General features: G+C 38.1%; 6 protein-coding genes across 14 annotated transcripts; 4 read left to right on the top strand and 2 right to left on the bottom strand.

Moving 5' to 3' along the window:
• Positions 1-7447: 7447 nt before the first annotated feature.
• LOC113729229 (uncharacterized) lies at positions 7448-9153 on the bottom strand. Its single transcript, XM_027253553.1, has 3 exons — positions 8671-9153; positions 8446-8535; positions 7448-8065 (listed from the first exon to the last, which is right to left on the bottom strand). The coding sequence occupies exons 1-3, from the start codon at positions 9151-9153 to the stop codon at positions 7448-7450; spliced, it is 1191 nt and encodes a 396-aa protein (XP_027109354.1).
• A 22558-nt stretch (positions 9154-31711) lies between these two features.
• LOC113729228 (uncharacterized) lies at positions 31712-32980 on the top strand. The gene is made up of 4 exons (XM_027253552.1): positions 31712-31805; positions 31912-32002; positions 32090-32491; positions 32602-32980. Exons 1-4 carry the CDS (start codon positions 31712-31714, stop codon positions 32978-32980), a joined length of 966 nt encoding a protein of 321 aa, XP_027109353.1.
• Positions 32981-33194: 214 nt separating this feature from the next.
• Positions 33195-66567, top strand: LOC113729227 (uncharacterized). Its single transcript, XM_027253551.1, has 9 exons — positions 33195-33620; positions 33830-33994; positions 34803-35064; positions 38244-38344; positions 38401-39251; positions 39340-39400; positions 39584-39837; positions 39880-39996; positions 66396-66567. The coding sequence occupies exons 1-9, from the start codon at positions 33195-33197 to the stop codon at positions 66565-66567; spliced, it is 2409 nt and encodes an 802-aa protein (XP_027109352.1).
• A 36-nt stretch (positions 66568-66603) lies between these two features.
• On the top strand, positions 66604-68043 carry LOC140036367 (uncharacterized). The gene has a single exon (XM_072077748.1). It carries the CDS (start codon positions 66604-66606, stop codon positions 68041-68043), a length of 1440 nt encoding a protein of 479 aa, XP_071933849.1.
• A 16165-nt stretch (positions 68044-84208) lies between these two features.
• LOC140036366 (uncharacterized) lies at positions 84209-87248 on the bottom strand. The gene is made up of 6 exons (XM_072077747.1): positions 86644-87248; positions 86464-86503; positions 85661-86397; positions 85125-85243; positions 84485-84876; positions 84209-84340 (listed from the first exon to the last, which is right to left on the bottom strand). Exons 1-6 carry the CDS (start codon positions 87246-87248, stop codon positions 84209-84211), a joined length of 2025 nt encoding a protein of 674 aa, XP_071933848.1.
• Positions 87249-118353: 31105 nt separating this feature from the next.
• LOC113732597 (uncharacterized) lies at positions 118354-126835 on the top strand. 9 transcript variants are annotated; one of them, XM_072080636.1, is made up of 8 exons: positions 118354-118736; positions 118888-119508; positions 119794-119912; positions 120009-120085; positions 121382-121454; positions 123298-123388; positions 123474-123533; positions 125973-126835. In XM_072080636.1, exons 1-8 carry the CDS (start codon positions 118665-118667, stop codon positions 126663-126665), a joined length of 1806 nt encoding a protein of 601 aa, XP_071936737.1. In that variant the 5' UTR covers positions 118354-118664; the 3' UTR covers positions 126666-126835. The 9 variants fall into 9 exon arrangements, with proteins under 9 accessions (XP_071936737.1, XP_027114293.1, XP_027114289.1 ...); XM_027258488.2 differs by lacking the exon at positions 121382-121454 and adding an exon at positions 120876-120948 and having other exon boundaries at positions 118355-118736; positions 123471-123533; XM_072080635.1 differs by having other exon boundaries at positions 118356-118736; positions 118891-119508; positions 123471-123533.
• The last annotated feature ends 17344 nt before the right edge of the window (positions 126836-144179 follow it).

Below are 144179 nucleotides of genomic sequence, written 5' to 3'. Positions count from 1 at the left end.
CCAATCAAAAATTAAATTAAAATTCACTTTTTTAAACCATTTATTTTTATTTTTATTTTTATTTTTTAAAAAATGTGGCGCGACACACTGTTTCATAACCAGCAGCTGATTTATCAATGACCCATGGCCTTTCATTTAAAGCTCTTTTCTTGTCTTTTTCCTCTTCAAAATTAAACTGGAAGACATTTAGGCCCAGTTCGATGATTTGCAAGTTCCTGGGGTATCCCCACACATGTTGAGTATAGTTTTTGACTCCTGTGGAATTTGCCATCTTCTCTCCCATAATTCTTCCCACTAAGCTTAGTTTGCATTCTTCCATTCCTACTTGAACATCATCATCATCCTGATCTATTCCTCCTATTTCTTTGTTGCTTAGGTCAAACCTTTGGAACGCTTTTGTGAGGGTCTCAACCATTCTTTAATGCTGATAGTAGGTATCTTGTATCAATTGAAGCTTTCAGAACTAGATCTTTCTATTCCCTGGGAAGATTAGACACAGAGCAGTTGGAGTTTGTCACTGGAAAACTACAGTTGAAATAGAAATCAACAGTATGTAAAAGCAAACTAAAATGAACAGATACGGTGAAAAAAACTATATAAAAAGAAATTTGGGTTGCATGGCTTCTAAGACCCCACTACCAAAAAATTCAAGGCTTAACTATGCTCTTTAATGGGGGACAGAGTTAATCCTTGCAACCTATCCTATAGTACTAAAATCCTTCCACTACTAAACTACATTGGATCCAAAAGAAATAAGAGCTTGTTGTATGGTCTTGGATGTTGTGTGCTTTGGATCATTCAGACGTTATTGGGTTGAGGACTTTCAAAAGGTTATGAAACTTTGTTTTGAATTTTGAACGTTTGATATTTTTGGAACTTCCAGAAAGAGGAGGGAAAAGCTATACTAGAGAGAGAAAGCTCTCATTTGAAGAGATGTGTTTTAGTATCTTTGTTGTTTCTTGACTAGAAGGAGAGAACTAGTTGCTCCTCATGGTGAAAGTGCAGCCAAGAAGAGAAAAACATCGATGTTTATTTTCTAGGAAAAGAGAAGAGAAAAACCAAACTGCTATCTATGATGTCTCTACCTAGAGAATGAGTTGGGAATATATCGATATTCCCACTCAAAAAGATATTCCCTAATAACCTAGAAATTATTCAGATAAAAATAAATTCCTCTTTTGATAAAGCTAAAGTTAGAATAATAATCCTAACTAATTATCTTAAATAAAAATAGAGCTTTCCAAAGATAAATAGGACTCTTGGTGCCTTCCCAAAGTTGAGAAAATAATCGATCTTCTGATATTAAAGATCGATTATTTTCTCAACTTTGGGAAGGCACCAAGAGTCCTATTTATCTTTGGAAAGCTCTATTTTTATTTAAGATAATTAGTTAGGATTATTATTCTAACTTTAGCTTTATCAAAAGAGGAATTTATTTTTATCTGAATAATTTCTAGGTTATTAGGGAATATCTTTTTGAGTGGGAATATCGATATATTCCCAACTCATTCTCTAGGTAGAGACATCATAGATAGTAGTTTGGTTTTTCTCTTCTCTTTTCCTAGAAAATAAACATCGACATTTTTCTCTTCTTGGTTGCAAGAATAATAATCCTAACTAATTATCTTAAATAAAAATAGAGCTTTCCAAAAATAAATAGGACTCTTGGTGTCTTCCCAAAGTTGAGAAAAAAATCGATCTACTGATATTAATCTTGGGTCCCATACTTTTGAATTTTGGAACCTTCTTTAAAACGCGCCTGTGCTTAACATCAAATAATCTTCTCAATAACTCCTTTAAGCTCTTTAACTCAAAACTCCTAAAATAATCTACTAAAATGAAAGAAGAATTGATATAAATCATATAACAATTTAGCGCACTATCACAAATGATACCATGTCACATGTTTCTATGACTTGGCAAATTACAAATATATAAATAAATATTGTTTTATTATTGAAGAGATAACATTTAGAGTTATTTAATCTGTATATATGTCTTCTATACAGCAACGGTTTGTCCAATTAAATTGTGTCATGTCAAATGTCCCTATGAGCCTGGCCAATCAAGAAAATATTTATTAATGATATCTCTTTATTAATAAGTATAAGGTGATGCAATCCTTATACGATTGCATGTCTTACAAGACCAATAGGGTGGCATACATGTTTTCAACCTTTACCCCATTCTATAGCTATAATAGAGGTCTTTCCACCAAAATTCAAACACGCATTACATATCTCATATTCTCATATTTTTATGAAGCTTCAGGGTAGTGAAGGCTCTGCATCTTCAAGTTCTCCTAGTCTTCCTCATATCAAAGCTTGAATCTTCAAGTGCTTGAATTCTTCAAGTTCTTCAACTTTTCTATTTCAAGATTTGAAGAAGTCAAACAGTTAATTTAAGAACAAGTTGCAAAACGCTTGGATTAAAGTTTGAAGAGAAGAATCGAAGGAAGCTTTCTCTACAATATTGATAAAATTTCGGAGATTGTAGCTCGTTTATTCACATAATTCATATTTATCATATTTTTCTTGTCTTGTAATTTTTTTACAGACTTGAATTTTATCGCGTACAGTATCAATAACTTTTAACGAGTTAGTAACTAATTAATCATGTCAATCTACATGTCGACTCATTACGACCAATTTCATTTGTGTGTGGCGATTTAATTAGGTGTTTTTCAGATCATGTTCATTCCCTGTTTATATTTCTAGTTAGAAATTGTGATTCCTACATGTATCAACTTTGCTAATTAAGTCACGTTTGTTTATATGAATATGGAAATTTTCCTTTTTCCAACTATGTAAGATTAATTAGTTGAAACTATATTAGTGAAAATCTGTATAAAAGAGAGGATACATGGCATTTGAAGTAAAATTTAAACCATAGCAAAATAAACAAGAATACTTAGTCTCAAAATTAAAAAGTAAACAAATAAAAAAACCCGTTTCTACATTTTTTCTACTTTATTTTTTTGACCTTTCAACAGTGGATGTTCTTTTTCTAGTGATTAAGAATTTCTCTGAAACCAGTGATCACTTTGATATTTCATCCCTAAACTATCGAATGCCTTTCTTAAAGATTAAACTTGGTTCACAGAATGGTAGCAGAACAACAAATTGCATATTTTATCCCTAAACTAATTTTGAAATATCACAGAAATCCCTCAGCTTGTTTTGATAGCAGTGGTCTCTAAAATCCAAACTATTGCTAAAGTCTCATGCAAGTTCCCTTAGGATTTATTTAGACTTTTCGGTTTTAAAATTATTCGTTTGCAAATTTCTCCTCCAGCCAAGTAGTTATGCTTTATCAGAAGAAAAAACACACACACACACACACATAAATCTAAAAATGAAGTAATTTTTCTATGCATTAGTACAATGCAATCAAATTACATTCACAAAGCGACAATATTTTAAAAAATTTTATCCTTAATCTCAAGGTCAAATTTTGACTAAATATGAAGATTCTGCAGCAAAGAAAATCCAACATGAATAAGTCAGTCACTCTATAGGGGATTGAAATTCATAGAGATCGCAATATTTATATGTACCTCATAAATAAACCTTTTCTCAAATATTTTGCTCTTTGAAGTCAAAGGAATCTAGAAAATCTTAAGAGTTTTTTTTCATAAAAGCATTTCATCCCACAATTATCTTATTTCTATTAAGTTGATCAAGTGCTTCTCTTTATTTTTTAATTCTTCTTGTTTTTGTATATCAAATTGATTTATCATTTAGGCAAATTGGTAAATTTATACTTGAGGAAAATTTTCCATGAATTTGATTAGGATCATAATCAACCTAGTTCACCCCCGTCTTAGATTGCTCTTGGGTCTTACAATTAGTGTCAAAGTTTGGTTTCCTAGAAATTAAACTCAATTGATTTGGAGTAGATCATGGCAACCAGCAATGCATTGTTTCTAGAAGGTCAATCCATCACTAGACCACCTTTGTTCAATGGGGACAATTATATTAATTGGAAGAAAATAATGGTAATATTTTTGTAATCTATTGATATAGAATTGTGGTATATAGTAAATGAATGTCCTTATGAAACCACTATAGAAGATAGAGAAATCGGTAGGATTAGATCTAAAAGTATAAGTGAATTGAGTGTTCAAAACAAAGCAAATCTTACCTTGAATGTAAAAGTTATGAATGTTTTGGATGCAAATAAATCTAATAGAATAAAAGGGTGTAAAATAGTTAAAGAAATATAGAATAAGTTAAAGGAAATTCATGAAGGTAGTGATGATGTTAGAAAACAAAAGAAATCCTTATTTATTACTAACTATGAGCCGTTTAATATGGAGGCACATGAGAATATAGATAACATGTATTGTAGATTTAATGATATTATTAAAGATCTTGAAGCACTTAACAAAGAATATACATTGGATGAGAAAAATAGAAAAATTTTGAATGCATTATCTAAAGATTGGGATAGTAAGGTTACCGCCATTGAAAACACTAGATATTGAAATACTATGTCTATTGAATCTCTTATTAATCTACTAATCTCCTATGAGTTGAAACTCCAATCTAAAGTGTAAAAGGAGGAAGATGTAAAGATGAAGAGGAACATTGCCCTCAAGGCCTCCCAAGAAGATGCATTTTTAATTGATGGTGAAGATATAGAAATTGAAGATAATAGCCTAGCACTTCTCACCAAAAGTTTCAAGAAATTCCACTCCATAAAAGAAGATTTAGCAGCAGTGGACCAAGCAACAATTCGAATCAACTCAATGTTTCAAGAGGAAAGGCCAAGCAAGAAATGAGTAAGAAACAAAATGAAAAGTTTATGAATGTGGTCCAATGGGACATTACATGAATGAGTGCCCTATGAAGAATCAGAAGGAAGGCAAAGCAAAAAGAAAACAAAGATTCAATACTTTTCAAATCATTTTGCAATGAGTGCAACTTCGATAGTAATATAAAAGAAGAGAAAGAAATGGGTTAAATGGCATTTATGGCTGGTGGTAATGATGAGGTATCAACAAGTCTCTTTTCTCTTGAAAATAATGATATTGATTATGATGATGACCTTGAATTTTTTAGGCTAAATTGCAGATAGTTTGAAAGATTTCTATGCTAAAAGCAAAGAGTTGAAAGTTAAAATTAATGCTTTGTTGAATGAGAACTCAAAACTCTTTCAAGAAAACAAAAAGTTGAAAAGGAAAATGTGATTCGAAGAAACTTAAACTTGATATTGTTTGTAATCAAAGTGATTTGAAAAAAGAAACTAGGTGAAAGAATAAAGTTCTATGAGAAGATTATAGAAGAGTGATGTTTGTCAAAAAAGAGATTGAATGATTTCCTTCAAAAGGAGAAACTAGGAGTTCTATAAAAGGAAGTTGATGAAACCAACTTTGGTGCAAATAAATTTACTATTCATAGAAAAAGAGGAATAAGGTTTTTAAAACCTATTTGTGTGAAAGATTCAAGTATTATGTGTAACTTTTGTTGCCAAATTGGTCATATGAACAACAATTATTATGTGGAAAAGAATATGAGAAAAGGAATGAGATCTATGTGGATTGTTAAAACATGTACTAACTCTTGTGAACCCAAGAATCAGATGGTACCAAATATTATTTCCTGCTCTCTTGTGTAGGTTTATTTAAAAAACACCATGTGTAGGTTTATTTAAAAAACACCACCAAACAATCAAAGTAGTATATAAACAGTGGGTGATCAAAATATTTGATAGAAGATACGTCACAATTCATCAAGTTAAAGTCAAAAGATAGTGGAAAAGCCACCTTTGGAGATGATAAGAATGCCACAACTTTTGGTATAGGTGATATTGGTAAAAATGGTGAAACTTTCATTCAAAATATGCTTCCAGTCGATAATTTGGGTTACAATTTGTTAAGTGTTAGTCAATTACGTGATAGAGATCTTTATGTACTATTCAAAAAGAATGAATGTTTGATTTTTGATACTAGTTTCAATATTGTTTTCAAAGGAATACAATGATATCTATATAATTTATCTTTAAAAGATTGAACATTTCAAAATCAAGTGTTTCAAAGTGTCTAATGATGATCCTTAGTTGTGGCATAGGAGATTTTGTCAATTTAACATGGATTTTCTAAATGAAATTTCTAGAAAGGAACTTGTAAGAGATTTGTCAAAAATCAACATTTGAAAAGGATAAAATTTGTGATACTTATCAATTTGAAAAATAAACAAAGGTCTCTTTTGAACCAAAAAATTTGTGTTTCTACTTCTAAACCTTTAGAACTTCTATATTTAGATTTGTGTGGACCAACTCAAGTTACAAGTTTTGATGACAAAAAAGATTTGCTTTTGCAATTGTTGATGATTACTCTAGATACACTTGAGTGCTATTTCTTGCTCATACAGATGAAACCTTCAAAAGCTTTGTTTCTTTATTTTTTTATTTTTATTTTTTGGCTAACCCCGTACACGGGGGTGGGCGCCACTCCAATTTTTATTCAAAAAACCATCAGTGTACATCGGAGGAGACTGACATTCATCCGACAAACCCTAAGCCAAGCGTACATAGGGTGTCTGTATCTTATCTAGGTGAGCTAATCCCTTTATATGCGCTGGAAATGAAGAAGGAGGAAACCTTTGACAAACATGCATGGAGCTTGCTAGTTGTGCCAGGGCATCTGCAACTGCATTCGCTTCTTTATAGGTATGAGCAAATGTAACCTGGCGACCCATCGCTAAAGTCTTGATGAGTGAGATAGTCTTCCATAGCTTCCAAGGCACTCTGCCGTTGCCAATCACCATATTCAGCAAAACCTGAGAGTCCATTTCAACGTGAAAAAAGTGGAAATCCGCTGAGATTTGTTTGCCCTCTAGCAATGCCAGGGCTTCCGCTTCCATATTTGTCATGGACCCTAAATACGACGAGAAGCTACTCAGGATATTACCATCAGAGTCGCGAAGTACCCCTCCAACTCTTGAGTGTCCGGGATTTTCTATGGATGAGCTATCAATATTTAACTTGACATACCCAAATGGTGCCAGTGTCCATATGACCCAGCATGAGGGGGCCGCTCTCTCCGTGTCATGGTAATTAATAAGCCTGAGTGTACCAACTCCCCGTCGTCTTGCGTCACTTGGACGAAGGGATGAACCTGAGACATGTTGAGCAGCAAAGCCTTTATGTTCCAACAGACCCGGGACGGTGTTGCAACAATACCCTCGTACATTGCCATGTTTCTGGCTTTCCACAGTTCCCAACATATAAGCGACGGCAACACTCTACACAACTCTTCTCGCACAGTACTTGGAGACTTATAGAGCCACCACTACTGTAAGCGACAGATGATGCCATTGGGAAGCCTAATAGGCAACAAAAGGGCCCTAAAGAAGAAATTCCATAACTCTGTAGCAAGAAAATAGTCGGATAAGATGTGATCCTGAGACTCCCCATCAATACAGAATTGGCACTTAGAGGGGAGCTAGAAACCGAACCTGTGTAAAGCCTTAGGAAAAGGCAGGTAGTGTTTAAGCAGCTTCCACATAAAAATGGCTATTTTGCATGGGATTCGACAGCTCCAGACACACTTCCTTGACCCTAGGCATGCACGTTTAGGCCGCAGTGCATCCCATGCGGAGGAGATGGTAAAATCTCCGGAGGGTGTAAGGATCCAGGCCCGCTGAATCCGGTCGTCTAAATCTATAACCTGCATGAAGTGGTCCACTGTGTCACGAACAACCAGCATTCGTCTCCAAACTCTGGAAGCCGTAGGTAGGGCACCATTGTTTACACTATATCTAGACCTCATATAATTGGCCCACAAGGAAGTTGAATTGCAAAATCGCCACCACAATTTACAGCTGAACGCCCCCTGTATGTCCTCAAAAGATTGCACCCCAAGGCCGTCCTCGTTCACTGGATAACATAAATTCTTCCAAGAGCACCAATGATGCTTAGGACCTAGCTCCGATTGTCCCCAAAAGAAATTTACCATGAGTCGTTCGAGGCATTTGATCACCCTCTTGGGGGGATCCATGACCGCCAACACGTGCAAAGGTATGGCTGAGATGACAGGCTTAATTAGGATCAAGTGACCACCCTGCAAGAGAAGCTTTTTTTGCCAACCCATTAGTTTAGCAACGAATTTTTCAATTAGGAACTAGAAAAACTCTTTTTCTGATGGCCAACATATAAGTTGCATCCCAAATAAGAGAAAGGAAAAGAATCCTGTCTGAAGCCAGTCAAGTGTCGGATACGACGTATTTGGCCAGCGCCGCACCATCTTGACACTATAAAGAAGCTCTTTTGTTTGTTAATCCTTTGCCCCGCTCCCTCTTGATAGAGTGTTAAAAACCGGACCAGGTTCGCCACAGATCGCCTATCCCCACGAGTAAAGATCACAATGTCATCCGCGAAGGATAAGTGTGTGATACGAATGCATTCTCTCTGCAGTGCATGGCTGATACTGCCGTCCACTACCTGCGCACTTAAACCCCTACTAAGGGCCTCAGATGGAAGGATGAATAGAATAGGGGACAGGGGATTGCCTTGCTTAATCCCGTGTGATGCCTGAAAGAAGCCCCTAGATCTACCATTCACCAACACAGAAAACTAGCTCTGAGAGAGGTTATTTAAAACAAGCAAAATAAATCTATAATCGAAACCAAACTTTTGGAGCAGCCGTCTTAGGAACCACCATAATACTCTGTCAAAGACCTTCATCATGTCCAATTTGAAAATGCAATTGAATGTCATTTCCTGGGTCAGGAGGACATTTTCGGCTATATCGCAGTCTGGACAAAATGCAGATTGCTCCGAAAATATAATGCTCGGGAGGACAGCGTGCAATCTATTAGCTAACACTTTCGTAAAAATTTTGTTAACAAAAGTGTACAGGCTAATGGGTCGAAAATCCACAAATGTAGCTGGATTTGGCTTCTTTGGAATCAAAACAATCAGCGTACTAGCAATGTCCTTCGGGATCGAGGTTCTAGCCAAAAAGTCTTTAACTGCTGCCAAGACATCAGGGGCCACAGTATCCCAGCAATGTTGGAAGAAAATGCCAGTGTAACCATCCGCACCCGGGGCACTGTCCTTACTAAGGCAGAAAACAACCCCTTTTATCTCTTCCATTGTTACCTCTCTTAGCAAATCTGCATTCTGGTCCACTGATACAAGCTCCGGCATGTGGATTAGTAATTCATCTACATCCCTGACCTCCTCCGCAGTCAAGAGTCGCTAAAAAAAAGTTAACTGCTTCTTGCACAATTTGTTCCTCATCTTCAGCCCATGCCCCCCTCATCTTTAATGCGGTGCATGACAAGTTTCGATCATTTCTCCCGAACTAAAGCATGGAAAAAGTGTGTATTGCTGTCACCATCCCTCAAGCATCTTAATCGCGCCTTTTGACGCTAGTAGTCCTCTTGAATGTGGAGGCTTTGCAACTGGCGGGCTTGCTCTCGGTGGAGGTCAGTCCTCATCTCATCCGTTGGGTTTGCTTCATACAGGACTTCCTTTTGCTGAACCTCTATCTCGTGTTGCCGAGCAATTTGAAATATATCTCCAAATTGTTGTTTGCTCCATTGTCTTAAACACGCCTTTAGGCGCTTAAGCTTGAAGGCCAAACGGTACATGCCATACCCTTGTGCCGGCAATTCCCAAGTATTCTACACCATCGATAGGAAACCAGGGTTCGAAATCCAAAAAGTTTGAAACTTAAAGGACTTTGGAACACTTGCACTAGTGGACCACGGGCTAACTAGGAGTGGTGAATGGTCAGAAGTGGCGCGATTGAGATACTGGACAGAAGTGTTTGGCAAGAAACTGAGCCATTAGTGATTGGCTAACACCCTATCCAGTCACTTCCAGATTCTAGCACCTGCTCTAATACCTGACCATGTATAAGAACTGCCGGAGTAAGGAAGCTCCTGGAGGCTGCAATCAGAAATCGCCGTATTAAATCAGAGATTGCCCCAAGATCTTGGGCTGCCCTCCCCGTATATTCCGCCAGTGTACTGATAACATTGAAGTCCCTACCCACTAACCATGGCCTTGTGATCAATCCAGTGATAGAGCTCAGTTCAGACCATAGGGTTCGCCTGTCGGCCCTGGTACACTTGGCATATATAAATGATGCATTAACAGTCTCCGTCCGAGAATCATGTCCCGCCAAAATGTGAAGGATTTGCTCCGAATTATATAATACATTAAAATGAAAACCAGAATGCCAAAGCACCCAGATCTTATTTGATGAGTTAAGCAAGCAAAACTCAAAGAGAACTAAGATTGCAATATTATGGAAAACTCAAAGCAAAACTCTTATTTGATGACTTCGCACGCTAGACCTCTATATTATACGCCTCTACCATAGGTTCCAAGAGAACTAAGATTGCAATATTATGGAGTCAAAGTAAGCCTCACAAGCGACGTATAGAAGATTTGTTCATCGCTCCCCTAATGTTCCAAAGTAGAAAATTATGCATTGAGAGAGGGTGGTGAGGTACCTCAATCGCTTTAGAAGCTTGCCGTGTCAGAATCTGCTAGGGTAGCGGGACATGAACCCTCCGCTTCCTCATTTTCCATGAAAGAACCATGGTGAAACCGTCCTCATTACGTTCAACCATTGGCTGGGGCAATCGCGGCCCCAAGGCCTTGTTAAACTATTGAAAGGAGCTGACCAGCGCCGCTCTACCAGGCACAGGTCCTTCTGGCAGTTCCTCTCTATCCGAGAGAGATCCATGGGGGCGCCTTCTCTTGCTCATTCAACCGGAGTTGAGTATCATCATAGATGCTTCCCAAAGCAGGCGGGATCTCAGTAACCTCCAGAAGTTCACTCCCAGCAACTTGCTGCGACGAACCAGCCCTCTCGCGAGGGACAGCAGCCTCCCTCTTCTGCTGCGACGGACCAGCGCTCTCGCACAGGATTGCAGCCTCCCTCTTCTCCTCCTGGAGCTGGACAGCAAGTGGTTCCCTACCATACATCCCTTGTTCATGCTACTCAGCCATGACAGCCTCCTTTCGCTTTGGAACAGAGGCAACACGTAGTGCGCCACCATGCTCACACTTGTCACGCCAACAGGTTGCGCTGGAGTGCCCCTATCTATTGCAAACTGAGCAATACATTGGCAGGTTTTCGTAAGACACCTTCTTCCAGAAACCCTCCCTACCTGCTCCAATCCAAACGCGACTAGGCAGCTCCTGTGAGACATCAATATCAACAAATCCGGGCTACAGTGGGGCGGGCTAGAGTTGTCGTTGCTATGTCAGCCTTTAGGGGGCTGCCAATTGCGGCAACAATGGAGAACAACAAAAACTTGTCAAAAAAGCGAATGGGCAACTTCTCTAAGGCGACCTAGACAGGAGCGCGAGAGGAGTCGCTGGTAAGTTGAAACTCAGAGGACCACTTGAAGACACGTATGGGGAAATCAGCAATGCTCCATAGCCCTTTCATCCAACACCGTAGAAAATCTTCCTCCAAATAGAACCGTATCAGGATATGCCGCTGGTCTAGAATGCCAATGGTGAAGCTTGACTGAAACCTAATTGCGAAGAACGATTTCTGTATAGTGTCAAGGTTTGGCCTCCCATGGGAGAACATCCCAATGACAGCAAACTGGAACGGCATAGCCAACTTGGCAATATCATCCTCCGAGAACAAGACTGCTGGCTCCCCTTTGAACTGAGAGAGTGGCTTTACCTTGCATGGAGACAGCGACGGCTAGTTCTGGAGAACTTCAGCAAACGAACGACTAGCACCTCCTTCTGGCGGCTGGAGGCCAGCCATTGGTGAAACCCTAACTTGCCCAATTTAGAAACTGAAGAAATCGAAGCCGAGAGAAAAATCACAAAACTTAGGAGAGATATCCTTTCGTGTTATGCCTCTACTTTATTCAAGATCTCTTTTTTTTTTATTTATCGAAGTTCAAAATTTATTGAATTTGACTATTGTGAAAATTAAAAGTGATAATGGTATCGAATTTAAACACTGCGATTTTTTGAAATTTTATGATCACAATGGTATTTTACATGAGTTTTTAACTATTAATGTCTCTGAAAAAATGGTATTGTTAAAATAAATAATAAAACTTTTCAAGAAACGCAACAATAATGATAAATGAATGTGATTTGTCAAAACATTTTTGAGTCGAGATGGTGAATACGGCTTATTATGTTTTGAATAGAATACTTTTGAAACTAATTTTAAACAAACTTATGAACTTTTATATGGCAAAAATTCTATTGTTGGTTATTTCAAAATCTTTGATTGCAAGTGTTTAACTTGAATATAAAAGAACATCTTGAAAATTTTGATAAGAAAATGGATGAATGTATTTTCTTAGATTATTCTAGTGATAAAAGGGCTTATAGAGTATATAATAGAAGAACTCTTGTTATTGAAAAAGTCATTCTTGTAACTTTTGATGAACTTAATGATGTTGCCATGGACAGTGCTTTTGAAGATGATGATGTAGGTTTGAAAGAAAAGTATGAAAAATTGACCATCCAAGATGAGGGAAATACTTCAAAGGAAAGCAATCCTCAAGGTGTGGAAGAAGAAGAAGAAGGCAATAAGGATGATAAACCCCCAAAGAATCTTCCTAAGGTTTGGAAGTTTGACAACATCATCCAGACGAGTTAATCATTGGTGATTTATCTGAGAGGGTAAAAGTCCACTCTTCTATTAAATCTCTTGTAGATAATCTTGCTTTACTTTCACAATTTGAAACTAAGAATATGAATAAGGTTTTAAAAGATGATAGTTGGATCATAACTATATAAGAAGAAATGAACTAATTTGAAAGGAACAATGTTTGGACTTTAGTTGATAGACCTTTAAATCATCTGGTAATTGAAACTAAACGGGTATTTAGGAAAAGTTGAATGTTAAAGGCAAAATTGTTAGGAATAAAACTAGATTGCTAGGTAAATAATATGCACAGGAAGAGGGAATTGATTTTGATAACACATTTGCTCCCATAGCTTGATTCAAATCCATTAGAATGTTTCTTACCTATGCTTGTTATATAGGTTTCAAATTATTTCAAATGGATGTTAAAAGTGCCTTTTGAATGATTTTATTGATGAAGAGGTGTATGCTAAATAACCTCCCAATTTTGCAATTAAAAATTTTTAAATTATGTTTTCAAACTTACAAAGGCATTGTATGGTTTGAAACAAGTCCCAAGGGCTTGGTATTAAAGATTAAGTGAATTTTTGATTGAAAATGATTTTAAAAGCGGAGTTGTAATACCACTTTTTTTTAACAAAATTTTATATAAATGATCTTTTAATTGTTCAAATTTATATGGATGATATTATATTTAGTGCCACTAATGAATATTTGTGCAAAGAGTTTTCAAATTTAATGCAAAGGGAGTTTGAGATGAGCAATGATGGAAAAATGAATTTCTTCTTTGGACTACAAATTCAACAAATTCAAGAAAGAGTTTTCATCAACCGAACCAAGTACACAAAAAAAACTACTCAAAAGGTTTGGAATGGAAATTCAAGGGAAGTTGGAACTCCTATGTGTACATCCACCCAACTTAATAAGGATAAAAATGTACCAATGTAAATGAAAAATCTTATAGAAATATAATTGGTAGTTTACTTTATTTAACCACAAGTCGGTTGGATATTATGTTTGTCGTATGCTTGTGTGCTACATTTCAATCATGCCCTAGAGAATCTCATTTAATTGTCGTTAAGCATATCTTTAGATATTTGAAAGGTACAATGATCTATGATTTATGGCATCCTAAATCTAAGAGTTTTGTTTTAATTGGTTTTTTGGATGCCGATTTTGCTAGATATAGAGTAGATAGAAAAAACACCAGTGGTACTTGCCATTTTCTTAGTGATTGTTGTAAGGCCCAAAGATAACCTAAGAGGGGGGGTGAATTAGGTTGATTAAAATCTTAATCAAATTTATACAATTTTTGCTTAATAAAAATTTACCTTCTTTTGTAGTAATAATCAATCAAGTAGATTAGAAGAAGAGAGCAATATTGATTCGAAAAACAAGTATAGATAAGCAATGAGAATTTTATTAAACAAAAAGAATAAGATAGAATATCAAACCGATTGTCTACCAAGCTTTCCTCCAACTTGAAGACCAATCACTAGGTTGAGCAACTTCTCTTTGATGAAAGATGATCAACTAGATGTACAATGGAGGGAGCACTTCCTCCTTGCCCTAAGCCTCACTTAGTCAAGCTAAGAAGTTTTACAATCACTCAGATAACCCTCAACAAAGCTACACTAATGAAACTTTCAACCACAAGAGAAAAGCTCACAAGAAATTCACACCACTTGGAGAACAAATCTAGCTTAGGAGACTATTTTCTTGCTAAAATAACTCTTGAGATCTTGTAAACAAAGTGTGCAAAAGTCCTCTTCTGAATCAGAATCGTTTGTATTTAAAGGGAGCCAACAATGAGCTTCATTAATACTTCCAACGGATAGAAGGCAGATGAAGAGTCAGCTAGCCGTTGGAGCTGTCGGACGTCCGACGTCTTAGTCATCGTCCGATCCCATCGTCCGAAACTCAGTCAAGTTGTTGTTCGGACGTCCGATGGTATTTTATCGTCCGAGCTTCTGTGTCCGAACGTCGTCCAGAGAGTTAACAAATCTTCGTGGAATTTTTAGGACGTCCGATGAGATTGATGTGCGTCCGAAGCATGCGTCCGATCCTTCAGGACGTCCGATGCTTCCTTACGAGCGTCCGACAGAGTCTTGGTAGAGAGTCATCAACATTTTGTGGAATTTTTAGGACGTCCGACACGTTCGATGTGCGTCCGAGGAGTACGTCCGATCCATCCGGACGTCCGATACTTCCTCACGAGCGTCCGACAGAATCTTCTTCTTAATGATCTTCATCCTTTCGGACGTCCGACCAATTCCTTAGGACGTCCGACATGAGTGTCCTGTTTTTGCTTCTTCTTTTGGTTGATTTTCAATTCTTGACATATTCGTACCTGATTCTTTGATAGGCAGAAAACACTTATATTTGAAGAGAGTTAAACAAACATTTCAAAGACCTTTGTGATCATCAAAACCAAGAATAACATTCTCCCCCTTTTTGATGATGACAAAACAAAGGTTTGAAATGAGATTTGATGATTGCAATAAAAAACTCCCCCTTTCTCAATAGACAAGAACTCCCCCTTACTTAGTGAATCATAAAAAATTTGAAAAACTCCCCCTCACTTGGCTGCCCAACCGAATTAAACAATTATCCAAAATATGACAATTAAGCAGCCAACATCCAGCATTTTACCAATTCAATCCATCAGCCAATCCAAATTTGATTAAATCATCAATCATCAATCAATCCAGTCCTCTCCCCCTTTTTGTCATCACAAAAGGGCAATCAATCACATCCATCTCATCCACAAACATCATTCAAAAATACTTAAACATTCACACAATCATCCACAAAATTCATTACATCCACACAATCATCATTCAAAATACTTAAACATCTATCAAACAGTACCAAAAGAAACATAAACATAATCATAACCAAATGTTGAATTCATCTACATATCCATTGTTGAACACCACAAACATATGAAATAAACAAAATGCAAATGTCCTAAATGGTGAACTATGTGGATCCAGATGTTCTTCGCGAGAGCTGATATTGGGAGAGGTCCTCCTCTTCAGTTTCTTCATCATCTGCAGCAGCCTCTTCAACTGGTGCCTTGCCTTTATTTGTTGTGGAAGGGCCATGAGGAGTCACAGGAGTTGATGAACCAGGGTCTGGAATTGATGAGCTTGGATCAGTGGGGTGTGGTTCTTTATCATGGGAAACTTCCTCAACCACAGGTGGGGGAAAAAGAAGGTTCTTTTTGTCTAGGAAGGCTGTTTGTTGCTCAGAGGACATGGTGAGCATTAGACCATGTTCTAGAAGAAGAACATGCTGTTTGAGTTCACGAAGGAACTCAATCACTTCATCATTGGAGGAGGAAGCTGCTTTAGTGGCAGACTTCCTGGGATGAATGGGAGTGAGTGAAACAGATGAAGGATCATGTGCAGTCTTAGACCTCTGTTCACTAGATGATGCCCCCTTATAAGCCCACAGATTATCTTTAAAAACAAGATTTTTCCTTTCAAAATATCCTTTGGTAAAGGCATAAGAAGATGCTTCTTTGGGACAAACACCTAGAATTGGAACTTTGTAAAACTCAAAAATCTTTTGAAGAAACTTTCCATAAGATAATTTTCTGCGAGAATCAGTGGCATAGCGAAGTAAAAACTTGCACATGACAAAACCGAAATCAATACGAATTTTTTCTCGAAAACAGTAAAAGAGATACAACTCCATTTTGTTTGCATCAGTTCTATGACCATCAGTGGGTACAAGCAGGTTTGAAATGATTGAAAAGGCAATTAGATTCACAGGAGCAAGATCATTCAGTTTAGCATCAGCAGGGGAGGAAAAACTTCTTTTAAAATAAGTTAACATTTTAGCCCCATCAAAATGATTATCAGCAGTAGGGTGCTCTTCATAGGAAAAGAAATTTGCAATTTTATCCTTGCATCCAGGTTCAATAGTAGTTTTTAAAATATCATTCACAATTTCAGAATCAAAGACTAAGTCTACCCCATTAACCCTGGACATAATCTCAGTCTGATCAGTGCCTTTCCTAAGATTAGCAAAGAATTGATGCAGCATTTCAGGGTAATAAACATTGGGCATAGAAACGAGATGTGACCATTTCTGGAAAGCAAATAGACTCAGAATGGATTCTAAACCTATGTGGCGAAATTCAGAGGAGTTTACAATTCGTTGAGGGATGACACCTTTCTGGGATATCCAGGAGTGTTTGTCTTTTGCAGCATCATCAAAGAATGTAGGGAGTGTGGCTGATTTTGGAGGCGGTTGAGAAGAGGTTCCCTGTCCAGATTCAGGCTGAGAGGTGGGTTGTGGAGTAGGCCGTGACATTTGACCTTTTACTGCTCCTCTCTTGAAGCGTTTGGAAGAACGTTTGACCGTAGGAAGATCCTCCTCCTCATCCCTGAGTGGATGCTTGCGTCCGGCAGTAACCTTTCCTCCTCTTAGATTCACCATTGTGCGAAATGTGTGGAATGAAGGATGCAAATGATGCACACAGTAGTAGGGAAGTGAATCGCACAGAAATTTTGGGACAAAAAGGCCTTGAACAAGATTTGACAGAGCGGTTATGAGAAAGTAGGGTTTTGAGGGAAATTTGGGAATTTACGAATTGTTAAGCGATTCGGTGAAATGATCAGGAGAAATGAATCGCAATCAACCAGGAAAAGTTTTGTTTGAGTCAATTTGGGAATGAGAGCTTCAGAATGGTATGAATTTGAGAGTGAGAAATGAGAGAGTTGTCGTCCGAGAGGAAATAGAAGAAAAAGAGTTTGAAGCAAATGAGGGAGAAAGTTATTTTAAAAAGTGAGCCGTTGCACTGTCGGACGGCCGAACGAAGTCGTGTGTCCGACAGCTTCGTCCGAACAGGTGTTTTCTGGAAAAAAATAGCTGAAGAACATTATCGGACGTCCGTTCATCTTCTTTCGGACGTCCGAAGACTTTGAGAAATTTTAAGATGATTTTTCGATTATTCCCAATTTTGATCTTAGATGAGTGAACTGATCTAATGGCAAAGCTTTGGTAAAAATATCAGCAAATTGATCTTTAGAACAAACATAATTTACACAAATTTCACCTTTTTGAACAAGATCTCGAATAAAGTGGTGCTTTATATCTATATGCTTTGTCCTAGAATGTTGAATTGGATTTTTGGTCAAATTAATAGCACTAGTATTATCACAGAATATAGGCATGCAGTCATATAACAATCCAAAATCATTCAAGGTATGCTTCATCCATAAAAGTTGAGCACAACATGCACTAGCGGCAATATATTCCGCTTCGGTTGTAGACAAAGATATTGCATTTTGCTTTTTGCTAAACCAAGAAACTAAGCAATTACCAAGAAAGTGACAAGTTCCACTAGTACTTTTTCTGTCCACACGACAACCACCAAAATCCGCATCCGAATATCCATATAAAGCAAATTCACAAGATCTAGCATACCAAAGACCATAGTCTAATGTACCTTTCAAATACCTAAAAATTCTTTTAACAGCATTTAAATGTGATTCTTTTGGACAAGATTGAAATCTAGCACACAAGCAAACAGCAAACATAATATCAGGTCTACTTGCGGTTAAATAGAGTAAGCTTCCGATCATACCTCTATAGTGCTTTTCATCCACATGATTACCTTCTTCATCTTTGTCAAGTTTTGTAGAAGTGCACATTGGAGTTCCAACTTGCTTTGAGTCTTCCATGCCAAACTTTTTCAGCAATTCCTTGGTATATTTTGCTTGATTTATAAAAATTCCCTCAAGGGCTTGATGTATTTGAAGTCCAAGGAAGAAATTTAATTCTCCCATCATACTCATTTCAAATTCACTTTGCATAGTGGTGGAAAAATCCTTGCATAGATACTCATTAGTAGCACCAAAAATAATATCATCAACATATATTTGCACAATAAGAAGGTCATTTAACACTTGCTTAGTAAACAGTGTGGTGTCCACAAAACCTCTTTTGAAACCATTTTCAATCAAGAAACCACTTAATCTTTCATACCAAGCTCTTGGAGCCTGTTTTAAACCATATAATGCTTTAGATAGTTTAAACACATGACTTGGAAATTTTGTATTTTCAAAACCGGGAGGTTGATCCACATATACTTCTTGATCAATAAAACCATTTAAAAAGGCACTTTTAACATCCATTTGAAACAATTTGAAACCTTTGAAACAAGCAAAAGCAAGAAGCATTCTAATAGATTCTAATCTTGCTACGGGAGCAAATGTTTCATCAAAATCAATTCCTTCTTCTTGTGCATATCCTTTAGCAACTAATCTGGCTTTATTCCTTATAACAACACCTTTATCATCCAATTTATTTCTAAATATCCACTTTGTGCCAATGATAGGTTGATTTTGAGGTCTATCAACAAGTGTCCAAACCTTATTTCTCTCAAATTGGTTAAGTTCCTCTTGCATAGCCAAAATCCAGTTATCATCCTTTAAAGCATCATTGATGTTTTTGGGTTCAAAAAGAGAAACTAAAGCAAAATTGTCTATCAATATTCTAGATGAAGAACGAGTCTTTACCTTTTCGGATGGATCACCAATTATAAGCTCTCTTGGATGATTTTGGCTGAATTTCCAAGCATTGGGAAGGTCTTTGACTGAATCATCATTCTCATCTTCATCACCCTTTTCTTGATCATTATGAGCTTCATCCATCATTTCCATTGCTGCTGGTTTAGATATTCCTTCATTACCAATTTTCAGCTTTTCCATTCCTTCACGAACACCTACATCATCATCCTCACACGAACTTTTGGAATTATCATCATTAGTTTCATCAAATGTTATGTGAATGGCTTCTTCAATCACAAGAGTCCTTCTATTAAAGACTCTATATCCTCTTTTGTTCTCACAATAACCCAAAAATATTCCTTCATCAGATTTTTTCTCAAACTTACCAAGATGTTCCTTTAAATTTAAAATAAAACATTTACAACCAAAGACTTTGAAATATCCAACCGTAGGTTTTTTATCAAAAATCAGTTCATAAGATGTCTTATTCAAAATGGGTCTCAAAAGGATTCTGTTCATCACATAACATGCAGTGTTTACCGCTTCAGCCCAAAGGTATTTTGGCAAGCTACATTCACTTAACATAGTTCTAGCAGCCTCTTGTAGTGTCCTATTTTTCCTTTCTACAACACCATTTTGTTGTGGAGTTCTTGCAATTGAAAACTCATGTGTTATGCCATTATGATCACAGAAATCTGGAAAACCACAATACTTGAATTCCGTTCCATTATCACTTCTAATCCTAACAATTTTTAAGCCAAGCAGATTTTGCACTTTAGCAAACAATGAAGTGAAATTCTTGAAGGCATCATCCTTATGAGCAAGAAATATCACCCAAGTATATCTAGAATAATCATCCACAATCACAAAGCAGTATTTCTTACCTCCCAAGCTAGTGATTTGAGTAGGACCAAATAAGTCAAGATGCAAGAGTTCTAAAGGTTTAGAAGTTGAAACACACTTCTTTGGTTTAAAAGAAACTTTTGTTTGCTTTCCAAATTGACATGCATCACAAATTTTATCCTTTTCAAAACAGATTTTTGGCAAGCCTCTAACCAGCTCCTTTTTCGAAATTTCCTTTAGTAAATCCATGTTAAAATGACAAAGTCTCCTATGCCACAACCAAGGATCTTCATTTGAAGCTTTAAGACATTTGAAGCTAGAAGAATCAATTTTATCAAGAACCACAATATATATGTCGTTAAACCTCTTACCTTTGAACACAACATTATATTTGGAATCAAGCACAATGCATTCATGCTTTTTAAACAACACATTCAAGTCTTTATCACACAATTGACTAACACTAAGCAAGTTATAACCTAAATTATCAACTAAGAGCACATTATGAACAAAAGTTTCACCATCCTTACCAACATCACCTATTCCAATTGTCTTAGCTTTCACATCATCACCGAATGTCACCTTTCCACTTGATTTTGATTTTAGCTTTATGAACAAAGAGGGATCACCGGTCATATGCCTTGAGCAGCCACTATCAATAAACCATTTGGACTTGTTTGAGCCTTTTTCCTGAAAAGAGAAAATGTTTGGTACCCTTTTTAATTTTTAGGTCCACAATAGTTAGCATTGTATCTCACTAACCATATGCATTTCATCCCTTTGTTCAGATTTCTTTTCACATAGCAATCACCTTTCAAATGCCCTTTTTGACAACAAAAATCACACATAATGGAAGAGTCCTTAACATGTACTGGTTTGACATATCTCAATCCATTTTTTCTATATGTTGTGAAACCATGTGCATTTTTGTTGCGTGCTAATGTTCTTTGATGAGCAGTAAGAAAGGTAGATGACATGTTCTTTTTGAGAAAATCTTGTTTTCTTGCTTTCAAAGTCTCATCCAAGTTGTCCATTCTTTTCTTCAAATCACCATGTCTTTCCTTCAGCATTTTACAAATATTTGTCTTTCTATCAAGCTCATTTTGAACATTAAATCCGGCTCTTACAAGACAATCATTGTCAGTCTTTAGTTGTTTATTTTGTTGAAGAAGACTTGTATTTTCATGAATGAGAAAAGTAATTTTCTGTTTTAGCTGCTTGTTTTTATCATAAGATTCCTTCAAGGCATTATGCAGTTTTTCAACAAAGGATTCAAGATCATCATCTTCTTCATCATCACTTTCAGATTGAGAGTGTATGGAAGTTACCTCATTATCTCCAATAGCCATGAAGGCCATTTGAGCTGATTCTTCCTCTTCTTCAACTTCCCCTTCAGAGTTGCATTCATTCCAAGTAATCTGGAAGTTGTTGAATCTTGGCTTTCGATCAGCTTTCCCATCTTTCATTTTCTTCATGGGGCATTCGTTTGCATAGTGTCCAGGCTGTCCACATTCATAGCATTTATCCACTAGCTTCTTGTTGAATTCTTGTTTTCCTTTGTTCCTTGCATTTGATGAATAATTTTGAAATTGATTGCTAGGTCCTCCCTTTCTAAACTTCCTTTTATTCAAGATTCTCTTGAAGCCTCTTGTGATGAGAGCAAGATCATTATCATCACCATCCGAGTCTTCATCATCCAAGTGAGCTGGATCATCTTCACTTTGAGTAGTCTTCAGAGCAATATTTCTCTTTGCTCTAGCATCCTCTTCCTCTTGCACTTTAGATTTCAGTTTCAACTCATAAGAAGTTAGTGAGTTAATGAGAGATTCAATAGGCACAGAATTTAAATCCTTAGCCTCCTCTATTGCAGTCACTTTATTTTCCCATTCTTTGCCCAATGCATTGAGAATTTTCCTGTTCTTCTCTCCCAAGGTGTACTCTTTGCCCAACACCTCGAGATCTTTGATCAAGTCATTGAACCTGCAATACATTTTGTCAATATCCTCAAGAGGTTCAATTTTAAATGATTCATACTTTGTGACCAAGATAGCCTTTTTCTGTTCTCTCACGTTGTCACCACCCTCATGGATTTCTCTTAGCTTATCCCACATTTCTTTGGCCGATTTACAGCCTTTTACTCTAATTGATTCATTTGAATCTAAGGCACTATAAAGAACATTCATGGCTTTGGCATTCAATGTGAGATTAGTCCTATCTTGAGCATTCATTTCAGCTCTTCTTTTTGGCCGAAACAACCCTGTATCTGCATCAAGAAAGTTAGCTTCATGCGGTCCTTCACTCACAATAAACCATAGCTCAATATCAATAGATTGCAAAAAGATAATCATCCTTTCTTTCCAGCTAACATAATTGGAGCCACTGAACATGGGAGGCCTAGTAACAGATTGCCCCTCAACAAACATAGCATGACTGGTTGTCATCTTTACTCCAAGCCGTTAGAGCTTAATCTCTAGGAGACCAAGCTCTGATACCAATTGTAAGGCCCAAAGACAACCTAAGAGGAGGGGTGAATTAGGTTGATTAAAATCTTAATCAAATTTATGCAATTTTTGCTTAATAAAAATTTACCTTCTTTTCTAGTAATAATCAATCAAGTAGATTAGAAGAAGAGAGCAATATTGATTCGAAAAACAAGTATAGATAAGCAATGAGAATTTTATTAAACAAAAAGAATAAGATAGAATATCAAACCGATTGTCTACCAAGCTTTCTTCAAACTTGAAGACCAATCACTAGGTTGAGCAACTTCTCTTTGATGAAAGATGATCAACTAGATGTACAATGGAGGGAGCACTTCCTCCTTGCCCTAAGCCTCACTTAGTCAAGCTAAGAAGTTTTACAATCACTCAGATAACCCTCAACAAAGCTACACTAATGAAACTTTCAACCACAAGAGAAAAGCTCACAAGAAATTCACACCACTTGGAGAACAAATCTAGCTTAGGAGACTATTTTCTTGCTAAAATAACTCTTGAGATCTTGTAAACAAAGTGTGCAAAAGTCCTCTTCTGAATCAGAATCGTTTGTATTTAAAGGGAGCCAACAATGAGCTTCATTAATACTTCCAACGGATAGAAGGCAGATGAAGAGTCAGCTAGCCGTTGGAGCTGTCGGACGTCCGACGTCTTAGTCATCGTCCGATCCCATCGTCCGAAACTCAGTCAGGTTGTTGTTCGGACGTCCGATGGTATTTTATCGTCCGAGCTTCTGTGTCCGAACGTCGTCCAGAGAGTTAACAAATCTTCGTGGAATTTTTAGGACATCCGATGAGATTGATGTGCGTCCGAAGCATGCGTCCGATCCTTCAGGACGTCCGATGCTTCCTTACGAGCGTCCGACAGAGTCTTGACAGAGAGTCATCAACATTTTGTGGAATTTTTAGGACGTCCGACACGTTCGATGTGCGTCCGAGGAGTACGTCCGATCCATCCGGACGTCCGATGCTTCCTCACGAGCGTCCGACAGAATCTTCTTCTTAATGATCTTCATCCTTTCGGACGTCCGACCAATTCCTTAGGACGTCCGACATGAGTGTCCTGTTTTTGCTTCTTCTTTTGGTTGATTTTCAATTCTTGACATATTCGTACCTGATTCTTTGATAGGCAGAAAACACTTATATTTGAAGAGAGTTAAACAAACATTTCAAAGACCTTTGTGATCATCAAAACCAAGAATAACAATTGTTTAGTGGCGTGGTATAGTAAGAAACAAGGTGTTGTTTCATTGTCTACAACGGAAGCGAAATATATGGGCACCGGTGCATGTTCTGCTCAACGTTTGTGGATGAAACACGCCTGATGAGGAGGTTGAGGGAGCTATCCAAGTGGAACAAGTGAAGGTTCCATTGGGGCCTATAACACGAGCTCGCGCGAAGAGGTTAGATGCCGCACTATAAACATTGGTTCATGCGGCCCGAGAGTCCAGTGGAGAGTCAAAGGCCATTGAGGGCCTCAACGAAGCAAGAGATGTTATTCTACTTTCGTCCATCTATGAGGATTAGCTGACCATGACTTGGCTAAGGGCCCATGGCCCATTATCAGTGTAGTAGAGTGTAATAAGGAGGTCCAACCAGCTTGTGGTCTGAACCTTCGTCGTTGTTAGTCCTTGAGTCAATGGGCTAGGTCATGTGGGCCACGTAGTTAGTTGGGCTAGTTTCGGCCAAGTGAAGGCCCAAGAGGCTGGTCGAACCTTCCTCGTTATTTTTCCAGTTTTATTAGGTCTTAGTCATGGCTATAAAAAGCCTCAAAATCGGATGTTACATTCACTTTTTGATGATTAATAAAATTACATTGAGAGTTCTCTCAAAGCTTCTTTGAAGCATCCATTGAATATCTTAGATTCATTCTTAGGTATTCAATCGACTTATCAGTCTAGGACTGCGCTAGATTGTGGCGTCCTCTACCAAATACCGAGGTTCGCTGACCACGTGATCAACGGGTTTAGGTTATCCGCTGCATTCGTCGTATACAACGTGAATCCTACCTTCTAGATCCTTCCTGTCTGTACGGGTTGCATCATACGGTTGGTGCATTCGTATCAACACCTTACTTGATTTTTGTTTGAAATTTGATTGTATGCCTATGTTTTGTGTAATACTAGTGTTATCAATTTGATTAAAACTTCCATTCAACATTCTAGAATCAAACATATAGATGTTAAGTATCATTTCATTCATGATTTGATTTAAAGAGGTGAAATTTGTATAAATTTTGTTTGCTCAAAAGATCAAATAACTGATATTTTTACAAAACCTTTGCCTTTGGATCAATTTTTATACTTAAGAAACTATTACTGGACATCCGATACTAAAGAATAAGCGTTGGACAAAGTTCTCAAGCATTTTTTCAGATTTTGATGTTTGGACGGATGCTTCGGATGCTGCAATGTCATTCAAATGTCAGATATGTAAAAATTTAAGGGTTTCAGACATTCATTTCTTACATTGTCTTCTCAAAACAATCAGACAAAAGAATGCAAACCCTAACTTCTCACACCTCAAATTCGTCCTAATCAACTGATTTTCACTCAAAAATGATCCAGTAAAAGGATTCTTTGCTTCCTAAAGCAACCATTGTCATCCAAATCTTTTCAAAACCATTCCATTTTGGTAAAATCTGTATGCAACCCAAAATTCTCAAATCTTCAAAATTGCCTCTGCAACCAAATTCGCGCTTATTTCTTCACTTGGGAGTATTAGTCATTACTGTTAGACTCTGTATTCACTATGTCCATTGTATATTCATCATGGTTCGCATGCCAGGAGGATCTTCTTCTACCGAACAATCGACTATTAGGCAAACTGCCTCTACCGAGACTCTAACTCCGCATAGATCAATTCAAAATCAGTAGAAGTCCAAGGTGTCAGAAATGTGCAAGAGACATAGCAAGTGAAGCAACAATAACAACCCCAGCAACTTTCTAGGTTCATTATTGCTGATGCTAAGAAAAAGTATGCTTTGGTATCCCAAAAAGGTTTCATCACTCAAAGATCCATCAACTCTTCTGACTTGCACAAATTCAATTTTAATCGGTTCTTGAATACTTTAAGTTTCAAAAATGGTTACACTTGCTTACCTTTTCTAACACTTGTTACCTAGAAATGGTACACCAATTCTTTACTAATCTTACAAAGGGTAGCTCTCACATTGAGGTTGTTTCTCGTGTGAATGGTGTTGACATTTGCTTTGATCTTGAAATAGTCAATTTGGTTTGAACACAAAAATAGAATAAGGGTATCGGAGTAGAATTTGCCAATTTTTCTCCTGTAAAGAATTTTCCATTGCTATGTTGCTAAATTAATGACATACTTCAAAACTCATTTTAACACATCTGTTGAGGCTAAATTGGATGACATTGATTCCATTCATCTCATTATAGTCATTATGGTCTCTAATCTTTTGGTTTCTACTGATGGTCATAAAACCGATGACAATAAAACGGAACTCTACCTATTTATTTTGTCATGGAGAAAATTCGCATTGATTTTGGCTTTGTCATGTGTCGTTTCCTAACTTAATACCAACATGAGTAGGAAACCATCCTATGCTTTCAAGCATTTTAACGTTCCTTTCACTGGCTCTTCTCCAAATGAAAACTCTACTTGCTTCTTCACCAAAAACTACTTTGAAAGGAAAAACATCATATTTGTTTATGACTCTTGGGTTTATAAAGAGGTTGGTTAGGTATCATGAAGATGTAGTGATGAATCTCACTATTCACCCTCGTACTCCTTTCACTCATCCTTCTACGTCCTTTTCAGATCTAGTGATGAATCTCCACTTGGAACTAAAGCAACACATTCTTCTCCTTGAACATGGAATCAACATGGTTATGACTTAGGAGTAGCAAAGCAGCTTTATAGCTATGAAGAATCTGCTCTTCCCACCTCCACCTCAAGAAGAAACTCCTGTTCAAGAGAAGCAACTAAGAAAGGAGCCTTTGGACACTCAAACTAATCCTGAAACCACTCCTCAAGATGCACAAGGCATGTCACAAAGTGCACAAGATGCACAAGATTCAACAAAAGCTACAGTAGTTGAATCTGAGGTTATTCGGGAGGAGGATGGTAAAGCTATTGAGGAAGTGTTTGATGCATCCGTATTTCGCTTTGCACGAAGAAGGTCCGGATCATCACGCATGCAATTTTAGATCCCTTAGTTACTAGTTGCCATCTTCATGTAGTTTAGGTATTCTAGAATTAATAGTCCCATGCATTTCATATACGGTGCATAGTCCTTCTTTTTAATTGGACAACATATGTATGCTATTTTTGAATGCTTTAATATTTTGGTTATGTTTTTGGCACCATGATGTATCTTGATATTTTGGCTATGTTAATGTACCATTGATTATATTTTGGTTGATTTATTATCTTTCCAGTCTTTGGACTTTACTTAGCAAATCTATTTGTCTTGTTGACTGGGAGCTTATACTCATTTTTAGGGAATACTCTACCCAAATTTTTTTAATCCATATATTTTTTGATTGATGAAAAAAATGGGGAGAATAATAAATGATTGAATAATAAAGGATTATTAACATAAGTTAATTTTTAAGATTTGGTTGAGAGGGAGTAATTTTTTTTGTATTCAAGGTTTATTTTATACATATAATGATGGGAAGCATATCTACTTATAAGTAATTTCAAATGTTTTGAAAATCATCCTTTATTTTGTTATCATGAAAAAGGGAGAGAATGTTAAAATTGATTCTTAATTTTGATGATAATTAAAACAAATTGATGATTTAGACTAATGATTTCTTGTAAGAAAGCATCCAAAACAGGTATCACAGAACATAAGGGTTCAGACATTTGCACCAAAGTATCAAACGTCCAATAGTCAATGAGAAAGTTTTGGACAAACACTATCGAACACTTCACAAGAATATAGGACGTCCAATAGTCAAAAAGATCTATCAGATAGTCATACTAGATGCAAACTTCGTGGATCGATCGTCTGATAAATTTCAAATGAACAACTTAATATTCTGATCTCTATCGGATGCAAGACTTGTCGGATGCAAAAATTCTATTGGCCATCTGATAAGAATTTAGAGCATACTACCGGATGCAAAACAGATGATTGGACATTTGATACTCCTAACAGCTAGTTTCTCTTACATTTAATACATGACCATTGGCAAAGAAAATGGACTTTTTGGACAACTATACATATCATTAAGCATGGGGTAGTTGCTAACTTGATTATACATTAAATACGACCTTCCAAGAGTGATTTTAATAAGAAATACACTGGGCTTATTTGACAAACAAGTTTTTTGCCAGATTTGTCTTGTGTAAGTTTTTTAACAACTTTATCTATAATAATCTAAAAAATCTGCTCAAAATTTTTAAATTATAATCTTCAAAATATCAAAAAATTTACACACTTCAAAAATTTTTCTTACAACTTCTACAATAAGGTACAATAAAATTTTAGATAAACATCCAAAAACTCATTTGCCAAACAAGGCCACTTTTATTATACTCCTTATTTAGTGAATATTGTGTATAGTTTTTCAATGGTGAGTGAACAAAACAAAGTGTAGATTTGTGAGAGTTAACTAAATTAGTTGTAAAACCTTTTGACTTGACCAAGGAGAGTGTGAGGTGAGTAAAAGGTGCACCTTCCGTTATACAATTTTGATTTTATTTCACCAAATTGAAGAAGGTTGCTACTGGAATTGGACTTCAAGTTGAGAGAAACTTGGAAGTCCTGTTGGTTTGCAATTTGCTTTCCCTCTCTTATCTTATTTCTATTAAGTTTGATTAAGTGCTTCTCTTTCTTTATTTTTTTTATTCTACTTGTTTTTGTACTCATCAAATTGATTGATCATCCAGATAATTTGGTAAATTTAAATTTGAAAATTTTTTTATAAACATGATTAGGATCATAATCAACTTAATTCACCTCCCTTTTAGGTTGCACTTGGGTTTTACTTACAGTAATTGGAAAAATTTATCAATTATTCTTAATTTGCTTCAAACTGGAAATATTGTATTTATCCCAAAATATTTACCCGAAACTCATCGAGCAAAGTCCCCACTAAGGGTGTAACGACCCCACCTTCCCCTAAGGCATATCCAAGGGTTTGGCGAGCTATCTGCTCAACTCTCGCCAAAACTCACTCACGCTATCACGAAATTTACAAAGTAACAATCTCAACAATATGGGCAATATCAATTACAACCCTAGATATATACAATCGTGGACATCAAATGTCCATACAATCTCTAAATACAGCCGAGGAATTAAACTTATAAAATAAAACCAAACAAACCCACTAGAGAGTTAAGGAGTGCCTATGCGAGCAACTAACAAAATTTAGACAAAGTCTATGTTTTCTCCAATTCTCACTCACGTTCTTACCCCTGTAAGGAAAACAAACTTATGGAATGAGTTAGAAGCATAGTGAAATTCCAAGAAAACATGCAAGTAAACTAACAGGCATGATATAATGTATAGCAAAGCAGGTAACCAGATAGATCATGCAATAATGTACAGTAAAGATCACATTCCTATCAAGGATATAGTCTGTTCTCAAAAACAGGTGCCACGGCAGCTTGTTCAGGGTCCATTGGCATTCCATCAACTATGAAATTATAATATCCATAGATCACTACTAAGCATTCATCTCCGCCCACCCCTACCGGGCTCGAACGCCAATCAATTACCCATGATTCGTCAATCTCCTCAATCATATCCTTTGCTAGCTCAATTCGACCGACTAACCATGGGATGGCCTTACAGCATCAAGTATTCAAGTATTCATGATCTGGACCCCAAGTATTCATTTGGGCCCCAAGTATTCAAGTATTCACGAGAGGAATCGTTGGTTGTGACCCAACGCTCACACCAGTAAAGATTGGAGACGTTAGCTGTCACCTAGCACTCCGTATTCAAGCATGTCATGAGTTCAAGTCATGAATTCAAGTCACGAGTAAACGGGTTAGGAATTTCATCATTTACCCAAGGTTGCCCAACTTACCCGGCCACTCTAAGGCTGGTCTCAAGCAAGAGGTCTAACGAGGGTTCAGTTCAGCCATTACCGACTTATATTTATGCTTACGCATGAGTAACCCAAGTTCTCACTTACCCGACGTCTCGGATAAGGGTCCAAGGGCTCAGTTCAATCGTTGCAAGAAAATATACAACCGGTCTACAATCATGCACAGGTACATGCAAGTTCGCATGCAAGATCAAGTATTTTAAGTCAAAATACAAGTTACTTGCAAATCAAATTTCTTGTACATGCATGAACAAGATATCAAAAGCTTAGTTGAATTAGGTCAAGTGTGATAAAGTACACACTCACCTAAGAAATGACAAATCAAGTGTCTAGCAATTTTAGCAACAAGTAGCAGAGAACATGCAGTTGCAACATTCATCGGATCAAAGCAGAGCAACGTTAAACATTCGTCTCCGAGTTATGCTCTTGTTCACCACCAAACCTTAAGAGCAACTAGGCCAAAAATATTATTGTCCAACTATCCAAAGCTTAGGTGGACCAGGTTCACATTTTAGACTCAACTACGAGTCATACACCTATCCAAGTTGGCCTTCTAAATTCACAAGGGTTCAAAGACAAATTTGAATGTGCAAATCAAGAAAAAATTCAAGTACATACTAGGGCAATGATTCAACTATGGTTTTGGAGTAAAAGGAAAGCATTTGGACCCAAGAAATATGAGCAATCAAAGAGTTCCACATTTCATTTCATTTTATTGCTAGAAATTTCCAACAACCACAAGATCCTCAAAACAAGAAGTCCAACCACAAAAGTCAAGATTTTCACGTTAAAAACTCACATGCTTACTAAAATTGAACTATTTTAAGAAATATGGAATCAAGATATGTCAATTTGCAGCCAAAGTTTTAGATGTAAAGTTGGAAATATCTCGCTTCTCTCCTACGAATTCCAACAAAAAAAAATTCCAACAAGCATCATTCTTTTGAAAAATCATAACTTGAGTTATAAATGTCAAAAAATCATACATCTTGCCCCATTAAAAACTAAACTCAAAGCACTAACAAACTTTAGAAGACACCTTAAAGAGATTCAATTCATAAATTGGTCCAAATTGAGACACAAGCAATTGCAACATTCCAGTTTTTCACTTGTGCAGGGCAGAATTTTCAGTCATATTAGTTTATTTTTTGGTGTGTATATAAAATGAATTGCAGCTCAAATTTTATACCATTAGAAAGCTTTCTTAGTCTAGTTTTAAATGCAACAAATGGAACTCAATTCCAACTTTTCTATACGAAGTTATAGTAAATTTTCCAAAACTGCACAGAGCTTCCTGCGAAATATCCAGATTGCTAATAATGGTGAGAAAATGCTACTTTCACTAACAAAACCTCACTCCCTTGACTCAAGTTCAGCACACACTTGTAGTATAAAAGTCTCATAGGGTGTTTTGAGTAAAATTGAACTTAAAATCATCATAAAAATTTGGAAGTCAAGGCTAAAAATCCAACCCCTGTTTTCGGCCAGCAGGCACATGGTTCCTCAATTGTTTTTCCAATCATTCCTTCAATCAATTTTCCAAGTTTAATCAAACCCACCAAGCAAATCCATAAGGTGTTATCACCTACATAACAAGAGACATCTATAGCTAAAATCTCAACAAGAAAACCACCATACTTGCATATAATATCCAAACGCTAAGAACTCAAACATTAAGTTCATGAATCATGACACTGACAGGCGCGTTATTCTGGAGCGTGCGCCTGCTGCTGATGCTCACCCCAACGGAGGCCTCTCAGAGGATGTAGGGCACCAGATCCCGTTCACTGATCGTGAACTCATGGCACGCAAAACGGTGCCTTTGGAACCTCCGCCTGTTGTGGAGGTAGGCGGGTTGGCGGACCCGTCGATTGCAGTGGGAAGCGGCAGCGAGGGTGGGGGAGAGGAACGCCTGCCAATCATAGGTGTTTCTGGTACGGAGGTGTTGCAGCCGGCGACTGGTTCACGGCCAACACCATTGGAGTTGGATGAATCGGATTCGGAGAGTGCAGAGAGGGTCCCGCTGACCAATTCTTTTGCTGCTCTCTCTGCCTTTTCTGATGACGGGATGGTGGAAGAGTCGCTGGCGTTGAGGAGCTGTCTGTCCTTGCCCCGTCGCAAGCAACAGCGCCAACAGTTGCACCGGAGCAAATCGTTAGAACGGGTGGGTTCCGTGGAGATGTCTTAGCAACAGCTGAAGGAGTTCCAGCACGAGCTCCACATGAAGCTCGGCACCCTGACTGCCTCGGATAGAGATGGCTCGGTTGCGGCCAAGGACGTGCACGGCAGTGTGGTGGTGGCCGCAATGGGGGAAGGTGAACGACGGCAACGAAAAAGAGGCAGGCCTCCGAAATCCTTGATGCCACGACCTAGCACTTCATCTCCAGCTAAGTATTTGTTACGTTCCTATGTTAAATTCAGTTAATATTGTTGTGTGGAATATTAGAGGGGCTTCCCGGCCCGATTCATTGCGTTATCTGCAGAGGTTGGGTCGTGAGAATGCTGTTCGTTTGTTAGTTTTGTTGGAGCCTATGTCAGATCCTGCCTAGTTAGATGTTGTTCGGCGGGCTTTTGATAATTCGTCTTCTTTCTTGAACAGGAAGATTTGGTTTTTTTGCTTCAATGAGATGCGCTTAAGTTTTACTGAATATGCTGAGCAGATGGTACATGCAACCATTGCCTTTTCCTCTGGCATGTCAGTGTCGTTCTCGGGGATCTATGCCAAGTGCACGAGAGTGGGGAGGCGGCCTTTATGGCAGAGCATGGAGAATGTTGGTATGGGTATGGATACCCCACGGTTGGTGGCAGGTGATTTTAATGTGGTGTCTTCTGCAGATGAGCGGGTAGGAGGATCTCCAGCCAATGTCACCAACATGGAAGAGTTTAATTCCTCCATGTTCAGTTGTGGCCTGTCCACAGTAGACTTTGATAGATCTCTGTTCACGTGGACGAATGGAACGGTTTGGCAAAGGCTGGATCATGTCATGGTTAATTCTCAGTGGTTAGATATATACCCAATTACTCGAGTATCCCATTTGGCACGGGGACGTTCGGATCATGCACCTTTGTTGATAAAATGTGGCCGGGGGTTGCTCGGACAGGTGGCTTTAGGTTCTTAAATGCTTGGAGAACTCACCCTCAATTTTTAGAGGTGATTAGAGAGGAATGGTTGTCGTCGGCGCCTGGGGTGGGTATGGCTACATTCCACCAGAAACTCATGTGGGTGCGTCGCCGGCTGAAGCTTTGGAGTAGGGAAACCTTTGGGAACATCTTTTCGAGAGTAAAGACTGCAGAGGGGGAGTATCACCTCCGTGAAGCGGAATTTGATTCTAGACGAGACACTGAGGCGAGGGCTCGATTGCATGAGGCTCGAGCTAGGTATTTGAGGGAGCTCTCCATCGAAGGTGCTTTTTGGAAGCAGAAGGCCGGGATCAAGTGGCTGGAAGAGGGCGATGCAAATACGAGATTCTTCCATGCGGTTGTCAAGTAGCGATGGAATCGGAATTTTATTGGCCGAGTCAAGGGGGAAGCTGGGGTGTGGGTGCAAAGCGTCTGCAGTTGAATTTTTTTCGAACCTCTTCTCTTCGGAAGGTCATCAGTGCCCTTTTGATTTGCCGTTTGCGCTCCCCTAGGCGGATGACTCGAACAACGCAATGCTGCGAGAGTTGCCCACTCTGGAGGAGGTTCGATGAGCGATTTTCGAGATGAGCGTGGATAGTGCCCCGGGTCCGGATGGGTTTGGCATGGGATTCTACCAATCATGCTGGGACATCATTAAAGTTGATTTGTTGGCTAGTATTCATGATTACTTCAAGGGAGTGGCGCAGCCCAGGGGCTGGTCTAGTTCTCTACTAGTGTTGTTACCAAAGGTGGATGGTGCATCTCAGTGGCAGCATTTCAGGCCAATTAGTCTATGCAATGTCTCGCCCAAGACCATTTCCAAGATCCTGACCAAGAGGTTGAATACGTTGTTGCCAGCATTGATTTCTCCTTGGCAGACGGGGTTTGTCCCTGGTAGAGAGATTTGCGATAACATTCTGCTTGCCCAAGAACTGGTTTTTGACCTAGACCGCCGACTCACTTGCCCCAATCTGATTCTTAAATTGGATATGGAGAAGGCATACGATCGGGTAGAATGGCCTTTTCTTCTTTTTATGCTCTGACGATTTGGCTTCAGCGAAGAAGTTGTTGATATGCTGTTTCGGACTTTTTCCAATTCCTGGTTCTCCATTTTAATCAATGGTGAGTCAGCGGGATATTTCAAGTCCTCCCGGGGGGTGCGCCAAGAGGACCCCTTGTCCCCGACCCTATTTCTTTTTGTGGCTGAGTTTCTGGGTAGGGGCCTCCATCACCCAGGTGCTTCTATATGTCGGCAGGATCCCGGGTCCCATATTTGTCATTTGCCGACGACATGATTATTTTCATGAGGAGCTCGGCTGAGCCATTATCTGCCATCCGTCATTTCTTGACCTCCTACCAAGCTATGTCAAGGCAGAAAGTGAATGTGAGCAAGAGCTCGTATATTTGCTCTTCTAGGGCGACGACGGATCAAGTCTCTATGAAGGGGCGTTGCCGCTCACTTACCTGGGTGCTCCATTAGTTCGGGTAGACACCAAAATTTTAGCTTTTATTTATTTAGGTGATTTTTGTTTTTTTTTGTTTATTTATTTTTTGTTTTTTTGTTTATTTTATCTTATTTTTATTGTTTGTTAAGAGAATTGCTTTATTATTATTTAATTCATTGAAAAAATAAAAAAAAATCAAAATCAAAGGGACAAGAACAAGACACATAAGCCTATTTTGGGGTTTGAAATCTTAGCCTTTCATCTTAGGTTTAGTTTTTTGGGGGGCCTTTAAAAGGCAAACAGCCGCAAGCCCAAGGGGCGGTGGTCGAAAAAGAAGGAAGAGCCAAGGCAAGAGGGGAGCTTAGAATAGAAGGCGGGCAATAGAAAAAGAAAATAGCAGCGGAGGGAAAAACAGAGGAACCAGGCGACGGGCTGAGCAGATGGAGGAGACAAGCAACGGGAAAAGAAAACCAGCACAAGGGGGAAAATTGAGGGGGACTTCGTGAGGATTCCTAAAGTTCTTTCGAAAAGAAAGAGCAAGAAGCTCTTCTTCTTCGCTCGTCAGTTTTTCTATTTAGATTTTTTTGATTTCCTGCTGAAATCAACCAGCTTTTGCGTTTGATCATCAGTACTTTCTACGGCAACAAGGAGATTTTCCTTCGATAGTTGATCAGCAATGCCTCCGATGCCTTGGACAAGATCCGCTTCGAGAGCTTGACTGACAAGAGCAAGCTTGATGCCTAACAGGAGCTCTTCATCCGGCTGGTGCCCGATAAGGTCAACAAAACTCTCTCCCTCATCGACAGCGGCGTTGGCATGACCAAAGCAGATTTGGTGAACAATTTGGGGACAATTGCAAGGTCTGGTACAAAGGAGTTTATGGAGGCGTCGCAGGCAGGGGCTGATGTGAGCATGATTGGACAATTTGGTGTTGGATTCTGTTCTGCGTACACCACACTTCACCAGAATTCACCGTCCCGCCTGCAGATTTTCACCGAGCAAAATCACGGTAAGCCATCTCTTTCCCTTTGAATATCAGTTTTTCTTTCTTTGTCGAATGTAAACGCTGGAATCCCGAAACATGTCTCTTGTGAATTTGAAATTGCAATTTTCCTGTTGATTCTCTGTAAAATTTTGATCGCACATGTTTTCTGTGTTTGTTTGGGCTGATGTTTCTTTGGATTTCTGAATAATTTTGGGCCAATTATAGCTGCATTTGAGTAAGGAATTAGTGAAATTTTTAATGTCCCCAACCTGTTCGATGAAATGCCCAACTGTGAGTTCGGCTTGAAGAACGAATGGATTTCTGTTTTTGTATAACATTCGGTCGGTCCAATGTTTGTCCGCACAAAAAAATGAGAATTTTGAGAGATTTCGATATGCTGGTTTTTGCACCTTTTCTGTTTCTTATCCTTGCCCTTGTATGAATTCGAGTTTTTTCTGGAATTGGTGTGCAAGAAAGCATATGCAAGTTGTATTTGTTCTTTGGGGAATGGTCAGAGTTGAATTGTTGTGATGTTGTTTTTGTCCGCAAAGAAAGCTGAAATGGCAGCTGATGTGTTTTGATCCTCAATGGTTTAATGTTCTTGATTTGGTTATGTTAATAAAAAAAAAGGGGGTTGTGATAATCAAAGGGGATTATGTTAATCCGAAACTCAGGCTTTAATTTGGGTTTGTGCATGATGTATACACTGAATAGGCTTTCGATTGCAGAACCCAGAAATTAGCGTCGAAGAAGAGAGCTTCTGCGGAGCCTGAAGCATAAATTTCTGAAAATTGCAATTGAACCATTCATTTTCTGCCCAATTTCATTGTGACCCAAAATCTGGAAAAATTGAACTAATTTTGTCCTTTTAAGTTTAATCCTCTGTTTGCATATTTTATGTGACTTTGTGGATAGATTAATTCTTGATTTTGGGTCATGATTGTGGTTTAATAATTTTATTTGATTTTATCATGTTGGGTTTTAGTGAAATGTGTGATTTGGGTTGAGAGGTTATTTTTTTTACTTGGGTTTAAGGGAGTTGGTTTAGCTTATTTATTTGGGTTTCTGACTTGGGCTTAGGAGGATAAAGTCCAACACTTTTGGTTAGGCTTTAGGGTTGGACTTTGACTAATTTGGTTTTAATTGGTAAAGAGTGGGTTGACCCACTTCATTCCCTTGGACTTCCTATCGGGCCAAGTGGTTTTGGCCCAAAGGAGAGGTCAGAAAATGGCCCAGTGGCCTGATCCATTAAGAAACCAGAAAATGAATTTACAGATCAGTCCTTATACTTTTCATTAATTATACTATGGCCCTAACAACTTCTAACTTCCTTCAATTGAGTCCCTAATTAATTGCAAATAGGTCCCTAAACTTTATTTTTTTAATTTTTGACCTCAAAACTTTGTTAATTTTTGCAATCAAGTCCTTTCTTCATTTGACTTCTTAAATGTGGGTTGTTTATATGATTTAATTGATTCAATTTCACAACTCATTTTTATCTTTTATGATTATTTGTTAATTAAAGTGATGTCTTGACCTTTTCTTTGTATTTTAGAGGGTAAATAAGTGACTTCACTTCATTAGAGCCCCAACTCAAGGGAGGTACACCCTATCCCTTATTTTGACTTATTTGATCCTATGTGCACTTATGTGAAATTATGTGTGAAATTGCATGCTTCTTTTTCTTTTTGAATATTCTCATTATATTTGTTCATTTAGTTACTTTATTTGTTTTAATTTTGTATATTTATTTTAATTTAATTTGTAATTATTTGGGAGGGCAATTAAATGCCACAATTGTAATAGTTAGGTTATTATATCATTTTATTCCTTCCCCCCTCTTTTAGATTGTAGTAGGGTTCCCCGAATGTAATAGTTAGGGCTTTATTTGCTTTATTTGCCTTGTGTGTTTTTACATACCTATGTGTTATGTGTTACTCGCTTTCTTAGGGTCTTGCATCTAGACATCATGCTTATGTGTTATGTGCTATATGTGATTTATGTGTTTATTTGCGTTATTATGCTTTATCTGATTTCTTAGACTGTAATAAATGCATGTTATCACACTAGTCCAATGCTAGCTGTGATTCCTTTCCCGTCACCACACTAGTCCAACGCTAGTTGTGTTTCCCTTGTCCAATTTCTCATTAGTCCAATGCTAGTGAGAAAGTAGAAATAAGGGTTAGTCCAATGCTAGACCCTTAAGAGCCCTTCGAGCGTTAGATCATGATTGTTTGATAAACTCACTTCATCTCATGCATATTTTACTTTCTTGGGTCTTTTATCACTTTTGCATGACATCTCTCCTTATACGTACATCCCATTTCCCATATTTTCCCTTATATGTGTATTACTTACCCCTTTGTATGAAACATGACATTAGACTTGCATTTCATCTAAGCATTAGAATTAGATTAGATCATTTGCTTGATTAGATAGGAAAAATCCCTTTGATATGGGATATGGACGAGTTTGGCTTCTCTAACCTTAGCACGCTTGTATTCCCTCTATTAAAGGGAACATTGAGTCACGAACATTAGTTCCCCGTACCCGATATGATGTATTCCTTTAGGTCACGTATATTTATGCAATTATTTTTATTTTCCTTTTCTTTTCTTAGAGTCTCATATTGTCGCATTATTCGTGACTTCTCCGAAGAGTCTTTATTGGGCGTCACAATTAATGTGATTGGTACCAAAGAAGCTTTGAAGATACATTTCGACCCTCCGACACCCTCCTAGGTCTAGGGTATGCATTCATATAGTACATCCAAATGTGATCAATCTTAAGGGTAAAATAAGAAAATCTTTGACTAAATCGCGCAACTAGCCTTGGTTAGGTTGAAAGGGTGCCTTGGATTCTTATCCTTGCATTCCCTTTCTTCAAATGTGACTCCCGAATCTTTTTCTCTGATTTTCGTAAACTTGGAGTCGTTTAAAAAGCGTTTTCTACTTTTTTCTTTAAAAATTCATTTTTAGGTGACTTCGTACACCTTAACTCTATACCAAGTGGCGACTTCGATTTTTCATTCAAAAAACCCTTTTTAAACTATATTTTGGGTCAAATCATCGCATTTTCAAGTCCCATTTTGACCCACGTTTTTCATTTTCTTTTTAAATAAAAAAATTCATTTTTTCAATCAAAAATTAAATCAAAAGCCATTTTTCCTAAACTCGTCTTTTATTTTTCTTATTAAAAAAAAGGGGTGCAACAGGCAGGTTGGTGTGTATCATTTTCGATAGACTTCTGGCAAAAGTTCGAGCTCATCTGTTCCACTGGAGCTCTAAACTGCTCAGCGCAAGGGGTAAGTTAATTCTTGTTCGTCATGTTCTCAGTTCAGTCCCTTTGTATTTGTTACAGGTTCGCTCCCCACCAAAGGGGGTGCTGGTGGCTTTAGGTAGAATATGCAATTCCTTTTTATGGGATCAAAATGCTAATGCACGGCGGCTTCACTGGTGTGCTTGGGAGAAGCTATGCTTTCCTCTACAGGAAGGGGGCTTAAGGGTCAGGTCGTTTGCTGAGATGTCGCGAGCCTTTTCATGTAAGCTCTGGTGGAGGCTGTGGGGGCATAACTCCAGTTCGGATGAATTTATGCACACAAAGTACATTCGGAGGGCTCATCCCGCGAGCGTGGTTGTGGAGCGAGCTCCCTTTCCTTGGCGGCGCTTGAACGAGGTCAGGGGTTTTGTTGAGGGTAACACTAGGTGGTGTTTAGGGGAGGGCATGCTAGACTTTTGGCTTGATATTTGGTGTGGCGACCAACCGCTGGCGTCCCGCTTGGGCTTTCTGGATCCACCCTATCTATTAGTTGGTGAGTTTTATTCCCTGGATGGATGGAATGTTCCTCGTTTACGGGAATGGGTACCACAGTCTCTACTTACAGAAATATTGGAAATCCCTTTTGACCCATCCCAGAAAGATAGGAGGGTATGGGGGCTAAGTTCATCAAGTGAATTCTCGGTGTCCTCGGCATGGGAGGCTCTGCGCCAAAAACGGAATATCTCCTTAGTGGATAAATTTATTTGGGACCCAGTCATTCCGGGGAAAATTTCATTCTTTTCATGGCGGCTAGTGTGCAAGTGGGTTCCGATTGACTGTGTTGTACAGCAAAAAGGGGTTGCTCTGGCGTCCTGTTGTGGTTACTGCCTGCAGGCGTCTGAGTCCTTTAATCATGTGTTTCTTACTGGACCAGTTGCGGCAGCTGTCTGGAGGTTTTTTGCCAGGAAATTTGGAATTGCAGGTATTCACTTTCTTAGCATCTCGTCAGTGCTTCTTAGATGGTTTGGTTCTCATTTGCAGGTTGGTCCAGGCCATATTCGAGTTATTCTACCGCTACTTGTCCTCTGGTTCCTCTGGAAGGGTAGGAATGATGCTCGTTTCAATAGGGGCTCGTTTTCAGCCTCCCGAGTCATATTCCAAGTGGAGTAATTTGTTCGCCAGATAGGTATGGTGCAGGTGCTTGATTTTCGTCAATTCGCGCGGGGACCGGGATTGTGGTTGGGCCAGGCTGGCCCAATGTCAACGTCTCTCGGTTCGCTTTCAGGTGGTTCGCTGGCTCAAATCAACGCCGCCTTGTGTGAAGCTCAACACGGATGATTGCGTCGCTGTGGGTGGGGCTGCTAGTGGGGGCTTGGTTCGTGATTCGGAAGGTGATTTAGTCTTCGCATTCTACAAGGAGTTTGGAGAGGTGGATATGTTGACCGCGGAAGCACTTTCTCTGCAGGTTGGGTTAACACATTGCCAAGCGCGTGGCGTGCAACAGTTGACGGTCGAGGTGGATAATAGGAGCTTGGTCCGGTTGGTGTCTTCCGATGTTTTGGCTAAGTGACCTTTAAGCAGGGTAATTCAGAGATATCGTCTTCTGCTTAGGGAAGTGCGGGCAACCGTCCAGTTCATCTATAGGGAGGGCAATTTGCCCGCGGATGCCCTTGTTGCAGCCCGGTTGGGCTGTGACGGGTTGTTCACTAGTTTGGCCAACTTCTCGCCTCAGTTAGAGCTTGTTGTCTTTTGGATAAGTCCTCGCTTCCCCACTTTCATCATAGCTTTGTTCGGGTGTAGTGTGTTTTGTATGCAGACTCGAAAAATTGTACTAAAGTAAATTTAAAAAAAAACAAAGAAAAAAAGTTCATGAATCATCAACTTGGAAAACTATGAGAACCCGGAAAATTATATTGTATTTATTTATTTCTTTGAATGCCTTTTTCTTTACTTTAAATTATTGCTTTAATTTCCTAGATATTTTTATAAGGGAATCAAGTTTTTAAATCATATTTCTAATATAAGTTAGTTCATGTGTTGTTCGTAGCACATTATAGACGTGGGACCCGCTAGTGCGGTAAGTGCGATAACTTTTGACGATTAGATGGAGTTTTGCATAAAGGGATATTATTTTACAAGGTACTAGAGATAATTAGAGATTAGCTAGATAGATTAACCTGTGGAAGACAAAGAAGATGAGATCAAACCCTAAAAGAGCCAAGTGTCATGAAACTATTAGGGGTTGGACTTTGACCAAGGTTTCTTAATTTTCCTAAAGACCAATTTTGACCAAAATTTCATTCTTTCCCTGCTTGGCCAAAAATATTGAAAGGAAAAACAAGACAGCAAAGTTCATCTTCAATTCCAACTTCAAGCTTGATTCTCAAGTTTCAACCTTTAGTTTTGCAAACTAGTCCATAAAAGTGGATCTCTAAGGAAGTTTAAGGGTTTTTGTGGAGTGATTTGGGAAGATAAAGGTGTTGGTAGCCTCTTTGCATAAGGTTTAAGGTATTTATGGTAAGAAACTCTCTCTACTTCAAATAATTGTAAATTAGTGGTTTATGGTTGCAATTTTGGTAGTTTTATGCAATATTTCATGGTTGGAAGTGGTGATATGGAAATTTTCAGTTTTATGGTGAATTTTCTGACCATATATGATGCTTAAGTGTTGGCCATGGTTTGGTAGCTTTTCTATGTGAAATATCTAGCTTTTACATGCTAGTTTAACTTGCCTAAAGAAAATTTCAGCTTCTGAGTAGGAATTTCAGCTTAAGGTTTCATTTGTTAGCTTAAGTAGGTGATGGTTATATGTTTGCTTTGGTGCGTTGTTGGCTTGATATGTATATGCTTGAGTTGAGGCTGTTTTGTGGTAAGAATGAAGCCTTGAATTGGCTGGAAAAACTTAGTAAAAACAAAGGAGGTGTTGCGGAAAATTTGTCCGCAGGAACCCTTGGACAGCCTTAGGAAATCTGCTATATCTTGTTGTAGGAAATCTGCTTAAGTGTTGACCATATATGTAATGCGTTTGAAACTAGAGTCAGAGTACTATCAACTGTAAAAATTTTAGCCTTTTTCTCAATTCCCATGAATATCTGTGATTTTTCAAATTGACTGAAATTGCATACCTGTTCTGTCTTTTACTGGATGAAGCAGCAACTTGAGGCTTGAATTTGACTAACTTATGAACTGAATCTTATAAATATGTCTTCTAAGAACTTGTAGCCCTTTGAATCTATTTTCCGACAATATAAAGTTTATCAATTTTGAACTTAACAATCTTGAGATATGATTTTCCAAATAGTGTTGCGCAAAACTGAAAAATTTTGTTTTCATAGAATCGTTCTTACTTTCATTTCCCACTTTAAGTTTGGAGTTGGTAAATCATTTTGAGTATGGTTTATGAGTGGAATGGAGATTTAAGTAAAAGGAAATGAAGTCTTAGAAATCTGAATTTCTTTATGTATTTTGATTTTGTGTTGCTAGCCTTTTATATACTATATGGCCACAGAACTCGAGTGAGTTCAAGAGGACGAATCAAGGATAAAGTGAAGTGTTGCCATTGATTGGTGAGTATGCCACTTGCATGACTTGTTGCTTAATTAGTTTACTTGTACCTGCAATCTGTGACTTGAATGACTGTGACCTCTGTTTATTCTGGATGAGATGAGGGTGTACTTTATTACACTCACTCTCTCACTTGTTTGACTGGTTCCTGTATACATCTGAATCTATAACTTGTGCATGATCTGATGTCGTTTGGAGGCTTGTATCCAACGACCTTGCGGTGATTTCTAAGCTCAAACCCTGTGGCTAGTTACTCGAGTCGAGCCGGCAAGGGCCTGGTCGATGAGATAACGAACCCTGGGCCTTCTGTTTTGTCGAGTGGAGTGTTATCTCCTCGACTAATCGGTATACTCGAGTATTACCACCTCTGTTTCTGTTGAAGTGTTTGGGCCAAGCAAGGGATATGTTTGGTGGATGGACACTAGTGTAAAGTGGGGTGTACTGTCTTGGTCGTTTCTTTAAACGTTGACGGAGGGTCAACGGGGTTGGATCAAGTAATGTAAAAGAGGAAATTGGCACTTGAGAGCCATCTGTATCCTTTTACTTCTGGTTTAACTGTGATGTTCCTCCCTCTTTATTTGATATCTATATTTGATTGATTACATGTGTACTTTCGTGATATTTGACTGCTTGACCCGTTGGTGCTTCATTGGGTGAAAGTTCATTCCCGTTACCTTTGTTTTCCTTACAGGGGACAAAATAATGGAACCATGATTTTTGGAGAAAGAGTAGAGCTAGATGTAGATATTCTTCTATTCAAACTCCTCTGTAATAGTAAACCCTCATTGTATGTTGAGCAAGTATAATATTTTGGCTTGTAAAGACTCCAATGTATATATTTATGCAAGCGTATGGCTAAGTATAATAGTTAGGAATGCATGTTTCTATGGTTATGTGAACTTTCTTGTATTCGCTGGAATGATTGGCCGAGTGCGGAACTTGAACAAGGAAAGAAAAGGAATCTGGCGGGAACTACTGCAGGGAATCTGACCGTATATCCGGCCAAATCTTGGCCGGATACTTAGCTGGATTGTTAGGGGAAGATGAGAATTTTCGTTTTGGTCACTACCTTGAATCCAGCCAGCTATCCGGCCGGCAATCTGGCCAAATCTTAGCCAGATTCTGACGTGGCATCAGTTCTTATCGCTTTTCATTGAAACGTTTAATCAAAGTTTATTGCATTGTATGATTTGGTAATCGTGTTTTCGACTCGGCAGTCCTGACGAGAGATGGGCAGGCAGTTTGCTAATCCTTAGGGTACGCCCTAGGGGAAGGTGGGGCTGTCACAAAAACTTTCAAGATTCACTTATCTTAAACATAAGACAAAGAAAGAAGGAAAAATTAGCATTTTGTTACCTCTTTTGCCTCCGAAACAAGATGAAAACTAACCAAATTTTCTACCCTTACAAGCTCATGCTAAGATTGATGGCCACTTCAAGATGTCTCCTTCCTTTCCCCCACAAAACTAAGTAAGATGGAAGCTAGTTTGGATGAAGTTTTCTTCCCCTTTTCCTCCTCAATTTCAGCCCCACCTCTCTCTCTCTCCCTTGTGTGTTTTTGTTTTCTATTTTGCAAGACAACAAATGAAAATTATAAGGTCAACTTAACCCTTGAAGTGTTTAACTAATAACTCTTGGTTCCAATGATGGCACTTGCCAAGTTTTCCCTTAATGTCTATCTTCATTTAGCTTAATTTTCTCCAATTGCACTAAACTCCTTTTCTCCCACTAAATTCCTCACACATTCCACTAAAAATCGCTACAACCTCGCTAATACTGTGAAACTTAACATGTACCAAAGTATAAAAAATAAACTCTTGACACAATCATTAAGTATTCAAGAAATTAGGGCAAGTGAATGAAACCAAAAGAAAGTATAAATTAACTTATTCCGAAATAAAGGAAACTATAAGAAAAATATAAAAACAAAATTTTCGCATCCTTACACTCTCTCCCCCTTAAAAGAATTTCGTCTTCGAAATTCTAACCTTTGCTCACAAAACTCGATTCTACACGATTTCCTCTACTTCTCAAGAGCTTCCCCTCACTCATGCCGCTATCACAAACTTGCCTAGAGGGAAAATCTTAATAATGTAATGGATAAATTAACATACTAAGAAAGATCAATGAAGGTATCAAAAAGGTAAAAGGTGACATAAACTTCAAATTCGATGAAAAGAAGATACTAAACTTGGTTACTACTCTTCCAAGTTATTAAACTCATACAATGGACGTTGACAAATCATTCACAACGTAAGGCCCTTCTCATCTTTACAATTGTACCACTAGATCCGAATCACTCTCTCTAATCAAAATTTCTTTCTTTTGAACCACAAATGAAGAATTCTTGCTTAAATCCAAGACTAAATTATGATAATTGATTCATGGATAAGGATTCAACGCTGCCCAACCACAGATATTTAATATCACTAATTAAAACATCAGGTACCAAGTTCACTATTTCTAACAGAGATACAACTTACTACATAAAGCTTTCACTACACATAGTCCAATAAATACAACTATTTCAGGCAAAACATCACTAATTGCTAATTTTGACTATTACAGTGGTTTCACCATCACGAAATTTGCTTGTCTTGGATAGTTCCTCACTTGATGTCCAAGTTGGCTGCATCTAAAACATGCACCAATTTTTAAATAATATAATCCAGTATGAATTTTATTACAGATTTCACACTTAGCAGCTACGCATCTCTTCGCGAAGTGTCCATTCTGTCTTTTCTTCCTCTCTTTATCCTTCATAACAAGTTCATCTTCACTAATCTCTTTACGTTTCCTTTTAGTATCGTGAAAACTTCCTTCACCCCTTTTAACTTGATTGTTAGAAATGTCTTGAGATGTTACCAGACTAGGCAAATACACCAATTCAAACTTATTCCGTACCTGCTCCAAGATTCCTTCATATTTCTTTTTCAGTTTTATATTCTCGTGCAGCAACTCAATTTTCTCCAAATATTCTTGTTTGTATCGTCCTTCCTAGTGCTCAGCTAATTTCTTTTGAAACTCTACTTCTTTTCGAAGAATCTTTATTTCCTTTTGCATATCAACCAAATTTGTCATCTTATCGATTCACTTAAATTCATGTGATAGTCTGCTAGCAAATCAAAGGATTGAAATCAGTAACTAATCATAATTGGAAATTCTTACCATATAACTCTTCTGTTCCTTTGCTTACAGGTCACCCAAGAAACATGAATCACACAAGTACTTACTCCTATTTTTGGGTCTTCCCACAAATATTACTATTATCGATTATACATATAACAAAATATGGAATCATATTCTTTAAAGCGAAAGTTTTGCACTCGAACTCACTCTCCTTTATACACCCACTTACAAATTTGCTCTAGAAAACATCACAACCTCTTTCCCCCACTAGTACCTTTTACCATCTTCCATCAAGGCAGTCATCCTAATTCTGCCAAAAATCGCATACAAGCGTAGAACCCGTATTCTTATCCGCAAAATCTTCATACATAATCCAAAACTTATAGAGAAATAGGAATCAAAACCAAGTTCCTATGTGGCATCGCAAAAGGGTAGGAAATAGACAAGGGTAGTTAAACAAGAGTTAAAATGAACTCATAAGAAATACATATGTAACTATAATCAAATCGCATCAAAATTAAGGAAACATGGGACAAGAGTACACAGTTATAGGAGAAATGAAATAGGCCTGCAATACTAGTGTTTTAAACATTCACGACGACTGTAAAACTAGCCATCATCTATAGAAACCCTAACCAGACATGTACAAAACCACCTATTGATCCACTCCCCTTGATCAGTTCAATCTCAGGTCTAATACTAGAATCTTTCGTGCCTTGACCTTTGCCATCAAAACCTACCTCAAATGCAATCGAAATATTCACCCTCAACCTAGTGCTCTCCACTTTTGGTACTCGGGTACAAGAATTCGAAATAAGATAATTCATAACTCGAGCTAGTCAGTCCCAAGAGTAAGTCACCTACATTTGAAATTCCTACCAAACGTACATAGTTATTTTTTCCAAATATCATGATAAAGGTTTTACACCTATAAATTCATGATTCATAGCTTACACTAAAGAAGATCACTTAGTCCTTTATACGAATTCACATAATTATAATTATAACACCACTTGGCCCAAACTCAACCTACACAGAGACCGTGCGAGACGGCTCTGACACTATATGTGATGACCCCACCTCTCTCTAGAGTGTACCCAAGGATTTAACGGACCGTCTGCCCAACTCTCGCCAGGACTCAGTCATGCTATCATGAAATTACAAAGTAACAATCTCAATAATATGGAAAATATCAATTACAACCCTAGACATATACAATCATGGATATCAAATGCCCATACAATCTCTAAATACAGCCGTAGAGTTAAACTTACAAAATAAAACCAAACAAACCCACTAGAGAGTTAAGGAGTGCCTACGCGAGCAACAAATAAAACTTAGACAAAGTCTATGTCTCCTCCAATTCCCACTTTCACGTTCTTATCCCTATAAGGAAGACAAATTTATGGAATGAGTTAGAAACCCAATGAGGCTTCAAGAAAACATGCAAGTAAACTAGCATATATGATACAATGTACAGCAAAGTAGGCAACCAGATAGATCATGCAATAATAGACAGTAAAAATCACATTCCTATCAACGGATATAGTCTACTCTCAGGAGTAGGTACCACGGCAATTTGTCTAGGGTCCGTTGACACTCCGTCAACCATGGAATTATAATGTCCGTAGATCACCACTAAGCGTTAATCTCTGTCAACCGATCATCCCCCTATCAGGCCTAAACACCAATCAAGTACTCATGGTTTATTAATCTTCTCGACCAAGCCCTTTAACGACTCGATTCGACCAACTAACCATGGGATGAACTTATAGCCCCAAGCATTCAAGTATTCATGATCTGGACCCCAAGTATTCAAATATACACGAGTGGAGTCATTGGCTATGATCCAACGCTCACGCGAGTAAAGATTGGATACGTTAGCTGTCACCTGACGCTCCGTATTTAAGCATGTCACGAGTTCAAGTCATGAATTCAAGTCACGAGTAAACAGGTTAGGAACTTCTTCGTTTAGCCAAGTTGCCCAACTTAATCGATCGCTATAAGGTTGGTCTCAAGCCAGAGGTCTAATGAGAGCTCGGTTCAGCTGTTACCGACCTATATTCACGCATACGCATGAGTAACCCAAATTCTACTTTCCTGACGTCTAGGATAAGGGTCCAAGGGCCCAGTTCAACCATTGCAAGAAGATATACAACTGATCTGCAATCATGCACATGTACATGCAAGTCTGCACGCAAGATCAACTATTTCAAGTCAAGATACAGGTCAATTGTAAATCAAGTTGCTTGTACATGCATGATGTGACAGCCCCACCTCCCCCTAAGGCGAACCAGAGGGTTCGGCGGGCCGCCTGCCCAGCTCTCGCCGGGACTCAGTCGTTCACTACAATCCTCAAATGAATTACAAGAATAAACTCAAATATTACATCAAATTCTCCAATAATTACATGTCAAAAGCGAAGCGTCCATGCTTCCACTGCGTCACTCTGATCCATGATCCAACTATAATACAAGAGGAAGTCCAAATTCAAGTACACATGAGATAATTCATCCGATCACAGGAATAAGTACTACAAGCCTTCCTTCGCCTCGAGCCCTGTGGAGGGGAATAAAATATTTTTGGGGTGAGCTAAAAGCTCAGCGAGTAACCAGTAAAATCATTAAACAAATATATTTCACAATGTTGCATTTCGATCATTTCGATGATGTCATGATTCAGAGATCAAATGTTCGTTTAATGCTCTCGTGAGCCAGGGAAATCATAGCACTTGAACACCCAACGCTCAAATAGATCATTTAACATTAACATTAAGAGGGAGCCCCTTCTTGAGCTCCAGATAAACATGAACATGAACCATAAACAGAGTGGAGACGTTGGTGTCCAGCACAAGACTTTCCCAGAACTCATTGAAGCCAAATCATGTCATGAACTCACATGCAAGCACGCATGATATGCAATCGAGTACATAATGCAAGAAACATTTCACAAGTACTTTGGAAATAGTTTAGGGTTACTCACCTCCATGGCTCAGGAACCATCCATCATATATCATTGCCTTGCTCAAATCCAAGTCTTAAATCACAAACTCAATGCAAACAAGTCCTTTAAAAGTTCGGACAGTACTTCCCCTAAATTTGCTAACTTTTCCAGCCATCATGGCTTCATTATTTCCTCAGCCAGTCCCAAAGGTACACACACAACAACAAGTTCATCCAATAGCCATTCAGCAAGCTCCAAGTAGTACTAGTACAAGTCAAGCTAGGGAAAAGTCCGGAAATGAAAGTTAAGGTCAAAACCAGAAAAATAGTTTTGATGTCATTTTGCGGTAATGGTACCAAAGGCGCTACAATTGTCGGATGAAGGTACAAGACCCACCGTTTCGAAGCTAAGAGACAGGGCTACAATATTACAGAAGGTCACTCAACCCAGTTTCGAGTGTAACCAGGTCAAAAATGCAAGAAACTACACCAGAACCGGAAAAACAGATTCACAGAATGCATTCTAGCGGAAACATCATAAATCAGGCTATCCAAGTCCAAATCCAGAAATTCCAAAACCAGCTGAAAGCTAAGAAACAGGGTTAAATTTCATAAGAAGGCCTCAACAACCAATTCGGAAGCAATTCCAGCCAAAACAACCAATTACAGGCGCAATTCTTACATTCGGGTAAAACCAGAATAGCAATAGTAATTTCGACTTTTCTCATTCTACACTACTCCGATTGACCTGAAATTTTGTAGGCACCTCTAAAATGTCATTCCCTACAACTTTAATGTTTTAAGCCAAGGCCAATTCGGCCTCTAACTAGGAGCTAAAAATTCGGGCAGAATGTTCCTTCACAAAACCTAATTTTCTGAAATTTCTTCCAAAACAGAAATTGATTGCAATTGACCACTTTTTCCACCTCATAGAGTCCTTAAACATCATTTCCAATCATCATAGATAACCACACAACCATGCTCATATTAAAACAGAAAAATCCCCAAAAATAATAAAACTTCATCACTTCAACCACAAATCAAGAAATAATCCATAAACTTGCATCTCATACTACCACTAATCATGATTTAAGCATCAATTAAGGGAGGAGGGTGGTTCTTCACAACTCACCTTAGAAACAAGAGAGATAGAGCAACTAGCCACCTTAGCTTTCCAAACAACTCCACAAAACACCTCAAGACCACTTAGCAAAGAGATTTTATGGAATGATTTGGAGTTTTATTGGTTGGATTTGAAGATTGAGCAAGAAATAGAAGGAAGAAATTGATAGCTTTTCTTTCTTTTCCTTTGAGAGAGAGTCGGCTATGAAGCTTTAGAAATAAGGATGATTTTTGGCAATTTTTTGATTTATTTGGTAAAGTAGGGAATAGTGTAGTCAAAGTCCAAGACTTAATCTTATGGTGACACTTGTCACCTTTTGGTTCAAAACTTATCTTTTTGTCTCTCTAATTCAAATATCTTAACACCTTGTAAAATAATATCACTTAATACAAAATTTCAACAAGTTGTCAAAAATATAATGCATTTACCGCACTAGCGGGTCCCACGTCCAAAATACGCTCTTAATTTCTCAAAAACTAACCGATACTAGAAAAATCATTTTAAAACTATCTTTGCTCATAAACTTTATTTGGGAAATTTTTCTAATAAAGAAAATGTAGAAAAGGCGGGCGATTAAATAAAATAAACCCTAGAAACTTAGAAAATTTCCGGGTTCTCAAACTCATTTTTTTTCGGGGCGTCACACATGAACAACATATCAAAAGTTTAGTCGAATTAAGTCAAATGTGATAAAGTATACACTCGTTTAAGAAATGACAAATCAAGTGCCTACCAATTTTAGCAACAAGTAGCATGAAACATGCAATTGGAATACTCATCGGGTCAAAGCAGAGCAACGTTAAACATTCATCTCCGAGTTATACTCGTGTTCATTGCCATCCTAAGAGCAACCAAGACAAAAATATTATTGTCCAACTATCCAAAACCTAGGTGAACCAGGTTCACATTTTAGACTCAACTATGAGTCATACACCTAACCAAGTTAACCTCCTAAATTCACAAGGGTTCAAAGACAAATTTAAAGGTGCAAATCAAGGACAAATCCAAATACATAGTAGGGCAATGATTCAACTATGATTTTGGAGTAAAAGTAAAGCATTTGGACCCAAGAAATATGGGCAATGAAAGAGTTTCACATTTCATTTCAATGCTGGAAATTTTCAACAACCATATTATCCTCAAAACAAAAAGTCCAACCACAAAAGTCAAGATTTTCACCATAAAAACCCATATGCTTGCTAAAATTGAACTGTTTTAATATCTATGGAGTCAAGAAATGCCAATTTGCAGTCAAAGTTTTAGATGTAAAGTTGGAAACATCTCAGCTTCTCTCCCACGAGTTCCAACAAAAAAAAATTCCAACGAGTATCATTCCTTTGAAAAATCATAACTTGAGTTATAATTGTCGAAAAATGATACAACTTGCTCCATTGAAAACTAGACTCAAAGCACTAATAATCTTTAGAAAACATCTTAAAGAGATTCAGTTCATAAATTGGTCTAAATTGAGTCGCAAACTACTGCAACATCCAGTTTTTTACTTGTGCAGGGCAAAATTTTCAGTCAATTTTGTCAATGTTCTGGTGTGTATATCAAACGAACAACCACTCAAATTTTATACCGTTAGAAAGCTCTCTAAGTCTAGTTTCAAATGCAATGAACGGAACTTAATTCCAACTTTTCTATAGAAATTATAGCAAATTTTCCAAAACTGTATAGAGCTTCCATCGAAATTTCCAGATTGCTAATAATTGTGTGAAAATGCTACTTTCACTAACAAAACCTCACTCTCTTGACTCAATTTCGGCCCCCCTCTCTCTCTCTCTTGTTTGTTTGTGTTTTCTTTTTTGCACGAAAAGAAATGAAAATGATAAAGTCAACTTAGCCCTTGAAATCTTTAACTAAAAACTCTTGCTTCCAATGATGACACTTGTCAAGTTTTCCCTTAATGTCTATTTTCATTTAGTTTAATTCTCTCCAATTGCACTGAACTCCTTTTCTCCCAAGATACTGTGAAACTTAACATGTACCAAAATATAAAAGATAAACTCTTGACACAATCGTTAAGTATTCAAGAAATTAAGGCAAGTGAATGAAACCAAAAGAAAGTATAAATTAACTTATTTCGAAATAAGGAAAATTATAACAAAAATATAAGAACAAAATTTTTGAGTCCTCACACTCTCTCCCTTCTAAAAGAATTTCGTTCTCGAAATTCTAACCTTTGCTCACAAAACTCGATTCCACACGATACTTCTCAAAAGCTTCCCCTCACTCATACCGCTACCACAAACTTGCCTACAGGTAAAATCTTAATAACGTAATGGCTAAATTAACATGCAAAGAAAGATCAATGAAGGTATTAAAAAGGTGAAAGGTGACACAAATTTCAAACTCGATGAAAAGAAGATACGAAACTTGGTTATTACTTTTGCTAGTTCTTAAATTCATACATTGCACATTAACAAATAATCCACAATGTAAGACCCCTCTTATCTTTACAGTTGTACCACTAGACTCGAATCACCCTCTCTAACCAAAATTTCTTTCTTTTGAACCACAAATGAAGAATTTTTACTTAAATTTAAGACTAAATTATGGTAATTGATTCATGGATAAGGATTCAACGCCGCCCAATCACAGACATTTAATGTCACTAATTAAAATTTCAGGTACCAAGTTCACTATTTCTAACAGAGATACAACTTTCTACATAAACCTTTCACTACATAGTCCAATAATTACAACTATTTCAGGCAAAAAATCACTAATTACTAATTTTGACTATACAGCAGCTTCCCCCATCGCAAAATTCGTTTGTCTTGGGCAGTTCCTCACTTGATGTCCAAGTTGGCCGCATCTAAAACATGCACTAGTTTTTAAATAATATAATTCAGTATGAATTTTACTATAGGTTTCAAACTTAGCAGCTATGCATCTTGTCATGCATTGTCCATTCTTTCTTTTGTTCCTCTCTTTATCCTTCATAGCAAGTTCATCTTCACTAATCTCTTTACATTTCCCTTTATTATCGCAAAAACTTCATTCACCCCTTTTAAGTTGATTGCTAGAAATGTTTTGAGATGCTACCAGACTAGGTAAATGCACCAATTCAAACTTATTTCGCACCTCCTCCGGGATCTTGTGAGAACCCGTAAAACCCTAATTATTTTCCTAGGGTTTATTTCCCCTTAATTGCATGTTTTCTGCATTTTCGGGCCTAGGAATATTTTTCTGGTAGATTTTATGAGTAATTATAGTTTTTAGATGATTTTTCTAGTATTGGTGAGTTTTTAGAAAATTAAGAATATATTTTGGACGTGGGACCCACTAGTGCGAAAAGTTTGGAAAAATTCAGCCAATAAGGTTAAGTTTCGGATACAGTGAAAATTTTATCGGGTGTTAAGAGATAAGTAGTGTGTGTGAAGTGATTGATGTGAGAGAGAGAAAAGAATGATAAGGATGCATTTATGGAGGTGACAAGTGTCACCTTCCCATTTGTTGGACTTTAAGAAACACTATTCACTTTCTTGACTTTTTTTGACCAAAGGTTTAAATATCAAAAAAATGCACAAAAATCACCATTTTCTTACCTCTTATGGCCGGCCCTCTCCTTGCAAAGAAGAAAGGAATTTCTTCAACTCTCAAGCTTCCATTTCACTCAATCTTGCAAGAACAAAAGCCTACACTAGATTCTATTCCATAAAAACCTTTCTTCTAGTGCTTGTAAGTGTATTAGTGAAGTTGTTTTGAAGCTCTAAGGTGGCCAACCTCTCTATCTCTCTTAATTTCTTGGTAAGTGATGCTTGAACACCCTACTACACCTAATGATGGTTATATTATGCTTAGAAGTGGCTTGAGTGTTGGATTATATGATTTATTTCTTGGTTTGGCTTGATTTGGTGAAGTTTTCCATTTTATGAGGAATTTTCTGGTTTCATATGATTTTGATGTTGTGGACTAGTATGATGCTTGGTAATAAGGGGCTTTGGCTCTAGTAGGTGTGAATTGTTGTTAAATGCAATCAATTTTGGATTTGGAATGAAATGTGAAAAGTTAGGGTTCTTGAACCCCTATTCTGTCCGAAATTTTAGGTCATATCTAGAGGCCGAATTGGACTTTGCTCAAAACATGAAAGTTGTAGGTATTGATGAGTTTAGTGTGGCTACAAAATTTTAGGGAAATTGGACAAGTGTAGAGTGAGTTATGCCGTTTTTACTGTTGCTGTTTTTGGTGCACAGAATGTCTGAACTGCGATAGTAATTGCCTGTTTTGACTGGAATTGGTTTGGATTTTGAAGTTGGTGTCTTCTGATGAAATGTAGCTGAATGTATTAGCTAACATATGCCTTTGGAATTTCGGCATTTGGACTTGTATGGACTGAGATATACCGATTACAGTTTTCTGCGTTTTGCAAATCTGTTTTGGTAATTCTGGTTTGGTATTTGGCACTTTTGACCTAGTTGTGCTAGGATCTGGATTGAGTGACCTTGTACATTGTTGTAGCCCTGTTTCATAGCTTTGAAACGGTGGGTCTTACACCCCTAACCGATAATTGTAGTGAGAGTTGTGCCATTACCGCATTATGACGTCAAAACCGGTTTTCTTATCAAGGCCAACATTAAAGCCTTTCTTAATTTCTGGTTTGCTTTCATGCTTGTATATGTTTATGAAACCCTATTGGGCGATAATTGGTTTGACTTTATGACTCGTTATCGAGTCTTATGGTATTTGTTTACATGTTCTAGGGCGTGACGATAGCTCACGACATTCTCCTGACGGAAGTGCATGAAATAGCACTTAATTGATTGGTGAGTGTACTACTCACTTGTGTGCTATTATATGGCTTTGATATTTGAACTTGAGATGTTGTATGTTAATGGATTGATGTGAGAGTGTACTTTATCACTCTCACTTATTGTTTCACATGTTATTGAAAAGTTATTGGAAAGTTATTGGAAAATTATATGAACTGATATATGAAATGAAATACATGACTTGATATCGATTGGACAAGTATCCAACGACTACAAATGTTATCATTGAGCTCAACCCCATTGGTAGTTGATTGAATCGAGCCGACAAGGGTTTGGTCGTGACAATTAATGAGCCTTGGGTAAAGTTATAAGGAATCTTGTAGTATGAGAGACTCTTGATTCCGGTATACTCGAGTAATACCACAGTGCAAGTGTTTGGAGTGCGGGCCCGGTAGGGGGATGTTTGGTGGAAGGAATGGGAGAGAAGAGGGGTCTACAGTTGGTTACTTTTCAAACATTGACGGAGAGTCAATGAGACCGATCAAGAATTCAAACGAGGAAAAGGGCTCTTGAGAGCCACCCGTATCCTTTTATCCTCATTATTAATGTGTGGCTTTATTTATTTTGGTAAATTGGACTGTTAAGCTTGATGTATCCATGAACTTGGTTGCTTGAGTTGTATTCTCACTGGGCAATTAGCTCACCCCGTTCCTTTTGTTTTCCTTACAGGAATATGACTCTTTTGGAATGAATTTTGATAAATGGTTGCCAAATGAACTAGATGAATGACTCTTTTGTATTGTATATAAAATGGGACCCTAAATGTATCATTAGGGCCGTTTTCACTTTTGTTTTGGCAAACCATATATGTAGTGACTTTTGTATCACTTTTAAATGTCATTTTGGTTTGTAAAGGCTAAATGTTATGGGGTATATGTAATTCGATGTTTGGTTGGGTTCGGACGAGTCGGTTACTATTCATGGCCGACTCCGGGTTTCATTTTCTTTTATTTTGGGTTATTTTGCCCTTTTGCCTTATTTGCGCGCGTTATAAGTTCCGGAACGTGAAAGATCGCTCTAATCTGATCCGTAGTCCTGGCGAGAGCTGGGCAGGCAGTCCGCTAACCTCTTTGGTTCGCCTTAGGGGAAAGTGGGGCTGTCACAGGTGGTATCAGAGCCACGTCGCGTGGTCTCTGCGCGAAGTGAGACTGGGCCAAGTGGTGTTGTGGTCCTAATTTCATGAATATGTTTAAGTGCTCGTTTGAGCATAAGTTATGAACCTTGAAGTGTTATAGGTCTTTAATCTTTCTCATGGTATTTAAGGACCCTAGATAAGTATGTCGGACAGGAATTTTGATTTGTAGATGGTTTACTCTTGGGACTGGCCAGCTCGAGATGTGAACTATCTTATTTCGGATTCCTGTGCCCGAGTACCCCAGAATTGAGGTGATGTAAGCTACTAGGTATTTGAACCCTGTGTTTTGGAAACAAGCCTTGTATTTTGGAAATGTGAACAGGCTTTGTCTGACTAAAATGAGCACAAGAGATCAATGGACATTTAGTTTGGATAGTAAGTGACGTGAGAGACCAGACGGGCTGGTACTGGGATGACTTTTCGACTGTATATTACTAAGTCTATATTTGCTTACTTGCTTATCCGTCTTTGAATATAACGTGTTATATGCGATATGTTATTGGTATGATAGATTTTGTTATGTTAGTCAATTTATTGCATTCATGCATGGAAGTACCCTTTTGGAAAAAAAAAAACCCGCGGACATGGTCATAGCAGTGACACAAAACGAGACCAAGAGTCAAAGAGAAGAAAGGGAGGAAACAACACCTGAACCGAACATGGACCAAGAGTGCTACTTGTAACCAAGACTTTCTTATGACCCATTGTTTTGCCGACAGGCTACCATCTGAGGTCCAGCAACTCTGTAAAATGGCACGTAGGGTTGAGATGTATAATGAAATCGGGGGTCTTCGAGACGAAATAGAAGTCCAAAAGAACCTAGTCGCATACTGGGAAGGGCGCTGGAGGCACGAGTATACAGAGAAAATTGAGCTCCTGCACAAAAACTTAGAGCTAAAAAGGAAATATGAAGGGATTTCCGAGGAGGCCCTGGAAAAGGCTCAATGCATCAAGAATGCAAAGGTGCAAGTGAAAGTTTCCCAAATACGGAAAAGGGGTGCAGTGGGTAGCGTGAGTAAGGAACCTAGCGAAGCAATGACACCTTCTAAAGTACAGAAAGTGAACCAGTTATTCGGGCCGCCATGGATAATGGGGGCGGTAGATAAAAGATTTGTCAATGAAAGTCAAACCAGACAGGGGGAGATTTCTCCGAAAAGCAAAAAGATGACTGTCCACTTGACTTGTGACTATTGCGGAAAGGCCAATCACACTGAGAATGATTGTTGGAGAAAAGGGAGGAGATGTCTGCGCTGTGGGAGCATCGAGCATCGAATTGCATATTGCCCGATTAAAGTGCGGAAAAAGAAAAGAACTCAACAACCAACCCAGACCGACCCTGCACCGTCAAGTGGAGAAGGGACTGGAATGAAGAACCTCGTTTCTTCTGACTCTGAAGACGGAGAAGGTACAGGCCATTGGATACTTTAAATTTGAAGGAAAATTTCGAGGACGAAATTCTTTTAAGGGGGGGAGAGTGTGAGAACCCGTAAAACCCTAATTATTTTCCTAGGGTTTATTTCCCCTTAATTGCATGTTTTCTGCATTTTCGGGCCTAGGAATATTTTTCTGGTAGATTTTATGAGTAATTATAGTTTTTAGATGATTTTTCTAGTATTGGTGAGTTTTTAGAAAATTAAGAATATATTTTGGACGTGGGACCCACTAGTGCGAAAAGTTTGGAAAAATTCGGCCAATAAGGTTAAGTTTCGGATACAGTGAAAATTTTATCGGGTGTTAAGAGATAAGTAGTGTGTGTGAAGTGATTGATGTGAGAGAGAGAAAAGAATGATAAGGATGCATTTATGGAGGTGACAAGTGTCACCTTCCCATTTGTTGGACTTTAAGAAACACTATTCACTTTCTTGACTTTTTTTGACCAAAGGTTTAAATATCAAAAAAATGCACAAAAATCACCATTTTCTTACCTCTTATGGCCGGCCCTCTCCTTGCAAAGAAGAAAGGAATTTCTTCAACTCTCAAGCTTCCATTTCACTCAATCTTGCAAGAACAAAAGCCTACACTAGATTCTATTCCATAAAAACCTTTCTTCTAGTGCTTGTAAGTGTATTAGTGAAGTTGTTTTGAAGCTCTAAGGTGGCCAACCTCTCTATCTCTCTTAATTTCTTGGTAAGTGATGCTTGAACACCCTACTACACCTAATGATGGTTATATTATGCTTAGAAGTGGCTTGAGTGTTGGATTATATGATTTATTTCTTGGTTTGGCTTGATTTGGTGAAGTTTTCCATTTTATGAGGAATTTTCTGGTTTCATATGATTTTGATGTTGTGGACTAGTATGATGCTTGGTAATAAGGGGCTTTGGCTCTAGTAGGTGTGAATTGTTGTTAAATGCAATCAATTTTGGATTTGGAATGAAATGTGAAAAGTTAGGGTTCTTGAACCCCTATTCTGTCCGAAATTTTAGGTCATAGCTAGAGGCCGAATTGGACTTTGCTCAAAACATGAAAGTTGTAGGTATTGATGAGTTTAGTGTGCCTGCAAAATTTCAGGGAAATTAGACAAGTGTAGAGTGAGTTATGCCGTTTTTACTGTTGCTGTTTTTGGTGCACAGAATGTCTGAACTGCGATAGTAATTGCCTGTTTTGACTGGAATTGGTTTGGATTTTGAAGTTGGTGTCTTCTGATGAAATGTAGCTGAATGTCTTAGCTAACATATGCCTTTGGAATTTCGGCATTTGGACTTGTATGGACTGAGATATACCGATTACAGTTTTCTGCGTTTTGCAAATCTGTTTTGGTAATTCTGGTTTGGTATTTGGCACTTTTGACCTAGTTGTGCTAGGATCTGGATTGAGTGGCCTTCTACATTGTTGTAGCCCTGTTTCATAGCTTCGAAACGGTGGGTCTTACACCCCTAACCGATAATTGTAGTGAGAGTTGTGCCATTACCGCATTATGACGTCAAAACCGGTTTTCTTATCAAGGCCAACATTAAAGCCTTTCTTAATTTCTGGTTTGCTTTCATGCTTGTATATGTTTATGAAACCCTATTGGGCGATAATTGGTTTGACTTTATGACTCGTTATCCAGTCTTATGGTATTTGTTTACATGTTCTAGGGCGTGACGATAGCTCACGACATTCTCCTGACGGAAGTGCATGAAATAGCACTTAATTGATTGGTGAGTGTACTACTCACTTGTGTGCTATTATATGGCTTTGATATTTGAACTTGAGATGTTGTATGTTAATGGATTGATGTGAGAGTGTACTTTATCACTCTCACTTATTGTTTCACATGTTATTGAAAAGTTATTGGAAAGTTATTGGAAAATTATATGAACTGATATATGAAATGAAATACATGACTTGATATCGATTGGACAAGTATCCAACGACTACAAATGTTATCATTGAGCTCAACCCCATTGGTAGTTGATTGAATCGAGCCGACAAGGGTTTGGTCGTGACAATTAATGAGCCTTGGGTAAAGTTATAAGGAATCTTGTAGTATGAGAGACTCTTGATTCCGGTATACTCGAGTAATACCACAGTGCAAGTGTTTGGAGTGCGGGCCCGGTAGGGGGATGTTTGGTGGAAGGAATGGGAGAGAAGAGGGGTCTACAGTTGGTTACTTTTCAAACATTGACGGAGAGTCAATGAGACCGATCAAGAATTCAAACGAGGAAAAGGGCTCTTGAGAGCCACCCGTATCCTTTTATCCTCATTATTAATGTGTGGCTTTATTTATTTTGGTAAATTGGACTGTTAAGCTTGATGTATCCATGAACTTGGTTGCTTGAGTTGTATTCTCACTGGGCAATTAGCTCACCCCGTTCCTTTTGTTTTCCTTACAGGAATATGACTCTTTTGGAATGAATTTTGATAAATGGTTGCCAAATGAACTAGATGAATGACTCTTTTGTATTGTATATAAAATGGGACCCTAAATGTATCATTAGGGCCGTTTTCACTTTTGTTTTGGCAAACCATATATGTAGTGACTTTTGTATCACTTTTAAATGTCATTTTGGTTTGTAAAGGCTAAATGTTATGGGGTATATGTAATTCGATGTTTGGTTGGGTTCGGACGAGTCGGTTACTATTCATGGCCGACTCCGGGTTTCATTTTCTTTTATTTTGGGTTATTTTGCCCTTTTGCCTTATTTGCGCGCGTTATAAGTTCCGGAACGTGAAAGATCGCTCTAATCTGATCCGTAGTCCTGGCGAGAGCTGGGCAGGCAGTCCGCTAACCTCTTTGGTTCGCCTTAGGGGAAAGTGGGGCTGTCACAGGTGGTATCAGAGCCACGTCGCGTGGTCTCTGCGCGAAGTGAGACTGGGCCAAGTGGTGTTGTGGTCCTAATTTCATGAATATGTTTAAGTGCTCGTTTGAGCATAAGTTATGAACCTTGAAGTGTTATAGGTCTTTAATCTTTCTCATGGTATTTAAGGACCCTAGATAAGTATGTCGGACAGGAATTTTGATTTGTAGATGGTTTACTCTTGGGACTGGCCAGCTCGAGATGTGAACTATCTTATTTCGGATTCCTGTGCCCGAGTACCCCAGAATTGAGGTGATGTAAGCTACTAGGTATTTGAACCCTGTGTTTTGGAAACAAGCCTTGTATTTTGGAAATGTGAACAGGCTTTGTCTGACTAAAATGAGCACAAGAGATCAATGGACATCTAGTTTGGATAGTAAGTGACGTGAGAGACCAGACGGGCTGGTACTGGGATGACTTTTCGACTGTATATTACTAAGTCTATATTTGCTTACTTGCTTATCCGTCTTTGAATATAACGTGTTATATGCGATATGTTATTGGTATGATAGATTTTGTTATGTTAGTCAATTTATTGCATTCATGCATGGAAGTACCCTTTTGGAAAAAAAAAAAACCCGCGGACATGGTCATAGCAGTGACACAAAACGAGACCAAGAGTCAAAGAGAAGAAAGGGAGGAAACAACACCTGAACCGAACATGGACCAAGAGTGCTACTTGTAACCAAGACTTTCTTATGACCCATTGTTTTGCCGACAGGCTACCATCTGAGGTCCAGCAACTCTGTAAAATGGCACGTAGGGTTGAGATGTATAATGAAATCGGGGGTCTTCGAGACGAAATAGAAGTCCAAAAGAACCTAGTCGCATACTGGGAAGGGCGCTGGAGGCACGAGTATACAGAGAAAATTGAGCTCCTGCACAAAAACTTAGAGCTAAAAAGGAAATATGAAGGGATTTCCGAGGAGGCCCTGGAAAAGGCTCAATGCATCAAGAATGCAAAGGTGCAAGTGAAAGTTTCCCAAATACGGAAAAGGGGTGCAGTGGGTAGCGTGAGTAAGGAACCTAGCGAAGCAATGACACCTTCTAAAGTACAGAAAGTGAACCAGTTATTCGGGCCGCCATGGATAATGGGGGCGGTAGATAAAAGATTTGTCAATGAAAGTCAAACCAGACAGGGGGAGATTTCTCCGAAAAGCAAAAAGATGACTGTCCACTTGACTTGTGACTATTGCGGAAAGGCCAATCACACTGAGAATGATTGTTGGAGAAAAGGGAGGAGATGTCTGCGCTGTGGGAGCATCGAGCATCGAATTGCATATTGCCCGATTAAAGTGCGGAAAAAGAAAAGAACTCAACAACCAACCCAGACCGACCCTGCACCGTCAAGTGGAGAAGGGACTGGAATGAAGAACCTCGTTTCTTCTGACTCTGAAGACGGAGAAGGTACAGGCCATTGGATACTTTAAATTTGAAGGAAAATTTCGAGGACGAAATTCTTTTAAGGGGGGGAGAGTGTGAGAACCCGTAAAACCCTAATTATTTTCCTAGGGTTTATTTCCCCTTAATTGCATGTTTTCTGCATTTTCGGGCCTAGGAATATTTTTCTGGTAGATTTTATGAGTAATTATAGTTTTTAGATGATTTTTCTAGTATTGGTGAGTTTTTAGAAAATTAAGAATATATTTTGGACGTGGGACCCACTAGTGCGAAAAGTTTGGAAAAATTCGGCCAATAAGGTTAAGTTTCGGATACAGTGAAAATTTTATCGGGTGTTAAGAGATAAGTAGTGTGTGTGAAGTGATTGATGTGAGAGAGAGAAAAGAATGATAAGGATGCATTTATGGAGGTGACAAGTGTCACCTTCCCATTTGTTGGACTTTAAGAAACACTATTCACTTTCTTGACTTTTTTTGACCAAAGGTTTAAATATCAAAAAAATGCACAAAAATCACCATTTTCTTACCTCTTATGGCCGGCCCTCTCCTTGCAAAGAAGAAAGGAATTTCTTCAACTCTCAAGCTTCCATTTCACTCAATCTTGCAAGAACAAAAGCCTACACTAGATTCTATTCCATAAAAACCTTTCTTCTAGTGCTTGTAAGTGTATTAGTGAAGTTGTTTTGAAGCTCTAAGGTGGCCAACCTCTCTATCTCTCTTAATTTCTTGGTAAGTGATGCTTGAACACCCTACTACACCTAATGATGGTTATATTATGCTTAGAAGTGGCTTGAGTGTTGGATTATATGATTTATTTCTTGGTTTGGCTTGATTTGGTGAAGTTTTCCATTTTATGAGGAATTTTCTGGTTTCATATGATTTTGATGTTGTGGACTAGTATGATGCTTGGTAATAAGGGGCTTTGGCTCTAGTAGGTGTGAATTGTTGTTAAATGCAATCAATTTTGGATTTGGAATGAAATGTGAAAAGTTAGGGTTCTTGAACCCCTATTCTGTCCGAAATTTTAGGTCATAGCTAGAGGCCGAATTGGACTTTGCTCAAAACATGAAAGTTGTAGGTATTGATGAGTTTAGTGTGCCTGCAAAATTTCAGGGAAATTAGACAAGTGTAGAGTGAGTTATGCCGTTTTTACTGTTGCTGTTTTTGGTGCACAGAATGTCTGAACTGCGATAGTAATTGCCTGTTTTGACTGGAATTGGTTTGGATTTTGAAGTTGGTGTCTTCTGATGAAATGTAGCTGAATGTCTTAGCTAACATATGCCTTTGGAATTTCGGCATTTGGACTTGTATGGACTGAGATATACCGATTACAGTTTTCTGCGTTTTGCAAATCTGTTTTGGTAATTCTGGTTTGGTATTTGGCACTTTTGACCTAGTTGTGCTAGGATCTGGATTGAGTGGCCTTGTACATTGTTGTAGCCCTGTTTCATAGCTTCGAAACGGTGGGTCTTACACCCCTAACCGATAATTGTAGTGAGAGTTGTGCCATTACCGCATTATGACGTCAAAACCGGTTTTCTTATCAAGGCCAACATTAAAGCCTTTCTTAATTTCTGGTTTGCTTTCATGCTTGTATATGTTTATGAAACCCTATTGGGCGATAATTGGTTTGACTTTATGACTCGTTATCCAGTCTTATGGTATTTGTTTACATGTTCTAGGGCGTGACGATAGCTCACGACATTCTCCTGACGGAAGTGCATGAAATAGCACTTAATTGATTGGTGAGTGTACTACTCACTTGTGTGCTATTATATGGCTTTGATATTTGAACTTGAGATGTTGTATGTTAATGGATTGATGTGAGAGTGTACTTTATCACTCTCACTTATTGTTTCACATGTTATTGAAAAGTTATTGGAAAGTTATTGGAAAGTTATATGAACTGATATATGAAATGAAATACATGACTTGATATCGATTGGACAAGTATCCAACGACTACAAATGTTATCATTGAGCTCAACCCCATTGGTAGTTGATTGAATCGAGCCGACAAGGGTTTGGTCGTGACAATTAATGAGCCTTGGGTAAAGTTATAAGGAATCTTGTAGTATGAGAGACTCTTGATTCCGGTATACTCGAGTAATACCACAGTGCAAGTGTTTGGAGTGCGGGCCCGGTAGGGGGATGTTTGGTGGAAGGAATGGGAGAGAAGAGGGGTCTACAGTTGGTTACTTTTCAAACATTGACGGAGAGTCAATGAGACCGATCAAGAATTCAAACAAGGAAAAGGGCTCTTGAGAGCCACCCGTATCCTTTTATCCTCATTATTAATGTGTGGCTTTATTTATTTTGGTAAATTGGACTGTTAAGCTTGATGTATCCATGAACTTGGTTGCTTGAGTTGTATTCTCACTGGGCAATTAGCTCACCCCGTTCCTTTTGTTTTCCTTACAGGAATATGACTCTTTTGGAATGAATTTTGATAAATGGTTGCCAAATGAACTAGATGAATGACTCTTTTGTATTGTATATAAAATGGGACCCTAAATGTATCATTAGGGCCATTTTCACTTTTGTTTTGGCAAACCATATATGTAGTGACTTTTGTATCACTTTTAAATGTCATTTTGGTTTGTAAAGGCTAAATGTTATGGGGTATATGTAATTCGATGTTTGGTTGGGTTCGGACGAGTCGGTTACTATTCATGGCCGACTCCGGGTTTCATTTTCTTTTATTTTGGGTTATTTTGCCCTTTTGCCTTATTTGCGCGCGTTATAAGTTCCGGAACGTGAAAGATCGCTCTAATCTGATCCGTAGTCCTGGCGAGAGCTGGGCAGGCAGTCCGCTAACCTCTTTGGTTCGCCTTAGGGGAAAGTGGGGCTGTCACAGATCTCTTCATATTTTTTTTCAGTTCTATATTCTTGTGCAGCGGCTCAATTTTCTCCGAATATTCTTGTTTCCATCGTCCTTCCCAGTGCTCAACTAATTGCTTTTGTAACTTTATTTTCTTTCGAAAAATCTCTATTTCCTTATGCATATCAGCCAAATTTGTCATTTCACCGATTCATTTTAACTCAAGTGATAGCCTGCCAACAAATCAAAGGATTGAAATTAGTATTTAATCATAATTGGAAATTCTAACCATGTAACTCTTTCGTTCCTTTGCTTGCAGGTCACCGAAGAAATATGAATCACACAAGTACTTACTCCTATTCTTGGCTTTTCCCACAAACATTACTATCATTGATTATATATATAACAAAATACGGAATCATATTCTTTATAGCGAAAGTTCTGCACCCTAACTCACTCTTTTTTATACACTCACTCACAAACTTGCTCAAGAAGAAATCATAACTTCTTACCCCCACTAGTAACTTTTACCATCCTCCATCAAGACGGTCATTCTAATTTTGCCAAAATTCGTATACAAGCGTAAAACCCATATCCTTGTCTGCAAAATCTTCATACATAATCCAGAACTTATAGATAAATAGGAATCGAAACTAGATTCTTATGTGGTATCGCAAAAGGGTAGGAAATAAACAAGGGTAGTCAAATAAGAGTTAAAATGAATTCATAAGAAATACATATGTAACTATAATCAAATCGCAACAAAATTAAAAAAAAACATGAGACAAGGGTACACAGGTATAGGAGAAATGAAACAGGCCCGCAATACTAGTACCTTAAATATTCACGATGACTGCGAAGCTGGCTATCATCTGTAGAAACCCTAGTCAGACATGTACAAGACCACCTATTGATCCACTCTCCTTGATCAGTTCAATCTGAGGTCCAATACTAGAATCTTTCATGCCTTGATCTTTGCTATCAAAACTTACATCAAGTGCTATTGAAATATCGATGCTCATCCTAGTGCTCTCCACTTTTATTACTCGAGTACAAGAATCCCAAATAAGATAATTCACAACTCAAACTGGCCAGTCCCAAAAGTAAATCACCTACATTTGAGATTCTTACCAGATGTACATAATTATTTTTTCCAAATATCATGATAAAGGTTTTACGCCTTTAAATTCATGATTCACAACTTACGCTCAAAAAGATCATTTAGTCCTTTATACTTATTCACATAATTGGAACCATAACACTACTTGACCCAAACTCAACCCACGCAGAGACCACGTGAGGTGGTTCTAATACCATCTATGACGTTCCCAACTCCCCTAGGGTGTACCCAAGAATTTGGCGAACCGTCTGCCCAACTCTCGTCAGAACTCACTCGCGCCGTCATGAAATGTACAAAGTAACAATCTCAACAATATGAGCTGATGAGAATATAAAGATCAAGGCCCATTCAAGCACATGGGGAATTGGAAGATTCAAGTGAAGACTAGTTGATTGCACGAATGCTTGAGTTTAGTAGGATTATTTGATTTTCCTCGTTGATTTTGGTTATTTCTCGCTTTAGAAAGTCTAGGTAATTAAGCTAGTTTAATTGCGGCCCATTTGTTAGTAAGTAAGGCCCAAAATCTTTCTTAAGTATGTAGGGTAGTTTGGTCAACTTTTTGGATTAGGGTTAATGCTTGTAAGGGATATAAATAGCCCCACTTCCTCTTTGTTTCAGATCAGTTTTTGGCTATTAAATACAATTAGTGAGTTTTCACTTTCTCTTTGGCAAGAGAGCTTCCTTTGAATACTTGAGAATCTTCTCAAGTTATTCACCTGAACTTATCAATCGAGTATCTCCTTGATTGTGGCGTTCTACTACCTCCAATTTGGTTCGTTAATTCGAGTAGTGACGGGTTGAGATAATATCAAAATTGTTCGTGACTTCTAGGGATTAGTTGGGTCAAATTTCCGCTGCCTAAGCCATGGTGTTTTGGTTGTCTAGATCGGGGTTTCACATCAGTTGGTATCAGAGCTAGTCGACAACCACCAGGTTATCTTCTTCTTTTTTTTGGTTCTAAACAAACGAACAGATTGGGATAAACATATATGACTCGAAATACACGAAAAAAAAAAGATATAGAAAACAAAAACGAAAAGAAAAAGAAAGAAAAGAGGAATCGGTTGGCAAAAAAAAAAAAAAGGAAAGGAAAGAAAGTGGCAACCGAATTGTTTTGAATAGGGAACCAAATCTGATTTGTGCAATCTTTCTTGGAGTAGAATTTGGAAGTTACCAAAAGTTTTTTCAAGAAGATTACCAAAGGTTGTTTCAAGAAGGTTACCAAAGTTGTTCAAGAGAAAAAGGATTTTCAAAGGGTTTCCAAAAACTAAATTGTTTCCAAAATCAATTAGGAAACTAAGTAAAGCACTTGGATAACTCTTTGTACTCACTTGGACACTCTCTCTGCTACCTTTTTAGGAAACTTTCCCAAACTCTCTCATCCATTTCTTTTGGAAACTTTCCTAAAGTCTCCCATCTATTTTTAGGAAACTTTCCTAAATTCTCTCATACATTTTTAGGACCTTTCCTATATTCTCTCATCCACTTTAGGAAACTCTCCTATATTCTCTTCCTAGATTTTAGGAACACTCTCCTACACTTTCTCCAATATTTTCTCCTATATTTTCTCCTAACTTTTAGGAACACTTCCCTACACTTTCTTCTACATCTCCGTGATTACTCTTGAGGAAGAAGTTGGTGGCAATTATTTGGGATTGAGCAGCATTTCTCAAACTACCTAACCCAACAGGTAAAGGTGTTTGGTAAGTCCATTGGAGCGCCTTGAGTGACATACACGAGGGTGAGTGATACACTAAGGGAGTGAGTGAGGCAGTTTCTACTAACTGTTTGTTGAGTCTTGCAGGTACTCTATAAACATGTCTCAAACTCATGCGACAAGTGACCCTTATGACATGAAACATGTTCTTGAAGCATTAACAGGCGCCATTGATCGCATGGCTCAGAGAATTGATACACTGGAGGATAAGGTGGAGCAATCAACCCTAGGCAAGAATGCCTCCAAGAGACAACCATAAGTGGAGGAGTTAGGTGATTCGAACAATGAGGAGGACATGGCAGATGAAAACCGATTCCGGAATTATAAACGTATCCCTAATCAAGGGGATGATGAACTAAAGGGAATCAAGCTCAAAATTCCTACATTCCCAAGCAAGTCGAACCCTGAAGCATATTTGGAATGGGAGAGGAAGATTGAGATGCTCTTTGACTGCAACCACTACTCAGAGTCCCAAAAAGTAAAGTTGGCAACCATTGAGTTCACTGAATACGCAGCCGTTTGGTGGGATCAGATTCGCACCAGACAAAGGAGAAATGAAGCACCACTCATTCGCACCTGGGAAGAACTCAAAAGGATCATGAGGAAGCGCTTCATACCAGCGTATTACCACAGGGATTTGCACCATAAATTACAAACTCTCACCCAAGGTAGTATGACGGTTGAGGATTACTTCAAGGAGATGGAGATGGCCATGTTGCGGGCTGATGTTCGGGAGGATATAGAGGCAACCATGGCACGTTTCTTGAGAGGACTACACGCTAAAATTACAGATGTTGTGGAGCTCCAACATTACCTTGACATGGATGAATTATTGGACAAAGCTATCAAGGTGGAAAGGAGGCTCAAGAGGAGGGGTATCCCCCACCAAAGCTCCAACGTCCAATCTGGAAATTGGAGAACTCAACAGTATAAAGGCGAGATTACCCATACGAGTGAGCAAAAGTCAGCCAAGGCAAGTGGGGTTTCGAATGGAGCATGGGTGCCTGGTTCGTCATCTTCAATACCGACCCAAAGGGCCGAATTTAAGGCTGATCTAGGGGCATCTAAACCTAGAAACCGCGACACTAAGTGCTTTAAGTGTCAAGGTTTCGGTCACATCGCGTCCCAATGCCCAAACCGAAGGACCATGCTCATGCTTCCAAGTGGTGAAGTGCTAACGGATGAGGAGGATGAGTATGAAGGCATGCCACCATTGGTTGAGGAAGAAGAGATAATTGCCCCTGACCAACCAGTTGGACTAGGCCTTGTTACAAGGTTGGCATTGAGTGCTCAACGCACAAATGAAGAAGAGCAGCGTACCAACATCTTCTATACCCGATGTCTAGTTAACGGGAAAGTGTGTAGCTTGATTATCGACGGAGGAAGTTGTACCAATGTCGCCAGTGCCTTATTTGTCAAGAAGTTACACCTACCTGTCCAAGATCACCCTACACCATATAAGCTTCAATGGTTTAGTGATTGCGGCGAAATGCGAGTGTCCAAGCAGGTTTCTGTGAAGTTTAACATTGGGAGATATGAGGATGAGTTGGTGTGTGACGTGGTTCCTATGCAAGCTGCCCATCTTATTCTTGGAAGACCTTGGCAATTTGATGGCGAGGTTACTTATGAAGGTCATTCCAACAAATACTCGTTCATGCATAAAGGGACAAGGGTCATACTTGTTCCACTCTCACCTACACAAGTTCGAGAGGACCAAAATGTTTTACAGAGGTAATGGGAGTTGGATCGATTAGAAGGCAAGGAAAAGAAAGGGCGAACATTGATCATGCTCGCTAAACCTGAGGACAACATCGGGCACTGGGAGCTGGATTGTTCCACCTTTGTGGTGTTTAACGTGTTTTCATTTGTGCAGGTTGTTCGTGGTCAGATATCCTTCATCTTGCAGTGTGCAATACCTGCAACCATAGAGATCTGCGAAGAGAGTGCTGGACAAGTAATTCCAACCAACACTAGTCGAGTTACATTGGCCTTTGATGCAGTTTTTGCACGTCTTGATGCGTACAACTCGCAGCCCAACCAAACCTTGGTTCACCGGGCGTCCGCTCACGATCCACCCATAGGATTGAGACGTCGCTTGTGTGACCATTTTCATGAAAATCTTGCTGTCCGCAACATGTATCTACCACCACCACGAGTTGTCCTTGTTCCACACAAGGATGTCATGATCATTCCTCGCTTAAGACGGCGACATGCAGGCTGCTTGGTGACTATACACATGCTCTCATCACTTTTGTTTTGTAAGAGAGTCATGATTTGGGGACAAATCGCCTTTAAGAGGAGGGGAATGATGAGAATATAAAGACCAAGGCCCATTCAAGCACATGGGGAATTGGAAGATTCAAGTGAAGACTAGTTGATTGCACGAATGCTTGAGTTTAGTAGGATTATTTGATTTTCCTCGTTGATTTTGGTTATTTCTCGCTTTAGAAAGTCTAGGTAATTAAGCTAGTTTAATTGCGGCCCATTTGTTAGTAAGTAAGGCCCAAAATCTTTCTTTAGTATGTAGGGTAGTTTGGTCAACTTTTTGGATTAGGGTTAATGCTTGTAAGGGCTATAAATAGCCCCACTTCCTCTTTGTTTCAGATCAGTTTTTGGCTATTAAATACAATTAGTGAGTTTTCACTTTCTCTTTGGCAAGAGAGCTTCCTTTGAATACTTGAGAATCTTCTCAAGTTATTCACCTGAACTTATCAATCGAGTATCTCCTTGATTGTGGCGTTCTACTATCTCCAATTTGGTTCGTTAATTCGAGTAGTGACGGGTTGAGATAATATCAAAATTGTTCGTGACTTCTAGGGATTAGTTGGGTCAAATTTCCGCTGCCTAAGCCATGGTGTTTTGGTTGTCTAGATCGGGGTTTCACATCATGAGCAATATCAATTACAACCATAGACATATATAATCGTAGAAATCAAATGCCCATACAATCTCTAAATACAACCGTGGAGTTAAACTTACAAAATAAAATCAAACAAATCCACTAGAGAGCTAAGGAGTGCCTACGCGAGCAACTAATAAAACTTAGACAAAGTTTATGTCTTCTCCAATTTTCACTCTCACGTTCTTACCCTTGTAAGAAAAATAAATTTATGGAATGAGTTAGAAACCCAGTAAGGTTCCAAGAAAACATGCAAGTAAACTAGCAGGAATGATATAATGTATAGCAAAATAGATAACCAGATAGATCATGCAATAATGTACAGTAAAGATCAAATTCCTATCAACAGATATAGTCTGCTCTCAGGAACAGATACCACGGCAGTTTGTTCGAGGTCCGTTGACGCTCCATCAACCATGGAATTATAATATCTGTAGATCACCACTAAACGATCATCTCCGTCCATCGATCATCCCCCTATCGGGACCGAACTCCAATCAAGTACCCATGGTTCGTCAATCTCTTTGACCAAGCCCTTTGCCGGCTCAATTCGACCAATTAACCATGGATGGACTTACAATCCCAAGTATTCAAGTATTCACGAGTGGAGTTATTGGTTATAACCCAATGCTCACGTTAGTAAAGATTGGAGACGTTAGCTGTCACTTAACACTCTGTATTCAAGCATGTCACGAGTTCAAGTCATGAATTCAAGTCACGAGTAAACAGGTTAGGAGCTTCGTCCTTTACCCAAGATTGCCCAACTTACCCGACCACTCTAAAGCTGGTTTCAAACAAGAGATCCAACGAGGACTCAGTTCAGCCGTTACCGACCTACATTCACGTATACGCATGAGTAACCCAAGTTCTCACTTACCCGACATCTCGGATAAGGGTCCAAGGGCCCAGTTCAACAGCCGTAAGAAAATGTACAGCCGGTCTACAATCATACACGCGTACATGCAAGTCCGCACACAAGTTCAAATATTTCAAATCAAGATACATGTCACTTGTAAATCAAATTGCTTGTACATGTATGAACAAAATATCAAAAGTTTAGTTGAGTTAGGTCAAGTGCGATAAAGTACACACTCGCCTAAGAAATGACAAATCAAGTGCCTAGCAATTTTAGCATCAAGTAGCATGAAACATGCAGTTGGAACACTCACCGAGTCAAAGCAGAGCAACGTTAAACATTCGTCTTTGAGTTATACTCGTGTTCACAGCCAAACCCTAAGAGCAACTAGGACAAAAATATTATTGTCCAACCATCCAAAGTTTAGATGAACCAAGTTCACATTTTAGATTCAACTATGAGTCATACACCTATCTAAGTTGGCCTCCTAAATTCACAAGGGTTCAAAGACAAATTGGAAGGTGCAAATCAAGGAAAAATCCAAGTACATACTAGGGTAATGGTTCAACTATGGTTTTGGAGTAAAAGGAAAGCATTTGGACCCAAGTAATATGAGCAATCAAAGAGTTCACATTTCATTTCATTTCATTGCTAGAAATTTCCAGCAATCGTAAGATCCTCAAAACAAAAAGTCCAGCCACAAAAGTCAAGATTTTCACCATAAAAACTAACATGCTTATTAAAATTGAACTGTTCAAGATATGTCAATTTGCAGTCAAAGTTTTAGATGTAAAGTTGGAAACATCTCAGCTTCTCTTCTACGAATTCCAACAAAAAAAAATTCTAGCAAGCATCATTTTTTTGAAAAATCATAACTTGAGTTATAAATGTCAAAAAATCATACAACTTGCCCCGTTAAAAACTAGACTCGAAGCACTAACAATCTTTGGAAGACAAATGAAAGAGATTCAGTTGATAAATTGGTCCAAATTGAGTCACAAGCTACTACAACATTCCAGTTTTTTTACTTGTGCAGGGCACAATTTCCAGTCAATTTTGTCGATTTTCTGGTCTGTATATAAAATGAACCATAGCTCAAATTTTGTACCATTAGAAAGCTCTCTAAGTCTAGTTTCAAACGCAATAAACGGAATTCAATTCCGACTTTTCTATACGAAGTTATATCAAATTTCCCAAAGCTGCACAGTCTTGTGAAATTTTCAAATTGCTAATAATTATGAGAAAATGCTATTCTCACTAACAAAACCTCACTCCCTTGATTCAAGTTCAACATACACTTGTAGTATAAAGTCTCATAGGGTGTTTTGAGTAAAATTGAATTTAAAATCATCAAGAAATTTTGGAAGTCAAGGCTAAAAATCCAGCCCCTATTTTTGGCTAGCAGGCACATGGTTTCTCAATTACTTTTCCAATCATTCCATCAACCAATTTTCCAAGTTTAACCAAATCCATTAGATGTTATCACCTACATAACAAGAGATATCTATAGCTAAAATTTCAACAAGAAAACCACCATACTTACATATGATATCCAAACCCTAAGAACTCAAACATCAAGTTCATGAATCATCAACTTAAAAAATTTTCAAGATTCACCACAAGATTCACTTATCTTAAACATAAGACAAAGAAAGAAGGAAAAACTAGCATTTTGTTACCTCTTTTGCCTCCAAAACAAGATGAAAACCAACCAAGTTGTCGTGCCTCATTTTTGAACGAAAAATAAATAACTAAGAGTACGGGTTTATAAAAATGAATTTTTATATGTTTTTGATTGACAATGATTTTTTATTTTTAGAAAATAAATAAAGAAAATGGGTATAGAATGGGACTTTAAAAATGCGACGATTTTAGCCCAAAATAATAGTTTAAAAAGGGTTTTTAATAAAAAAAAATAGGAGTCGCCACTTGGTATTGAGTTAAGGTGTACCAAGTCACCTAAAATGAATTTTGAATAAAAAAGTAGAAAACCCCTTTTTAAACGATTTGAAGTCTTCAAAAATCAGAAAAAAGTGTTTGGGGGTCACGTTTGAAGAAAGGGAAGGCAAGGATAAAATCCAAGGCACCCTTTCAATCTAGCCAAGGTTAGTTGCGTGATTTAGTCAAAAAAATTTCTGATTTTAACCTAAAAATTTATCACATTTGAATGTCACTATATGGATGCAAAACCTAACCCTAGGAGGATATCGGGGGGATCAGAATATCTCTTTAAAGTTTAATTGGTGCAAATCACATTAATTGTGATGCCCAGGTTGACTCTTTGAAGAGGTCACGAATATGCAAAAATATGAAATTCGAAGGAAAGAAAAGAAAATAATAATTATACAAATATACATGACCTAAAGGAATGCATTATAATGGGTGCGGGGGCTAAAAATTTGTTACTTTAATTTTCCCTTTAATAGAGGGAATACAAGCGTGCTAAGATTAGAGAGCCATACTCGTCCATATCCTATATTCGAGGAGTATTTTCTTACCTAATCAAACAAATGATCTAACCTAGTTCTAATTTTCTTAAATGGAATATAAGTCTACATGTCATGTTTCACACATAGGGATAAGAAATATACATATAGGAGAAATTTAGGATAAGGGATATACATATAGTGGGAATATGGGATAAGGGATATACATATAAGGAAAATGTCATGCAAAATGAAAAAAACCCTAAAAGGTAGAAAATATGCATGAAAATGTAGTGACTGTCACACAAACATGATCTAGCACGTGAACGGTCCCTAAGGGTCTAGCGTTGGACTAGCTCATATTTATAAGTTCTCACTAGCATTGGACTAGTGAGAAATCAGAAAAGAGGGCCACAACTAGCGTTGGACTAGTGTGGAATCGGAAAAAGTGCTACAACTAGCGTTGGACTGATGTAGTGACATCATGCATTTATTATAATCAAATAAATAATATAAAGCAAATAAACACATAAATCACATAAAACACATAGCACATAAGCATGATATATAGATGTAAAACCCTAGGAAAGTGAGTAAACACGTAAACATATAGGCATGCAAAACACACAAAACAAATAAAACAAATAAAGACCTAACTATTACATTGGGGCGCTAACTACAATTTAAAGGGGGAAGGAATAAAATAAATACCTAACTATTACATCTTGGCATTTAAATGCCTCCCAAATAACCAAAATTGAATTAAAATAAATATACAAAATTAAAATAAATAAAGTGAATAAAGAAATAAATGAAATAATAAAAAAATCAAACAAGTATGCAATTACACACATAAAATCACATAGTAGCACATAGGATCAAGTAAAATCAAAATAAAGGAGTAGAGTGTACCTCCCTTGAATTGGTGACTTAAAGAAATGAAATTTTTCTTATTTACCCTCCAACACAAAGAAAAGGGTCAAAGGATTACTTTAATTAACATATAATCACAAGAAAAGAAAATAAACACGAAATTAAATCAATCAAATCATTCCAAGGAAAGTAAACTACTCATATTTAACAAATTAAGACAAACAAGGACCCAATTGAAAGAATTAAAGAAGTTTTAGGGGTCAAATCACTATTTTTACAAATATTAAGGGTCTAAATGAAAATAATAAAATTAAGGCCGAAGATGAAGCCTATCAAGATTAAATGTTAAAATCCACAAAAAATAAATGAAAATCCATTTGTTATAATTAAATAACAAAATTACTCAAAATTTCACTAAAAATCCAAATCAAAACAAGAAACTTATCAAAAATTATTAAACATCCAAATTTCATCCTAAATTTCACATATAATCTGTCCAAAAATCACATTTGAACATACCAAAGAATAATAACATATTAAAAGGACAAAATTGATTAAATTTTCCAATTTTCTGGGCTATAATAGCATTAGTCAAAAAATCTGGGGTCAAAGTGCAATTTATGGAAATTGTTTCATGCAGCCTGCGAAGCTTTCCAGTTCTTGTTTCTGCAACATCAAGCCATTTAGTAACCCAGGCAGCTTGCAAAAATTTGAAACAAAGCTTCGAACCCAACATTCATCAGATTCCATAAACCCTCATCAAACACAAGATTAAACATGCAAACAAAGGAAATCTAAGATGGGAAAAGCTGGCAAGTTCCGAGCTCATTCACAGGTTTCTAGGCTTTCTTATCAAATGTGTAAATCATGCGAATCAATCTCCAAGCAAAAAAACTTGCAACTGACTCCATTTAACACTATAACCCAACATCAAAATTACACAAACAACAAGAAAAGGAGGAGCTGCGATCAAGGAAGCATCAGAACAGACTTGCCCGAAGTTTTAAGCCATTTTTCTGGGTTGCGTGTTTAAACACATGAAGACCAGCCATAAACATCAAGTAAAGACTCATGGATTCATCAGATAACCCCATAGGAAACCCTAAACCCATTTTCTTAATAAGACTCATCCCATGAACTCTTATTGAATCAGATCTTATCAACCAAACAACATGGCCAACACACAGAACCAGCAAAAAACTCAAAACAGGAGCAAACATTCAAAAGATTCACATCCGTGGCCTTATCTTTCATAAAAACATCTTTAAACCCACAAAACAAGAGTCATTTGTTACCTGAGGATATTAGCACAGTTGAATGAGCCTGAGATCTGCCCAGAAATGTGTGCCGATTCCAAGAAACGCGTTCGAGAGATTTCGTCGCAGAGATTGCAGCCTTGGCGAGCAGGCTATTTGAGCAATGATTTGAGCATCTTCCCGACGTTATTTTGTAAAAATCCTTGAACAAAAGTCCAAGATCTGCCTCAGTAGATGTTCCAGATTGGCTAAAATCTCGAAGAAGTAGCCGATTTAATGGTGAATATCGCCTCCCAAAATGGCGAAAAATCAGCCTGAATAGTGAATTTTGTGGAAAAATTTCTTCACACGTTTTCTCTTTGTTTTTGCTCTGTTCTATCTACTGATCTTCCTCCTTCGTCCCCAGATTCTCCCCCAAGCTTTCCCCTTTCTGATTTCTTCCCTTTTCTCTTTCTTTTTCCCTCTTTTTCGCTTCCTTTTTCTCTCACGGAACCCTCTTTTTTTCTTCTTTTCTGGTTTTCCTTTTTCCGTTTCTCTCTCTTTCTGTTTTTTTCTTTTGTTTGATCTCCCCAGATCCTCCCTTGTTCTTGTTTTCCTCTCCCTTGCTTGCTCAGCCACCCTCCCTTTATCTCTCACTCTTGGTTCCTCTCTATCTCTTCCCCTCCGAAACCCTCTCCCTTTTTCCTTCCCTCGGTTCCCTTTTTTTTCCAAAACCCTCTCTCGGGTTCTTTTTTTTTTGCTCCCTCCGCCAAAGACTTTCTCGCCCCCTCCCTTCCTTTTGTTTTGTTTCTGTTATTTCTTTCCAATTTTCCTATTCTTGTTTTGGTTCCTTTTTTTTCCTCAGCCGAGAGCTCCCTTTTTTACTTTCTTCCCTTTTTTCTAGTTTCTTGCCCGTCATCTCTCCTTTGCTTTCTGTTTCCAAATTTTCCTAGACTTTCAAGTGTCTTGCCATCTACCTCCTCCTTGCATATGGTGTCAATAAAATGAGGACATTTGTCCTATTTGCATGCACTAATACTTGTCTAATACTCTTTAACACACTTGTTCAACATGCAAGCCCCCACCTATCTTCTTATTTTTATTTATTTTTTATATTTTTATTTTTTAAAATCAATTTAGGTAAACAAGAATGTTAATTCCTAAAGGCAATTGAATTGCAAAATTTTCATTTATTTTAAGGAAATTGAATCTAAGAAGATTAAAAGCAAATTTTTTTGAATTTTTGTGAGAATTTTCTTTTTTAGAAATTTAATGCAAAAATATCTTAAAATAAAAATGATGAACCTAATTTATAAAAGTAAGCAAAAATAAACATTAACTATCATTTAATCAATTAAAATAAAATAAAAAATAAAATGAAATAAAACAAGAATAAAAAATAGAACTAAAATTGAATTAAATAAAAATTAAAATTTTGGTATCTACAGCTTGCCCCTCTTTGTCTGAGTTTCAAAAGAACTTGAGATAAAGACGTAAACACCAAATACTTATCTGTATTTATTTTGCCGTGAACTGAAATGAACATAAAAAGGTGGGCAAAAAACCTCAATGGCCATTAAACTATTGGCGAGATCATGTTTTGGCCATCGAACTATTTTTTGTTAATAATTGGCCACTAAACAATTTAATCTGTTAACCCGTGACCATTTCATCGTTAATTGCTCTTAAGTTCTCAAATTAGCATTACACGTTGCAATGTTCGGGGGCAATTTTGTCCAGTGAGCTTACTGGCCCTAAAAGTCCAATATGGCTAATTTCAGAACAATAAAGGAGTTGCTGGACCTTCAGCATCTTCCACCGAGTCACCGGCCAAACCCCAAGTCGCATCCCTTAGTGTTCCTCGCACCACCGCCAGAGGAACCGCCACCACCCGTCGGAAGGCCACCGTGATAGTCCAAGAAGATTAATCCAAAACTACTTCACCCCTTCCACCAGAACTCGCCGTTCAACCAGAGGACTGCCGGTTGCTGCAGCCGGAGGAGACGTCCCCTAAATTCCGCTCCCGCCTAAGCAAATGAAAGATACGCTTGCCTGCTTGCTTCAAAGAAAAGTTGATATTCAATGCTTTCAAGCTGCAAAAGGTGAAGAATCGAAGCAAAGCAAACCAAACTGCCCCAAAATTCCCTAAAAAAGATTCTTGCCACTTATAACTAATCTGATGTACATGAGATATTTGATATATTGTTTGGGAGGGTGTCCTGAAATATTGGAGATTTAATTTTGAGAAGGGAGTCCAAGCTCAAGAGTTCAAGACTCCGACTTTCTCTATTTCTCTCCCATACGGCACTAGCTGTTGCCTGGAACTAGAAGATATGGGCACTTTGAGTACCAGTCCTCTGCTTCCAAAAGACCTAATGCGTGTAGTGGGGCAAATTTCCCAGTAGCCACGTGTCAGTTCGGACATGAGGACCTGTCAGCTCGGCCAACTAATCTACGGATGCCACATGTCAGCTCGGCTGTTGTGATATGGCAGCTCGGGTAGAGCAGCTCGGAATAGAGGGAGGTCAGCTCAGCCGTAGCCGCTGCCTCTCCATGAAGTGGGCCTGATGGGCCGCCGCCTCCGGACCTTTAGGGGTTGTCATACGAAACCCTAGAAGGACTCCGAACCCTAAGGGGACTTTGACTCCTATATGGAAACTACGACCCATGAAAGCCTATATATACAGCGCCACAAGACGACACAAGGTACGCCATCTACAGTACTCTCTACTGTTGTTCTACTCTTGAGCTCTACTGACTTGACGGTCGGAGCTATTCCAGGGACTCTAGTCCCGCCGTCGTTCTTTCTTCGCAGGGCATTCTGCTCGGTCTTCCCCTCTCAGCTCGCAGCAGCACAGCTCGGATCGCTTTCCAGGACTGAGCTCAGTTCGCTGGCTTTCCTCCCATCAGCTAGTCCCTGACCAGCTCGTTCAGCTCGCAGCAGCTCAGCTCGGATCTGGTTTTTGGCAGTCGTATCAATTGGCGCCGTCTGTGGGAAACACGTTACTCTTCTTCGCGAATCATGCCGAAAACTAGGTCAAAGAGAAACGCTGGCGGATCCAAGGGGACGGAGCGAAGCGGCCCCCAAAACTCCCCTCGGGATCCAACACCTGGAGAAGGAGGGGCAGGGCCCTCACGAATCCCGCCCGAACAGCTGGTTCAGATGGTGGCAGAAGACCTGCCCACCTTTGAGGCGATCATGAACTACCTCAAGGGGCAGTTTGGAGGTCAACCGGACAAGGAGCCTAAGGTCCAGGGAGCAGACCTGTCAGAGTCCCGAACTGGGAGTCCCAAGCACGGGGCCAAGCTGGCACATCGGGAACTCACGCGTGAGCAGGTCGAGGTCGTAGAGCCCTCTCACAAGAACTCCCGAACTGAACACCCGGAGCCCGTCCGGAGGCTCTCCCCCCTGAAGGAACGACAACAGGTACAGGACGAACTGGACCTACTGCTGGACCCGGAGGCGGACAGGTACATTGCTTCCCCCTTTGTGCTCGATATCTAGGAATACCAACTGCCCGCGAAGTTCAAAATTCCAAACATGAAATCTTACGACGCAACCACGGATCCGGAAGACCACCTGTTCGTATTCATGACGCAGATGCATTTACAAAAGGCCGCGGATGCGGTCAGGTGCAAGACCTTCCCGATGTTCCTAGAAGGAAGGGCCCGGCAGTGGTTCCAGGGACTTCCCCCCAGGTCGATCAGGTCTTTCACCCAGCTTGCACGACTGTTCTCAGCACAGTTCGTCTCTTCACGGGCCTTCTCTAAAAGCACCGCTCACCTCATGACTATCCAGCAAAGGGCTGAGGAGTCACTACGCGAGTACATGGTGCGATTCAATAATGAATCCCTCCAGGTCCGCGACCGAGACGACAAGGTGGTCATGGCTGCCTTCATCAACGGGCTGCGCAAACAGAGACTATATACCGAGTTCGTAGAGAGACCTCCCAAATCAGTTCGGGAGATGTTGGACCGAGCTCACGAAAGGGCTAATGCAGTGGAAGCGAATCGCTTGAAGGGTGAACAGGAGAAACTGCCTAGGTCAAGCAGGCCGTGAGAGCCGCTGAGGCCGAGCTGACCAGAGACACAGTTGAGGCCAAACAGGCCGGAGAAACTGCCGAGGTCACACGAGCCGAGAGTTCAGCCGAGGCCGAGCTGGCCGGAGACGCAGATGAGACCGAGCTGGTCGGAAAGGCTGCCGAGGTCATACAGGCCGCAAGAGCAGTCGAGGCCGAGCTGACCAGAGACACAGCTGAGGCCAAACAGACCGGAGAGGCTGCCGAGGTCACACAAGCCGAGAGATCAGCCGAGGCCGAGCTGGCCAGATATGCAGCTGAGGTCGAGCAGGTCGGAGAGGCTGCCGAGGTCATACAGGCCGCAAGAGCAGTCGAGGCCGAGCTGGCCAGAGACAGCTGAGGCCAAACAGGCCGGAGAAGCTGCCGAGGTCACACGAGCCGTGAGATCAGCCAAGGCCGAGCTGACCAGAGACAGCTGAGGCCAAACAGGCCGGAGAAGCTGCCGAGGTCACACGAGCCGTGAGATCAGCCAAGGCCGAGCAGGCCGCGAGAGCCACCGAGGCCGAGCTGGCCAGAGACGCAGTTGAGGCCGAGCAGGTCGGATAAACTGTAGAAGCCAAACAGGTCGGCGAGGTTGTACAGGCCGAAGGAACCAAGGAGGATGCTGGACAGGCCATCCCAACCCAGACATCGTATATTGATAGAGTATCAAGCAAGGATGTGGAGTCGGAGCCCTCCTAATCAGCCCTACGGGGAAAGAATTGGCTTGCGCCTCGAGGTTCGACTTCAGGGACTCCAATAACGAGTCCGAGTATGAGGCTCTTTCATTAAAACTCACTCACTCTGTCCATACATGACCTGAGTTGTTTGGTCGCGCATGGTCCTATCTTTTCGTGCAAATATATGAACTATTTGGAAGTTAGTTCGCGCGCTAGCCCAGGGTCTGTTCGTGCAAGTGTATTTGGGCAGCATGATAAGAAAGACATGAATGAAAAATTTTGCTAAGTATAGAAGAAACAAAAGTCTATTCAGTCCACAAAGAAAAAACGAACTGGTCCTACTCAGTTCGGTCTTACAAGTTATTCGAGCAAGGGCCGCAATCGTGGAATCATGGGTCTCACACCGAACTGACTCTTCGCCAAGAAACTTGGTCTAGACTCACGTGACTCCCCAGTGACTCTAGACTCAAAGGGGGGCTAGTGTAGTGGGGCAAATTTCCCAGTAGCCACGTGTCAGTTCGGACATGAGGACCTGTCAGCTCGGCCAACTAATCTACGGATGCCACATGTCAGCTCGGCTGTTGTGATATGGCAGCTCGGGTAGAGCAGCTCAGAATAGAGGGAGGTCAGCTCAGCCGTAGCCGCCGCCTCTCCATGAAGTGGGCCTGATGGGCCGCCGCCTCCGGACCTTTAGGGGTTGTCATACGAAACCCTAGAAGGACTCCGAACCCTAAGGGGACTTTGACTCCTATATGGAAACTACGACCCATGAAAGCCTATATATACAGCGCCACAAGACGACACAAGGTACGCCATCTACAGTACTCTCTACTGTTGTTCTACTCTTGACCTCTACTGACTTGACCGTCGGAGCTATTCCAGGGACTTTAGTCCCGCCGTCGTTCTTTCTTCGCAGGGCATTCTGCTCGGTCTTCCCCTCTCAGCTCGCAGCAGCACAGCTCGGATCGCTTTCCAGGACTGAGCTCAGTTCGCTGGCTTTCCTCCCATCAGCTCGTCCCTGACCAGCTCGTTCAGCTCGCAGCAGCTCAGCTCGGATCTGGTTTTTGGCAGTCGCATCACCTTCTTCACTCTACAAAGAACACCGAAGCTCTATTCTTGTGTACACAACATGTGACGACCCTACCTCCCCCTAAGGCGAACCAAAGGGTTCGACGGACCGCCTGCCTAGCTCTCGCCAGGATTACGGAGACGAAACGTACAAGAACTATCTAACTTGCAAGAGAAATTCCAATAAAACAAACCATCGAAGCTTATCAAGTCATACACACACAAGAAATATGATCCCGAATGATAATACAGCATTCGAACGCTTAACCGGTCACCGAAAACAAAGAAACGAAAATTTGTCGTGGATGAATAGTATCTGCCACGTCACTGTCCGGCTGCAATTCGGCCGGATTCTAGGCCGGATAGAGGGCAGTGGCCAAAACCAAAAGGGATTTCAAACCCCTGCCAATCCGACCGGTAATCCGGCTGGATTCAGGCCAGAGGCTAAGCCCGAAATTTTTTTCTTCCTCCCCTGCATATCCGGCCAGGTATGCGGCCCAAAGTTGGCCGGATTCTTGGCCGGATTTGATGAACAGTATCCACATCAAGGGTTTCCTATTTTTCGCAAATTCCATATTTGTTCAAAATTCCGACCAAAACACAAGGAACCTATGATCACCACTATTGAAAGAACATACCATGTAATATATACATTATATAACATAACATAACACATTCTCAAAGGTAAAGAGTTACAAGTACAAATCAGAAGAGAATGTTTGATAGGTTACATCTAGGGTTTCTCCAAAATCGAGGAGCTATACAAAAGAACAAAATGCCTAACTAGCTCAACTCGTTCTCAATGACAATTCCAAAATGATTCTTGTAAGGAAAACAAAATAACGAGGGTGAGCTTACGCTCGTGAGGTACCAACAAGACCCACAAGTAAACACATATTCTCACATAGTTATCCAAAGCTCATAAGGAAACAAATCAATATAAAAGGATACAATTGGCTCTCAAGAGTCCCTTTCCACTTGCCGTACTTGATTTTAGACCCGTTGACACTCCGTTAACCTTAGAAGAGAAGAACAAATCGTAGATTTCCACTTTACTCCATATCCCCTCCACCGGTCACCCCCTTACCGAGCCCGAACACCTTACAGTAACAAAGAGGGTAATACTCGAGTATACCAAAATGTCGAGGAGTTAACACTCCACTCGACCAACAGTGAACCCAAGGTCCGTTATCGATTCGCCCAATCCCTTGCCGGCTCAACTCGAATAACGACCAAAGATGTATGAGCTCAAATATCACAGTTAAGTTAACGGGCATAGCCCAAACAATATTAAAACATATACAGTTACGATTACACAGTTAAACGGTAACAGTAGTACTTATAAGAAATCGAGAGCGATAAAGTACACTCTCGTCTCATTCAAGCCATTCAAGTTCACGTAGCAAGTATAAACAGTCATTTAAGTATTAGACCATATAATGGTACACTCACCGAAGTAAATAAGTAAATTCACAAGTTCGCTTCAGACGTAAACCCCGGATCACCGGCACGACCTACAACAAGCAAAAAAGTCATAATTGAGATTCAAACACGTGTCAAATCATTACAAATGAGCCACTAATATAATATACCAAAAGTGAAATAGGGTGACAATGGTGTGGAGCACGAATGACCCCAAAACCTTCCATTTCAACTTCCCCCCACTCTCAACTCAAGATTACTCAAAATTCTTACCATTTGGGCAGTATTTCCCTTAACATTTCTCATTTCCAACCTATCATTCAACACCCAAACTATCACAAGTGCAAATACAATTTATAGGCTATTCAATCCACCTCCTTAGGGTCACAAAACCCTTAAATCTCAACTAGTTACAAGCTCTTGAACCAACCTTAGAAAAGCCCCAACTATATAAACCCAAAAACCAAAATTTCCCTTAAAAGCTGGAATTTTCCACTATAACCCACATTTAACATATAGAGGCTCCAAATTACTCAATATAAGGCTATCATTCCATTGCCAACCATAATATATCATATAAAACAGAAAATTCACCAATAAATATGAAAATTGGACAAACTCAACCATAAACCATGAAATACTCCATAAAATAGCATCTTCAACTACTAACACCTGCTAATTTAACATTATAACTCACAAAGAGAAAATTCTTGACCACTCACCTTCTCAACTACAAGAAGCAAGGTAGCTAGGGCTTGTTCTTCACAAATGGCTCCACCAATCACCTTAGCCTCACTTAACAACTCACTTGTGTGGAGAAATTAGGAATTTTAATGGTTGGTTTACAAGATTAAGCAAGAAAGGAAGGAAAATTGAAGAAACTTTTCTCTCTTCTTTGTCTCCAAGTGCACAGCCAAAAGGAAGGAAATGGAGATGATTTTGGGTCAAAAATTGATTTAGTAAAAGTGAGGAAAGACTAGTCAAAAGTCCCACCTCCAATAGGAATGCAACATGTGGCTTTCTCAAGTTTATCTCATTCCTTTGTCTTCCAATACTTATTTAAACTAGCTAATCTCTAATTAGCTCATAATACCATGTAATATAATCCCCGTAGATAAAACTTCTCCACATTCCTCACATTTACCACACTTAACGCATTAGTGGGTCCCACATCAACGGTACACCACCATTAACACAGAAAATGACTTATTTTAAAAAAAATGACTAAAAATCATATTTTCTCATGAAAATCCCCAAAAAATTCATATAATAAAGAAAACATGAAAATGGTGCACAAAATTCTAAAATAAATGCCTAGAAAATAAGAAAATTTCTGGATCTCACACTCTCTCCCCCTTAAAGAATTTCGTCCTCAAAATTTCTCACCTGAATCATCAAACAGCTCAGGGTATTTCTTTTTCATCTCTCCCTCCATTTCCCAAGTCACCTCTTCGACTCCGTGGTTCTTCCACAGAATTTTCACTAAGGGAATTTGTTTATTTCTCAACTCCTTAACCTTTCTATCTAGTACATGCACAGGTCTCTCCTCATAGGTAAGGGCTTCATCAATTTCAATCTCCTCTGGTTGCACAATATGAGTCAGGTCAGGGTAGTACTTTTTGAGCATTGACATGTGAAAAATATCGTGAATCCGGGACAAGCTTGGCGGCAACTCGAGTTGGTATGCTACTTTTCCAACCCGTTGGAGAATTGTGAAAGGTCCTACAAATCTGGGTTGGAGTTTCTTTCCTCTACCAGCAGTAACACTCCGCAATGGTGTAGTCTTAAGGAAAACACGATCCCCAACTTCAAATTCCAAATCTTTTCTTCGGTTGTCCGCGTAACTCTTTTAGCGACTTTGAACTGTTTGGAGCCTCTGACGGATTAACTTGACTTTTTCTTGGGCATCCTCCATCCAAGGAATGGTTGTAGGGTCCAAAACCTTCTTTTCTCCTATTTCATCCCAGTATATCGGTGATCGGCACTTCCGTCCATAAAGAGCCTTATACGGTGTCATTTGAATCGACGAATGATAACTGTTATTGTAGGCGAATTCCACTAAAGTCATATATTGACCCCAGTTGCCTCCAAAGTCCAAAATACAAGTTCGTAACATATTCGCAAGGGTCTGAATTGTTTGTTCCGACTATCCATCCGTTTGAGGGTGATAGGTTGTGCTTAGATTCAGTTTCGTTCCCAAGGTCTCCTAAAATTTTTGCCAAAATCTCGATACAAATCAAGGGTCTCGGTCGGAAACTATACTCACCGGAACTCCAAGTAATCTCACAACCTCATCCATATACAACCGAGCCAACTTATCTATGGAATACTTCATATTCACAGGTAAGAAATGAGTCGATTTGGTTAACCGGTCAACGATCACTCAAACGGCATCATGTCCTTTTTGAGTCTTAGGTAATCCAGAAACGAAGTCCATGGTGATGTTCTCCCATTTCCATACGGGTATCTCCAAAGGCTGCAGCAACCCTGAAGGTTTTTGGTGTTCAGCCTTAACCTACTGGCACACAAGACAGGTTTGTACATATTGAGCTATATCTCTCTTCATTCTATCCCACCAGTACAACTGTCGTAGGTCCTGATACATCTTATTACTACCCGGATGGATTGTATATTTGGATCGATGAGCTTCCTCCAGAACCTCTTGTTTCAAATTTTCACCATTAGGCACCACTATCCGATTCTTAAACCTCAATATCCCCTTAGGACTCAGATTGAAATCAGAAATTTCCCCTTTCTTCACCTTTTCCACCCATTTCTGAACCATTGGATCCTCAGTTTGAGCCTCTTTGATTCGACCCAAGAGCTTGGATGTCACATGGATATTTCCAAAGGTTATCTTCTTATGTTCCAATTTTGGATTCCACTCACCAACGGTTCCTAACATTTTCCATTCTTTGACCATTAACCCAGACATTTGAGTCTTCCGACTTAGGGCATCAGCTACTACGTTAGTCTTACCCGAATGGTAATTAATAGTACGGTTATAGTCCTCCAAGAATTCTATCCACCGGCGTTGCCTCATATTCAACTCTTTTTGAGAAAAGAGGTACTTAAGACTCTTATGATCAGAATAGACCTCAAAAATCATCCCGTATAGGTAGTGTCTCCATTTTTTCAGAGCAAAGACAACGGCGGCCAGCTCTAAGTCATGAGCAGGATAATTTTGCTCGTGAGTTTTCAGTTTTCTAGACGCATAGGCTATCACATTCTGATTTTGCATCAATACACACCCCAAACCTTCCCTCGAGGCATCGGTATAAACAGTAAAACATCCTTACTGTTAGGCAAGGTCAGAATAGGGGCCATGGTCAACCTTCGCTTCAACTCCTGAAAACTATCCTCACACTTATCACTCCACAGAAACCGACCACCTTTCTTTGTCAGATCAGTTAAAGGACTAGTAAGTTTTGAGAAATCTTTGATAAATCGATGGTAATAACCTGCCAACCCTAGAAAACTCCAGATCTCAGTGGGATTATCAGGTCTTTTCCACTCAGTTACTGCTTCCACCTTCGCTGGGTCTACGGCCACTCCCTCTTTCGAAATCACATGCCCCAAGAAAGAAACTTTCTCCAGTCAAAACTCACATTTACTAAATTTGGCATACAACTGGTGCTCTCTCAGGGTTTGCAAAACCAACTTTAGGTGTTGCACATGCTCCTCACGGGTTTTCGAGTAGACCAAAATATCATCAATAAACACGACGACAAATCGATCCAGGTAGGGTTTGAAAATCCAATGCATTAGGTCCATAAAAGCGGCAGGGGCGTTGGTCAGTCCGAAGGGCATGACAGCAAATTCGAAATGCCCATACCGAGAATTGAAGGCAGTTTTAGGCATATCTTCCTTTCGAATCAATAATTGATAGTACCCTTGTCGAAGGTCTAGTTTTGAAAAGACCACTGCACCTTGCAACTGGTCAAACAACTCATCAATGTCGGGTAGCGGGTATTTATTCTTAATAGTCACGTTGTTCAACTCTCGGTAATCGATACACAATCTCAAGGTCCCGTCCTTCCTTTTAACAAAGAGAACGGGTGCCCTCCAAGGAGATCCATTCTCACGGATAAAATCCCGCTCCAAAAGGTCTTGCAACTGCAATTTCAACTTCTTGAGTTCTGTAGATACCATACGGTATGGGGTCTTGGAGATAGGTGAAGTCTCCGGTAACAAGTTAATCTCAAATTCTATCTCTCTTTCCGGTGGTAGATTCACTAATTCATCGGAAAACACATCCAAATATTCACCCACTACTGGAACATCTTCTACTTTCAATTTATCGGTGGGAGTGTTAATGAGAAAGGCTAGGAACCCTTGTGCCCCTCTACTCAATAGTTTCCTAACCCGAATACCCGAAATCATTGCAGATGAGGGTAGATTGCCCTTCACATCTAGCCTTAATATTGCCTCCCCAGGGATACGAAATTCCACGATCTTCCTCTCACAGTCCAACTGGGTATCATATCTAACTAACCAATCCATACCCAATATCACATCGTACCCCTTAATGGCTAAACTTATCAAATTCCCCAATAATTTTTTCTCTCCTACCTAGATTTCACAGTTTACGTACATTTTGCTAGTAACCAAACACTGGTCCCCTGTAGGAGTACTTACTTCCAGATCATATGGCAAACTAACAGGGGTGATATCAATTCTACACATGAAATCAGGATTAATAAAGGAATGGGTGACATCGATGTCTATCAAAATCCTAGCTAGACGGTGGAAGACAGGAATCGTACCTTCCACCACCTCCGTCAAGTCAGGGACAAGACGTTGCTCGATAGAATACACCGAGCAGGCACCTTCGGTTTCACTCCTTCCACTTTCGATTGTTTTGAGGTATCTTTCGATGATTGTATAGTCCCTCTTATCTCTCGAGGTTGGATCGGACAATTGGCGATCTGGTGCTCCGCGCTTCCACAGTGTAAGCACTTCCTCTCTTTCCTCCAATAATTATCCTCCGTATGGTTTGGCTTCCCACAGAAGCCACACGGACCACGAGAAATAGTGGCAGAGCTCCCCTGGGAAGCACTCCTCTGTCGACCTCGTCCACTTTGGCCACCTCTTGGCGGAGTACCTCTTGCTGTACCCGGAAGTCGTCCCGTTCCAGCTTCCCTTCCAAATTTGGGAGGGGTACTCTTATCCCTTTGACTAGAACTACCTCCCGAGAGCCCACGTTTTCGAACTTGGAAGTTCCTCACTTGGAGCCTTGCATTCTTAGCTCGCAAAGCCTTCTCCACTGTATCACTAAAAGTAGTGATTTGGGCTACAGCCAAGTCCTTTTGGATTTCCACGTTAAGCCCCTGAATGAAACGTCTCACCCTCCTTTGTTCCGTTAGAATAAGTTCAGGAACAAATTTCGACAAGCGGGTAAACTGGCTCTCGTATTCGGCCATTGATTGGGTGCCTTGGCGAAGTCGGATAAACTCGTCTTCCTTCTTTTCCTGGATCAAAGGCGGGAAGTACTTGGCGTTAAACTCCCTTACGAAGTTCACCCACAGTGTTGGTGTCTACTCTCTCTCCCACTTGGTTCGTATAATATTCCACCAAGAACGGGCGGCCCCTTCTAGTTGAAAGACCGCAAAAGTAACTTACCTCTCTTCCGAGTAGTGTAGGGCAGCAAAAATGTCTATTATCTTCTCCAATCACTGTTCGGCCACGTCTGGATCAGGCCCTCCAAGAAACTTCAGTGGAAAAAATTTTTGAAACCTTTTGAGAGCTCGATCCTCGCTCTCTACATGATTTCCAGGGTTTTCGGGATTCCCAACAGGTGGGTTAGGGTTGTGGTCCTGTTGTTGCACGACATGTGCTAGAAGATCAGTCATCCGCTGGATAGCAGTGGCTACCTGAGCGTTGGGATCAAGTTGGGGTTCAGGGTTTAGTTCGGGCATGGTTTCCTTAGCACCCCCTTCAGTCGTGGGTTGCCTACCACCACGTTCACGGCCTCGACCATTACGAGTGCCCTCCATCGATCTAAGTCAATCTAAGGTCAAAATATAAGTATAACGTTAAATGGCACATAACCCCTTCACTTATAATAAACATAAACAATTAGCCAAAACAAGTACCTCATAAGGCATTTAAACACATAAAACATATACATATAACACATAACAGGATCAAACAGTTACACAGTAGTTCAGTCACATATATACAAGAGGAATCCCATGGAACAAAATTCGATCCGCTTGCATCTTCATGATGCCTCTCAGTTTGAGTATCTCAGCGTGATCTTGGGCGACCACATGATCTATATAAGAGTATCTCTGGCAACGACTACAACGTCGGGTGCGGCTAGCAGTATACCACAACCGGATCGGACCTCTAGGTCGCTCCTGATAGTCGATGACTCGATATCGCCTTCGCGGTGGCTCACCTCCGCTCCCACTAGCTCCGTCCATAACCTATAAGAGAGCCATCAGTGGTGTCTTAAATGATACAATAGCACTAATTCATATGCGAACACAAATCCCTACGGATCTAAAAATCTAGTCCTAGTTGCCCAGATTATCTCAACTTAGGCTCTGATACCAACTGTGATGGCCCCATCTCCCCCTAAGGCAAACTAAAGGGTTCGACGGACCGCCTGCCCAATTCTCGCTAGGACTATGGAGACGAAACGTACAAGACCTATTTAACTTGCAAGAGAAATTCCAATAAAACAAACTATCGAAGCTTATCAAGTCATACACACACAAGAAATATGATCCCGAGTGATAATACAGCATTCGAACGCTTAACTGGTCACGCAAAACAAAGAAACGAAAATTTGTCGTGGATGAACAGTATCTGCCACGTCGCAATCCGGCAGGATTCTAGGCCGGATAGAGGGCAGTGGCCAAAACCAAAAGGGATTTCAAACCCCTGCCAATCCGGCCGGTAATCCGGCCGGAAACTAGCCAGATTGCCCTGGCCGGATTTAGGTCAGAGGCTAAGCCTGAAATTTTTTTCTTCCTCCCCTGCATATCCGGCCAGGTATGCGGCCAAAAGTTGGCCGGATTCTTGGCCGAATTTGATGAACAGTATCCACGTCATGGGTTTCCTATTTTTCGCAAATTCCATATTTGTTCAAAATTCCGACCAAAACACAAGGAACGTATGATCACCACTATTGAAGGAACATACCATGTAATATATACATTATATAACATAACATAACACCTTCTCAAAGGTATAGAGCTACAAGTACAAATCAAAAGAGAATGTTTGATAGGTTAAATCCAGGGTTTTCCCAAAATCGAGGAGCTATACAAAAGAACAAAATGCCTAACTAGCTCAACTCGTTCTCAATCACGATTCCAAAATGATTCCTGTAAGGAAAACAAAATAACGAGGGTGAGCTTATGCTCGTGAGGTACCAACAAGACCCACAAGTAAACACATATTCTCACATAGTTATCCAAAACTCATAAGGAAACAAGTCAATATAAAAGGATACAATTGGCTCTTAAGAGCCCCTTTCCACTTGCCGTACTTGATCTTAGACCCGTTGACACTCCGTCAACCTTAGAAGAGAAGAACAAATCGTAGATTTCCACTTTACTCCATATCCCTTCCATCGGTCACCCCCTTACCGGGCCCGAACACCTCAAGTAACAAAGAGGGTAATATTCGAGTATACCAAAATGTCGAGGAGTTAACACTCCACTCGACCAACAGTGAACCCAAGGTCCGTTATCGATTCGCCCAAGCCCTCGTCGACTCAAATAGAATAACGACCAAAGGTGTATGGGCTCAAATATCACAGTTAAGTTGTCGGGTATAGCCCAAAAAATATCAAAACATACACAGTTACGATTGCATAGTTAAACAGTAACAGTAGTATCGATAAGAAATTGAGAGTGATAAAGTACACTCTCGTCTCATTCAAGCCATTCAAGCTCACGTAACAAGTATAAACAGACATTTAAGTATTAGACCGTATAATGGTATACTCACCGAAGTAAATAAGTAAATTCACAAGTTCGCTTCAGACGTAAGCCCCAGATCACCGGCATGACCTACAACAAGCAAAAAAATCACAATTGAGACTCGAACACAAGTCAAATCATTCCAAATGAGCCACTAATATAATATACCAAAAGTGAAATGGGGTGACGATGGTGTGGAGCACGAATGACCCCAAAACCTTCCATTTCAACTCCGCCCCACTCTCAACTCAAGATTACTCAAATTTCTTACCATTTGGGCAGCATTTTCCTTAACATTTCTCATTTCCAACCTATCATTCAACACCCAAACTATCACAAGTGCAAATACAATTTATAGGCTATTCAATCCAACTTCTTAGGGTCACAAAACCCTTAAATCTCAACTAGTTACAAGCTCTTGAACCAACCTTAGAAAAGCCCCAAATATATAAACTCAAAAACCGAAATTTCCCTTAAAAGCTGGAATTTTCCACTATAACCCACATTTAACATATAGAGGCTCCAAATTACTCAATATAAGGCTATCATTCCATAGCCAACCATAATATATCATATAAAACAGAAAATTCACCAATAAATATGAAAATTGGACAAACTCAATCATAACCCATGAAATATTCCATAAAATAGCATCTTCAACTACTAACACCTACTAATTTAACATTATAACCCACAAAGAGAAAATTCTTGACCACTCACCTTCTCAACTACAAGAAGCAAGGTAGCTAGGGCTTGTTCTTCACAAATGGCTCCACCAATCACCTTAGCCTTACTTAACAACTCACTTGTGTGGAGAAATTAGGAATTTTAATGGTTGGTTTATAGGATTAAGCAAGAAAGGAAGGAAAATTGAAGAAACTTTTCTCTCTTCTTTGTCTCCAAGATGCACGGCCAAAAGGAAGGAAATGGAGATGATTTTGGGTCAAAAATTGATTTAGTAAAGGTGAGGAAAGACTAGTCAAAAGTCCAATCTCCGATAGGAATGCAACATGTGGCTTTCTCAAGTTTATCTCATTCCTTTGTCTTCCAACACTTAATTAAACTAGCTAACCTCTAATTAGCTCATAATATCATGTAATATAATCTCCGTACATAAAACTTCTCCACATTCCTCACATTTACCACACTTAATGCACTAGTGGGTCCCACATCAACGGTACACCACCATTACCTATTTAAAAAAAATGACTAAAAATCATATTTTCTCATGCAAATCCCCAGAAAATTCATATAATAAAGAAAACATGAAAATGGTGAACAAAAGTCTAAAATAAATGCCTAGACAATAAGAAAATTTCGGGATCTCACACAACAAGAAGAAGAAAATCCAAGAGAAGAAAATCCAAGAAAAGCCAATCCTTGAACCCTGTAAGTCTTACCACTATCACGTTATGGACAAAATTGCCCCGGACATTGCCACGTGTAATGTTAATTTGAGAATTTAAGAATAATTAATGACAAAATGGTCACGAGTTAATAGATTAAATTGTTTAGTGGCCAATTATTGACAAAAATAGTTTGATGACCAAAACATGATCCCACCAATAGTTTAATGGTCGCTGAGGTTTTTTGCCCTTAAAAGGTCAGTGGGATAAAAGTCTATCATGTCATAATCTCGGTCAATGGGATAAAACCCGATCCTGCCGTAAATTGGTCAGTGGGATAAAACCGATCCTGCCATTCAACGGTCAGTGGGATAATACCTGATCCTGCCATTCAATTGGTCAGTGAGATGATACCTGATCCTGCTATCTGCCATTCCATTGGTCAGTGGGATGATACCCGATCCTTCCATTCGTCGGTCAGTGGGATAATACCCGATCCTGTCATTCAATTGGTCAGTGAGATGATACCCGATCCTGCCATTCATCGGTCAATAGAATTGTAGACACCAAATTTTTGACTTTATTTTTTTTTCATTATTAGTTTTATTGATATTTATTTTAGTTTGGTTTTACAAATCTCATTTTTAGACATTTTAGCATTAAAAAAAAGAGAGAAAAAAAGAAAAGCGTTCAAAAAATATGTTTTAGTTGTTTCAGACTTAGTTTCATTATTTAAAAATGAAAAAATGATGAAAAATTGAAAAATGAAAAAAAAAGAAAATTGGATTTGCATTTTGTTGTTTCTGATGTTAATTAAATTGTTTTTGTTTTTAATTTTTATTATTTTCAATTTTGTTATTTAAGTTTAAAAAATAAAAATAAAAATGGTACGCGACTTGCAAGCTGCGTTTTCGCAGCTTGCAAGGAAGGGCTTCGGGCAGCCCTTGGCTGCAAATACAGAAGAAGTGGCTGGGTGTTTAGGGTTGGTTTTGGGCTCCCATATAAAGAGGAAAAGAAAGGCAGCCGCAAGAGGGAGTTTTGGGGGGTGGAGATAGAGAAAGGTTTCGGACTAAACAAAATGAGAGAGAAAAGACAAGAGAGTAGGAAAGCCGTGGGATGAAGGGTTGGTGAAGGTGTTTGGCATTTGGGCAGTAACCGCAGCCAGGGGGGGAGAGAGAGGTCTCGAGTGGACGGCGGTAGGAAAAAGGGCTGCGGGGGTTTCTAAAAAGAGGGTTGAGAGGAAGGTTGGCGGCTGAAACGGCTGAGAAAAATCAGGGGAAGCAAGGGTCTTGGAGCTGGGAGTAAAGAAAGCATAAAAAGGTGACGGGCTGGAAAAAGAAAGGGGAACCGAGGGTTTTGAGAAGCAAGAGTGAGGGTGCGGCGGCGGAGTAAGGAAATTGGAGGGAGACAAAGGCAACGGAGCTTCGGCTGAGCGAGGGAGAAGCAACGAAAAGAGAACAGCGGAGAAAGGAAGGATCTTTCGGTTTGAAGGATATGGGTAAGAAAAGAACCAAAAGAGACGGAGAGAGAGCTGGCGGCTGATTAAAGGAAAAGAGAGAAAACTGAGAGAGTTGAGCCGAGAGCAAGGGGAAGAGGGAAGAGCGAATCAATGAGCAAAAACTAGACAAAGGGAAAATGTCAGAGGATGGTTTCTGGTGGCGGCTGTGGATAGATAAAAGAGCAAAAGAAAGAGGCTGAGTAAGAGACGGATTTCAGACCGAAAGCTCAGAACTTCATAGCCCTTTGTTGAGGCTTGCAATTCGAATTTGGCGAATCCCATTCATCCAGGCATACCCACAGTGATACGACTCCAAAGGCAGCAAAGAGGTAATCCTAAACCTTTCTCTTGTGGGTTTCTTCTAAAACTGGAATGTGGTTTTCCTGTTTGTGGGCATGGCCGGCATCTCTGTTTTCAGAATGCATTGCTTTCGGTTGGTCATGGCTTGGTGGATTGATTACAACCGCAATAGCTGGGTTCAATATGTATGATTGGAAATCTAGGAATTAAAAGCTGTTAGCCTTAGTGTTTTATTCCTTCCGTGAATTTGAATGAGTGTGACTCATGGGTTGCAAGTTCTGTTCTTGGTATCTTATTTGTTTTCATGATTTGGGTTTGCTTGAACTTTGGAGCTTATTTGCTATTTCTGAGTTACATCTCGCCTCTCTATAGCTTTGGGTCAATATTGAGTAACGGGTTAAGGATTAAAATGGTTCTCTTTGCAAGAATTTTTCAAAAACCAGAATTTCAAAAGAAGCTTGAGTTGTTGTAGTCTCCATGTTTCTTCTCTTGCGTTTCGTCATAGTCTTATGGCTCAATATTAAAGTTGTGTTTAGAGCCTTTTTGTTGGGACATCAGTTTGAATTTCTGTATGCTCCATTGGAAGCTTATAAATGTGTCGTGTGTGTGCTGAAATGGTAGGGAGGAGGTTGCAAAGGTCCCCTTTCGATTTGTGAAGTCACAGAAAGTTTCTAGCTTTGCATGTTCTTTACGCTTAAATCCAAAGGTGCTATGTTGCAAAGTATGGAATGTTTGATGATCTTGATGCCTGGGTTTAATTTATGTTTGGCTGAGTTTTGTGCATGAAATCTGCTGCAATAAACTTGCAAGCTCTCTGCGTGTTACGGCAGTGCACGCGGACAGTTTGTGTGCGTTTGTTTTGCTGAAATTTCTGGAAGTATAAACATCAAGGTTCTAGGATAAAAGTGGGGAGAAAGCTTTGTTATCTTGTTGCTTTGATTCCAATTTTTGGTTCGGTTAGCTTTGTTAAGGGATGTTTGAATGAAAGGAAGATTGCATTCGTTGTGAAAAGCTTTCAGCAGAAATGTTTGTTGCAGAAATGTTTTGAAAGCTTGGCATGAAGTGGCTTGAGTTGTTCAGATTTGCATCTACGAGTTTCATGATGCAAAGTGAGAGGATTGTGTGTTTGTTTGCTTGGATTTAATTGTGTTTGAAAGCTGATTTTGGCGAAGTGCTGATTGCAGAAGCCTTGTCTAAATAAAATTGCAGAAGCTTAAGCTTTTACGTATGCATGCATGAAAGCTTTCAAAAAATTACACTTTGGCCCCCCAAGTCTCCCCTTGTCCTACTATGGCCCAATCAATTGAATGATTTCCTCAATTTGGTCCTTGGTAGCTTTTAATTTTACAACTTCATTGCTTGTTTGTTTCAATTGACTACCATGCTTTGTTTCAATTGCGCTTAAGTCATGACTTTAGGGGCTTTACGATTAGTGAGCTTGTGATTGCCTATTTCCTTTAATTTTCCCAAATAAATTGGTACCTTGACCATTTCTTTTATTTTTGAGGATAAATAAGTGATTTCACTCCGTTAAGGCGTCAATACAAGGGAGGTACACTCTATCCCTTATATTTGCACTTCATTTGACCCTACGTGCTCGTACGTGTTATGTGAATATGCATGTCTATTTCGCTTTCCTTGCCTTTCCTTAATTCCTTGCATTTATTTCATTTATTTTTACGTTTATTTAAGTTATTCATTATGGGGTATGTGTACACCTCTTGGCTTGTAATAGATAGGGCTTGGCGAGCAATTTGGTCCATTTTCCCCTTCCCCTTTTGTTTTAGCAAATGTAATAGGTTCATTGCTTGTTTTTGTTGCTACGTGTTTAATCGCTTTATTAGGCTCTTGCATCTAGTCGAGCATGCTAAATGTTACGTGCTACGTGTTTATGAGTATTTGGTATGTCTACTTGCTTTCCATAGTGTGGATGAATGGAATGGATGAATGTACGTCACCACACTAGTCCAACGCTAGTTGTGGCTTCTTTTATCGTTTCCACTAGTCTAATGCTGGTAGGAATTCATAGAAAGGGCTAGTCCAACGCTAGACCCAATAGGATTTTTCCTTTGTTTTTCATTAATGCATTATTTGCCTGTTCACTACATATCATGCATTTTTCCTTGGTTTTATCATTTGGCATGCTCCTCCACCCTTTCCCCTTCATTTTAGACTTTTACATTTTCATGCTAGTTAGAGGGTACATTTGCCTGAGAGTCCCCTTTCGATAAGGGAAACGAGCGAGTGTGGCTCCAAAATAGCCTTAGCACGCTAGTTCTCCTTTCTAATCAAAGGGAAAATTAAAGTCACAAAGTTAGGAGTCCCCATACCCGTTTTGATGCATTCCTATAGGAGTCATGCATTTTATTCATTCACTATCACATACACTTACTTTATATTCTATCCCTCTTTCTACATTCTCACTTCACACTACTTTAATTTTGCACGTTCTCATTCAACTACTTACACTTTATATAATATCACTCGCACACATGCACTTTATGTTATTTTCACATTATCATTCTTTACTCACCTTACCTTGTAAATACATTTGCACACCTCCACTTACATCCTATTATTTTTATCACTTTTCTCACTTCACACAAACTCACATTTTCACATGACATGCACTCCATTCATTTTTACGTCATTTAGGATTACGTGTGACCTCTCCAAAGGCTCATTAGTGGGCTTCGCAATTAATGTGATTGGCACCACTCAACCTTTGAAGAGAAATTTCCCCCGTGTCCCCCTAGGTCTAGGTTTTTGCATTCATATAGTCATATCCAACATGCGATACATACCTTGGGTAGAAAAATTAGGAAAGGTGGGGCTAAATCACGCAACTAGCCTTGGCTAGGTCGAAGGGGTGCCTTGGATTTTTATCCTTGCCTTCCCCTTCGTCAAATGTGACCCCCGAGCCTTTTTCTTTGATTTGCGTAGACTAGGAGTCGTTTAAAAAAGGGTTTTCTACATTTTCCTTTGAAAAATTCATTTTTTTTAGGTGACTTGGTACACCTTAACTCTATACCAAGTGGTGACTCCGATTTTGTTTTTAAAAACCCCTTTTTAAACTTCATTTGGCCAAATCGTCGCATTTTTAAGTCCCATGGCCTTTTATTTTTCATTTACACACATTCACATATTCCACATTACTCACACCACACACATCATCAAAAAGTGGGGCGCGACAGTTGGCGACTCCACTGGGGACTTCCTAAGTGGGTCCGAGCATTTGATTTAGCTACTCTTTTCCTTTTTCTACCCTTTTATGCATAGCATTTGGATATTAGGGTGCATTTTTCCTTTTTAGGACTTTTTGCCTCGCGCACGTATCAAACTACTCCCTCACTCACGTACGTGTGATTGGTTGATTGGATGTATGTTTACTTGTTTATCTCGCGCTTGCATTGCATTTGGGAGGGGGTGTGTCACCTTTAGAGCCTCGCGTTGGTTCTCAACCCCTTCCCTCAAAATAGGGGAACACTTCATACGTGCACGTTTACTTGCTTTTATCCCATTTTATTTTGTTTTTCGTGGGCGTTATCCCACACCGCCTTGTAGGATTAGGATTGATTGCCTTGGGTAGGCGAATGGTGTGCACTGCGCCCATAGCGCTACTTAAGGGATCACTCGAGCCACCGATCGAAGGCCTTGGGAGCCGAAACCTTATCGAGTCTAGTTGCATTAGTGAGCCCCAGCCTCATGCATCCATTATAGAATTTTCCTAGGTTAGAGTCGGCCTCACCTTTTTTTTAATCACATTAGGCACGAGGGAAGGGGTTCCACCCCTTTTACTTGTTTTTATTGTATCTCTTTTCTTAATTGCTCCCAATGTGTTATGTGTACTATCAACTGCACTAACCATTTCATTGTTTTCTTGGTCTGCATTCATGTGCCTTAGCAATAAGAGGCCTTTTTGGCACTCTTTTAGTGACTCACCCACTAGATAACTCACATGTTTAAATTTCAGTCATTATACTTAATAAATACATTTCATTTTAGACCTTTTCCCCCTCGATGCATTATTTATGTCCTTTAGGTCATATTTGTCACATATTTACATCGCTTTAATAAAATGGCATCATGCATAAACCATAGAAAGGGAATGCCACATAGGGAATCCCGTGTTTAGGAATAAGCCACCTTGTGTCTCGGATACTTAATCCAGTGAGACTTGCACGTTTACATTTTGTACCATCCAAAGGGGTAGTGCACAAGGTAAGGTAGGATCCGATCATTTTCATGGAGCGATCTTTGGAATATGAGCATCTAATAATCACTTTTTGGCCATTTTATCAAAAATTGGTAAAAATCCCTCGCGTGAAGGACATTAATTTGAAGAAATTCACAAATGATTCCTCCTATTGAGACGATAAATAAACTGAGGCCAAAATTTGATTTTTAGAAGGTCATAGACTAATGCACCTCAATAATTTTGAAATAACCAATGGCCGGACAATTCAACCAATCCATTTTACCAATTCATTCAATAAATCATCAATTCATTTGACCAATTTACCCTTTTTAGGGTCATCTGGTCAATTTTGAATAAATCGTCAATTCATTTGACCAATTTACCCTTTTTAGGGTCATTCGGCCGATTTTTGAATAAATCACTAATTCAATTTCATTCATTTGGCCAATTTACCATTTTTAGGGCAATCGAACCGAGTTTGAATAAATCAAGTTCCGTTCAATCTATTTGATCAATTTACCCTTTGTAGGGGTGATCTGATTAATTTTGGATAAATTAAATTTCATTCAATTCATTTGACATGTTTCCCTTTTTAGGGTAATCCGGTCGATTTTTAATAAATTGTCAATTTCATTTGACCAATTAGGGTTTCAATGTCGAATTTCAAAATGGAAAACCTAGTCGATTTTGAGAAAAACATCCATTGCATCCAGCCATTTGATCAGTTGGAGTTTTGACCCGTGCTTCACTGAGAAAAGTTCCAATCTCTTCGATAGGAAGTTCGTCAAGGTCAAACCCGTGCGTTTTTGCAAATTCTTGTATCGATCAAAAGTGATCAATCCATTCGGACGTTGACCTCATTTTGACAAAGCGTCTCTCGTCACTCCAATTGACCAAATTTTTCAAAATTATTTTTCACTCAATGAGTTGATCAGATCCGTCAGGTATGGTATAGTGCCTACCCTAGAGGATTACATTTTCATGGTAGGCCTACCCTTGGCATAAAAGGGTTCCCCCATAGGACATGCATACCGATTTTATATTCTCGTTTACTAACTCGGGGTATTTTTCTTTTGTTTCCCCCCTCCCCTGCATTCATAAAAAAGGTTTCAATAAGATGAAAATATTTCTCTATATTGGATAACAATTTTTTGATCCGATAAAGTTTGGAAAGTATTATTTGATTCTTGGGCAGATCCAATAATGGAAACCTGAAAGATCCATCTGAAAGCTCTAGGCTAAGAGCTTCTAAGAGATTTCATAATTGTTTTCAAGGAAAATTTTGTATATTTGACTTGTTAATATATTTTTGTGTCAAAAGAAAAGGAGACAAAAAGTGTATATGTGGAGCTCTTTACAAGTTTCTCTTTTCTCATTTGTATCATAATTGAATGAGAATTTTTGTTTCAAATTTTTTCAGCAATAAAATTTTTGGACAATCATTGTTTTGTATATATTTATGTACATTTCATTCTTTATTCTTACTCATTGGAGATTTCATGATGAATTTTGAGAAATAAGACCAAATTGAGATTTTTTCAACCTATAGCCTGAATTTCGCAAGTGTATACTCTCTAAAATCCTCATATACACTAGATTGGTGATCCGAGCTATACAATAAGAGTGCTCAGAAAAAAGGTGAATGGTCACTCCAAAGGCCTCATGAGATACATTTTCTCCTTCACTGTACAATTCACTGTACAATTCATATTTTGCCCATTTCATTCAACCCCAAAATAAAATCAGTCACATTGATTGATAGTTGCAAGTTGGGGCAATCTTTGTTTGAGAAATGTCCACTGTGTATAATTATATTCAATTCACATCTAAGTGAAAGCAAAAATGTGCATTATTCTTGTTTGTTTTGAAAATTTGGAATGATACTTTGAGCATTCGTTTCTCTACCTATACACATTTTATCATTTGCTCTCCCATTTGAGCCTTGAAAGAGTAATTTCGTTTCAAATAAGAGCCCTAATGATCACTACCCTATATTGGAAAATTTTCAAATATCAAAAAGGGGAATGGATTTTTAATGACCATTTCGTTACTTTGGTTGTCATGAGGTGTAAGAATGATACTTTGGCCGTCGTTTCTACAACCTAAACACTGATCATCCCTTGCATTCTCATTTGAGCTAAAAATTGGTGATTCTTTTCGAGTGCACATATGATCGCACCCCACATTGGGGAAGGAGATTGAGGAATTTTGAAAAAGAAAAAAGAAAAAGGGAAAAGCAAAAATGCTAGAATAAGGAGGGAACCGCAAATTGGGGAATTTGATTCCACTTGAGGTCCAATTTTGAAAAAAGGAGAAAGAAAATGAAGAGTTTTGTCCGCGTGGATCGCCTATGTTTCACAAATATGGATGAGCAAGAGTCTTCCTCAGTCAATTAATTCAGATACATGCAAGAAATTTCGCATTAATGAAAGTTTCCTTTCAGAGTTATTGTAAGGAACGGATTAAAAGTCAGGCCCTCTTCTTTTCCGATCAAGCATTCTATCCCTAGTTATCCCTTTTGAGCCTTCAGAATAAAATACTTCATTTGGTAACCCCTGAGAATCGCAAACCCCACACTGGGGGCAAGTTTGAGTTGAAAAGGAAAATTTCAAGAAGTGAAAAGGTGAAAAGTCACAAAATCAAAAGCAAAAGAAGAAAAAAGAACCTCAGTTCAAAAATAAACTGGGACAAATTTTGTGAAAATTCCAAAGAATGGCAGAAAGCCGAAAAATCAAAAGAAGAAAGAAAATGAAAGAGGAAAAGCCTCAATTGAGCATAAACTCTGGGGCAAGTGTTGACTTAACCCTAAAATAGGGTTGGCACAACAATGCAATCTCAGATTACTTAAACCACTCTTGAAATCTGCCTTCAAGCCTTAACTTTTTTTAAGCACCCCACCAGACCCCATTACAAAAGCCGAAAGTCCTGACTTCTATTCTTTGCAATGGCCCTGTCAAGAAAATTTCTGATGCCGGAAAATTTTAGCTGTATTTCTGAATTGCTTGAGTATGGGGTTGACGCTACTCATCATGTGAAAATCCACTAAGTTGAGGGAAAGGAAAAAGAGGCAAAAAGCAAAGCAAGAAGAGTAAATGCAAGGAAAATGCAGAAAAATTCGACGCTGAAATCCCTGGTGAATGATGAAAAAATACAAAACAAAGTCTGAGATTTTTTGAGTTCAAAATAGGGGCAATTTTGAAAAATGCGATCTTCGGTGCAATGTCCTTGAAAGTTTTATTCTTTAACTATCGTTTTCAAGCTAACAAAGTCCATCGTTGACTTATTCCTTCATGACAATCCAAAGTGGGGATTATGCTCGTAAGAAATCCATCAATCATTTGTGATCATGGGAGTATAACCAATTTTCACAGGTTTAGCTATCGCTTCTACCCATGTTGTTGCAAGCCTATAAAGCTTATACATTGACTAAGTTTTCTTAAGAAATAAGGGTGACAAACTCTTTGCTTTCACTAAGATGTGATATTGAATAGAGTACATACAATTTGGGCACAAAATAAGACAAGTCTTGGCCTCCCATTTCCTTTAGTCACTTCCAAGTCAGAAATAACGCCCATTGGATTAGTCTTGAAAGATGGGCCAACCAGAAAGTGGTGACCTGTTATCCTAAGCACCGATGCTAAAAGTGAGGAAGAAATCTTCTTGAATTTGGTGTTATTCTAAGGAATTCATCATGAAATTTCTGCATGAGTGCAAACTTGACGTTTAAAGTTTCTTCACATTGTTGTATATGTGCATTCTTTTCTAAATTTTAGAAAGTGCGGTTTTTCTTTGTTCAAATAAATGGGAAATCATCTGAACAAATTTTTGCAATCAAGGGAGCCCACACTGGGGCAAAAATTTTATTTGTGAGATTTCATGAAATAAGCCCACGCTGGGGCAAATTTTTTGTAATACATTTGAGATTTTTGTCCAAAAATCAAATAATAACATTTTTTCGAATCAATCCCGCAGCTCTTTTCATGGAATTTAAGTGCATGTCATGCTTTGTTAAGCCCCCCTGTGCAGGTATTCATGATTCAAAATGATGAAAAGCATCCAGTGAGGCGGAAGGCCGATACTGCAAAGAGAAGCAAGAAGAAGGAGGAAAAATGGACCCGATACTGGGGCAAATTATGTTGAAAAAAATTCTCTCGGAAAAATCCGAAAGGAAGGGAAAAATCAGAAAGGTCAAAAATCAAAAAATCAAAGTTTAATTTCTTGTTTCTTGGCAAATCAAATTCAATTTCTTGTTCACAACATCACGTTGGGTCTGGACTTCATGTCGCCGACTTCACAAGATCCCGTTGGGTATGGACTTCGTGCCGCCAACTTCACAAGATCCCGTTGGGTCTGGACTTCGTGCCGCCAACTTCACAAGATCACGTTGGGAAGATCACGTTGGGCCTGGACTTCGTGCCGCCAACTTCACAAGATCCCGTTGGGTCTGGACTTCATGTCGCCGACTTCACAAGATCCCGTTGGGCCTGGATTTCGTGACGCCGACTTCACAAGATCTCGTTGGGCCTGGACTTCGTGCCGCCAACTTCCCATTGGGCAGGCTTGGGTTTAATCCCACTGACCAATTCATCACACTGGGGCAAATTATTTCGACAAGTCTCTCTCAGTCAGGAAAAATCAAAAAAAAAAAAAATCAAAAAATCAAAAAATCAAAAAATCAAAAAATCAAAAAATCAAAAAATCAAAAAATCAAAAAATCAAAAAATCAAAAAATCAAAAAATCAAAAAATCAAAAAAAAAATCAAAAAGTCAAAAATCAAATCAAGTTCATCACGACAGGCTCGGGTTTGATCCCACTGTCCGATTGTCAAGACATTTCTTTTTCATAGCCACTGGAGCGTGAGGTTAGTCCCGCCAGTGTGCATTTTATTTTCATTGCTATTGGAGCTGGGTTTGTCCCGCCAGTAAGCATTTCATTTTCATTCCTATTGGAGCTGGGTTAGTCCCGCCAGTAAGTATTTCTTATATCACGTTGGAGCTGAGTTTTATCCCGCCAACCTCGGCAGAACTGGGTTCTATCCCGCTGACCGCTTATATTACGTTGGAGCTGGGTTTTATCCTGCCAACCTCGGCAGAACTGGGTTCTATCCCGCTAACCAATCAGCCACTGGAGCATGGGTTTGTCCCGCCAGTGAGCATTTCATTTACATCGCTACTGGAGCGTGGGTTAGTCCCGCCAGTAAGCATTTTCATTTTCACTACCACTAGCCGTGGGTCAGTCCCACTAGTGAGCATTTCATTTGCATTTCATTTGCATCACTAACAAACATGGATCAGTCCCATTAACACTTCATTTCACTCCATTCATTTGCATCACCAATAAACATGGGTCAATCCCACCAACACTCCATCTCACTTCAATTCATCCAATTTTAATTTCATGTTGGGGTCAGTCCCCTCGGGTCAGTCCCGTTTAAATTCTGTTCGGGTCAGTCCCGTTTAAATTCTGTTCGGGTCAGTCCCGTTTTAAATTCCTGTTCGGGTCAGTCCCGTTTAAATTCTCGTTCGGGTCAGTCCCGTTTAAATTTCTGTTCGGGTCAGTCCCGTTTAATTTCTGTTCGGGTCAGTCCCGTTTAAATTCTGTTCGGGTCAGTCCCGTTTAAATTCTGTTCGGGTCAGTCCCGTTTTAAATTCCTGTTCGGGTCAGTTCCGTTTAAATTCCTGTTCGGGTCAGTCCCATTTTAAATTCCTGTTCGGGTCAGTCCCGTTTTAAATTCCTGTTCGGGTCAGTCCCGTTTAAATTTCTGTTCGGGTCAGTCCCGTTTAAATTCCTGTTCGGGTCAGTCCCGTTTAAATTCTCGTTCGGGTCAGTCCCGTTTAAATTTCTGTTCGGGTCAGTCCCGTTTAATTTCTGTTCGGGCCAGTCCCGTTTAAATTCTGTTCGGGTCAGTCCCGTTTAAATTCTGTTCGGGTCAGTCCCGTTTTAAATTTCTGTTCGGGTCAGTCCCATTTTAAATTCCTGTTCGGGTCAGTCCCGTTTAAATTACTGTTCGGGTCAGTCCCATTTAAATTTCTGTTCGGGTCAGTCCCGTTTAAATTCTGTTCGGGTCAGTCCCATTTTAAAATTTTGTCAAAAGGGGTCAGTTTCCATTTCTAAAAGCATTCATCATTCGAGACGTTCACCGCCGAATAACGCAGGTAAGTATTTGGTGTCTATTTCTTTGTCTTAAGTTTTTTCAAAACTCAGACAAAGAGGGGCAAACTGTAGACACCAAATTTTTGACTTTATTTTTTTTTCATTATTAGTTTTATTGATATTTATTTTAGTTTGGTTTTACAAATCTCATTTTTAGACATTTTAGCATTAAAAAAAAAAGAGAAAAAAAGAAAAGCGTTCAAAAAATATGTTTTAGTTGTTTCAGATTTAGTTTCATTATTTAAAAATGAAAAAATGATGAAAAATTGAAAAATGAAAAAAAAGAAAATTGGATTTGCATTTTGTTGTTTCTGATGTTAATTAAATTGTTTTTGTTTTTAATTTTTATTATTTTCAATTTTGTTATTTAAGTTTAAAAAATAAAAATAAAAATGGTACGCGACTTGCAAGCTGCGTTTTCGCAGCTTGCAAGGAAGGGCTTCGGGCAGCCCTTGGCTGCAAATACAGAAGAAGTGGCTGGGTGTTTAGGGTTGGTTTTGGGCTCCCATATAAAGAGGAAAAGAAAGGCAGCCGCAAGAGGGAGTTTTGGGGGGTGGAGATAGAGAAAGGTTTCGGACTAAACAAAATGAGAGAGAAAAGACAAGAGAGTAGGAGAGCCGTGGGATGAAGGGTTGGTGAAGGTGTTTGGCATTTGGGCAGTAACCGCAGCCAGGGGGGGAGAGAGAGGTCTCGAGTGGACGGCGGTAGGAAAAAGGGCTGCGGGGGTTTCTAAAAAGAGGGTTGAGAGGAAGGTTGGCGGCTGAAACGGCTGAGAAAAATCAGGGGAAGCAAGGGTCTTGGAGCTGGGAGTAAAGAAAGCATAAAAAGGTGACGGGCTGGAAAAAGAAAGGGGAACCGAGGGTTTTGAGAAGCAAGAGTGAGGGTGCGGCGGCGGAGTAAGGAAATTGGAGGGAGACAAAGGCAACGGAGCTTCGGCTGAGCGAGGGAGAAGCAACGAAAAGAGAACAGCGGAGAAAGGAAGGATCTTTCGGTTTGAAGGATATGGGTAAGAAAAGAACCAAAAGAGACGGAGAGAGAGCTGGCGGCTGATTAAAGGAAAAGAGAGAAAACTGAGAGAGTTGAGCCGAGAGCAAGGGGAAGAGCGAAGAGCGAATCAATGAGCAAAAACTAGACAAAGGGAAAATGTCAAAGGATGGTTTCTGGTGGCGGCTGTGGATAGATAAAAGAGCAAAAGAAAGAGGCTGAGTAAGAGACGGATTTCAGACCGAAAGCTCAGAACTTCATAGCCCTTTGTTGAGGCTTGCAATTCGAATTTGGCGAATCCCATTCATCCAGGCATACCCACAGTGATACGACTCCAAAGGCAGCAAAGAGGTAATCCTAAACCTTTCTCTTGTGGGTTTCTTCTAAAACTGGAATGTGGTTTTCCTGTTTGTGGGCATGGCCGGCATCTCTGTTTTCAGAATGCATTGCTTTCGGTTGGTCATGGCTTGGTGGATTGATTACAACCGCAATAGCTGGGTTCAATATGTATGATTGGAAATCTAGGAATTAAAAGCTGTTAGCCTTAGTGTTTTATTCCTTTCGTGAATTTGAATGAGTGTGACTCATGGGTTGCAAGTTCTGTTCTTGGTATCTTATTTGTTTTCATGATTTGGGTTTGCTTGAACTTTGGAGCTTATTTGCTATTTCTGAGTTACATCTCGCCTCTCTATAGCTTTGGGTCAATATTGAGTAACGGGTTAAGGATTAAAATGGTTCTCTTTGCAAGAATTTTTCAAAAACCAGAATTTCAAAAGAAGCTTGAGTTGTTGTAGTCTCCATGTTTCTTCTCTTGCGTTTCGTCATAGTCTTATGGCTCAATATTAAAGTTGTGTTTAGAGCCTTTTTGTTGGGACATCAGTTTGAATTTCTGTATGCTCCATTGGAAGCTTATAAATGTGTCGTGTGTGTGCTGAAATGGTAGGGAGGAGGTTGCAAAGGTCCCCTTTCGATTTGTGAAGTCACAGAAAGTTTCTAGCTTTGCATGTTCTTTACGCTTAAATCCAAAGGTGCTATGTTGCAAAGTATGGAATGTTTGATGATCTTGATGCCTGGGTTTAATTTATGTTTGGCTGAGTTTTGTGCATGAAATCTGCTGCAATAAACTTGCAAGCTCTCTGCGTGTTACGGCAGTGCACGCGGACAGTTTGTGTGCGTTTGTTTTGCTGAAATTTCTGGAAGTATAAACATCAAGGTTCTAGGATAAAAGTGGGGAGAAAGCTTTGTTATCTTGTTGCTTTGATTCCAATTTTTGGTTCGGTTAGCTTTGTTAAGGGATGTTTGAATGAAAGGAAGATTGCATTCGTTGTGAAAAGCTTTCAGCAGAAATGTTTGTTGCAGAAATGTTTTGAAAGCTTGGCATGAAGTGGCTTGAGTTGTTCAGATTTGCATCTACGAGTTTCATGATGCAAAGTGAGAGGATTGTGTGTTTGTTTGCTTGGATTTAATTGTGTTTGAAAGCTGATTTTGGCGAAGTGCTGATTGCAGAAGCCTTGTCTAAATAAAATTGCAGAAGCTTAAGCTTTTACGTATGCATGCATGAAAGCTTTCAAAAAATTACACTTTGGCCCCCCAAGTCTCCCCTTGTACTACTATGGCCCAATCAATTGAATGATTTCCTCAATTTGGTCCTTGGTAGCTTTTAATTTTACAACTTCATTGCTTGTTTGTTTCAATTGACTACCATGCTTTGTTTCAATTGCACTTAAGTCATGACTTTAGGGGCTTTACGATTAGTGAGCTTGTGATTGCCTATTTCCTTTAATTTTCCCAAATAAATTGGTACCTTGACCATTTCTTTTATTTTTGAGGATAAATAAGTGATTTCACTCCGTTAAGGCGTCAATACAAGGGAGGTACACTCTATCCCTTATATTTGCACTTCATTTGACCCTACGTGCTCCTACGTGTTATGTGAATATGCATGTCTATTTCGCTTTCCTTGCCTTTCCTTAATTCCTTGCATTTATTTCATTTATTTTTACGTTTATTTAAGTTATTCATTATGGGGTATGTGTACACCTCTTGGCTTGTAATAGATAGGGCTTGGCGAGCAATTTGGTCCATTTTCCCCTTCCCCTTTTGTTTTAGCAAATGTAATAGGTTCATTGCTTGTTTTTGTTGCTACGTGTTTAATCGCTTTATTAGGCTCTTGCATCTAGTCGAGCATGCTAAATGTTACGTGCTACGTGTTTATGAGTATTTGGTATGTCTACTTGCTTTCCATAGTGTGGATGAATGGAATGGATGAATGTACGTCACCACACTAGTCCAACGCTAGTTGTGGCTTCTTTTATCGTTTCCACTAGTCTAATGCTGGTAGGAATTCATAGAAAGGGCTAGTCCAACGCTAGACCCAATAGGATTTTTCCTTTGTTTTTCATTAATGCATTATTTGCCTGTTCACTACATATCATGCATTTTTCCTTGGTTTTATCATTTGGCATGCTCCTCCACCCTTTCCCCTTCATTTTAGACTTTTGCATTTTCATGCTAGTTAGAGGGTACATTTGCCTGAGAGTCCCCTTTCGATAAGGGAAACGAGCGACTGTGGCTCCAAAATAGCCTTAGCACGCTAGTTCTCCTTTCTAATCAAAGGGAAAATTAAAGTCACAAAGTTAGGAGTCCCCATACCCGTTTTGATGCATTCCTATAGGAGTCATGCATTTTATTCATTCACTATCACATACACTTACTTTATATTCTATCCCTCTTTCTACATTCTCACTTCACACTACTTTAATTTTGCACGTTCTCATTCAACTACTTACACTTTATATAATATCACTCGCACACATGCACTTTATGTTATTTTCACATTATCATTCTTTACTCACCTTACCTTGTAAATACATTTGCACACCTCCACTTACATCCTATTATTTTTATCACTTTTCTCACTTCACACAAACTCACATTTTCACATGACATGCACTCCATTCATTTTTACGTCATTTAGGATTACGTGTGACCTCTCCAAAGGCTCATTAGTGGGCTTCGCAATTAATGTGATTGGCACCACTCAACCTTTGAAGAGAAATTTCCCCCGTGTCCCCCTAGGTCTAGGTTTTTGCATTCATATAGTCATATCCAACATGCGATACATACCTTGGGTAGAAAAATTAGGAAAGGTAGGGCTAAATCACGCAACTAGCCTTGGCTAGGTCGAAGGGGTGCCTTGGATTTTTATCCTTGCCTTCCCCTTCGTCAAATGTGACCCCCGAGCCTTTTTCTTTGATTTGCGTAGACTAGGAGTCGTTTAAAAAAGGGTTTTCTACATTTTCCTTTGAAAAATTCATTTTTTTTAGGTGACTTGGTACACCTTAACTCTATACCAAGTGGCGACTCCGATTTTGTTTTTAAAAACCCCTTTTTAAACTTCATTTGGCCAAATCGTCGCATTTTTAAGTCCCATGGCCTTTTATTTTTCATTTACACACATTCACATATTCCACATTACTCACACCACACACATCATCAAAAAGTGGGGCGCGACAAGAATGATACCCGATCCTGCCATTCATTGGTCAGTGGGATAATATCCGATCCTGGCATTCAATTGGTCAGTGGGATAATACCCGATTCTACCATACTATTGGTCAGTGGGATAAAATCCATTCCTACCATTCAATTGGTCAGTGGGATAATACCCGATCCTGCCATAACATTGGTCAGTGAGATAAGACCTGAGCCTGCCATAACATCTGTCAAAAAGGGAGGTAGAATGGTGCGCAGCGGACGCTGAGACTTTACCAACAAGAAATTAAATTTGATTTTTTGATCGGGAGAATCTTTTAAAAAAAAATTTTGCCGAGTTTCAACCAATTATTGTGCAATCGATCATTCGCTTTGCATATGGCATTGTTGCACCTTCTTAAGACTTTGATTCACATCTCTTCCTTGGTTTGAACCATGAATATTCCATTCTTGGGCGACATTCCACAATTATATAAAAAATTTGCCCCAATTTTATTATTTGAAACACGTACGGACCTGCAAGAGAAAGAACAAATAATGGCACCACCATTCGACCCGTCTAACTTTCAAGAAACGTGTAAACATGAGTATTATGATGTTCTCCTCTCGATGCTGCAAAAACTCAACTTTGCTCCATAAACTGTATCAAGTTTTGTTGACTTCCAACGCTAATGAAATATGACATTTGATATCCATGGACTTTCCATAAATCAGAGGGATTGCAATTTGATAAACCCAAAGGGATAAATGAGACCATGAAACATAAGAAAAATATTTTATTTACACAAAAATGATGAAAATCCAAGTAAAATGAAAGCAGCAATTTACCTTTATTGATTTTAAAGAAATGAACCTGTACACTCAAAAGTTTATATTTGATGAACTAAAGCACTTTGATTCTCGAACAAAATGCCACATTTGATCCTTTGGATATCATTCCTCCGGAATTCAATGCCGGTAGAAAAATCACAATGTGAGGAGGAATCCAACCGAACTGAATCACTAGTCTTTCAAATCCAGTCTCACTTTTTTCATAAAACCCTACCTTAGCACCCTTTCGAGTTTTCGGTAGAACTATCCCCACCTTTTTATTTCCCTTTTTCTTTTATTTTCACTTTCTTTTTTCTTTTTTTCTTTTCTTTTCTTCTTTTTTTCTTTTTTCTTTTCAAAGGTACCTTTTCGGGTTTTCACTTAATGAACCAATCTTGTCGGTAGCCTTTATCAACTCAGAAATGTGTTGTAAGAAATGATGGCATCAGTGTGACAATCCTTCCCTTGCAAAATTGGTGAAGGTGTATTGACATCATTTGTCAGATGATTAGAAAATTCCCTGAAAGAGGTGATGCAAAGAAACGGAAGTCAGGACTTTCAATTTTTCGTAATGTGATCAGATGAGGTGCTAAGAAAGGTTAAGGCTTGAAGGTAGATTTTATAAGTGTTTAAATCATCTGAGGTCACATTATTGTGCCAACCCTATCAAAACTTGCCCCAGTTTATTTTCAACTAAGGTTCTGTTTTTTTCCATTTTCCCTTTTTTTTTCTCTCATTCCATTCATCTTTTGAAAATTTTCAAAATTTGCCCCAATTTATTCTTTAAATGAGGTTTTCCTTTAATTTTCTTTCCTTTTGTTCCTCTATCACTTTTCACCTCTTAAAACTTTTATTTCCTCTTTTTTTAACTCAAACTTGTCCCAGAGTGGGGTTTGCGATCATCAAGAGTTGCCAAACAAAATAATTTATTCTGAAAGTTCAACAGTGATAACTAGGGATAGAATGTTTAATTGGAAAGGAAGAAGGCCTGACTTTCATTTCATTCCTCGCATTAACCCTAAAAGAAAACTTCCATTTATCAGATGAACAATTTCTTACACATATCTGAATTGATTGGTTGAGGAAAAACTTGTCCATCCATTCCTGCTAGAACAGGCGCTCCATCAAGGAATACCTTTTTTTAACAATAAAAGAATCTTACCAATTTGGAGCAAACTCTTTTTTTGGTTTCATCTTGCACCGACAAAAACTACCTCAACGCTTTGTCTTCTCGTCTGAATAGTCATAATTTGACCCTTTGATGGTAAGCACGGGTCAATCCTTTTGATAATATTGACCATGACAGATTGCATTTAGCTGCTTCTTATCAAGTGACTACTGATCTTTATTTCCTTAATTTTGAACCCAATTCGGCTTGAGTTTCTCTTTTATACCATTCGGATCTCCTTGAAACATTTTCGGATGTCTCTTCGCTACTTCTTTCATTTTGAAATCCAAATTCACATCCGTGAGATATCGAGATTGCTACTATCAAATTTCGGAACATTGATATCCAGAGGGTCAAAGGATTTTATTCTTGGCCATTTGAAAGAATGCATAAGTAACACAATATATATAAAACTGTACATTTTATTGAATTTCAAAATAAAGACCAAACTTAATAGCATGTTATTTGTTAAACGAGACGTGTCTTCAAAAGCCACTTGATTCAAAACTATTTACAAAAATATAGTTAAACAAAAAACACACGTATGAATTATTTTCATGGATTTTAATAAAAAAACAACCCTCCCGCAAGTTTATTGAAACTCCCTTCAAGAGGGAGGGATCGCACTAGTTCGAAATTTTCAAGTTTCCTCATTGGGGGTAAATATATGAAAAACTGGAAGTAGGGTAGGTGAAAGTCTCTTCGGGTATGTTTACAAAGGACGGTGCAAAGGTAACTTAGGTATGGGATAGAGGAAGTGGTTGGTGTTCTATTTCAGATTGGCTGATAGGCATGGGATCATGTTGGATACCACCACTGCTAGCAACCAGTTGGTCAATCATGCACCTTTGGGTTATCATTTCCACGCTCAATTCATTGAATTTGTTTAACATCTCGCTCAATTGAACTTCCAGATTTGCAAGGTCGGCTGTTGGCGTCGTTGCAGACCTATTGGATGATTCAGGATGTGTACTCATGTTTACACTATTTCTCAAAACTCGGTTACTTGATCGTGTAATGATGGGGCTTATTCGTGTAGCTATGTTTGCAATTAGCAGAAAATTTAGAGAAAAACCTTTTTTAGATTCCCTTCTTGATAAACTACTGCCAAAAAGAAAAAGAAAAAGAAAAAGACTTGAGTTAGTAAAAATTAAAGTAATTTGGATGTATGTCCTATTGGGGAGCCCTTTTTGTGCCAAGGGTAGGGTTAGAATGAAAATGCAATCCTCTAGGGCAGACACCATACAATACCTGACGAACCCGATCAATTTATTGATATTAGAATGAAAAGCAATTTGAAAAATATAGCCAATTAGAGTGACAAGAGACATTTGTCCTAACAAAATGAGGGCAAAGTCCAAATGGATTGATTGCTTTGATTAATACATAAAGTGATGTGTGAAAGAGCCTACTCTTGAAAGGATTGCGACGTCTCGACTAGTTTATTCAGGGAACCTTAGATCGAAACCCTAAAAGTGAACAAACGGGTCAAATGGATCAGATGAAATTTATGATTTATTCAAAAAATTGAATGAAATTAATGATTTATTCAAAATTGACCGGATCACCCTAAAAATGGGTAAATTGGTCAAATGGATTGAAATGAAATTGATGATTTATTCAAAAATTGACTGGATCACCCTAAAATAGGTAAACTGATCAAATGAATTGAATGAAATTGATGATTTATTCAAAATCGATCAGATTGTCCTAAAAATGAATAAATTGATAAAATGGATTGGATAAAATTGATGATTTATTTCAAAATTGACTAGATTGTCCTAAAATGAATGAATGGATTGAGTTAATGATTTATTAAAAAATAACTGAATTGTTCTAAGAATGAATGAATTAAAATAGACTGAATGGAATTGATGGTTTATTCAAAAATCGATTGAATTGTCTACCCATTGATAGTTTCAAAAAATTCATTGCGATGCATTAGTCTATGAGTTTTCTAAAATTATGATTTGGCCTCGATATATTTATCGTTTCAAAAATGAGTACTTACTTGTGAATTTTTTCAACGTAATGTCCTTTGCGCAAGGAAATTTACCAGTTTTGACAAAATGACCAAAAAATGATTGTTAGAGGCTCATATCCTAATGTGCAAAACTGCTCCATCATTCTCAATGTCGTCATCGCGGAAGGGATCGGATCCTACCTTATCTTGTGCACTACTCCTTTGGATGGTACAAGAAATATAAACGTGCACGTCTCATTGGATTACATATCCGAGACACATGGTGGTTTATTCCTAACGTGGGATCCCCTAAATGACATTCCCTCTAAGGTTTATGCATGATACCAATTTATCAAAGCAATTAAATATGCAATTTGAGATGAAACTATGATCTAAGCGACCCTTTGTATGCCAGGGTGGGCCTAAATGATGTGCACTTATTAACCTACAAATGCAATACATAGGAATTTAAACGTGCAATAACCTATCTAAGAGGGTAGGTTCTAAAAGAGCATCATGCCAGAACTCTTATTTCTAAGGCTTGATGAATGCAATAGACGAGAAAACAAGGAAATGTTAGTTCAACAAATAACACATAATACGTTGGGCAATTAGATGATACAAAAAGCGAAAAGAAAATTAAGGAAAGAGGGTCAAAATCCCTCCCTTCATGTCTAGTGTTCCTAGTTAGGTATAGTCGACTCTATCCTGGGCGATTTTTAATATGGATGCATGAAGTTTGGCTCACTAATGCATCTAGACTCGATAAGGTTTTGACTCCCAAACCTTCAGACCAAAGGCGAAGGGTCATTAATCCCAAGGCCTAAGAGTCGATGGTTCGAGTGATTCCTCGGACATTGCTACACGCACCTCGTGCCACGGCCACATGTCCAAGTGGATCGATCCTAATCCTAATAGGGTGGAGTGGTGTGACAACCACTAAAAGTAAAAAAGAAATGAGAGGTTATAAAGCAAAACGTATGCACGTATGATGTGCACCCTTTGAAGGGAGGGATAGAATACCATCAAATGTGGGTGAGGGTTCTAGGGTGGCTACCCCCCTAAGATGCAAGTGCGATATATAAACATAAGTGAATGAAAGAAAATAAAACACATTATTCACATAAACGGATATTGAGACAATTGCACGTGTTAAATACAAGAAAACCCTAAAAAGGAAAAAAAATGCAACCTAAAACCTCCAAATGTGATATATAAGAAGGTTAAACGAAGAAAATATTTGACTAAATCAAATGTTCGCACTCTCTAAGTCCCCAGTGGAGTCGCCAAACAGTTGCGCCCCATTTTTAAATGAAACATAAATAATTAAGAGTACGGGTTTATAAAAATGAATTTTGATATGTTTTTGATTGAAAATGATTTTTTTTTTTAGAAAATAAATAAAGAAAATGGGCCTGGAATGGGACTTTAAAAATGCGACGATTTTGGCCCAAAATAATAGTTTAAAAGGGTTTTTAATAAAAAAAATAGGAGTCGCCACTTGGTATTGAGTTAAGGTGTACCAAGTCACCTAAAATGAATTTTGAACAAAAAAAGTAGAAAAATCCTTTTTAAACGACTCTAAATCTTCGAAAATCAGAGAAAAGTGTTCAGCAGTCACGTTCGAAGAAAGGGAAGACAAGGATAAAATTCAAGACACCCTTTCAACATAACCAAGGCTAGTTGCGTGATTTAGTCAAAAAATTTTCTTATTTTAATCTAAAAATTTATTACATTTGGATGTCACTATATGGATGCAAAACCAAATCTTAGGAGGATATCGGGGGGTCGGAATATCTTTTCAAAACTTAATTGGTGCAAATCACATTAATTGTGATGCCCAGGTTGACTCTTTGAAGAGGTAATGAATATGCAAAAATATGAAATTCGAAGGAAAGAAAAGAAAATAATAATTATACAAATATACATGACCTAAAGGAATGCATCATAACGGGTGCGGGGGGCTAAAAATTCGTGACTTTAATTTTCCCTTTAATAGAGGGAATATGAGCGTGCTAAGGTTAGAAAGCCATACTCGTTCATATCCCATATTCAAGGGGTATTTTCCTATCTAATCAAACAAATGATCTAACCTAGTTCTAATTTTCTTAAATGGAATGCAAGTTTACATGTCATGTTTCACATATAGGGGTAAGGAATATACATATAGGGAAAATATGGGATAAGGGATATACATGTAGTGGGAATATGGGATAAGCGATATACATATAAGGAAAATGTCATGCAAAATGAAAAAAACCCTAAAAGTAAAAAATATGCATGAAAATGTAGTGATTGACACACAAACACGATCTAGCGCGTGGCCGGTCTCTAAGGGTCTAGCGTTGAACTAATCCATATCTATAAGTTCTCACTAACATTGGACTAGTGAGAAATCAGAAAAGAGGGCCACAACTAGCATTGGACTAGTGTGGAATCGGAAAAAATGCCACAACTAGCGTTGGACTAGTGTGGTGACGTCATGCATTTATTATAATCAAATAAATCATATAAATCAAATAAACACATAAATCACATACCACATAAGTATGATATCTAGATGCAAGACCCTAGGAAAGCGAGTAAACACGTAAACATATAGGCATGCAAAACACACAAAATAAATAAAGCAAATAAAGACCTAACTATTATATTGGGGGCCTAACTACAATCTAAAGGGGGAAGGAGTAAAATAAATAATAAAATAAATATCTAACTATTACATCTTGGCATTTAAATGCTTCCCAAATAACCAAAATTGAATTAAAATAAATATACAAAATTAAAATAAATAAAGTAAATAAAGAAATAAAAGAAATAATAAAAAATATTCAAACAAGCATGCAATTACACACATAAAATTACATAGTAGCACATAGAATCAAGTAAAATCAAAATAAAGGAATAGAGTGTACCTCCCTTGAATTGATAATCTAAAGAAATGAAATTTTTCTTATTTACCCTCCAACACAAAGAAAAGGGTCAAGGCATCAGTTTAATTAACATATAATCACAAAAAATGGAAATAAACACGAAATTGAATCAATCAAAGCATTCCAAGGAATGTAAACTACTCATATTTAACAAATTAAGACAAATAAGGACCCAATTGAAAGAATTAAAGAAGTTTTAGGGGTCAAATCACTATTTTTATAAATATTAAGGGTCTAAATGAAAATACTAAAATTAAGGCCTAAGATGAAGCCTATCAAGATTAAATGTTAAAATCCACAAAAAATAAATGAAAATCCATTTGTTATAATTAAATAATAAAATTACTCAAAATTTCACTAAAAATCCAAATCAAAACAATAAACTTATCAAAAATTATTAAACCTCCAAATTTCATCCTAAATTTCACACATAATCTGTCCAAAAATCACATTTGAGCATGCCAAAGAATAATAACATATTAAAGGAACACAGTTGATTAAATTTTCCAATTTTCTGGGATATAATAGCATTAGTCAAAATATTGGGGGTAAAAGTGCAATTTCTGGAAAGTTTCATGCAGCCTGCGAAGCTTTCCTGTTCTTATTTCTGCAACATCAAGCCATTTAGTAACCCAGGCAACTTGCAAAAATTTGAAACAAAGCTTCGAACCCAACATTCATCAGATTCCATAAACCCTCATCAAACACAAGATTAAACATGCAAACAACGGAAATCTAAGATGGGAAAAGCTGGCAAGTTCCGAGCTCATTCACAGGTTTCTGGGCTTTCTTATCAAATGTGTAAATCATGCGAATCAATCTCCAAGCAAAAAAACTTGCAACTCACTCCATTTAACACTAAAACCCACCATCAAAATTACACAAACAACAAGAAAAGGAGGAGCTGCGATCAAGGGAGCATCAGAACAGACTTACCCGAAGTTTTAAGCCATTTTTCTGGGTTGCTTGTTTAAACACATGAAGACCAGCCATAAACATCAAGTAAAGACTCATGGATTCATCAGATAACCCCATAGGAAACCCTAAACGCATTTTCTTAATAAGACTCATCCCATGAACTCTTATTGAATCAGATCTTATCAACCAAACAACATGGCCAACACACAGAACCAGCAAAAAACTCAAAACAGCAGCAAATATTCAAAAGATTCACATCCGTGGCCTTATCTTTCATAAAAACATGTTTAAACCCACAAAACAAGAGTCATTTGTTACCTGAGGATATTAGCACAGTTGAATGAGCGTGAGATCTGCCCAGAAATGTGTGCCGATTCCAAGAAACGCGATCGAGAGCTTTCGTCACAGAGATTGCAGCCTTGGCGAGCAGGCTACTTTGAGCAATGATTTGGGCATCTTCCCGACGTTATTTTGTAAAAATCCTTGAACAAAAGTTCAAGATCTACCTCACTAGATGTTCTATATTGCCTAAAATCTCCAAGAAGTAGCCGATTTAATGGTGAATATCGCCTCCCAAAATAGCAAAAAATAGCCTGAATAGCGAATTTTCTGGGAAAATTTCTTCACACGTTTTCTCTTTGTTTTTGCTCTGTTCTATCTACTGATCTTCCTCTTTCGTCCCCAGATTCCCCCCCCAAGCGTTCCCCTTTCTGATTTCTTCCCTTTTCTCTTTCTTTTTCCCTTCCTTTTTCTCTCACGAAACCCTCTTTTTTTCTTCTTTTCTGGTTTTCCTTTTTCCGTTTCTCTCTCTTTCTGTTTTTTTCTTTTGTTTGATCTCCCCAGATCCTCCCTTGTTCTTGTTTTCCTCTCCCTTGCTTGCTCAGCAACCCTCCCTCTATCTCTCACTCTTGGTTCCTCTCTATCTCTTCCTCTCCGAAACCCTCTCCTTTTTTCCTTCCCTCAGTGCCCTTTTTTTCCCAAAACCCTCTCCCGGCTTCTTTATTTTTTTGCTCCCTCCGCCAAAGACTTTCTGGCCCCCTCCCTTCCTTCTGTTTTGTTTCTGTTATTTTTTCCCAGTTTTCCTAGTCTTGTTTTGGTTCCTTTTTTTTCCTCAGCCGAGAGCCCCCTTTTTTACTTTCTTCCCTTTTTTCTAGTTTCTTGCCTATCACCTCTCCTTTGCTTTTCCCTTTGCTTTTTGTTTCCAAATTTTCCTAGATTTCCAAGTGTCTTGCCACCTACCCTCTCCTTGCATGTGGTATCAACAAATGAGGACATTTGTCCTATTTGCATGCGCTAACACTTATCTAATACTCCTTTAATACATTTGTCCAACATGCAAGCCCCCCATCTATCTTCGTATTTTTATTTATTTATTATATTTTTATTTTTCAAAATCAATTTAGGTAAACAAGAATGTTAATTCCTAAAGGCAATTGTATTGCAAAATTTTCATTTATTTGAAAGAAATTGAATCTAAGAAGATTAAAAACAAATTTTTTTGAATTTTTGTGAGAATTTTCCTTTTTAGAAATTTAATGCAAAAATATCTTAAAATAAAAATGATGAACCTAATTTATAAAAAAAAAAAAAATAAACATTAACTATCATTTAATCAATTAAAATAAAAAAAATAAAAAATAAAACTAAAATTGAATTAAATAAAAATTAAAATTTTGATGTCTACACAAGTCTTCTACCCTTCCAACCTTATGCCAAGGTTGATGGCTACTCCAAGATGTCTCCTTTCTTTTTCCCACAACTAAGTAAGATGGAAGCTAGTTTGGATGAAATTTTCTTCCCCTTTTCCTCCTCAATTTCAGCCCCCCACTCCCTCTCTCCCTTGTGTGTTTTTGTTTTCTTTTTTACAAGACAAGAAATGGAAATGATAAGGTCAACTTAGCCCTTGAAGTCTTTAACTAATAACTCTTGGTTCCAGTGATAACACTTGTCAAGTTTTTCCTTAATGTTTTCATTTAGCTTATATTCTCTCCAATTGCACTATACTCCTTTTCTCCCACTAAATTCCTCACACATTCCACTAAAAATCGTTACAATCTCGCTAATACCGTGAAACTTAACATGTACCGAAGTATAAAAGATAAACTCTTGACACAATCATCAAGTATTCAAGAAATTAGGGCAAGTGAATGAAATCAAAAGAAAGTATAAATTAACTTATTCCGAAATAAGGGAAATTATAAGAAAAATATAAAATAAAATTTTCGAGTCCTCACAAAAGGGACAATTTTTCAATACGACGGAAAACATGACACGAATTTAATACAAAATGAATAGATTTTGGTTGAGCTTTCCGGGGTTTGGGTCAGAATCGGATTGAACCTGATGAACCAGAAAAGAAAATAGGTCGAATTTAGATCATCCACGGGTTGACTAGATAACTCGTTTATGAATTAAAAAGAATTTAATAAATATAAAATATGTTATCTAACTAAACTAAATTATTCTTATTTTCCCAATGGCATTAATCACTTAATCCTAAATGAATTTGTTTAACTTATGTGAAGTTGGAATTATTATATTTGGATAAATAATGTATTATATTATTTTCTACTTTTTTAGTGTGTTAATTTATTTTAAATCTAGTTTGTGATAAAACACTTTTACAGTGTTTTAATTTATTTCAAATCTGTTTCGAGATTATTTTATTAAAATTTTTATTATTTGATTATGTAATTAATCTTGTACAAAATTAATTTTATTATAAACTATAATGATAAATTAATAAATTGAAATTATGTTTGAAATCATATCAGGTCATTCGGATGACCTACCAACCCGCCGACTCCAAAACTTGTCAGGTATCCTGATCCGTCATAGTTTGGCAGGACGCCTTCAGGTAAACAGGTTCTCTGTTATATTTGACTCTCAACTCTGACCGTCAATCCGTTTTTCACCCGATTGCCACATCGCCACCAGAGGAACCGAGGTCCCTTAAAGCCCTTGTATGGCTTAAACCCTTCGAATCCGTGGTGCTCCACCGCTCTTACCCTGTGAGAAAAGTCTCTACACTCTTTTCTAGTTGAATCATCCAAAATCAGTAGTAATCTTTCCCCATAACCTCCAAAATCAGAATTGTTCTTTTATTGGCCTAATTGATCACTTAATCAATCACCAATGTTTCCTTTCTTCAACCACTTCCCTTTCGAGCCCAATGCTAATGCCAACCCTCCTTCGGCTGCTCAACAGGTCTTTCCCCTATCTATCTCTCTCTGCAGCTGATTATTTCTATTGTTTATGTTTCTGTTTGTGAATTTATCTGCTCTAATTTTTTATATGCCTTTTATTCTTGTAATATTGTGTGGGCTATTCTTGAAATTGTTGAAAAAATGTTTATCAGCAGGTTTTGGGTAACAACCCCCGTAATTTTGCCCCAAACCCTGTTCAAATTCAGCCACAAATGGGGTTAATCAACCCTCAAGCAAGCATCCCATTCAGCAATCCAAGTGCCCATTTTGGTCCTAACCAAATTATGAATTTTCCCGTTGCTATGAACCAAATGAATAATAGGAGCGGTTCTCAATCATGGCCTCAAATTTTTGGTCAGAATCTTAATTTGGGCTTCCCAAACCAAATGCATCCAGATATGAATCGAATTTTCCAACTGCAAATGTCAAATTTCAGCGCTCAAGCTGTACCTGTCAACCTTAGTCTTGCTCAAAATTCTGCGTTTATTGCGAACACCCAGCCTCCCGATCTTAATCTTTCTCAGAATCTTGCCTTTGTTGGGAATATCCGGCCTGCTGGAATTGGTCTTCCTCAAAATATTGCCTTTGCGGCGAATTCCCAGCTGGGCTTTGTGGGTTCTGGTGGTGTTGTGCAACAGATGGCGAACTCTAATAATGGGACACATAATGCTACTCAGCAATTGCAAGGGATTTCAGGTTCAGTGCAGGGCTTTGGTCGCACTCCTCCCTCCCAAAATCAGACAATTTTCCACTCTCAGCCTTCAAAATTTCAGGTCCATTGAGTTTTCTGCACGTGAAAGTTGTATATAGTAGGTGTAGTGCATATAATTTGTGATTACCATGTACGACCTGCTATTTTCCATGTTGCTTGATCTTTTACCTTCCACTGTTGTATTAGGTCCCTATGATTTATGATTACTATATGAGAAAATCATAGTGAGCTTGTATTAGCACTTCGTTTCAAGCACCAGCATATAGAGGAATGGTCTATACGGAAATAGCTCATTTTGCAGAGTTATTTACTGATACTTTTTAACTCTACTGATCTTAATTATCAGAAGCATTTGCAGGGTGACCTCAAAAATGGAATGGGGACTTGTATGATGAGGAAAAATGGAAAAAGTCCTCTCCACAAGAATTGTAAGAGGAATTCAAAACATGAATCACCACGAAATGGGTATGCTGGTCTGTACTGTTTATCTCTTTATTCTGTTATCGTCAGGGAATTTATTAGTTCTAAAGCTGTTCTTTTCTTCGATGTAATTCTTTCCAGATTTCTGAAGCCCAAGTTCGATAGAATGCAAAATGCTAAAAGAAACTTCAATTGCCCTGATATGTGGTTAAGAAGAGGTTTTGTTTTATGATCCTTATTTGGCTGAAAGTAGATATACTCTCTTGCATGCTATCATAAGTGCAAGAATTCTGTTGTCTGTGGTGAAGAAGATGTTTTGTTTTATGATCTTTATTTGGCTGAAAGTAGATATACTCTCTTGCATGCTATCACAAGTGCAAGAATTCTGTTGTCTTCTTTTTCACATTTACAGCTTCGCTTCATGTGATGAATAAATTGTTCACAAGAGATTTTAACTAACAGAATTATCATTATTTGAATGTTGTCTTCTCTCTGTATAGTAAACAAATTGAAAATTTTTGCTTGGAGAATCCTTTTCACTCCAATTTGCATTTTTTCTTTTTTTTTTTTCCTGTTTACACTATATGGGGATCTTACTCATGTGCACATATCACTAGTATTACAGATACTGAGTTATCTATCGTTTTGTGGATTCGCTTTCCTTTTTCCTCACCTATATAGTTGTTACCTTCCTTGGTCTTGTTGAGTCATCCTGCAGAGTGGTAGAATATTCTCTGCTACTTCTGCCTAGCCTGTTCTCATTTGATAAAATGTATCCCTAACTTTTCCTGTTCAAGTGTGATAATGATCCTCAAAATTGATAATCTGTATCTGTGTTGTATGCATGTCAGTTACTCATTATGGTACATAGGCCATTAGCTACATCTGTGGTTAATCTTTTTATCTTGCACGATTTGCTAGCTGATAGTGGAAGTTTTTTCTCCCATTAACTACTTTTTTCCTATGGCTTCCTGATTGTTCTCTGCTTTGTATTTTCTTCATGTATAGGAAATGGGAATGCTGGGGAAAGACATATCTCTGCTGTAAATTCTTCCATCCAAGCTCAAGTTAATAAAAAGAGGTAATTGTGGTTCATTTTCTTATACATTGACAAGAAGAGATTCCAGATGCTAGTTTAGATTGAGAAACTTTATTATTTGACTTCATTTTAGGAGTCTTATTGTTTTGTTGTCTTAGAGGAGTTGATATGACTGCGATCTTTCTTAAGCAGAAAAAACCCATGATTTGACCTAAAGAATTTACCATGTCATGCTGTAACCAGAGTAAAATTGTTCTTTTTTTTTCCCCATCCTTTGTGGATGAGTGTCATATGCTTGGGGTGTCATATGCATGTCAGTTACTCATTATGGTACATAGGCCATTAGCTACATCTGTGGTTAATCTTTTTATCTTGCACGATTTGCTAGCTGATAGTGGAAGTTTTTTCTCCCATTAACTACTTTTTTCCTATGGCTTCCTGATTGTTCTCTGCTTTGTATTTTCTTCATGTATAGGAAATGGGAATGCTGGGGAAAGACATATCTCTGCTGTAAATTCTTCCATCCAAGCTCAAGTTAATAAAAAGAGGTAATTGTGGTTCATTTTCTTATACATTGACAAGAAGAGATTCCAGATGCTAGTTTAGATTGAGAAACTTTATTATTTGACTTCATTTTAGGAGTCTTATTGTTTTGTTGTCTTAGAGGAGTTGATATGACTGCGATCTTTCTTAAGCAGAAAAAACCCATGATTTGACCTAAAGAATTTACCATGTCATGCTGTAACCAGAGTAAAATTGTTCTTTTTTTTTCCCCATCCTTTGTGGATGAGTGTCATATGCTTGGGGTGTAATTTTTTTCCCCTTCTTTGAAAGGTGATTAGTTTCTTGTAAATGTTTGCTTGTACTTAGTTTGGCTTCAAGCTCTAGAGGTCTCGACTTGGATATCAGAAAATATCAAGTAATTTTTGTAGGGATGATTTAGGTTATAGAGGGGAGTCTGTTCACCAAAAGAACCTAGCTCTACCTCGATTGGAGTGTAGTGGTAGAGAAGGTTGATAGGAGGCTGAAGCTTGGAAAGGAACTGTGAACATGAAATATTCACCATGTTGGAGGACTACATCCAGTAAAGTCTTTCAGCATTTTAGTTTTGCATAAGCATGTGATCAAAGGAACTTACAAATTAACGATGTTCAATCTGACTGGAAGTAGAAAGTTTTATTTGATTTGAGTGGAGAGTGGTCACTGCCTCTTACACTTGTAGGGGGCTGGCGTTGAAATCAGATTTTTCCTGGCAAATAACATATCATTATAAAGAAGACCCAAGAGTTAGAGGTCCTAGGTACAAATCCCCCTTCCCCATCCCTGCTTCTTAAATCCAATCCCTCCCCTTCTTTGAAAAGTAAATGAATGAAAATTAAAGAAAAGGAAGACCATAAGCAAGCTGGGAATGCTGTTGATTAGCACCTAGTGGAGGATAGGAGTGGGAGTCTGTATTAATGCAGAGAACACACTATGGCATTAGAAAAGAATAAATTTTATCTACTTACCCTATTAAGCATGTATTATTTTTTCTCTAGATTGGTGAACGATTTACCAAAAACAGAAGGAAAAAAAAAGGGAGAGATTCTGGAGTGTAAGTTGAAAGAGAGACTGCCTTAGCTGTACTTGTAGACGCTAAAATTTTTTGAGAGAGGGAAAAATGCGTGGTACTAGAAGAAAAAGAAATTTGTTTCCTCAATAGTTATCTTTCACTTATGAGTTAATTCTGCCTAGACCAAAGGCCTTTCAAAACTCTACACTGAAAATTGATGACCTTTATTTTGTTCCAGTAATTTATTTATCTAAGCACGATGTATTGGTAGCAGTAAACTTGAGAATTTTCTTTGCTAGTTTGCTTACTTGCTATATTTTGACTCATTTAATAGGAGATGAACATCTGGATCTTGATAAGTTTAATCACTCTTTTGTATCAGTAACGTCATAGATGTGTCAAATGTCAAGAACATTTGTGGTAAATCTGAGCATTTCGTGATTACCTTTTTTCTCTTTCTTGTTATCAACATATTTTGATGCAAAAATACATGTATTTTGCAAATGTAGCGCCCCCCCCCCCCCCCCCACAAAACCAAAAACAAAAAAGCTCAAAAGTTAGCTTCACCCACCTTCACTTGTTTATGTGATTGACAAAGTCTTATTTCTTCTCTCTTTTTTCTCTTTTGATCCTTTATTGATATTTTTTTGCCAGCTCTGTAGGAAGGGGGGGGGGGGGGGTTGTTGGGTTATGCTCTGCACTATATGTATCAGTAGTCTACCTCTTTCTTAACGTTGTTCTTCCTCTATAGTTTCACTAAGTCTCTGCTATTAAGTTTCCAATTCCAACATGTTAAATTTCCACTATCCTTTGTATGACTATTTTCTTCCCTACTGCAGACCAATGTCTTTGACCTACTCTGAAAAAGAAATCCAGGACTGGCGTGAAGAAAGGAAGAAAAATTACCCATCAAAAGCAAATACGGAGAAGGTTTATTTCTATGTGAATTTTTGCATCACTTGACTTTTACCTTTGGAGGATTGTATATGAGAGCAAACTTGGATTGTTGCAGAAGTTAATGGAAAAGCTGACAAAGCCAGAAGTCAGTGACAAGGTTGCCAAACTGCGGCGCCAGGTAACACATTTTTTTTTTTCAAGTTCCTCTATAACATGAAAGCTATTGGAGGATATCTTGGAGAACCATTAACCCATGAACAATCATTAATCCTCTATAACAGTATCTTTTCTATGTTCAATACTAGTCCTACTGCTCTTCTAGTTACGACTATAAAATTTGCTAGTTAATGAATTCTAAACTGAATGATAGAAGATCCTGCAAATTAATATAGTATGAAACCCAAAAAATTGGTGCACAGATGCATGTAATATACAAGTCAATGATCAGTTTTGTACTTTCAAAAAGAGATTGTGAAGTTGATGTGCCCAGCAAAGTTATGGAACTTGCAATTTGAAATTCAGATCACACAGAGCCAAAAATATTTGTTTGTGTCTCAAGTGTCTATCTTGAGATTCCTTGTCTTTCCCAGTCAAGAACTACAGAACATGGAAGTGGAATTAATGACCATCAAGATTATGATGTAAGTAGGACCTAGGCAGATAATATGGGACAAATTTGTTCATCTTCTAGTTATTCTGTGACCTTTTGGCTTGGAGATTTATTTGGAATAATTGATACAACGCGCAGTTATAGGTAAGGTAAACCCTATTTTGAAGTTAAATGCCCAATATTTTGGAGTTATTTATTGCCCTCTATCTGGGTTTGGACCATCTTTCTTAACTTCCATACCTATATAATTGCAGTAAGTTGATTATTCAGGCATAGGCATATTATGTTGCTGTACCAAGACCATTCTTAGGCAGCAGTGCCAACCAAGTTATGATTTTATTATTAATGCTGTTTCTGCAGAAAGTATGTGGATAACAACTATTTTGCCAATTTTGTGAAGCAGCTGTTTCCAATTATGAGAGGGATTAGAAGAAATACATTGGTTGTGTAGATAGTAAAAGTTCATTGTATTCACAGCTCCACTCGTTTCACCGAATTTATATTTTCTATTATGTCTAGTAGTTATATACAACAGTGTTAGCTGCTAATTTATTTCAAGTGTTTGGCTGAACTACATGATTTGGTCATAGCATAAAGCTAAATAATGACAGTAATGTAATTATGCAGTCACAATCTCGTAGTTTAACTATTGTATTTTTCTTCTTGCATAATCAAATACTCTATTGATTTTCTAGGATTTTAGATGTATCTTTCCTTAGGCGAATCATAAAATTGCATGTTACTCTCCGCAATGTTACGGAACTATAGACTTCATTTTATCTTAATTCTGAGTCCAAATAAAATTAGAAATCAGCTCTTCCTGGTTTTGAAATCGATGAAATAGAGCTTAATACTCGTGCAAAATGTGAACCCTGAATATTTGATTATCAGTCTCATCACATATGCAGACTACAGACCGGTGGGCTTCTCTATGTTATTAAAGCCTGGTGCTTGAGCTCTCTTAAAGGAAAAATATAGAAATACATTTCAATTCAATACAAATGTTTGTGATGCATCTTTCCTGTGTTGGCAACTAAAAACTTGATACTGGTGCTTCAGTTTCCTTTGCGCCTTTTTTCCTTCTCCTTTGTGGTTTTTAATATCCTTGCTATCAGCCTTTTACTTGCTCAAGTCAAAATCTGGTTTCCTTGCTTTTTGAGTAATTCACCACGTAATAGTTAGCCACCTTCACTTGTAAAATGCTAGCTTTATTGTGTATTCCCCACCATTAGTGAACCTCATTTTGCGCTTCAGAAGCTTTAAATATATCCAGTGTCTGTTGCTTGGATCTTAAAGATTCAGAGTTTTTCGTTCATCCTTCCCTTTGTCAGTTAGTTAAGAATCTTAATACAATCCCAACTAATAACTGAGCTGTGAGTTAAAAGGTACCCTAGGACAGGGAATGCAGTTTATTCTATCTTAATGATTTTTAGCATGTATTCTTTAATTTCGAGTGTCAAGGGTATGTACTAGCTGGAGTAGGTTCCTGGCTTCTGCAGTAGATACATGAAATATTTATATCTAATAGTGTCAGAAATTAGGCTTTTCTGTTGGATTCAAACTTTATTTGTTCTGCTTCGAATTGGTTTTAGCCTTTAGTTTCCTTTCAAGTGTTCATGCTTTCTTAGCTCTCCAAAACCTATATATGAATAAGAATAGCTTCCTTTTTTCTTTTTGGGTGCTAAGAGTAGCTTCCTGTCTGCTGTTTTTCTTGGTAAGAATAGCTTCCTGTGAAGTTGGACGAATTGAAATTTAATGCTACTGGCAAGAAAATAACAGCGTAATATCTTAATGCACGTTTGGCTCTTCCTGTGCTTGCTTCTTCTTGCTCATCTCCTTTCCTCAGATTTTCTGAACTTTCAGAAGGAAAAAATCTGAAATGCTGACATAGCTACAATCTCCTCTTGCTGCATCATTCACCTGTTTTTCATGATTACTATTTCTTCAAAGAAAATTATTCTTTTCAATTATCTGATGTTCTATTTGTCATCAATCTTTTTCTAACAGCAACTCAAAGAGATTTTGGCAAAGCAGGCTGAGTTAGGTTGTGAAGTAGCTGAAATACCATCATCCTATTTGTCAGATTCAGAGCAACAAGTGCATGAAAGCAAAGAAAGCACAAGGACTTTCAGCAAGAAGAGAAATTTCCAGAACAAGTTCAACAAAAGAGGAAGATTTAATCAAAATGACTGCTTCTCTAAAATGGAAGCTGTTGCAAACCATGATTCATTTAATGCAAATAACCACAATGGTCGCTTGGTCAAGCAAAGATTGGCAAATGATAACTTGATTAGCCACCGTTCAGCAAGTAAAAGGGAGCCTACACTATTGCGGAAGCTTCTCGGTTCAGAAATTAGGAGGGATAGGCACCACCTATTCCAAGTTTTCAGGTTCATGGTAATTAACTCTTTCTTTGATGATTGGCCTGAAAAGCCTTTGGAATTTCCTGTGGTGATGGTCAAGGAAATAGCAGATGAGGATGAACTCTATGAGGGGAACCTTGTGAAGGAAAGGAAAGATGGTAGTGAAGGCATTCTGGGGAAAACTGAAGAATCAACTTCCAGCGATGATCTTAATGATGACAACCCCACAGGAAAGGGAAAGCCTACAGGGTTGCTCGAGGTAGTTAATTCTGGTCAGGTGACGGGCTGTTTGGGAGGAGGAGAAGCTCAAGAAGAGGAAGGAGAAATAATTGACTAATTTCTCTTTTTTATTTCTTGATGTGTCATTTGAAATATCTCATGTATATGGTGGTTTTCTATTGTTTAATTTTGCCTCAAGGAGTTGAATTTGATTTTGATTTCAATGCAAGGCAATATGAACAACAAACAGCTATGAGAAATCTAAAGTATTACTTTACTTTTCTCTAATTTCTCTCTACTCTTCTCAGAGGGTTTTTCACCACCATGGTCTCTCCCATAGATTTCATTTTATTTATGTTTCTAATAAAATTTCTCCGAAGTTGTCTAGTTCTCTATTTCTTTTGGGGATTTCTAGTGAGAATTTTTTCTTTTTTTTTGTTGATAGATTTAAATTTATTTGAGATTTGATTGTCAAATTAGAATTTTTTTTTATCTCAAGACTATTTTGATAGATCTCATCATCATTATTGGTGTTTAAAATAGTTGATTAGTAGATCTGGTAATTGCAACATGTATAGAAAGTAGTTACAGTAATTTATCATGATCATTAGGAGATAATTTAAAAATTTCTTGTATTTTTTAGATCTATTGAAAATTTTCAAATTTATTTTATCTGTTCAATTGTAAATTTTTATATTTAGTGCATGTTGAATCTGCCATTAAGATAGTAATGTAAAGTCAAATTGTGTTGAATGATTTTCAACAATCAATTAATGAAACTTGCTTTTTATCAAAGAAAAAAAAGAAACAGTTACAAGAAATCTAAGTGTTAAGAAATTGTCAAATGCTTGTGAATTTTCAAAAAAAAATTTAGGTCCTATTTGATAATTCAATTTAATACTTAAATATAGTGGATTCAGATCTTACTATGTTCAGATATATTTGACAACAAAAAATTGAACATCTAAATTAATTAAATATAATTGAATTTCCTAAGCAAAACTTGTTATCAAAAATAGTGATAAACTATTCACTTATCATTCAATGTGATATACATTCAAATATATTTAATTTAATACTTAACAGTTTAATAACTTAATGAATTCATATTTCAGATTTTAAATTTCAGATTTTAGTTTTTAGGGAAAATGACATGTTTCATCCTTCACATTTTGCAAAAATATTCTTTTCATCCCTCACTTTTAAAATAAAGCAAATTCATCCCTGACATTTAAAAGTTAAAGCTATTACATCTCTGAACCTAATTTTCAATCTGAATCAAACCATTCAATAGCCCAGTAATAAATTTCGGAAATAGAATTGATAGATCACTCGGTCAATTTTATCATATACACATGACATTTATTAAACCAAAAAAATAAAAATTATAACATAAAAGGCCATTCTTTGTCTTGGAATAGTGGGATTTTTTTCTTGGTAAATCTTTTCATACACCGTTAGTATATCCGCTTGCAAATCTAGATGTGTATCATAAATATAAAATTTGGTGTTTAAATTTAAATTGAAATGATATGGCAGTACATAAAACCGTCGGTGTATACAATGATAATGTAGGAAAGATTAATCTTTCTTTTTTATGTTATAATTTTTTCTTTTTTCTTTTTTGGTTCATTAAATTTACATGAATATCAAGTTGAGTTAACCAAATGATCTACCAATTACACTCCCAAAATTTGTAATCAGGTTGATTGGTGGTTTGATTCAAATTGAAATTTGGGTTCAGGGATGTAAGAATTTCAGTTTTTAAATATCAAGGATGAAATTGCTTCGTTTTAAAAATGAGGGACGAAAAGAATATTTTTGTAAAATGTGAAGGATGAAACCGATCATTTTCCCTAGTTTTGAAACTTCAGTTTTATCAAACACAACCTTAGCAACATAACATTCGTACTAGGAAATCTCAAATGACATAATCAATTGACAAAATTAAAATTGTTGAGTGCAAAAAGTTCTATTTGTGGAAAGTATCGAGAGATTTTGCTATTTGCGTAATTGAAAAGGCATAAATTCAACCTTTTCTATATTGATTTTAAATCCAACCCTGGCATCTAGGCGAGATACATTCTCTTAAATAGAACTCAACTGCTCCTTTTTCCAACGTCTTAATCTTTTCATTTTGTATTTCTTAAATGTTAAGATATTTAAGGATTAATCTATTCTATACTAATTAGATTTAGATGCATACCACACGTACAAATTTTGAAATTTCAATCAAAATTGAGATTAAATGGCATGAATTAAGTTTGTTATTATATACATTATCAGTGTAGAAAAAATTAGTCCAATATAAAAATAGGATAAATTCTTACATAGATCATGATGCATTAACTCATCATCCACGGTGTGATCCTAAACATGTCTAGTTCAATAAAATGCTATGGGATGTAATTTTGTAATCCTAAATATCCCTAGTTCAATAAAATGCTATAGGAACCATTGCGCTTTAGCTCAATGGCCACCACCTCTCCTGGTGGGGTGGGAGGTCAGGGGTTCAATCCTTGCCTTCCACTAAATTGTCTGCCCCTCATGGGCAACTCGGTTGACCTCAGTAAGCCTCCTTAGGAGCTGGTATCCAGTGTCCGCAGAACATAACAGCCAATTTTATCAATTCACTACAGTTTACTCAGTTTGAACTAGAAAGTAATTTTATACCGTTAGAAAGCTACGGATGTCTAGTTTTGAATGCCACTGACAGCACTCAATTTCGACTTCTGTACAGAGATTTATGTTCAATCAAAGATGCACTGTTTGGGCATTCTGTTTACAATTTCCAGGTTCCTTTCAATTTCAAAATTCCAAGTTTTGTTCAACCAAATGAAATGATTTTCGGACAAAACTTTGTACACACAATATACCACATATAACAACCAAATTGACAGCCAAAAAACATAAAAAATTTTGAAATAACCACTGACCAAACAAGAACAGAATTTCGGACAGCACCTCTTCCTCACGGTTTCTCTCTTTCTTTCTCCTCTTCTAGTTTCTTCCATTAAAACGCATCACAAACACACTAACACACACATAAACATCATGGAAGCCCTCATTTAACCAAGGTGGAGGTTCATAGAGCCCACTTCAACCAACTAAATTCAAGCAACAACAACAATAAGGGAGCTACAAGCTTCAAAACCAAGAAATGAAACAAGAAAGTAAGAGTTTTGGTGAGAGATGTTTATACCTTCAAAACCCAAGAAGAAACCCTATATTTTTATTGTGAGAAACTCCTTAAAATAGCCCCTAACCAGCTGCCCCTCTCTTCCCTTCAAGCTAGAGCAAGAACCCAAGGAGTTTGATGGTTGGATGATATTTTGCAAGCAAAATGGAAGCTAGAAATAAGGAGTTCTCTTCTTCCCTTTCTTGTCTTGAGGGCTGGCCGAATGGAATGAGAGAGAGAAGGGTTTGGTGGTCCAATTCTTGGAGAGCAAGAATGAAGAATTGTGTTGGAGAAGCTAACTTAAAGTTGGTGCACAAAGTCAACCCTTAATAGTGACTCGATAGGGTTTTGGACTACCACTTTCTCTCTCATTTGGTACACTTATGCACAAATCTTCCAAGGTACCTCCTTTAATATGGTAATTACTCACCTTTAGTAGTCTATTATTAATTTCCTCAAATCTCCAATTAGTCGTACCGGTGCGACTTTCAAAAAATTATTGACGCGCGCGCGATTAAATCTTAATTTGGACTCACTCACATCTAATCCCTCAATTAACTTTTCTTAGTCTACTATTGATCATTCTTAATTCTCCAAAACTAATGCACTCTCGAATCGAATACTATCTCAAAAAATGTGTACTCGTTATTTCTCGCTAAACGAGTAGTAGAAAAATTAAATTTGCTAACGAAACGTTTTAAAATTATAAAAGGGACATTTTTGCATACAAATGGACTTAAAACGGTTGAAATAAATTATTTGGGGTAAACGGGTGAATAAATAAATTAAATAAACCAGTAAAATAAAATAAAAATAAGAAAAAAAATTCAAGTCCTCACACACTCGACCATCGAAAATCCATTTAACAGGCATTGGAAGGCATTTAACACTCAATCGAATATTCACAACAAGTACACAATCATTTAATAGACAAACATGCAAGAAACAGTCACCCTAAACAAGTCATGTTTTATCAAAATTCAGTTTAGGGCCGGCACCTTAGCCACTCTCGAAATCTACAGTCAAATATTGTCCACAAAGAGCCAATCATACACGAGTGCAAGCTGCATAACTTATATTTCTATATCAAAGGAAAAAGCCATGAAAAATATAGTAAGTCATATAGGCAAGGTGCACACATAATTTGTAAAAGAAAATGATAAAAAACGGTTAAGTTCAAAGTCAATATGTGCAACTAAAAACCATGTTTTGAATACTTGTTTAGAATGTTAGAAATCAGGTTTAGAACACTTGAGAAGTACATGTTAAGTCGGACCAAGGAAACGGAAAACAAAAGAAAGAGAATGAGAAACAATGAAGATGGCAGCTTTGCCATCCTTTGGTGTTTTGATCACAACTGAAGCTACAGTTATCGGATTGAGGCAAATTTTATGGCGTTTCGAAGCTAAGACATAGATCTACATTCTCTATGAAGACATCGACACCTAGTTCTCACACTTTCAGGGTAAAATATGGATGGTCAGAAGCACAGGAAAAATAGGTCAGGAAAATTAGAGTTTTGTGCAGTCAGGAGTGCTCTGACCAAATCATAAGCTAAATGATCCAATTGATCTGAAATTTTGCAGGTAGAAATTTAACTCAAATCCTATAACTTTTATATTTTGTCCAAAAGCTGATTCAATCTAAAACCTGGAGAAATTCGCAGCCCAAGTTGATTCCAAAAACAGGGCAGAACTGAAATTCACTACCAAATGCTGAAAATGCAACTTTCAACTATAAAAAGTAATAAACATGCCACTAATCACTTCACAAGTTCCATTTCCAGACTCAATAACAACATTCTGAAAAATACAAATGCTAGCTGAAATTTTCACTACACCACCAAAAACTAGAAAATTATCCATCATATGCCAAGATTACAAGCTTCTATACCATATTTAGCTAGATTAAGACAGATAAAAGGGAGTTCTAGACTTATACCTTACAAAACCTTCTTGAAAGTGAGGAACTAAATAATTTCTCCCAAAACTTTCACCACACCAAGCTTCCGAAGCACCAAGATGAAGGTTTAATCGGTTTAGTTTTTCGATTCAACTCAAATAAGGCAAGATTCAAGGTAGGAATTGAAGCTCTCTACTCTCTTTTTTTTTTTTTCTCTCCAAACTCACGGCCAACCAAGCAAGAAGTGAAGCCAATTTGGTCCAAGGGAAATATAAAGAGAAAGAAAGTTATCTTAGTCAACCAACCCTTGGATCTTTGACACTTGTCAAAGACAAGTTTTCTCTTTTTTTTCTTTTATTTCCTTTTCCTTAGTCAATAATGGTGGTTGACTTAAGGATTCATTAGCTGAAATAAAAACAAGAAGATTAGGGTAAGAAAGTATTGGTCAAGTGGTGTACTCAATCGGTAACAAACGGTGCACGTCGATTCAGGACTATTTTCCTTAACTCTCTTGTACTTGTGTTTTAATTTATGATTCACTAACTTATTAATAGCACTTCTATCACACACTTTCTCTTATTTAAAACTCACTCTAAACCACCAAATTTAGTACACACATCTCACCAATTAATCACACTACCAAAATACGCAAAAATCCTATTTTACCCTAACTATAAAACTAAGGGTAAAACTATTAATTCTATTATTTATTACAACTGTTGAAGGAATAAAGATATTATAAAGTAATTTATTCAAAATAAAAAGGAATTTAAAGAAAATATGAAGCATTTTGCAAGTCCTCACACTCTCTCCCTCTTAAAAGAATTTCGACCTAGAAATTTATACCTTAATAAGATTTTGGAACAGGTTGTTAATCTAAAGAGTATATTCTAGCTGATGCCCTGGATCTGTTTCCTCTTTCTTGGTTCGGCCTATAAGTAATTTGATCCCTTTGCTGCACATTCAACCCTTTTGTTGCTTCTCCTAACAATTGTGAAGTCGATGATCAACACTTCCACATATCAAGCATTTTTTTCCCTTTACCCAGCATGCATGCTCAGTGTGATTTGTTTTCCCACAGTAACCACAAGCTAATCGATGAGCTTCTATTGAATTCTTTAGAGAGACTTCCTCTTGTTGTTTCTTGTCGAACCTCTCTCGTATTGTCTTTGCATCCATGATGGGTAAGGTGGAAGGTTTACTCTTCTAGCTTTGGAAGGTGGTACGGTGTCCTTAAGTTCCTCAGGCTCACTACTCGGTGCACTTCTTTTTTGTACTTGGAATGCTTTTACTTGCCCCCTTGCAATTCAACCCTTTGCGCTTTCTCAAGAACTTCTGTGAATGTAGTGATTTGAGCCGCTGCAAGAGCTTCGTGGATTTTCACATTTAATCCCTATACAAACCACCTTACTCTTTTTTGCTCCGTAGTTACTAATTCAGGGGCAAATTTAGATAATTTAGTGAATTGGGTTTCATATTTTGACACACTCAAGGCTCCCTGATGTAATCTAATAAATCGTCCTCACTTTTCTCTTGGATTAAGTGTGACGCCCCCACTTCTCCTAAAGGCGAACCCAAGGGTATCCGTGGAACGCCTGCCCAGCTCTCGCCAGGATTCGATATAAGTCAAATTTAAACTTAAAAGTACACAACTAATAATAAAAATCGAAATGCAGAAAAGTCACTTCCTTAATGGAACATTCAAATCTTACATCATAAGTCACCAAAAGTACATCAACTTTTCCCAAAATGCAACCACCAGAAGTCGATTAATCAATTACATTCCAAGATTCTAATCAAAAGTAATTAAGTTAGCTTCTTCAAAATTCTTTTCATTCTGAGCTCCTGTTAAGGAAAACAAACTAATGGGGTGAGTTGGTGCTCAGTAAGGCCAAGAAAACATGCAAACACATAGTTCACATAACCATGGCATTTGTACGAGAATTAAAACAAGAAAGTTCATGTAATTCACAAATACTAATAACACACATTTAATAAGGATACAAGAGCTCTCAGGAGCTAGATTCCACTTGCTTCGCCAAGGCTCGATCAAATACTTCCCCGTGATAACACTCCGTCAACCGGGTAGGTATTAAGTCCATAGAACTCCATTTACTCTACTCTCCTGTTCCCCGTTACACCCCCTGCTCCGAGCCCGCACTTCTTTAATAAAAGGCACTACTCCACGAGTATGCAAGCGAGATCTCTTAATAGATCAAGCTTTTGATTATCTCATGGTTCACCGAGCTTCTCGACCAAGCCCATGCTGGCTCGAGTCGCAAGGTCGGCTAATTGAGATTTGGGCATCCCCCGATTATTATTATGAGTCGATAAGATTCACTCCAATCGATAAATACAATTATAAGCCGATGAGATTCACTCCAATCGACATGTTCAACCACAATTATAAATTCAACTATGAGCAATTCAATTATATAATCAATTAAAAGAGAACGAGTGCGATGAAGTATACACTCGACTCGACAATTGTAAATCACTTAATCAATAAGAAGCAATTCACATAATTGGCAACATTCATGCACTTGACACTCACCAATTCAAAATAAGTAAGTAAGTACAAATAAGATCTTTAGTGGTCGGCTCCGAGATTCTCTTCAAGACCCTCTTGAGCACCTGAAGAAATAACAATTAACTATTGCTGACAAATACTTACAAACCCCTTGCCAAACAAGGAAGAATGTACACTTGCGTAATACTAAGACGATGTCTTAAGAGAGCTTTAATATCTCGAAAATCGAGATTCAAAAGTGAGGATTTAAAGTCACAAGACAAACTTGCATTCTCCATGAAAATGAGTTTAAAATGGACTATCAATATTGAAAGACAATGAAAAGTTCTCAAAAACTCATTTCCCAAGAAATCATGAATTTTCAGCTTTGAGCGATAAATTTGGTAAAATCAGATCTTGAGTTTGGGAGGTCCAAAAATGGAAAACTTTATATCATTGGAAACTAGATTCAGAGCACTAAAAGTTCCTAGAAGACACTGTTCCAAAATTTCAAAACAGAAAGCATTAATTTTTCAGCTCAAAGTTGCTGATTCAAGAAAGCAAGACCAAACCAGTCTTGGTTTTCGGCGATGTTTGGAAATTCGGTAAAATTCACAGAAAGTGAACCAGCCTCTGAAATTTATAACACAATAAGAGTTCCAAATCAAGTTTTAAACACAATAAACAGAACTAAATTTAGAGTTTTGAGCAACAAGATATAACAGTTTAAAGTCGGTTGATTTTTGTAATCTGATCAGTGAATTTCCAGATTTGAGAAGCAATGTTTGGGGCATTATTTGGGCATTGAAATTACACTAAATTTGGTAAAATTAAACCTCCATATGTGGACTACCTCTCTATCAAAATTTAGATAGAAACTCGTATGGAAAGGTAGTTAACAAAACGACCAAAGTTTGTGAAATGTTTCAAAGCTAATCTGCCATCCTACTTCTCTTTCTTTTTCAAAATTTTTGTCTAACGAAATCAGCCCCAATTCACTCAATTTTTTAAACCAAGAGCCCAAAAACATTTAATAAGCAATTGATGGTTAAATGACACTAAAATTTTTTAAATGTAACATCCCAAAACAGATTTGACCATTCAGTCAGCAAGGAAGGGAAAAGTTTCCAATTTCCAACTTTGTTGCCTTTTTGAAATCAAACCATATGTAGCTCTGTACAACTCCAAATTGAAAATAATTTATGGCATTGCAAACTAGGTTCAAAATGTTACAATTTATCAGAAGACATCGTTTTAAAAATCGTTTTACAAATGGAACAAAATCGAGCCATAAGATGCAACTTCCCAGTTTCATTCGAATAGGCAGTCAAAACAGAACAGCCAATTTTGCCGACTCACTACGGTTCACACAAAACGAACTAGTAGGGGATTTTTATATCGTTGGAAAGCTATGATGTCTAATTTTGAATGCTATAAACGACACTCAATTTTGACTTTTGTACAAAGAGTTATGTTCGGACAAAGAAGGACTATCCGAGTACCCTGCTATGTGTTTTCCAGATTTGAATCTTCACCAAAACTCAAGTTTTGTACAACCATTCAATACGATTTTTGAAAGGCACTTTGTACATACAATATAGAACATATATCCATCAATTTCACAGCCAACCAAGCATCAAAATTTCGAAATAAAAATAGAACAACATGGATAGAATTTTCGCCAGCTTGCCTTCAGAACTTTCCTTCGATTTCTCTCCACTTTCTAGCCATAAACATCTCATTTATCACATAAATAACCATAATCAAACATTAAAGCATTAAGTCAGCTACCAAGAGGTCTCATCAAGTCAGCTAGCCTATGATTTAAAGCGAAATAAATGGTTTCCCCAAGTCCGCTAGCCTACAACGCGGTTAGGGTTTCAAACCCATGAAGATTAACTGCTAAACTTCTTATAATTTGAAAGGTAAGAGAGGTGGAGTGATTACCCTTTAACCCTTGAAGAAAACCAGATTTTCCACCGAAAATTCTTCAAGAAAATCCACAAGATTGCTTCTTGTTCCAAGATAGAATGAATCTCCAAGAAACTAGAAAGTTGGATGATGATTTGTAGACAAAATGGAAGCCAAAAGAAATGGAGTTCCCTTCTTCCCTTTCTCTTCTTGTTGTTGGCTGAAAATGGAGAGAGAGAGATGAGGGAGTTGAGTGTGAAGTTTGTGAGGGAAGATTGCAGGGGAAAGTAGCTAGGAAGTTTTGGCAAAAGTCAACTTTGAATAGTCGTCCGAATAGGATTTTGTACAACCTCTTTCTCTCGGATTTGATACACTCATGCACTAATCCTCCAAGGTACTTCCTTTAACACTGTAATTACTCACTCTTACTAGTCTAGTATTAATTTCTCAAATCTCCACTTAGTCATTCCGGTACGATTTACGCGAACTTTCGACTCGCGCACAATAAAAGCTTAATTTGAACTCACTCACCTCTAATTCCTAAATTAATGTTTCTTAGTCTACTATTGATCATTCTTAATTCTCCAAGATTATTGTACTTTCAGATCGAATATTGCCTCAAAAAACGTGTATTTGTAATTCCTTACTGAACGAGTCACAGAAAAATTAAATTTGCTAACGGGACATTTTAAAAATATAAGTAAGGCATTGTTCTATGTAAATGGATTTAAAATAGTTGAAATAAATTATTCAGAGAAAATGGTTAAATAAGTAATTAAATAAGCAGATAAAAGTAAGTAAATTTTCAGGTCCTCACACTAAGGGCGGAAGGTATTTCTCATTAAATTTCCGTATGAAATTTACCCAAGTCCACGCTATTTGTTCCCTCTCCCACTTAGCTCTAATCACGTTCCACCAAGCACTAGCTGTCCCTTCAAATTGGAATACCGCAAAAGGTACCTATCTCTTCTCTGGATAATTTAGCGCGGCAAAAATATTAATCATTTGTTCTAACCAACTCTCGGCTGCCTCCGGATTAGATCCTCCAAGAAACTTAGGAGGAGAAAACTTCTGAAAATGATCTAGGTCCCTATCCTCTCCTCCCTCAGGTTCCCTAGGTTGGTTAACAGGTGCTTGCCCTTGTTGTTCCACTAAACGCGCCAAAATATCGGTCATTCGTTGTATGGTCGTCGTTACCTGATCCCCTGCTTCGGCCTGTGGTTCATGTTGTTGTTTAGCTGTCGCTTCTCTTTCTTCTCTTGGTTCTTGAGCTTGCATAGCCCCACGTCCATGATTAACCCCTCGTCCTCAACTTCTTCATCCCTCCATATTTTTTTTTTAAAAAATAAACTATATACGTGTATAAGCAAAAATAGATATGCTATATATATAGAATAAGAAGAAAACAACATAGGTCAAAAATGAGAAAACACCCTTAGAATATATAACACAACAAATTCACAAGCTAAATCACAAAAATATTGTACATATCATCCTAGCAAAACCAAGTTCATAAAACATGTCTAGTACACTATATATATCAGTCCGTAACACGGCAAACACATACATACAAGCAGAACAAAACAAGGGACAACGGTTTTCCAATTTCTTCAAGGCTAGATTCTAAACCCCAAGTTCATCCGTCAAAGAAAGTTTAAAAGATCCCCACTTTAGCAATCGCTCCAGGAATTATATCTAGTTCCTTACAAATGTAAAGTCAAAGTCAATCCCATAGGTATCAACTAGTATCGTTGTTCAAGAAACTGACCCATTACTCTTCAAATCAATCTCGTATAATTCCCTTCTCTTCTCGCCAACCCAATATAAAACCCTCAAACATCAAATCTTACTATCCATCAGGAACATAGATGCTTAATATTGCACTTAAACTTCACAATGTCCGACAGTCCGGCATCTTAAACTTTAAGCTTAGGATACACTACAAAGATCTGAAGCCTAAGCTCTGATACCAACTGTGATGACCCCACCTACCCCTAAGGCGAACCAAAGGGTTCGACGGACCGCCTGCCCAACTCTCGTCGTGGCTCACTCACTTATCACTTCAAGAGCAAGAAAAGATGTGCCAATCAAACTTAACATATATATACAAATATTAACAAAGATATACAATCCTCAAGGTTAAGTATAAAAAGTTCAGGATCCAACCAACTACTAATACTATCACTATTACACAACAAAAGTTCTAGTCAGAAGTTTAGTCTTCCTCTAATCACTCATCCTTGCTCTCAAACCCTGTAAGGAAAACAAATGTAACGGAATAAAAGGATGAGTTAAAACTCAATGAGGTTCCCATACACACAATCAAGCAATTGAAAGAAGGACATTATTCATTTAAGAACAATCAATCGAGAAAACATTCACAATATAAAAGCAATGAGAACACACTCATTAAAAGTATTTATGCTCATGTGGAACCATTCATTCATTCATTCGCCAACCATTTTCCTTATCCCTCCAATATTAGAAAACATTTTTTCAAGAGAAAACTCTCTCAGTGATCTTGACATTCATTCATTGATTTCATTTCCCGCCACTAGCCAATTCACTGGTCAGTTCTCTACCAACCTTCGTGGTCATACTCAAGTATACCAAACACTATCCCAGGGTCACCAGTCACCCGACCGAATCCATTTCTGGCTTGAGTCAACTGGCAACGTGGGCAAGGGCCCAATTCAGCCAATGCAGTACCATACAGCCCACATAGCTTACATTCATGCACAAGTAATGCTCAACCAGTTAATCATTTGAAAATTCACTCTCACTTAGGTTAAGTGCGATAAAGTACACACTCGACCATTGAAAATCCATTTAACAGGCATTTAACACTCAATCGAATATTCACAACAAGTACACAATCATTTAATACACACATGCAAGAAACACTTACCCTAAACAAGTCACGTTTTATCTAAATTCAGTTCAGGGCCGATACCTTGGCCACTCTCGAAATCTGCAGTCAAATATTGTCCACAAAGAGCCAATCATACACGAGTGCAAGCTGCATAACTTATATTTCTATATCAAAGGAAAAAGGCATGAAAAGTATAGTAAGTCATATAGGCAAGGTGCACGCATAATTTGTAAAAGAAAATGATAAAAAATGATTAAGTTCAAAGCCAATATGTGCAACTAAAAATCATATTTTGAATACTTGTTTAGAATGTTAGAAATCAGGTTTAGAACACTTGAGAAGTACATGTTAAGTCGGACCACGGAAACGGAAAACAAAAGAAAGGCAACGAGAAACAATGAAGATGGCAGCTTTGCCATCCTTTGGTGTTTTGATCACAACTGAAGCTACAGTTATCGGATTGAGGCAAATTTATGGTGTTTCGAAACTAAGACATAGACCTACATTTCCAATGAAGACATCGACATCTAGTTCTACCATTTTCAGGGTAAAAAATGGACGGCAAGAAGCACAGGAAAAGCAAGTCAGGAAAATTAGAGTTTTGCACAGTCAGGAGTGCTCTGGCCAAATCATAAACTAAAATTATCCAATTGATCTGAAATTTGCAGGTAGAAAGTTAACTCAAATCCCTGTAACTTTCATGTTTTGTCCAAAAGCTGATTCAGTCTAAAACATGGAGAAATTTGTAGCCCAAGTTGATTCCAAAAACAGGGCAGAACTGAAATTTACCACCAAATATTGGAAATGCAATTTCAACTATAAAAAGTAATAAACATGCCACTAGTCACTTCACAAATTCCATTTCCAGGCTCAATAAAAACATTTGCTAGTTAAACATCAATAATCAAAGCTGAAAAATACAAACCCTAGCTGAAATTTTCACTACACCACCAAAAACTAGAAAATTATCCATCATATGCCAAGATTACAAGCTTCTATACCATATTTAGCTAGATTAAGAAAGATAAAAGGGAATTCTAGACTTATACTTTACAAAACCTTCTTGAAAGTGAGGAACCAAACAATTTCTCCTAAAACTTTCACTACACCAAGCTTCTTCAGCACCAAGATGAAGGTTTAATCAGTTTAGTTTTTCGATTCAACTCAAATAAGACAAGATTCAAGGTAGGAATTGAAGCTCTCTACTCTCTTTTTTTTCTCTCCAAACTCATGGCCAACCAAGTAAGAAATGAAGCCAATTTGGTCCAAGGGAAAGATAAAGAGAAAGAAAGTTATCTTAATCGACCAACCCTCGGATCTTTGACACTTGTCAAAGCCAAGTTTTCTCTCTTTTTTTTTTCTTTCCTTTTCCTTAGTCAATAATGGTGGCTGACTTAAGGGTTAATTTAGGGTTAATTAGCTAAAATAAAAACAAGAGGATTAGGGTACGAAAGTATTGGTCAAGTGGTGTACTCAATCGGTAACAAACGGTGCACGTCGGTTCAAGACCATTTTTCTTAACTCTCTTGTACTTGTATTTTAACTTATGATTTTTTGAACTTATTAATAGCACTTCTAATCACACACTTTCTCTTATCTAAAACTCACTCTTAACCACCAAATTTAGTACACACACCTCACCAATTAATCACACTTTCAAAATACGCAAAAACCCTATTTTACCCTAAGTATAAAACTAAGAGTAAAACTATTAATTCTATTATTTATTATAACTACTGAGGGAGTAAAGATATTATAAAGTAATTTATTCAAAATAAAAGGAAATTTAAAGAAAATATGAAGCATTTTGCAAGTCCTCACGAACGGACTTTCCACACTACCCACCCTAAATATTGGGACAATTAGAAGAAGGTTCTTCAAGAGGAATTCAAATAGGAAAAGGGCAACAAGAGGGAGTTCCTCAAGAAAGCCAAAAAATGGCTCCTCACTTGGCTTGTAGATACTGTGAAAAGACAAATCATACTGAGGATGAATGTTGGGTAAAAGGGCGAAAGTGTTTGATTTGTCGAAGTAGTGAAAGTCCCAGCAAGGGTATATGCCTTAGACAAGCAACAGGCTACAGAGTCATCTGAGGTGATAGAAGGTAAAAATTTCGAGGACGAAATTTTCTTAAGAGGGAGAGAGTGTAAGGACCCGAAAATTCCTTTAGAATTTCCTCTTATTTTTGAAAAAATAATTTATATGTCCTTCTATATTTCTTTACTTTGACTATTTAACTATTTACTAGCCCTAAATTTCATGGTGATTTCATTAGTTGAGTTAAGAGTTTTACTTTTACTTTTAAAGTTAGAGTAAGTTAGGGTTTAAGCGCATTTTGATAGTATGATCGATTGGTGAGGTGTGTGCACTAAATTTGGTGGATAAGAGTGAGTATTAGGTAAGAGGAAGTGTATGATTAGAAGTGCTAATAACAAGTTAGTGAATCATAAATTAAAACAAAAGTACAAGGGAGTTAAGGGAAATAGGCTTGAACCGACGTGCGCCGTTTGTTACCGGTTGAGTACACCGCTTGACAAATACTTTCTTACCCTAATCTCCTTATTTTTATTTCATTTAATTTTCCCTAAATTAAGCCTTAAGTCAGCCACCATTATTGACTAAGGAAAAGGAAAAGAAAGACAAAATAGTTGGGTGACACTTGTCAACCATTAAACCAAATGTTGACCAAGATTAGTCTTTGTATTTATCTTGAAAAAATTGAAGAAAAACCATCACTTTCTTGCTCCATGAAGGCCGAACCTTAGAGAGGAAAGGAAGAGAGAAAAACTTCCAAATTCCATCTTGATTTGTGAAAAATCCAAACACTACCCCTAATTCATACCGATTAATCTTGAGTTTAGCTTGGAGGGAAGCTTTTGGTGGAGTTACTTGGGGAAGAAAGCTCTTGATTGCTTGTTATCTTGGGGTTTTGCGGTAAAATTTCTAAAAAAATCTCTTTTTACTTGTTTTTCGAGATTTATGCAAGATATGTTATGATTGAAGTTGAAGGAAACATGTTTATGGTAATTTCATGGTTTTGCTAGGGTTTGGTGAAGTTGTTGCTAGGGTTTGGTTAAATTCCGGCTTAGGTATATGTTGGTTATAGCTAGTTTTATGCTTAAAATAAGTAATCTATGTATCCTATATCTTGTGAACTTGATTGGGACTATTTTATGGTGAAAGTGTAGCCTTGAAATGGCTGGAAAAATTGGTAAACACAAAGGAAGTGCTGCTGAAATTTTTCCCGCAGGAGACTCTAAGCAGTCTTAGGAAATCTGTCATATTTTGGTGTAGAAAAATCCAAATTGAGTTTTACTTATTGTGTTTAAAACTAAATTCGAGAGTACTTTCTACCATGAAAATTTTAGAATTTTTCTCAATTCCTATGAATATCTGTGATTTTCCAAAGTTGACTGAATTTCCATTCTTGTTCTGTCTTTCTACTGGATAAAGTAGCCACTTGAGATTGGATTTTGACTGATTTGTGAACAAAATCTTGCAAAGGTGTCTTCTGAGAAATTGTAAATCTTTGAATCTATTTTCGAACGGTATAAAGTTTATAAATTTTGGACTTAAGAAGCTTGAGATATGGTTTTTCAAATAGCATCGCGCAAAACTGGAAAAATTCTGTTTTCCTAAAACTGTCCTTACTTTCATTTTCAACTTTAAGTTGGAGTTGTTAGACCATTTTGAGCTTGGTTTATGATTGGAATGAGGAAATTCTTGGTTACTCATGTCCCTTGGATCTAAATGTTTTCTTTTCACTCCAAACTATATTTGCATCTTTGTACTAATAGTTACTCAAATTTTCTTTGGTTCACCTAAATTTTGGATGGTTGAACCATAACATTTTCTCTTGGTTATTCTTAGGGTTTGTCGGTGATCAAGAGCATAATCCAGAAGGAAACTTTTGACGTTATTTTGCTTAAACTGGTGAGTGTTCTTTGCATGTTGTGTTGCCATTGACTATATGTATTGTTGTGAATGTTTGCTTGAATATTAAATGTTTTTCAATGATTGTTAAATGAATTTTCGATAGGCGAGTGTGTAGTTTATCGCACTCGACTTAAGTGAACATGAAATTTTTAATGATTAAATGATTGAATGCTACTTGTACATGAATGTAAGCCTTTTGGCGGAATTGGGCCCTTGCCCTTTGTTGCCTGTCGACTCGAGCCAAAAGCAGACTCGGTCGGGCGGCTGGTGACCCTGAGACAATGTTTGGTATACTCGAGTATTACCACGAAGTCTGATGGAGAACTAGCCAGTGAATTTAATGCAATGATATTAATGAATGAATGACAAGATCACTAAAGGATTTTTCACTTGCAAACGTTTTCTAATGTCGGAGAGATAAGGAAAATGGTTGGTGAATGAATGAATGAATGACTTCAATGAATGGCTCCAAGTGAGCACGTATCTTTCCAATGATTGAGTGTTTATTTCTTGAATGATTGGATATTACTGTGCAAAGTATGCAAATTGTTAAATGTAATGTTTCCTTGGTTTTCCTACCTGATTGCTTGTTTAGGAACTTCACTGGGCTTTTAAGTTATTCCTTTAGTTTTTTGTTTTCCTTACAGGAATGGAGGTCCGAAGCAATTGAATGTGAACTAGTGTGTGTAACCCTCTTGTACTTATACATTTTGGTTGATAGGATATATTTTGACATTTGATGTTGTATCATACGTTTGACTTTTGGGTTTGTAAATAAGTTTACATTTTGGTTGAATTGTAGAACTTAAATGTTATTTTAGAGGCTTGACAGATTAATCTTGAGAGTTGAGTGAGTGAGTGAGTCCTAGCGAGAGTTGGGCAGGCGGTCCGCCATACCCTTGGGTATGCCCTAGGGGGAGGTGGGATCGTCACAGCAATGATACTAAATTCTTAAGAAAAACATTCGAATAGTTCCTTACCACTGACAGATCCTCAACCTTCACATTGTCTTCCAAAGTGTTAATTAAATAGACAAGATAACCTTATACCCTTTTACTCAACGGTTTTCTAACTTGGATCCTTGAAATAAGGGTAGAGGAAGCCAATCTATCCTTCACATCCAACCTAGGGTTGCTTCCCCAAGTATACAAAATTCAACTACTTTAGTTCTACAATTCAACTAGGCATGATACCTGGCTATACAATCCATACCTAAGATGACATCATAACCTTGAATGGGTAGGGTTACAAGGTCTACCAAAAGTTTTCTCTCCCCGATCCGTATCTCACAATTTTTATAAATAATATCAGTCAACAAGCAATG

Source organism: Coffea arabica, chromosome 2e, assembly GCF_036785885.1.
Source record: "Coffea arabica cultivar ET-39 chromosome 2e, Coffea Arabica ET-39 HiFi, whole genome shotgun sequence".
NCBI classification, from domain to species: domain Eukaryota; kingdom Viridiplantae; phylum Streptophyta; class Magnoliopsida; order Gentianales; family Rubiaceae; genus Coffea; species Coffea arabica.
This window is presented reverse-complemented; position numbering and strand designations above follow the sequence as displayed.

Coding starts and splice junctions, on each gene's coding strand:
- LOC113729228 (XM_027253552.1), top strand. CDS start 31,712: ATGAAGCTCGGCACCCTGACTGCCTCGGATAGAGATGGCTCGGTTGCG. Junction 32,003..32,089: donor CGTGAGAATGCTGTTCGTTT/GTTAGTTTTGTT, acceptor TTTCTTGAACAG/GAAGATTTGGTTTTTTTGCT. Junction 32,492..32,601: donor GTCATGGTTAATTCTCAGTG/GTTAGATATATA, acceptor AGGTGGCTTTAG/GTTCTTAAATGCTTGGAGAA.
- LOC113729227 (XM_027253551.1), top strand. CDS start 33,195: ATGAGCGTGGATAGTGCCCCGGGTCCGGATGGGTTTGGCATGGGATTC. Junction 39,252..39,339: donor GTTGCGGCAGCTGTCTGGAG/GTTTTTTGCCAG, acceptor TCTCATTTGCAG/GTTGGTCCAGGCCATATTCG. Junction 39,838..39,879: donor GATAATAGGAGCTTGGTCCG/GTTGGTGTCTTC, acceptor ACCTTTAAGCAG/GGTAATTCAGAGATATCGTC.
- LOC140036367 (XM_072077748.1), top strand. CDS start 66,604: ATGGCAGATGAAAACCGATTCCGGAATTATAAACGTATCCCTAATCAA.
- LOC113729229 (XM_027253553.1), bottom strand. CDS start 9,153: ATGCCGGAGCTTGTATCAGTGGACCAGAATGCAGATTTGCTAAGAGAG. Junction 8,536..8,670: donor TGATGAAGGTCTTTGACAGA/GTATTATGGTGG, acceptor GGCTTCTTTCAG/GCATCACACGGGATTAAGCA. Junction 8,066..8,445: donor GTAGGGGTTTAAGTGCGCAG/GTAGTGGACGGC, acceptor CTTCTCTTGCAG/GGTGGTCACTTGATCCTAAT.
- LOC140036366 (XM_072077747.1), bottom strand. CDS start 87,248: ATGGCCGAATACGAGAGCCAGTTTACCCGCTTGTCGAAATTTGTTCCT. Junction 84,877..85,124: donor TATTCTGACCTTGCCTAACA/GTAAGGATGTTT, acceptor TTTCTCAAAAAG/AGTTGAATATGAGGCAACGC. Junction 84,341..84,484: donor GTGAAAATTTGAAACAAGAG/GTTCTGGAGGAA, acceptor GTGTGCCAGTAG/GTTAAGGCTGAACACCAAAA.
- LOC113732597 (XM_027258488.2), top strand. CDS start 118,665: ATGTTTCCTTTCTTCAACCACTTCCCTTTCGAGCCCAATGCTAATGCC. Junction 118,737..118,887: donor CTCCTTCGGCTGCTCAACAG/GTCTTTCCCCTA, acceptor AATGTTTATCAG/CAGGTTTTGGGTAACAACCC. Junction 123,534..125,972: donor TTGCCAAACTGCGGCGCCAG/GTAACACATTTT, acceptor TTTTTCTAACAG/CAACTCAAAGAGATTTTGGC.